Below are 144,179 nucleotides of genomic sequence, written 5' to 3' on the forward strand. Positions count from 1 at the left end.
ACCACAATTGCGTCACACCAGAAAGTTTATTAAAACTTAAGGGAAAAGGGAAGTAGGGAGTGAGTGAAGGCTCCAGGGGTAACAGGGATCCCGTCCAATGTGCTGGGTCTGTGCCCCCCCCAGTGGCAGCGATGCGTCCTATGACGCCGGTGGTGGGTGGTCCAGAAGTCCTGGGGGGGGGAACACAGACACAACGGGGCGGATGAAACAAGGCAGCAGAACAGTTCAAGGGAAATCCAAATACGTTGTAGCAAGGCAGAAGGCTGGTCAGAGTTACCGGGATTGAAGAGTAGTCAGGAGTCGTATTGGCAGAAAGCAGGTCTGGTTTTCCTGGGGCAGAAGAGTATCCAAGAATCAGGCAGGTCCGGGGTCACAAAACAAGGGTGAGCCAGAAGCGTGAGCAAACAGGTTCCGGGTGTGAGCTTTGCAGACGATCTGACAAAGGAGAGCTGAAAGACAGGGCTTTAAATACTGGGAGAGGTTAGTGGGTAATGCAGCGCAGCTGGCAGAGTAATTAGAGCAGAGCAGAGCAGGGACAGGTGGAGCTAGTTAGGCTGAGTAGAGAGAGTGGAAGATAGTGGAAACAAATAAAGGTGGTAACCCGGTGGAGTGAGAGGGCTCATGACAGAACCCCCCCCCCAAGGGACGGCCCCAGAAGTCCCAAGAGCAACACCACGCCGGGCGGGAGGAGGGGAGCCGGAGGAGGGCTAGAACTCCTCCGAACGGTCCGAGTGAACGTCCTCATCCTCGGAGGAAGCCGGAGGGCCGTGGTCGGGAGATGGGACAGGTCCCGAGACAGGATCAGGCACAGGACAGGAAGCCGAGCGGGCAGGACGGTTAGGGACCCCTCTGGGGCGGCCCCTACGGATTGCAGGTTGATCAGGATGCCGTTGGTGGAAGGCGGTGATGAGAGTCCTATCCACAATCCGACTAGCTGGCACCCAGGTCCTTTCCTCAGGTCCATAACCCTCCCAGTCAATGAGGTACTGGAGACCCCTACCCCTCCGTCTGGACCGAAGCAGGCGGCGGACGGTGTAAACCAGACCGCCATCGACGAGCCGTGGAGGAGGAGGACAAGGCGCAGCAGGGACCAGCGGACTCTCATGAATGGGCTTAATCTTAGACACATGGAAAGTGGGGTGCACCCTCATGGAATTAGGCAGTTGGAGCCGGACAGCAGTTGGGCTGATCACTCTTATAATAGGGAATGGGCCAATGAACCGAGGTGCCAGCTTTTGCGACTCCACCCTGAGTGGCAGGTTCTTCGATGACAACCACACCCTTTGACCAACATGGTAGGTGGGAGCAGGAATTCTCCGACGGTTGGCCCCGGTAGTGTAGCTGGCAACGGATCTGAGGAGTGTGGCTCGGGCTTGTGACCAGGTGCGGCGACATCGACGGGCAAAAGCAAGTGCAGATGGGCAAGTAACCTCCCCTTCCTGGCTGGCAAATAGAGGAGGCTGGTATCCATAAACACATTGGAAAGGGGACATACCGATGGCAGAGCAGGTCAGAGAATTGTGTGCGTACTCCACCCATGTCAATTGCTGCGACCAGGAGTGGGGGTTGCGTGAAGTCATGCATCGCAGTGCCTTCTCGAGCTCCTGATTTGCCCGCTCTGACTGCCCATTGGATTGGGGATGGAATCCGGAAGTCAGACTGACTGTGGCTCCCAGCAGGTGACAGAACTCCTTCCAAAAAGCGGAGGAGAATTGTGGACCACGGTCAGAAACTACATCCTTTGGCAGTCCGTGGATCCGGAAGACGTGTTCCAGGACCACCTGGGCGGTCTCCTTGGCGGTTGGGAGCTTGGGGAGGGGAATGAAGTGTGCCATCTTGCTGAATCGGTCAACTATGGTGAGAATGACGGTCATGCCACTTGAAGGGGGCAGCCCCGTGACAAAGTCAAGGGCGATGTGAGACCAGGGACGTCTGGGCACAGGCAGGGGCTGCAGCAATCCGGCTGGGGGCTGGCAGGACGACTTGTGTTGGTTGCAGATGGGGCAGGCTTGGACGAATTCCCGTACATCCTTTCTCAGAGAGGGCCACCAGAACCTCTGGGCGAGCAGGTTGTAAGTGCGGGTGGAGCCAGGGTGACAAGCTAGGCGGGAGTCATGTCCCCACTGAACAACCTGGGACCTCAGGTTTTCGGGGACAAAAAGGCGGTCAGCTGGGCAAGTGCTGGGACCTGGCTGGTTACGGAGAGCTTCCAGCACCTGTTCCTCAACATCCCAGGTCAGAGCTGCTACGATGCAGGGACTTGGCAGAATCGACACAGGATCCTTGGAGGGGGTGTCATCCTTCTGGAATTGACGGGAGAGGGCGTCTGGCTTGGTGTTGCGTGATCCAGGCCGGTATGACAGAGTGAAATTAAACCTGGTGAAGAACAGGGCCCAGCGGGACTGCCTGGAGTTCAACCGTTTGGCCGTGCGGATGTACTCCAAGTTCTTATGATCGGTCCAAACGAGAAATGGAATGGTGGACCCCTCCAGCCAGTGACGCCACTCCTCCAAGGCAAGCTTCACAGCCAGCAGCTCTCGGTTCCCTATGTCGTAATTGCACTCAGAGGGGGACAACCGACGTGAGAAAAAGGCACAGGGATGGAGCTTCCTATCCTCCGCAGCCCACTGAGAAATCACAGCACCAACTCCCACATCCGAGGCGTCCACCTCCACAATGAATTGCCGGTCCACATCAGGCATCTGGAGGATGGGAGCGGAGGTGAACCTTACCTTGAGGGTACTGAAGGCTTTGTCGGCTGCTGGGGTCCAGGTGAAGGGTTGCTTGGTGCTGGTTAGAGCAGTGAGAGGGGCAGCAACGGTACTGTAGTTCCGGATAAACTTTCTATAGAAGTTAGCAAACCCCAGAAACTGTTGCAGCTTCTTTCTGTTCTCCGGAACTGGCCATGAAGTGACTGCTGATACTTTGGCAGGATCCATTTGGATACTTCCCTCTGCCACTATGTACCCCAGGAAGGCCACTGTCTTGACGTGAAACTCACATTTCTCTGCCTTGGCGTAGAGGGAATTCTCCAGAAGACGATGAAGGACTGTCTGGACATGGCGGGTGTGTTCAGACAGGTTTCTGGAGTAGATTAAGATGTCATCCAGGTAAACGAAGACAAACTTGTTTAACATGTCCCGCAGTACATCATTCACTAGAGCCTGGAACACAGCAGGAGCATTGGTGAGGCCAAAAGGCATAACCAGATACTCGTAGTGGCCTGTGGGTGTATTGAATGCGGTTTTCCATTCATCTCCCTCCCGGATCCGCACTAGGTGGTAAGCGTTTCTGAGATCCAACTTGGTAAAAACAGTGGCTCCCTGGAGCAACTCAAAAGCAGAGGTGAGCAGAGGCAGAGGGTAACGGTTTTTCACTGTGATGTCGTTGAGTCCCCTGTAGTCGATGCAGGGGCGAAGAGATCCGTCCCTCTTCCCCACAAAGAAGAAGCCAGCACCAGCAGGAGATGAAGATGAACGGATTAATCCTGCGGACAGAGAGTCATTGATGTAGTCCTCCATGGACTTTCTTTCAGGAGCAGACAACGAATAAAGACGGCCCTTTGGAGGGGCTGTTCCAGGGAGGAGGTCGATGGCACAGTCGTACGGTCGGTGAGGGGGCAGAGATGTGGCTCTTGCTTTGTTAAACACTTCTCTGAGACCATGGTAGCATTCTGGGACATTGGAGAGGTCAGGAGCGGAGTTAGTAGGTACTGGCCGAGAGGGTAGTGCGGCAGCAAGCAGGCAGGTTCGGTGGCAGTCCTCTCCCCACTCCCTGATCACCCCGGTCACCCAGTCGAGCTGAGGGTTGTGCCGGCGGAGCCATGGGTAACCCAGGATGAGGGGTTGGCCTGGAGAGGGGAGCAGGTGAAACTGGATAGTTTCTTGATGGTTTCCGGACAGACCCATCGAGACCGGGGCCGTGACATGAGTGACCGACCCGAGTAAGTGTCCGTCCAGTGCCCGGGCAGGAATAGGAGGTGTCAAACGGAGGTTCTCCAGTCCCAGTTGGCGTGCCAGCTTGATGTCCATTATGTTGGCTTCGGCGCCAGAATCCACCAGAGCAGCCAGGGTGTGAGTTGAGTCAGAGAGGCGGAGGTGAACTTGCAGCAGGGGTTTGCGGTCGGAGGACTGGATGGTCATTGAGCTCAACCGGACTCCCCCTATGCCCGGTGAGCTTCGGCTTTTAAAGGGCAGGTTACCACACGATGTCCATCACCTCCACAATAGAGGCAGAGGTTTGAGGTGAAGCGGCGCTGGCGCTCTGCAGGAGTGAGAGAGGCTCGCCCAATCTCCATAGGCTCAGACTGATCAAGCTGACTTGGGTGAGTGGCAGTAGATGACAGGAGCCCAGTCGGATCTCTCCGAATGCCGGTAGTTGGTGGACCTTGGCGCCCCCTCTCACGACGACGGGTCTGTATCCTTCTGTCGATCCGGACAGTCAGTGCGATGGCTTCATCAAGAGTGGAAGGCAGTTCATGGGAGACCAACTCGTCCTTGATATAGTCAGCCAAGCTATGGAAGAACGCGTCCACCAACGATGGTGTGTTCCAAGAACTTCGTCTTGCCAGGGTTCGGAAGTCGATGGAATGGTCTGCAACTGTACGTCTGCCTTGTCGAATACTGAACAGTTCACGAGACGCCTCTGCGGTTGGTGAATCCAGGTCAAACACCTTCAGCATCTCCTCAGCAAACAGGTCGAAGGTTGCACATGCGGGGGTTTGACGTTCGAACTCTGCTGTTCCCCAGAGTCGAGCTCGGCCCGTCAGGTGAGTGATGGCATACCCAACTTTAGCCCCCTCCGTGGCGAAGGTCCTTGGCTGCAAGGAGAACTGAAGTCGGCAGCTAGTCAGGAATGGCCGGACCTGGGTAGAATCGCCGTTGAACCGCTCGGGGTTTCCAATCTTGGGTTCCGGAGCAGCGGCTGCAATGACCGGGGCAGGTAACTCGGAGGCAGGGCTGGTGGGCAGACTGCCTGGAACCGGGCCGGTGGGCGGAGTGGCTGGGGTAAGGTTGGTGAGGAGTTGGATGATCATGGCGAGTTGTTGTTGCTGCTGCTGGAACTGCTGCTGGTGCTGCTGGAACTGCTGATGCTGTTGGTGGCCGACCTGAAGCAGAGAGGTGATGTCGCCGCTCATGCGGGCTAGCCCTCTCTCAGTGTGTTCCAGGCGTAGCATGGCAGTGGGTTGCTCAGGTTCGTCGGTTTCCATGTCGGGGGAAGTGTGCGCTGAGTCCATGATGGTCAGATCGTACTGTCACGGTTCAGACAGACAACCAGAGGACCACAATTGCGTCACACCAGAAAGTTTATTAAAACTTAAGGGAAAAGGGAAGTAGGGAGTGAGTGAAGGCTCCAGGGGTAACAGGGATCCCGTCCAATGTGCTGGGTCTGTGCCCCCCCCAGTGGCAGCGATGCGTCCTATGACGCCGGTGGTGGGTGGTCCAGAAGTCCTGGGGGGGGGAACACAGACACAACGGGGCGGATGAAACAAGGCAGCAGAACAGTTCAAGGGAAATCCAAATACGTTGTAGCAAGGCAGAAGGCTGGTCAGAGTTACCGGGATTGAAGAGTAGTCAGGAGTCGTATTGGCAGAAAGCAGGTCTGGTTTTCCTGGGGCAGAAGAGTATCCAAGAATCAGGCAGGTCCGGGGTCACAAAACAAGGGTGAGCCAGAAGCGTGAGCAAACAGGTTCCGGGTGTGAGCTTTGCAGACGATCTGACAAAGGAGAGCTGAAAGACAGGGCTTTAAATACTGGGAGAGGTTAGTGGGTAATGCAGCGCAGCTGGCAGAGTAATTAGAGCAGAGCAGAGCAGGGACAGGTGGAGCTAGTTAGGCTGAGTAGAGAGAGTGGAAGATAGTGGAAACAAATAAAGGTGGTAACCCGGTGGAGTGAGAGGGCTCATGACACCCACATCATAGTTTCGCTCCGCCGGGCTGAGCTTCTTTGAAAAGAAAGCACAGGGGCGGAGCTTTGGTGGCGTCCCCGAGTACTGAGACAGCACAGCTCCTATCCCAGCCTCGGATGCATCCACCTCTACTATGAATGCCAAGGAGGGATCAGGATGAGCCAACACGGGAGCCGAGGTAAACAGAGCCTTCAGGTGACCAAAAGCCCTGTCTGCCCCAGCTGACCACTGCAGTCGCACCGGTCCCCCCTTCAGCAAGGAGGTAATGGGAGCCGCTACCTGATGTCATCTATATACACCACTACACCCTGCCCGTGCAGGTCCCTGAACATCTTGTCTACGAAGGATTGGAAGACTGATGGAGCATTCATCAACCCGTACGGCATGACGAGGTTCTCATAGTGCCCAGAGGTGGTACTAAATGCTGTCTTCCACTCATCCCCCTCCCGGATACGCACCAGGTTGTAAGCGCTCCTGAGATCCAATTTGGTGAAGAAGCGCGCCCCGTGCAATGACTCTGTCACACTGGCTATGAGAGGCAGTGGGTAATTGTACTTCACAGTGATCTGATTTAGCCCACGATAGTCAATGCACGGACGTAAACCTCCATCCTTCTTCTTCACAAAAAAGAAACTTGAGGAGGCAGGTGAAGTGGAAGACCGAATGTATCCCTGTCCCAGAGATTCGGAGACATATGTTTCCATAGCCGCCGTCTCCTCCTCAGACAGAGGATACACGTGACTCCTGGGAAGTGCTGCACCTACCTGGAGATTTATCGCACAATCCCCCTGTCGATTGGGTGGTAGTTGAGTCGCCTTCTTTTTACAGAAGGCGAGAGCCAAATCGGCATATTCGGGGGGAATGTGCGTAGTGGAGACCTGGTTTGGACTCTCCACCGTAGTTGCACCTATGGAAACACCTACACACCTCCCTGAGCACTGACGTGACCATCCCTTGAGAGCCCTCTGTTGCCACGAAATAGTGGGGTCATGAGAGGCCAACCAGGGAAGCCCCAACACCAGAGGAAACGCAGGAGAATCGATCAGGAAGAGACTAATTCTCTCCTCATGACCCTCCTGCGTTTTCATCCATAGTGGAGCTGTGACCTCCCTAATCAGGCCCGACCCTAAAGGACGACTATCTAAGGCATGTACAGGGAAGGGCACATCAACAGGAACAATAGGGATCCCTAATCTACGTGCAAATGAACTGTTAATAAAGTTCCCAGCTGCGCCTGAGTCGACTAGCGCCTTATGCTGGGAATGCGGGGGAAACTCAGGAAATTCTATACAAACATACATGTGCGCAACAGGGCGCTCTGGGTAAGTCCGGTGCCTACTCACCTGGGATGATCCACCAGGCACCAACTTCGGTGGAAGTCGTGACAGAGTCAATAGATAATGAGTCTTGTTTCTCTATCTCTCTTTAGATCCCAAAGTTTCAGGACACCCTGGAGGTAAGAATGTTTTCACTTCAATCTCATTGTCCCCATTGGTTTCTTGGTTAACAGTAATATGGAACGATTAATAGAAGATTAATTATTAACAGATGGGTTAGTTGGTTGTCTGGGCACTGCTGCCTCCTAAACCACACCCTGTAAACATTAACATGACTGGGCACAGCCTCTATCATAGACTCCTTATCTTCTGATGCTACTGGCCTTCTGTGTGCTTATCTTACTGGTGTGTGTGTGTGTCTGTTTGTCTTACACCGGTAGTTCCCTTTTTGTCAAAGGTGTGATTCCTAGGGCTGAGGGTAGTATTCATGATCACAGAGTATGGTGTCATCACCTAAGGCCTCATCCTGACAGTGAATTTTTGGGATTCCATTCTTCCTGGACATTCCTACATTAGAAAGATGCTGTTCAAACATGTTCAGCAACATAGTCCGCAGCTGTTTTGGTAAATCCTGATTGTGTCCCAGTTGTAGGTCTATATCACTTATGCCGTTAGCACACTAGTGACGTGTATGTTAATAATAATATGCCATTTAGCAGACACTTTTATCCAAAGCGACTTACAGTCATGCATGCGTACATTTTTTGTGTATGGGTGGTCCCGGGGATCGAACCCACTACCTTGGCGTTACAAGCGCCGTGCTCTACCAGCTGAGCTACAGAGGATGTTCATGTACTCTATCTGCATTACACAATAGATGTGCAATTGTTGCCTAAAGCAGTGACATCATGGGAATGATCAAATTGACCACTATAGCAGAACAGTAATTAAAAAGTAGACAGTACCAACAGTGAGAGAATGAAGGACTCTTGAACCCTACACTGCTGTAGTGCTGTGTGGTTATAACTCATTTACATGTCTCCTACCACAGGAGGTTGGTGGCACCTTAATTGGGGAGAACGGGCTCGTGGTAATGACTGGAGTGGAATAGTATCAAACACATGGTTTCCAGGTGTTTGATGCCATTCCATTTGCTCCGTTCCGGCCATTATTATGAGCCGTTCTCCCCTCAGCATGCACCACCTGTCGGGTGTTTGTGTTCCCGTCTTCTTACTGTTGTCTCATCTCTCATATCTCACATGTTTACCATTTTCGCATAGTGACTGTTACGTGACTGAGGGAAACGTCAGTAGTTAACTATGTGTGTATGTCTAAGGTGTGTTTTACATCTTGATAAAATGTGTGTGTGTGTTTCTTTTTCCTCCCTGCAGGTGTCCTTGGCTCCATCGTCCACTATCCTGAGAACATCCTAGAAACACCTCAGGCCCCTCATCCAGGAAAAGGCTATCAGGTCCTCTAAAACCCAACGCTACTTTCCGCATCTACTTCTGATGTTAACTGGTCACTAGTCACTACACAGCAGTCTGGTCTGGTGACCAAAATGCCTTGGTTGCGGTCTGATTTCCTACCTTTCGCCTCAGAATGTATGTTCACTCTCCCTTGATATGGTGGAAACTGCTCACACCAATTCAATGCTTTTAAATCCATGAGGGGGAGTGAGCAAATACACATTTTGGGGTATGGGCATTGTAATTCACCAATGTATGTTCCCTGGTCCATCCAAGTCTCTGGTCCCCATTTCTCCCTGGGCCTTCTTCCAACAGGCCCTATTCCTACAGTTGAAGTCGGAGGTTTACATACACCTTAGCCAAATACATTTAAACTCAGTTTTTCACAATTCCTGACATTTAATCATAGTAAAAATTCCCTGTCTTAGGTCAGTTAGCATCACCACTTTATTTTAAGAATGTGAAATGTCAGAATAATAGTAGAGAGAATGATTTATTTAAGCTTTTATTTCTTTTATTTTACATTCCCAGTGGGTCAGAAGTTTACATACACTCAATTAGTATTTGGTAGCATTGCCTTTAAATTGTTTAACTTGGGTCAAACGTTTCGGGTAGCCTTCCACAAGCTTCCCACAATAAGTTGGGTGAATTTTGGCCCATTCCTCCTGACAGAGCTGGTGTAACTGAGTCAGGTTTGTAGGCCTCCTTGCTCGCACACGCTTTTTCAGTTCTGCCCACACATTTTCTATAGGATTGAGGTCAGGGCTTTGTGATGGCCACTCCAATACCTTGACTTTGTTGTCCTTAAGCCATTTTGCCACAACTTTGGAAGTATGCTTGGGGTCATTTTCCATTTGGAAGAGCCATTTGCGACCAAGCTTTAACTTCCTGACTGATGTCTTGAGATGTTGCTTCAATATATCCACATAATGTTCCTTCCTCATGATGCCATCTATTTTGTGAAGTGCACCAGTCCCTCCTGCAGCAAAGCACCCCCACAGCATGATGCTGCCACCCCGTGCTTCACGTTGGAATGGTGTTCTTCGGCTTGCAAGCCTGCCCCTTTTTCCTCCAAACAGAACAATGGTCATTATGGCCAAACCATTCTATTTTTGTTTCATCAGACCAGTAGTCATTTCTCCAAAAAGTACGATCTTTGTCCCCATGTGCAGTTGCAAACCGTAGTCTGGCTTTTTAATGACGGTTTTGGAGCAGTGGCTTCTTCCTTGCTGAGCGACCTTTCAGGTTATGTCGATGGCTGATTTCTTTTGATTTTCCCATGATGTCAAGCAAAGAGGCACTGAGTTTGAAGGTAGGCCTTGAAATACATCCACAGGTACACCTCCAATTGACTCAAAGGATGTCAATTAGCCTATCAGAAGCTTCTAAAGCCATGACTTCATTTTCTGGAATTTTCCAAGCTGTTTAAAGGCACAGTCAACTTAGTGTATGTAAACTTCTGACCCACTGGAACTGTGATACAGTGAATTGTAAGTGAAATAATCTGTCTATAAACAATTGTTGGAAAAATGACTAGTGTCATGCACAAAGTAGATGTCCTAACCGACTTGCCAAAACTATAGGTTGAAAAACAAGTTTTACTGACTCCAACCTAAGTGTATGTAAACTTCCGACTTCAACTGTATATGTAGCTCAGTTGGTAGAGCATGGCGTTTGCAACGCCAGGGTTGTGGGTTCGTTTCCCACGGGGGGTATGAAAAAAATTCATAATAATGTAAGTTGCTCTGGATAAGAGCGTCTGCTAAATGACTAAAATGTAAATGTAAATAGACCCAGGTTTGATACCAAATATTTAGAGTTTGACAGGAACTATTGTGGCATTCCATTTTATTTTATTTTTTACTTTTGCAACTCACTGAAACTTGTGTGTGAACTTTTGAAGTAGTAACCAGAAGAAAATGATATAAAGACTTTATAATGTATATTTCCTCACCTTTGCTCAGTCACACCCAGGTGATTTCCCACCTATCAACCGGTGCCTATGCTTTTTTGCCTATGTCAATACGGAGTTACACACACAAAAACGACACACATGAACACGTACACACACACACAGTGAGTGAGTGTTCACACTCAATATGGCTATAAATAGGTGTGTTTGTGTGTAGAGCTTTCAGTTGCTTCTTTATTGATTTGGTCAACCACTGTCAACGTCCATACCTTGACCAAAAACACTGCTATGAAAAGCTTTCATTGTTTTTGTACAGTGAGGAAATGTTATTTTCACTTTGTGCCTTCGTGTACATAGAGGTACTGTATTATAAGGTGAAAGATTTTATATTGAAACATTTGAGATTTTCTGACTTGTTTATTTACAGGTGTTTCACTTTATTTGTGTAACTTAATGTACAGATGGGTATCCCTTTATTAAAGATATTTAAACATTTTACTGCAGTGGGCTAAATCAGGGTCACAGTGTTTCTTGGTAGTCTGAAACAAATCTACTTTGAAACAAAAGTATACACCTCCCATACATGGTTATCGGAAGAAGAAAAAATAAGACACCTGTACCATGTCAGATATAGAGTTGAAATGTATTACATTTTGTGTTTGCGTCCCAATATTACACTTTATATAGATCACAGAAGACTGAAATATAACAAAACTGTTTGACATAGAAACACCGGAATTTCTGCGGATTTTGAAATAAATATTAACATTCCACCCATGAGGCCACTAGAGGGCAATTTGGTTATTAGACTGCAGGAAAGGCTACCTGTTTATTACTTTTGCCTGGTTATGAAATATACAGGTCATCTTTCATTGCAAAGATGTACCACAGTGATCTAAGGATTTTCATACACTCCCATGAACTCAAAAGATCAATTTGGTTAGGGTTCCAAAACAATAAGAGAAAACAACATGATGATTTGATAACCCACCCTTGATTATTTTATAACCACACAATCTGAAGTACATGAAAGAGCCCAGTAGGGTAAGCCTACTTGAAATGCTGGCTGGAGCAATTTCTAGAGGCATTCTACATATCATCCCTTTAATACCTTTCCTGAAATACATTTTTTTTTTTTTAACAATGTAAATTTTTGTAACAGTGGAAGAGATTGCCAGAGCCTTATTGTTTGCATTGTTCCTCACCGTCATGTCAGCAAGCTTTGTAGGTTGGCCACCTTTGTGAAAACGGTGTAACTTCAATGGGTGAGATAGGTTGGGGTAAATATATTGAACAAAAATATAAATGCAACATGTAAAGTGTTGGTCCCATGTTTCATGAGCTGAAATAAAAGATCCCAGAAATTTTCCAAAACGCTAGAAAAGCTTTTTTTCCCCTAAAATGTTGTGCACAAATGTATTTACATCCCTGTTAGTGAGAATTTCTACTTGGTAGGTGTGACATATCAAGAAGCTGATTAAAAAGCATGATCATTACACAGGTGTACCTTGTGCTGGGGACAATAAAAGGCCACTCTAAAATGTGCCGTTTTGTCACACAACACAATGCCACAGATGTCTCTAGTTTTGAGGGAGCGTGCAATTGCCATGCTGACTGCAGGAATGTCCACTAGAGCTGTTGCCAGATAATAGAATGTTCATTTATCTACTATAAGCCGCATCCACCGTTGTTTTAGAGAATTTGGCAGTACGTCCAACCGGCCTCACAACCGCACACCACGTGAAACCACGCCAGCCCAGGTCCTCCACATCCGGCTTCTTCATCTGCGGGATCGTCTGAGACCAACCACCCGGACAGCTGATGAAACTGTGGGTTTGCACAACCAAATAATTTCTGCACAAACTGTCAGAAACTAGTCTCAGGGAAGCTAATCTGCATGCTCGTCATCCTCACCAGGGTCTTGACCTGACTACAGTTCAGCGTCGTAACCGACTTCAGTGGGGAAATGCTCACCTTCGATAGCCACTTGCACGCTGGAGAAGTGTGCTCTTCACAGATGAATCACAGTTTTAACTGTACCGGGCAGATGGCAGACGTGTGGCGTCGTGTGGGAGAACGGTTTGCTGATGTCAACGTTGTGAACAGAGTGCAGCATGGTTGCGGTGGGTTTATGGTATGGTCAGGCATAAGCTACACACAACGAACACAATTGAATTTTATTGATGGTAATTTGAATGCACAGAGATACCGTGACGAGATCCTGAGGCCCATTGTCGTGCCATTCATCCACCGCCATGACCTAATGTTTGAGCATGATAATGCATAGCCCCATGTCGTAAGGATCTGTACACAATTCCTGGAAGCTGAAAATGCCCCAGTTCTTTCATGGCCTGCATACTCACAGACATGTCACCCATTGAGCATGTTTGGGATGCTCTGGATTGACGTGTATAACAGCGTGTTTCAGTTCCCTCCAATATCCAGAAATTTCACACAGCCATTTAGGAGGAGTGGGAAAACATTCCACAGGCCACAACAGCCTGATCAACTCAATGCGAAGGAGATGTGTCACGCTGCATGAGGCAAATTGTGGTCACACCAGATGCTAATTGGTTATCTGATCCACGCCCCTACCTGTTTCTTTAAGGTGTCTGTTACCAACAGATGCATATCTGTATTCCCAATCATGTGGAGTCCATAGATTAGGGCCTAATGAATGTCTTTCAATTGACTGATTTCCTTATATGAATTGTAACTCAGTAAAATCTTTGAAACTGTTGCATGTTGCGTTTATATTTTTGTTAAGTGTAATATTCAGAGAGAGAGCAATCTGTGTTGTTCTTCATTAGCTGATCCGGCTTCTTTGTGCTGACGTGGAACCAGTAATTACTACAGCTAGCTAGTTAGATCTAGAAGTGTTGGAGAGACTACAGAAAGATAGGGAGGGTGTTGATCCATCTGATGTCTTTAAGAGACGTCTGGAAACTGTGTATCAGGATTTTGTGGCCATTTACACAGATGGTTCAAAAGATCCAAGGACAGGACGTACTGGGTCAGCATTTGTAGTGCAGGAATGTGGGGTGGAAGTCAGGAAACGTATTACAGATCATCTGGCTGTATATACGGCAGAGTTTATGGCCATACTGTTGGCCTTTCAGTGGGTGGAGGAAGTCAAACAACACAGAGTAGTTATTTTCTTTTATTCATGTGCAGTGTTAATGAGTCTCCAGTACTTTAGCTCACGTAGCAGACAAGACCTGCTTTATGAGGTGCTACAAACCCATGGCAGGATTAAACAGATGGGTATTCAGATAAGATTTATTTGGGTCCCATCCCATGTGGGGGTGGAGGGGAATGAGGCAGTAGATGAACAGGCTAAACAAGCACTTAGTAGTGGGGCTGTTGATGTTGAAGTTTCAATTATTATTTGTTTTTATTTGATTTCACCTTTATTTAACCAGGTAAGCCAGTTGAGAACAAGTTCTCATTTACAACTGCGTCCTGGCCAAGATAAAGCAAAGCAGTGCGATAAAAACAACAACACAGAGTTACATATGGGGTAAAACAAAACATAAAGTCAAAAATACAACAGAAAATATATATACAGTGTGTGCAAATGTAGCAAGTTATGGAGGTAAGGCAATAAATAGGCTATAGTGCAAAATAATTACAATTAGTATTAACACTGGAATGATAGATGTGCAAGAGATGATGTGCAAATAGAGATACTGGGGTGCAAATGAGCAAAATAAATAACAATATGGGGATGAGGTAGTTGGGTGGGCTAATTTCAGATGGGCTGTGTACAGGTGCAGTGATCGGTAAGCTGCTCTGACAACTGATGCTTAAAGTTAGTGAGGGAGATAAGAGTCTCCAGCTTCAGAGATTTTTGCAATTCCAAAGGAGGTGTTGGCTTTGGGGATGACCAGTGAGATATACCTCCTGGAACGCATACTACGGGTGGGTGTTGCTATGGTGACCAATGAGCTAAGATAAGGTGGGGATTTGCCTAGCAGTGAATTATAGATGGCCTGGAGCCAGTGGGTTTGGCGACGAATATGTAGTGAGGGCCAGCCAGCAAGAGCGTACAGGTCACAGTGGTGGGTAGTGTATGGGGCTTTGGTGACAAAACGGATGGCACTGTGATAGACAACATCCAATTTGCTGAGTAGAGTGTTGGAGGCTATTTTGTAAATGACATCGCCGAAGTCAAGGATCGGTAGGATAGTCCGTTTTACGAGGGCATGTTTGGCAGCATGAGTGAAGGAGGCTTTGTTTGCGAAATAGGAAGCTGATTCTAGATTTAACTTTGGATTGGAGATTCTTAATGTGAGTCTGGAAGGAGAGTTTACAGTCTAAACAGACACCTAGATATTTGTAGTTGCCCACATACTCTAGGTCAGACCCGTCGAGAGTAGTGATTCTAGTCGGGTGGGCGGGTGCCAGCAACGTTCGATTGAAGAGTATGCATTTAGTTGATGAGCAAGGCAGAGGCAAAAAGACTGATATATACAGTGCTGGTGCAGAGATGGCAGGAGCAGTGGAATAGAGATAATAAGGGAAGGCAGGAAGGGACAGAAGAGGGGAGACTATTTTTTACAAGATTAAGGGTGGGACACAGCCAGTTGAATAAGACATTACATGTGATAGGAAAGCATTCAACAGGAAAGTGTGATTATTGTCAGGAAACAGAGACCGTGGAGCATGTATTGCTACAGTGTGGGCAGCCCACGGGAGGCCAGTATGAAAAATGTATGCACTCACTAACTGTAAGTCGCTCTGGATAAGAGCGTCTGCTAAATGACTAAAATGTAAATGAAAGAGAGAGGATGAGATCTAGTATGAGGGCGAAGGGGATACAGGAAATTAGTTTAAAGAGTATATTGAGTAGAACGTCATTAGATATAGTCTCAAATATGTTGTTATCTTTTTTAAGAACAACGGGGGTGGCAGGTAGGATTTAGTTTCGCCCTGTCTCAGGCCAACACTCCAGTACAGTAGGTGGCGGTAATGCACCATAACGTTGGATGCCAACCGCGGATAAACCCCACTGAAGAAGAAGAAGACGCAGCAGAAGCTAGCTAGTTAGCGTAGCTGCTACAGAAACAAAACCCCGGACCACGTAGCAAAAACAACTTCTCATGTTACTTTACACATCTCTTATACTGTTGAAATTGTATAAATTTATCTCCAAGGGAAGAGTTTGTGGTCGAGATGGGAGTACCGAAATTCTACCGATGGATTTCAGAGCGATACCCTTGCCTGAGTGAAGTTGTCAAGGAACATCAGGTATGATATCGAAATTCTACTTTGCTAGTTAATACTGTTGCAGTTAGCTAGCAAGCGAAATATAGCAGGCCTATAACGGTTTCATCTCCACGTATTGCTGTTTCCACTCTGCTGCACTCGCTACTGATATGATTACTATGGTAATAAATAACTCAACATGTTATTGTACAGATAAACATAGCTACAGCTAGCAACCAAATTTACTAGCTAATTTCTTGTTTCACTCCATTTCTCTCTAGGTAAATTAGGCAGCTAGTTTAAGTTACTACTACCAGCTCCATTTAGATTATCATAACATATAACGTTAGCCTACAGTGTTTGAATAAGGCCTATGTTAGCTAGTTATACTTAGTTAAGTTAGTCAAGTAGCTAAATAGAACATTAACAAATAACAAATATTACAGTCGTCGACCTGATGCAACACTACCGAGATCACTGCCAGTTTAGCAGAAATGTATCGCCAGCGGTGGTGGGAAAAGTACGAATTATATTGATAGGTGCGTGAATTTGACTATATTGATGTCCTGCCTGAGCATTCGAAATTGCAACGAGTCCTTTTGGTTGTCAGGAAAATGTATGGGAGTAAAAAAATACATTTTCTTTAGGAATGTAGTGGAGTAAAAGTTGTCAAAAATATAAATAGTAAAGTACACATTTAAGTAGTACTTTAAAATATTTGTACTTTACATCACTGATCGCCAGGTATGCAATATGCATTAGGGTGTGGAATATTGACCTCAGGCCACAGTCGACTCTGTGACCCTCTGCCCTGAGTCATGCCGTGGTTTAGCTACATGCGTGTTAACTCTGCATGTGCATGTTTCCTAAATAATAATCCACATCTTCCTACAGTTTCCAATTAATCCCATTAGTTCATTTTTATCCTCAACTCATAAATACACTTCCTCCATTATTCAAGGATTGATGCGATTATCCACTTGCTATAGCTAGATGGTAGATAGACAGACTACTCCAACATTCCCCTTTCCCCCTCTCCTCCAGATTCCGGAGTTTGACAACCTCTACCTGGATATGAATGGCATCATCCACCAGTGCTCCCACCCAAACGATGAGGATGTCCACTTCCGTATCTCGGAGGAGAAGATCTTTGCAGACATCTTCCACTACCTGGAGGTGCTGTTCAGGATCATCAAGCCCAGGAAGGTGTTCTTCATGGCCGTGGACGGGGTGGCTCCTCGGGCCAAGATGAACCAGCAGAGAGGCAGGAGATTCAGGTAATGATCATGATGATATTAACTTAATTTGTACTTTATGTGCTGTATCTGTGATAGAGTGACATAGTGATGGACCACACATCGTCATTACTCAACTAATCAATCACTTATATGTGTCTTGTTAAGGTCGGCCAAAGAAGCAGAGGACAAGATAAAGAAGGCCCTGGAGAAAGGAGAGGTCCTACCCTCTGAGGCCCGCTTTGACTCCAACTGCATCACACCAGGTATGTAGCCTACTACAAAATCCATCCACTTCTCCACCCATCTATCTGTCAGCTCATACCCTCATCCAAATCCTAGGTTTTAGGATGTAGTTGTCATGAATGAAGGTGTTAGTATTCATTAGGGCACACCATAGCAAAACGTTTTCTAACAGAAAAGGAAATTTAGCTTTTCTTATTTTCTTACTATTTCTTAAGTTCAGGTTTTAGTCTGTTTTCTTCCATTTCGTGCCTGATGAATACGACCCATCATGTCTCTCCTGTAGGGACGGACTTCATGGCCAGGCTACAGGAGCAGCTCAAGTACTTTGTCAACAGTAAACTGTCCACAGACAATGCCTGGCAAGGAGTCAACGTCTACCTTTCTGGACACGAGGTGAGGGCTGGGGACACTGTGTGTGTGTCTGTCATTGTGTGTGTGTTTCCATTGCACATTTCCCAGATTTCCCCACAAATGTTTCATAATGTGTGTGTGTGTGTGTGTGTGTGTGTGACTTTACATGTGTTTGCCTCTGTGACTGACTGTAACTAGGGTTGTGGCTGTCATTACATTTTGGCATTTGGTTGTCATGCAAAAGGCTGCCTGTCTAACGGTAATTGACCGTTAATTAACATGAACACGTTTAGCATCTTCAGGCCTCCACACATACGCCTTTGGAACATCTACATTAAAAAAAAGTATAATAAATCAATTGAAAATACACCACAATAAATCCATTATTTATTTATAAAGAAACACTATGATATGAAGAAAATATATTTCAGAAGAATAGAATATGAGTTGGCCTACTGGATGTTATGTGGCTATGCGCCATGCTGTAGGCCTGTTCATTTAGCAGACAAGATATGCTTATACAGTGCATTCGTAAAAAGTATTCAGACCCCTTGAATTTTCCACGTTTTGTTATGTTACAGCCTTATTCTAAAATGTATTAAATAGTGACAAAGCCAAAAGTTTTTTGGGAATTTTTGCAAATGTATAGAATAAGAAAACCCGGAAATATCACATTTACATAAATATTCAGACCGTTTACTCAGTACTTTGTTGAAGCACCTTTGGCAGCGATTACAGCCTCAAGTCTTCTTGGGTATGAGGCTACAAGCTTGGCACACTTGTATTTGGGGAGTTTCTCCCATTCTTCTCTGCAGATCCTCTCAAGCTCTGTCAGGTTGGATGGGGAGCGTCACTGCACGGCTATTTTCAGGTCTCCAGAGATGTTAGATCGGGTTTAAGTCCGGCCTCTGGCTGGGCCACTCAAGGACATTCAGAGACTTGTCCCGAAGCCACTCCTGCGTTGTCTTGGCTGTGTGCTTAGGGTCGTTGTCCTGTTGGAATGTGAACCTTTGCCCCAGCCTGAGATCCTGAGCGCTCTGGAGCAGGTTTTCATCAAGGATCTCTCTGTACTTTGCTCCGTTCATCTTTCCCTCGATCCTGACTAGTCTCCCAGTCCCTGCCGCTGAAAAACATCCCCACAGCATGATGCTGCCACCACCATGCTTCACTGTAGGGATGGTGCCAGTTTTCTTCCAGATGTGACGCTTGGCATTAAGGCCAAAGAGTTCAATCTAGGTTTCATCAGACCAGAGAATCTTGTTTCTCATGGTCTGAGAGTCTTTAGGTGCCTTTTGGCAAACTCCAAGCGGGCTGTCATGTGCCTTTTACTGAGGAGTGGCTTCCGTCTGGCCACTCTACCATAAAGGCAAGATTGGTGGAGTGCTGCAGAGATGCTTGTCCTTATGGAAGATTCTCCCATCTCCACAGAGGAACTCTAAAGCTCTGTCAGAGTGACCACCGGGTTCTTGGTCACCTCCCTGACCAAGGCCCTTCTCCCCCAATTGCTCAGTTTGGCCGGGCGGCCAGCTCTAGGAAGTGTCTTGTTGGTTCCAATCTTCTTCCATTTAAGAATGATGGAGGCCACTGTTCTTTGGTGTCCTTCAAAGCTGAAGACATTTTTTTGGTACCTTCCCCAGATCTGTGCCTCGACACAATCCTGTCTCGGAGCTCTACGGACAATTCCTTCGACCTCATGGCTTGGTGTTTGCTCTGACATGCACTAACTGTGGGACCTTTATATAGACTGGTGTGTGCCTTTCCAAATCATGTGCAATCAATTGAATTTACAACAGGTGTTTCTACAACTTGATTGGAGTCCATCTCAAGGATGATCAATGGAAACAGGATGCACCTGAGCTCATTTTCAAGTCTCATAACAAAGGGTCTGAATACTTATGTAAAAAGGTATTTCTGTTTTGTATATTTTATATATTTGCAAAAGTTTCTAAAAACCAGTTTTTGCTTTGTCTTTATGGGGTATTGTGTAGATTGATGAGGAAAAATATGAATTTAATCAATTTTAGAATAAGGTTGTAACGGAACAAAATTTTGAAAAAGTCAAGGGGTCTGAATACTTTCCGAATGCACTGTATACTACTGGTCAAAAGTTTTAGAACACCTACTAATTCAAGGGTTTTTCTTTATTTTTGCTATTTTCTACATTGTAGAATAATAGTGAAGACATCAAAACGATGAAATAACACATGAAATCATGTAGTAACCAAAAAAGTGTTAAACAAATCAAAATATATTTTATATTTGAGATTCTTCAAATAGCCACCCTTTGCCTTGATGACAGCTTTGCACACTCTTAGGAGATGGAAATGAGATATTCTGTAACTAAAGGTAATGTGTCAGCCTATTAATTATGAAAATACAAAACATTCCCTATTACTATGCTATTGAAAATAAAATACAAATTCACTATAATTGTAGGCTAACTCTGAATTTGTTAAAAACATTTCTGCCTTCTTCAATATGCGGATAGGCTATGTATTGCAGGGTTCCCCAACTGGTGGCTTTATTTGGCCCCCCGAGTTTTCTGTTGAATTTTTGTTGATGATCCCTGATGTATTGTATAACGGCACAATCATTATTTTTATTCAGGGTTTTTTTGGGCCACGGGCTCATATATAGGCCTATGCGAATGCATATACAGTGGGGGAAAAAAGTATTTAGTCAGCCACCAATTGTGCAAGTTCTCCCACTTAAAAATATGAGAGAGGCCTGTAATTTTCATCATAGGTACACGTCAACTATGACAGAGAAAATGAGGGAAAAAAATCCAGAAAATCACATTGTAGGATTTTTTATGATTTTATTTGCAAATTATGGTGGAAAATAAGTATTTGGTCAATAACAAAAGTTTCTCAATACTTTGTTATATACCCTTTGTTGGCAATGACACAGGTCAAACGTTTTCTGTAAGTCTTCACAAGGTTTTCACACACTGTTGCTGGTATTTTGGCCCATTCCTCCATGCAGATCTCCTCTAGAGCAGTGATGTTTTGGGGCTGTCGCTGGGCAATACGGACTTTCAACTCCCGCCAAAGATTTTCTATGGGGTTGAGATCTGGAGACTGGCTAGGCCACTCCAGGACCTTGAAATGCTTCTTACGAAGCCACTCCTTCGTTGCCCGGGCGGTGTGTTTGGGATCATTGTCATGCTGAAAGACCCAGCCACGTTTCATCTTCAATGCCCTTGCTGATGGAAGGAGGTTTTCACTCAAAATCTCATGATACATGGCCCCATTCATTCTTTCCTTTACACGGATCAGTCGTCCTGGTCCCTTTGCAGAAAAACAGCCCCAAAGCATGATGTTTCCACCCCCATGCTTCACAGTAGGTATGGTGTTCTTTGGATGCAACTCAGCATTCTTTGTCCTCCAAACACGACAAGTTGAGTTTTTACCAAAAAATTATATTTTGGTTTCATCTGACATTCTCCCAATCCTCTTCTGGATCATCCAAATGCACTCTAGCAAACTTCAGACGGGCCTGGACATGTACTGGCTTAAGCAGGGGGACACGTCTGGTACTGCAGGATTTGAGTCCCTGGCAGCGTAGTGTGTTACTGATGGTAGGCTTTGTTACTTTGGTCCCAGCTCTCTGCAGGTCATTCACTAGGTCCCCCCGTGTGGTTCTGGGATTTTTGCTCACCGTTCTTGTGATCATTTTGACCCCACAGGGTGAGATCTTGCGTGGAGCCCCAGATCGAGGGAGATTATCAGTGGTCTTGTATGTCTTCCATTTCCTAATAATTGCTCCCACAGTTGATTTCTTCAAACCAAGCTGCTTACCTATTGCAGATTCAGTCTTCCCAGCCTGGTGCAGGTCTACAATTTTGTTTCTGGTGTCCTTTGACAGCTCTTTGGTCTTGGCCATAGTGGAGTTTGGAGTGTGACTGTTTGAGGTTGTGAACAGGTGTCTTTTATACTGATAACAAGTTCAAACAGGTGCCATTAATACAGGTAACGAGTGGAGGACAGAGGAGCCTGTTAAAGAAGAAGTTACAGGTCTGTGAGAGCCAGAAATCTTGCTTGTTTGTAGGTGACCAAATACTTATTTTCCACCATAATTTGCAAATAAATTCATTAAAAATCCTACAATGTGATTTTCTGGATTTTTTTTTCTCATTTTGTCTGTCATAGTTGACGTGTACCTATGATGAAAATTACAGGCCTCTCTCATCTTTTTAAGTGGGAGAACTTGCACAATTGGTGGCTGACTAAATACTTTTTTTCCCCACTGTATCTCTAAAATGCATATGGGTGTTTTGAATTAAGCCTACAATTTCTAAGGTGATGATAACTCTGAATTTGTTTAATTTATGCGAGACCAATTATGTACCAAGATACCTTAAATCTGTTTAAAAAAAATGCTTTTCTGCCTTTAATATGCGGATACGCTATGTATTGCAGGGTTTCCCAACTGGTGGCTTTATTTGGCCCCCCAAATTTTCTGTTGAATTTTAGTTGTTGGACATAAAAAAACTGTAAAAACACCAGGAAATCGTCTCCAAGTGATTTTAATTTGGGAAATCTGGGCGGCAGGTAGCCTAGCGGTTAAGAGCGCTGGGCCAGTAACCGCTGGGCTAGTAACTGAAAGGTTGCTGGTTCGAATTCCCGAGTCGACTAGGTGAAAAATCTGTCTGTGCCCTGGAGCAAGGCACTTAACCCTAATTGCTCCTGTAAGTCGCTGTGGATAAGAGCGTCTGCTGAATGACTAAAATATAAATGTAAAATGTATTTTCACGCATAATAGAGAGACACGTGATCATATACAAATGTTAGCAAGGTTTGAAATGATTGTTTTAGTCAAATATTATATCTGTTTGGGCTTCTTGCGGTCAATTTGCAATCTACAAATAATTTGTAATTATGTTCTGGCCCCCCCCAACGATCCGCTCAAGAAGAAATCGGCCCGCGGCTGAATGTAGTTGATGATCCCTGATGTATTGTATAACGGCACAATCATTATTTTAATTCAGGGGTTTTTTCGGGCACAGGCTCATATATAGGCCTATGCGAATGCATATATCTCTAATATGCATATGGGTGTTTTGAATTAATCATCACCTTTAGAAGGCTTTTGAAACAACATCCATAATGACCATGTTTTCCACTCACTTTCAACCTGTTGTTGAACTTCTTTCTTGAAATTGATCAATCACAGTGAGGTGAGTTTTAAAAGCACATACTGCCGGTGTCGCGGTAATACGGCCACCGCAACAGCCCTAACTGTAACGCTGTTTCCCTCTCAGACGCCGGGAGAAGGAGAGCACAAGATCATGGAGTTTATCCGCTCTGAAAACGCCAAGCCAGGACACAACCCAAACACTCGCCACTGTCTCTATGGCCTGGACGCTGACCTGGTGGGTGGCCCGTGTGTGTGTGTGTGTGAGAGAGAGAACGAGAGATGGCCCAGATGTGTATCAGGGAGGGTTCGTGATATGTATTATGTGTGTACGATAGCAGATGTGTACGTCTCTGGTAATTTCTGTGTCAGAATTTTACAGTTGTTCTCTTACTAGTTAGACTAACTCAGGTATGCTGTGATATAAGGGCTGTTGTGTTAACTATAATATCTCTCACTCCTCTCCTACAGATGATGTTAGGTCTGACCAGCCATGAGCCACACTTCTCCCTACTTAGAGAAGAGGTCCGCTTTGGAGGGAAGAAAAACCAGAAGAGGTGTGTGTGTGTGTTTGTAAGACAGAGTAATAAGTAGGGAAGGGCACTTATTCGAATATCTGAACGGAAGTTAGTATTCGATTACTTGTGTGTTCATTTTTGGAGGAAAAAATTGTAGGCAATTAAAAAAGCTTTGTCTATATTAAATGAAATTACATTGTGACATTGATACATACAGGGATATACCATTACATTTTACATTCTTAAAAGCAATCATTTGAATGTAGTTTTTATGACGGTGCATTGCGCTAGCGCATGTAGCCCTAACAATGCTATGCTATTTTCTCCACTTCAAATAGCAATTACAGGCACGCATATAACGGAGGTTCCACAAGACCTGACACAGATCAATGCAAATGCAAAACACTCACCAGAAAGATACTCAGTTCTATCAGGGCGAAAATCAGACTTCTCTTTCACTGTTGCTGTTAGCCAGAAACTACAAAGAATAGCAGCATGTCCGGTGTTGTGGTAGCTTACTTCTGCCCTCATAATTTTCATCTTCGGATTGTTCAGGATTTGTAAAATTATATAATTATGCATATGTTTTTATAGAATTGACTATCCGGATAACTGCAAAAATGTCATCATATTATTCTAATAGTGAAATATACTGAACAGAAATATAAATGCAACATGCAACAATTTCAACGATTTTACTGCGTTACAGTTCATATAAGGAAATCAGTCAATTGAAATAAATTCATTAGGTCCTAATCATGAGCAAGATGGCACCAATAGACATGTCCACCTTGTTTAAGGCTCCTAAGCAACTTTGCGGTATTTTTTGTTTGTCATTTCTCACGTTCTGTATTTCTTAATTCCATTCTTTTACTTTTTACATTTGTGTGTATTGTTGTGTATTGTTAGATATTACTGCACTGTTGGAGCAAGGATCACAAGCATTTCGCTACACCCGCAATAACATATGCTAAACATGTGTATGCGACCAATAAAATTTGAGTTAATCTATGTATTTCACATGACTGGGCAGGGGTGCAGCCATGGGTGGGCCTGGGAGGGCATAGGCCCACCCACTGGGGAGCCAGGCCCAACCAATCAGAATGAGTTTTTCACCACAAAAGGGCTTTATTACAGACAGAAATACTCCTCAGTTTCATCAGCTGTCCGGGTTGCTGGTCTCAGACGATCCCCAGGTAAAGAAGCCGGATGTGTAGGTCCTGGGCTGGCATGGTTACACCTGGTCTGCGGTTGTGAGGCCGGTTGGATGTACTGCCAAATTCTTTAAAACGACATTGAAGGCGGCTTATGGTAGACACATTTTCTGGCAACAGTTCTGGTGGACATTCCTGCAGTCAGCATGCCAATTGCATGCTCCCTCAAAACATGAGACATCTGTGGCATTGTGTTGTGTGACAAAACTGCACATTTTCGAGTGGCCTTTTATTGTCCCCAGCACAAGGTGAACCTGTGTAATGATCATGCTGTTTAATCAGTTTCTTGATATGCCACACCTGTGGATGGATTATATTGGCAAAGGAGAAATGCTCACTAACAGGGATGTAATCAAATGTGTGCACAACATTTTAGAGAAATAAGCTTTTGTGCTTATGGAAAATTTCTGGGATCTTTATTTCAGCTCATGAAACATGGGACCAACACTTTACATGTTGCGTTTTATATTTTTGTTCAGTATAATTTCAAATACCCATCCCTAGTAATAAGTATGTATTCCCCTCCTGCAGAATAACTGCTCCAGAGGAGACAACCTTCCACCTACTCCACCTGTCACTATTTAGGGAGTACATAGACTACGAGTTCTCTGAAGTTAAGGTAAGACACATTCACACAAAATAAAATCTTGCTGGAGTGTGACCAATACAGTAGATGCAACATAAACACCCCTTTAAGTGATGAATACACACTATCAGTTGTCTATGAATGGTTTGAATAAGAATAAGATCATATGATTAGTTGTTCCTTACAGTAAGATCTCATCCTGTTGGTTGTTTCTCAATAATATCTCTTTCGATTGGTTGTTTGACAGAATAAGATCTCATTTGAGTACGACCTGGAGCGAATCATAGATGACTGGATCCTGATGGGCTTTCTTGTTGGAAATGACTTCATCCCTCATCTTCCTCATCTTCACATCAACCACGACGCCCTGCCTCTCCTCTACCGCACTTACATCAGTGTGCTGCCAACACTAGGAGGTGAGAACACACGGACAAGCTCACAAATTAGGGCTGACCCCATTTAGTCGACTGGTCTATTGTTTGTTCAATAGGCTGTTGGTCGACCAAGATTTTTTTTAGTCGAGCAGTTGCAAATATATATTTTTTATGGCACGCGAGACACCTGTCTGATTCGCGCCTGTCTCAGTGGACTAATCCATTGCGGAGGCAGCGGGGATGCCACAGTCTAAGAAGAAGGGTAGTGTGATGCACAACAGACATCTCTCTCCAGAATGTGCTCTCTCCTGCCAAGCATGGTGGTGGTGTGATGGTTTGGGGATGCTTTGCTGCCTCAGGACCTGGATGACTTGCCTTAATAGAAGGAACCATGAATTCTGCTCTGTATCAGAGAATTCTACAGGAGAATGTCAGACCATCCGTCTGTGAGCTGAAGCTGAAGCGCAGCTGGGTCATGCAGCAAGACAAGGATCCAAAACACACAATCAAGTCTACATGAAAATTGCTAAAAAGCAACAAATTGGAAATGTTGGAATGGCCTAGTCAAAGTCCAGACCTAATCCCAATTGAGATGTTGTGGCAGGACATGAAACGAGCAGTTCATGCTTGAAAACCCACACGTCACTGAGTTAAAGCAGTTCTGCATGGAAGAGTGGGCCAAAATTCCTCCACAGCGACGTGAGAGACTGATCAACAACTACAGGAATCATTTGGTTGGAGTCATTGCAGCTAAAGGTGGCACAACCAGTTATTGAGTGTAAGGGCGCAATTACTTTTTCACACAGGGAAATTGGGTGTTGCATAACTTTGTTTATGAAATACATATGTAATTGTTGTTATTTGTTCACTTATTTTTACATTTTAGTCATTTAGCAGACGCTCTTATCCAGAGCGACTTACTGGAGCAATTAGGGTTAAGTGCCTTGCTCAAGGGCACATCGACAGATTTCTCACCTAGTCGGCTCGGGGATTAGAACCAGCAACCTTTCGGTTACTGGCACTATGCTCTTAACCACTTATGTTCCCTTTATCTAATATTAGGTTTTGGTTGAAGATCTGATAACATTCAGGATCACAAATATGCAAAAGTAGAGAAAATTAGAAAGGGGGCAAATACTTTTTCATAGCACTGTATATCACCAGTAGTACAGCAAATGTAGGCCTATAAATGTGCCCATTTGGGGATTTGATAGTATTTCTGATTTTCTTAACTCACCACCACTAATGAGCTGTGGAGCTTCTCAAAGTAATTTTTTCTTCACCTCAAACAACAAGTAGTCTGTTTTTACATCCATTGAGAATGACAATAGTTCCTGTATGTATTTGAAAAATCTTTCCAGCTCTCTCCCTTTCGATAACCACTCAGTGTGAAAGGGAAAAATGTCATGCTCTGATCCAGTTGAAACGTCATAAAATAGGCCTACCTGATTACTTCTTATCCCTTGCACATGGCCTACAGCTGTGTGTGTCCTGAGGGCCCAGAATATTTGTTGTTTTAAGTTTGCTAGCACGAGCTTCGGGCAGGACCCAGTTGATAGTTGATACAATGTTTCAAGTTCATTGCAGACAGGTCATGTGTAGCCAATGTGAATTTAAAGGATATTAATTTTATCAGGATATTTTCTACCTGCAGGCTGCAATGTTATTTTTTTTTGGCTTTATATAGGCTATTTTTACATAGCTGGCAATAGAAGTTACTTTTAGATTTGTGTCATTTTCATTTAGATAGAATTTCGATTAACCACATGACAATGATTTTGAGATAGGAAGACATTATTCTAAATGAAATTAAACTGTTCCACGAAATATGCATATGAAAACCATAACTGGCATGCAGATCGGTAGAAATTGTAAGATAAATTGAGTTATACTGTCTAACATTTTACTAATAATATGGTGAGTAATAAGTAATAAACTTTGTTGTCTTTTCTCATCATCAGGATACCTGAATGAGAATGGCCACCTGAACCTGGGTAACTTTGAGAAGTACCTGGAGAAACTGTCAGAGGTAAGCGAGACCAGTAAACATCCACTATCAGTGGAATGATTTAATTACCATGAATTTCTGATTGTGATACAAGTCGCTGTGAGTCTCACGCTCTCTTTCTTTCTCACACTTGTTTCGCAATCTCTCTCTACCCTTTCTGTCTGTATTTTCTCTCTTCCTCTCCCCCAGTTTGACAGGGAGCATTTCAATGAGGTGTTTGTGGATCTGAAGTGGTTTGAGAGTAAGGTGGGGAACAAGTATTTGAACGAGGCAGCGGGACTGGCAGCAGAGGAGGCTCACTGGAAGGATTCCAGGAAGAAAGACCTGGTGAGACATGACCACACACACACACACACATTCTACAAATACAGATGTGTGTATGAAGATCTTGCTGACCTGTGTGTGTGTTTGTGTGTGTGTGCAGAAAGACTCTCTGTGTCTGGCTGCTCTGGATGAGGGCAAGGACAGAGCCCCCAGCAGAGGTTTTGAGGAGGATGGGGAGGAAGAAGACATGTTTGAAGCAGAGTTCCGACAGTACAAACGCACCTACTACATGACCAAGATGGGAGTGGAGGTAGTCTCCGAGTGAGTTGTATACCAAACCTTCTCCCAACATTTCCCCAACATTCTCTAAGTATTTTCCTACGACCTCTAACGGTCTTGAAATGCTCTTACAAAAGTTTCTTGCCCCCAAACTGGGCTGAACTTTAATTATTTTTCTAGTTTTATAAGAAAAGACCATGGCGTTGTAGAGCCGTGACTAGGGATGTTACGTTGACTATATTACTGCCTCACCGGCAGACACGAGTCATGACCGCAGTCAAATTCCATGTGACCGTTAAGACACGTTAACTAGGCTTCTCAAAAACTGTGCTCTGATGCTGCTGATGGTCATTAGCAAAGATTATCAGTAGCCTACCAAACTTGCTAACGGCCAGTCACTAATGGTCGGTACTCAGCGCTCTATTGTCCCTCTAATCACTCTGACATCAATGCAAATGTAATCGAAAATGAAATCAAACACTTAATAAGAGGCCTTGCATTCAGAGTTTGAGAGGTATAGGATCACCTGTTGGGCAGCGAGAGCCAGCTCCTCATAGCTGGTTGATGCATGGAATGAAATACGTTTTCCTGTTGCGCAACATTTCTATAAGCTATGCTATTGCGTGAGAAAAAGATGAGGGTCCTATTCAGCTTTCTATAGGCTTACTATATTTATTTCCTATATTAAGCACATTGCTTCGCTTTACAACCGGAGTAGCCTACCTGGCTGGCATGAAAAGGAACCACGGGAAAAGCGTCATCCATTTGCTATTCAAGTGCATACGGATTACGTCTTTTTTTTTTTTACCCTGCCCCTGTTCTGACAGGGGCATGGGAATGGCCCATTCTATATCAAAACTAATTTCATACATATATTATTTAGTATATGTAAAGATTACATTGAGAGAATATTATCACTTGTGAATGATGCCCAGCGTGTGCAGTCTAAGGCAAGAAACAGTCGCATGCATCATGTAGCCTAGCCCATAGGCCTATATGTTTTCATAATGTTTGTGGAACACGGTTGGAGAGCCCATAGCCTACAGAGCTTAGTGAAACGTCTTCTTATAAGCCCAGTCATTGCGCAATCGCGTGTGAAAACAGAGTTTTGACTGGCCACTATTTAAAAGCGGATCCCAGCTTTCTCGTGCAGGTATATTTATTGCTAAATTCTTAAAAATGAAGCACATTAATCCGCTTTACAAATGGTGTAGCCTACCTGGCATATTAAAAACTTAACCGCATGTAACCTCCATTCGCTATTCGAGTGCAGGCTATGGATGACGTTTTATTTTTGGGTAAAGAAAAAATAATTCCACACATACACTATATATACAGAAGTATGTGGACACCCCTTCAAATTAGTGGATTCTGCTATTTCAGCCAAACCCATTGCTGACGAGTGTATAAAATCGAGCACACAGCCATGCAGTCTCCATAGATAAGCATTGCAGTGACTTTCAAAGTGGCACCGTCATAGGATGCCACCTTTCCAACAAGTCAGTTCGTCAAATTTCTGCCCTGCTAGAGCTGCCCCGGTCAACTGTAAGTGCTGTTGCGTGAACTGGAAACTTCTAGGAGCAACAACGGCTCAGCCACGAAGTGGTAGGCCACACAAGCTCACAGAACGGGACCGCCGAGTGCTGAAGTGCGTAGTGCATTAAAATTGTCTGTCCTCGGTTGCAACACTCACTACCGAGTTCCAAACTGCCTCTGGAAGGAACGTCAGTACAAGAACTGTTTGTCGGGAGCTTAATGAAATGGGTTTCCATGGCCGAGCAGCCGCACGCAAGCCTAAGATCACCATGCGCAATGCCAAGCGTCGGCTGGAGTGGTGTAAAGCTTGAAGCCATTGGACTCTGGAGCAGTGAAAACGTGTTCTCGAGTGATGAATCACGCACCATCTGGCAGTCCGACGGACTAATGTGGGTTTGGCGGATGCCAGGAGAATTCTACCTGCCCCAATGCAAAGTGGCAACTGTAAAGTTTGGTGGTGGAGGAATAATGGTCTGGGGCTGTTTTTCATAGTTTGGGCTAGGCCCCTTAGTTCCAGGGAAGGGAAATCTTGATGTTACAGCATACAATGACATTCTGGACGATTCTGTGCTTCTAACTTTGTGGCAACAGTTTGGGGAAGGCCCTTTCTTGTTTCAGCATGACAATCCCCCCGTGCACAAAGCGAGGTCCATACGGAAATGGTTTGTCGAGATCAGTGCGGAAGAACTTGACTGGCCTACACAGAGCCCTGACCTCAACCCCATCGAACACCTTTGGGATGTGTTGGAACACTGACTGTGAGCCAGGCCTAATCGGCCAACATCAGTGCCAGACCTCACTAATGCTTTTGTGGCTGAATGGATTCAAGTCCCCGTGAATGACCTGCAGAGAGCTGGGACCAAAGTAACAAAGCCTACCATCAGTAACACACTACGCCGCCAGGGACTCAAATCCTACAGTGCCAGACGTGTCCCCCTGCTTAAGCCAGTACATGTCCAGGCCCGTCTGAAGTTTGCTAGAGTGCATTTGGATGATCCAGAAGAGGATTGGGAGAATGTCATATGGTCAGATGAAACCAAAATATAACTTTTTGGTAAAAACTCAACTCGTCGTGTTTGGAGGACAAAGAATGCTGAGTTGCATCCAAAGAACACCATACCTACTGTGAAGCATGGGGGTGGAAACATCATGCTTTGGGGCTGTTTTTCTGCAAAGGGACCAGGACGACTGATCCGTGTAAAGGAAAGAATGAATGGGGCCATGTATCGTGAGATTTTGAGTGAAAACCTCCTTCCATCAGCAAGGGCATTGAAGATGAAACGTGGCTGGGTGATTCAGCATGACAATGATCCCAAACACACCGCCCGGGCAACGAAGGAGTGGCTTCGTAAGAAGCATTTCAAGGTCCTGGAGTGGCCTAGCCAGTCTCCAGATCTCAACCCCATAGAAAATCTTTGGAGGGAGTTGAAAGTCCGTGTTGCCCAGCGACAGCCCCAAAACATCACTGCTCTAGGGGAGATCTGCATGGAGGAATGGGCCAAAATACCAGCAACGGTGTGTGAAAACCTTGTGAAGACTTACAGAAAACGTTTGACCTGTGTCATTGCCAACAAAGGGTATATAACAAAGTATTGAGAAACTTTTGTTATTGACCAAATACTTATTTTCCACCATAATTTGCAAAGAAATTCATTAAAAATCCTACAATGTGATTCTCTGGAGAAAAAAAATCTAATTTTGTCTGTCATAGTTGACGTGTACCTAAGATGAAAATAACAGGCCTCTCTCATCTTTTTAAGTGGGAGAACTTGCACAATTGGTGGCTGACTAAATACTTTTTTTCCCCACTGTATACAGTGAGGGGAAAAAAGTATTTGATCCCCTGCTGATTTTGTACGTTTGCCCACTGACAAAGCAATGATCAGTCTATAATTTTAATGGTAGGTTTATTTGAACAGTGAGAGACAGAATAACAACAACAAAATCCAGAAAAACGCATGTCAAAAATGTTATAAATTGATTTGCATTTTAATGGGGGAAATAAATATTTGACCCCTCTGCAAAACATGACTTAGTACTTGGTGGCAAAACCCTTTTTTTCCCTCACTGTATGAGGACCTGTTTCTTTGTTAAACGCTCAACACAGAATAGTAGGGTGACCACATGTCCCGGATTGTGTGGGACAATCCCGTATTTTGGCCCTTTGTCCCGCAACCAAACACTCATGTCCCGCATTTTATCAAACAATTCTAACACAACTAATTTACAAAAAAGTCAGGCATTCCAACTTGTCTCTTTTGCAGCAAAGAGGCAAAGCGAGAGGTTTCCCTCGCCAAAATCTGTCCAAAATAAACCCAATGCATTTCTATGGGTTTATTTTGGACCTTTTCGCCTGCCTTCCCGCCTTTGGGACTACGACTCCCATTGTTAGTGCAGAGACATGCGCGTCTCATCATTATATACAGATCTCTGTTTGCAGTCACGTTGCTCTTTTGACAAGATGTATATAATAAGGATGTGGTACTGGGGATGTTAAACACTTCTCCAATCGTTGTTGAGATCTGATATTCTGCGCAGCAGAAGGCGATACGTAGGCCAATGTCATATCATCAACCAATCACATTTGAAAAATCCTTTCGGTCTAAATTCCAGCTAAACTTGGAGAAGACAGTTAAAAAGGCATGCTTCTGACGAAGAGCTACAAAAGGAAATAGCCGTATTAGACTGAAAATATACGGTGATTTTGTCAAACTTGTAAGCTCTCCATGCTCAATAGTTGCTCATTTAACATATTTGCTACTACGTCACTCAATCCGGTTTTCAGTCTCCCTTCCTAACTGTTTTACATTCCCTGAGACTAACCAGAAATGTTTCCTTGGCCAAGTATTCCTAGATTTTCATAAAACAGACACACATTTGGTCTCGTTTCTGCAGCGGGAGTTTTTGTGTGACCTGCCTAAAATAAGTAATGGATTTATTGTGATGGTGTAGGTTATATTAAATGGATTTATTAGACTTTTTAAAATGTAGGTGTTCCAGAGGTCCGCGTCAGTGGCTTGTAGGCTGTGCATGGACGCCGGAGATGCTAAACAAACATGTTTGTTAGTTAACGGTCAGTTACCGTGAGACTGGAAGTTATTTGCATGACAATCACTGGCTGACAAAATGTAATGACTGCCACAGCCCTAGCCGTGACAATCTTTTAAAGTTTTTTTTAAATGATTGTTCTCAGTGATTTTCTAGCCAACCAGGCGTTGTGCTATGTGGAGGGAATCCAGTGGATCCTGCATTACTACTACCATGGAGTCCAGTCCTGGAGCTGGTGAGTCTCTCTCTCTCTCTCTCTCTCTCTCTCTCTCTCTCTCTCTCTCTCTCTCTCTCTCTCTCTCTCTCTCTCTCTCTCTCTCTCTCTCTCTCTCTCTCTCTCTCTCTCTCTCTCTCTCTCTCTCTCTCTCTCTCTCTCTCTCTCTCGCTCTCGCTCTCGCTCTCTCTGTGTCTCTCTCCTGGCTCTCACTCTCTCTCTCCGTCAGTCTTCTCTCTTCTGGCTCGCGCTCTGTCTCTCGCGCTCTCTTTGTGTCTCTCTCTCGCGCTCTCTTTGTGTCTCTCTCTCGCGCTCTCTTTGTGTCTCTCTCTCTCTCTCTCTCTCTCTCTCTCTGTCGCTCGCTGTCTCTGCGTGTGTGTACTAATACCTCCCTCTGTCCTAGGTATTACCCGCATCACTATGCCCCCTTCCTGTCAGATGTGCGGAACATAGCCCATCTGAAGTTGACCTTTGACATGGGCAAGCCCTTCATGCCTTTCCAGCAGCTGCTGGGAGTCCTGCCTTCCGCCAGCAAAGACTTGCTGCCCCAGAGCTACAGGGTAACAGACAGACAGACACGCACGCATAGCAGCATTGTGGGGACCTATGACACACAAACACACTTTCCCATAACACACACACACACAGTTCTGATACCTGTGTTTTATTCTTTGCGCAGCACCTGATGACATCAGAGAATTCTAGCATCATTGAGTATTACCCTCTGGACTTCAAGACGGACCTTAACGGAAAACAACAGGAGTGGGAGGCAGTGGTGCTCATCCCCTTCATCGATGAGGTACGTAGACACACACACACACACAAATAAAAGTAAATGACATACTTCATACGTGTCTTTGTCTTATGTTGCTTATTTATTTGCGTGTTTCCTTTCCAGAGATGTTTGCTTGCTGCGATGGAGCCTTATAACGATCACATGACCAAGGCTGAGAAGGCCCGTAACCGCCACACACAGTGTGCTGTGTACAGCTATGACACTGAGCTAGACTACCCCTACACCTCCACCCTGCCTGAACTGTTCCCCAACATCATGCACTGCCACGTCAGGTGAGACACACACACATACACACACACTGAACACACTCACAGATATACACACACACACACACACACCTGACGCTAACATACAGTGATGTGATTGGTGTTTTCCAGGGTGACACCAGTTCCCATGGACACGTGGCACGTGTCGTTGAGCCACGTGGGGCGCAGCATCAACAGCAGCCAGCTCTACTTCTGTGGCTTCCCCACCTTAAAGCACATCAGACACAAGGTACCACAGACAGACAGACAGACAGACTACAATTCGCTACAGTAAAAGCTAGGCTAGTTTGATGATATTTCTCTGACAAGTTGCAAAGTGTGTCGTGTTTCTGGTGCATGTATTTCATGAAACTCGTTCTCTACAATACCTTGCTACAACAAGTGACTACTTTGTTTGAAAGTTTCATCACGTCTTTGTAAAGAGGCATCTTATTGATCTGAATGCCCGGTCTTCAGTCAGCTGTTCTACAACACTCTAAAATGGGTTAGTTTTGTCTCGTCTTATGTTAGCTATTGTATCTGAACCGGGCCTTAGCATTCACATTCCAGCTCAGGTTTCATCCATGTTATGAAGGTGGATATTGATTGTGCACCCGCCGCTTACTCGATACCCGGGCTTGTAACTGCGCGTTCATGTCGGAAGTGGCTAGTCGAACGACGAGCTCTTCGTTGAGACAATGCTCCAACATCTATCCCTGGACGATTCACTGCCACATCAAAATGAAACAAAGTTATCCTGCATAATGATGATCCACACTTCTTTGACAATATATATATAATAAATTATCAACCCTGCAAGCAATACCAGACTCTATTATTATGATGGGAGATTATAATACTGTTTTAAATAGCTCAATGGACCGTAAATGAAATCACACTACAAACTATCACCCTCATGCTCTTAAGGAAATCGTGAATGTCATGGATACATTAGAACTAGTAGATATATGGAGGCTTAAATATCCTGATCTAGTGAGATATACATGGCAGAGACTTAATCAAGCTAGTCGTCTTGACTTCTTTCTTATGTCATTCTCGTTGGCACCAAAAGTTTAAAAAGTGTTGATAGGGGACAGAATGCGGTCGGACCATCATATAATTGGCATATGCATTACTCTTACTGAATTTCCACGTGGGCGAGGATATTGGAAATTGAATCAAAGCCTATTGGATGATAACTTGTTTTTAACTAGGACCGAGGAATTTTTATAACTGTTTTTTTCCGACATAACATAGGTACAGCAAATCCCCTTATTGTATGGGACACTTTTAAATGTGCCTTTAGAGGCCATGCAATTCAGTACTCATCTCAAAAACAAAAGCAATTTAGGTCAAAACAGTCCATAATAACAAAGGAAATAGAAGGTCTAACAGAACAGATAGATAGCAATAAAAACTGTAACATAGAGGCTCAGAATAAATTAGAGGAAAAACAAAAAGAAATGGAGAAACTTATTCAAGAAAGATCAAGTGTAATATATTATTTTAAAAAGCAAACTGGATGGAATATGTGGGAAAATGCACCAAATATTTTTTTTTCTCTTCAACATAGAAATGCTACCAAAAATAATTTACTGAAACTGGTTACAAATGACGGAGTCACCCATGAGGAAACAAAGTATTTTAAGCATATGTTTTCGTTTCAGTCGCCTCCATCTCTTCTAACTGAAGCTAATTGTCAAGATTTTTTTTCTATTGATAATGTCAAATTAACAACCATACAGAAAGACTCATGTGAAGGTGAAATTACAGAGGAGGAACTTCTGGATGCAATTAAAGACTAAGTCTGGGAAAACTCCAGGGTTGGATGGCATACCAGTCGAGGTATACCAAACCTTTATTAATATACTCAGAGGACCGTTATTAGCATGTTTTAACCACTCCTATGTAAATGGTAGATTATCAGACACTCAAGAAGGTCTGACTTCATTATTACTGAAACAGGATACAAGTGGAAAATATAAAGATCCAGTCCATTAAAAAAATTGAAGGCCCCTTACGCTAGAATTAAAAAGGTATTGTCTAATCAGACAGGTTTTTTACATGGACGATACATTGGAGATAATATAAGGCAAGTACTGGAAACAATAGAACACTATGAAAAATCTGGGAAACCAGGCCTGCTATTCATAGCAGACTTTGAAAAGGCATTTGATAAATTACGACTGGGGTTTATATATAAATGCCTGGAGCATTTCAATTTTGGAGAATCTCTTTATAAAATGGGTTAAAATCATGTATAGTAACCCTAGGTGTAAAATAGTAAATAATGGCTATTTCTCAGAAAGTTATAAACTGTCAAGAGGAGTGAAACAAAGTTGTCCACTATTGGCAAATCTATTTATTATGGCCATCGAAATGTTAGCTATTAAAATCAGATCCAACAATAATATCAAGGGATTAGAAATCCAGGGCTTAAAAACAAAGGTGTCATTGTACGCTGATGATTCATGTTTTCTTTTAAATCCACAACTTGAATCCCTCCACAGCCTCATAGAGGATCTAGATACATTTTCTAACCTTTCTGGATTACAACCAAATTATGATAAATGTACTATATTACGTATTGGATCACAAAAAAATAAAAATGTTACATTACCATGTATTTTACCAATAAAATGGTCTGATGGTTATGTGGATATACTCGGAATACATATCCCAAATGAAATAAATACATTTTAATAGAAAGTTAGCCAAAATAGATAAGATCTTGCTACCATGGAAAGGTAAATACCTGTCAATTTGTGGAAAAATCACCCTGATTAACTCTTTAGTATTATCCCAGCTTACCTATTTGCTTATGGTCTTGCCTACGCCTAGCGAACAGTTTTTTAAAATTATATGAGAGAAAAATATTCCATTTTATTTGGAATGGCAAGCCAGACAAAATGAAACGGGCCTATTTATATAATGAATATGAATTCGGAGGACAGAAATATATTAAAGCATTAGACCTATCAATAAAAACTTCAGTCATACAAAATGTATACTTAAATCCGAACTGGTTCGCTAGGAAATTAGTAAGATTGTCTCACCCAATGTTCAAGAATAGCCTTTTCCCCTTTATTCAGGTTACAACCTCTCACTTTCAGTTATTTGAAAAGGAAATAATCTCCCAAATATCACTATTTCTAAAACAAGCCATAGAATGTTGGTTGCAATTTCAATTTAATCCTCCAGAAACGACAGAAGAAATAATGCAACAAATATTGTGGTTAAACTCAAATATACTAATTGATCAAAATTATTTTTTTGAATTAATGTTTGAAAAAGGTATAATCTTCGTAATGATATCATAGGTAGGACTGGTGGAGTTATGTCGCACATGCAGCTAACAAAAACATTTGGAAATGTCTGCTCTACCCAAAATTACAACCAAATAATTGCAGCATTATCGCAAAAATGGAAGAGGAAAGTGGAAAGGGGAAAAAGTAAGGAACTTGTCTTTCGGCCCTGCATTAAAGAACATAATTGGTTAAAGAAAATGTTGATTAATAAAAAAGTATACCAGTTTCTTTTAAGGACCAAAGGATTGACAGCCGTCCCATATACCAAAAATAGTTGGGAAGAGATTTTTGACGTACCGATTCCATGGCATAGTGTTTATGAACTGATACGCAAAACGACGCCGGATTCAAAATGTTTCAATTTAAATTATTATATAAAATTATTGCTGCCAATAGATTGTTATTTATATGGGGGATACAATCTTCCCTGCTCTGCAGATTTTGCTGCGAAGAGACAGAATCATTAGATAATTTGTTTTGGTACTGTCCATTTGTAGCTTGTTTTTGGACACAGGTCCAGGAATGGCTAAAGGATTGCAATATTTACCTGGAGCTAACCCTGCAGATAGCACTACTGGGTGATCTGAAAAGTCATAATCAATCAATCAATAATATAATAATATTTTTAGCATAAATGTTTATTTTCAATTTACAATCTGTAGAAACGATGAGAATGGAAGGGTTCAGAACTTTTGTAAAACGTCACAGTACAGTTGAAAAAGATATGGCAAATACAAATCCAATATGGATGGTGTTAAGAGATAGATGAGAGGGGTTGAATGGAGTTGAAGGATGGGACTAATAACAACTAACAACAACTAATAACAAGATAACTAATGTCAGCATCCCGGAGTCGCCTCTTCACTGTTGACGTTGAGACTGGTGTTTTGCGGGTACTATTTAATGAAGCTGCCAGTTGAGGACTTGTGAGGCGTCTGTTTCTCAGTTGTGCACCGGGGCCTCCCACTCCTCTTTCTATTCTGGTTAGAGCCAGTTTGCGCTGTTCTGTGAAGGGAGTAGTACACAGCGCTGTACGAGATCTTCAGTTTCTTGTCAATTTCTCGCATGGAATAGCCTTCATTTCTCAGAACAAGAATAGACTGACGAGTTTCAGAAGAAAGTTCTTTGTCTCTGGCCATTTTGAGCCTGTAATCGAACCCACAATTGCTGATGCTCCAGATACTCAACTAGTCTCAAGATGGCCAGTTGTATTGCTTCTTTAATCAGCACAACAGTTTTCAGCTGTGCTAACATAATTGCAAAAGGGTTTTCTAATGATCAATTAGCCTTTTAAAATGATAAACTTGGATTAACAAACACAACGTGCCATTGGAACACAGGACTGATGGTTGCTGATAATGGGCCTCTGTACGCCTATGTAGATATCCCTATGTAGATATTCCAAATGGCTACAATAGCCATTTACAACATTAACAATGTCTACACTGTATTTCTGATCAATTTGATGTTATTTTAATGGACCAAAAAATTTATTATCTTTTGAAAACAAGGAAATTTGTAAGTGACCCCAAACTTTTGAACGGTAGTGTATGTATATGTATGTATGTATGTGTGTGTAACTGTATATGTATATGTGTGTGTGTGTGTGTGTGTGTGTGTGTGTGTGTGTGTGTGTGTGTGTATATATATATATATATATATATATATATATATATATATATATATATATATATATATATATATATATATATATATATATATATATATATATATATATATATATATATATATATATATATATATATATATATATATATACACGTGTGTGTGTATAGATACACACTCATATATATATATATACATGTGTACGTATGTATGTATGTGTGCGTATATTTACACACACATACAGAGGTGGTCCTCTGTAGCTCAATTGGTAGAGCATGGCGCTTGTAAAGCCAGGGTAGTGGGTTCGATCCCCGGGACCACCCATACGTAAAAATGTATGCGCACATGACTGTAAGTCGCTTTGGATAAAAGCGTCTGCTAAATGGCATATTATATATATATATATATATATATACACAGCTGTGGAAAAAATTAAGAGACCACTGCACATTTTTCTTAAATCAGCATCTCTGCATCTATGACAGCCATTCCATTCCAGTGTCTGTTGAATTCCAACACAGGCACACCTCATTCTACTGAATTAGGTACTGATTAGGTGATCACATGAACCAAATCTTATTTAACAAGCAAAATTATAAAAACCACTGCTGTGGTCATCACTATCCTCTTGCAATAGGTCCAGCTGGATGGCAAAAACAGTGCTAATAGTACCTCAAAAGTAATATTAATCAAAAAATAACTATTGACCATGACAAAAGAGTTGAAAAGGAAAGTTTTGAATGAGGAAAAGAAGGGTTCAATTCTGGCTTTACTGGCAGAGGGATACAGTGAGCGTCAGGTTGCTTCCATCCTTAAAATTTCAAAGACGGTGGTTCATAAGAACAAGGTCAAGCAGCAGACATTGGAGACAACAAAGCTACAGACCGGCAGAGGGCGAAAACGACTCTCGACTGACCGGGATGACCGCCAACTCATTCGAATGTCACTCAACAACCGTAGGATGACATCAAGTGACCTACAAAAAGAATGGCAAATGGCAGCTGGGGTGAAGTGCATGGCGAGGATGGTTCGAAACAGGCTCCTAGGGGCATGGCTGAAGTCGTGCAAAGCTAGAAAAAAGCCCTTCATCAATGAGAAGCAAAGAAGAGCCAGGCTGAGGTTTGCAAAAGACCATAAGGATTGGACCGTAGAGGTCATCTTCTCTGAGTCCAATTTTCAGCTTTGCCCAACACCTGGTCGTCTAATGGTTAGATGGAGACCTGGAGAGACCTACAAGCCACAGTGTCTCGCACCCACTGTGAAATTTGGTGGAGGATCGGTGATGATCAGGGGGTGCTTCAGCAATGCTGTAATCGGGCAGATTTGTCTTTGTGAAGGACGCATGAATCAAGCCACGTACAAGGTTGTCCTGGAAGAAAACTTGCTTCCTTTTGCTCTGACATTGTTCCCCAACTCGGAGGATTGGTTTTTCCAGCAGAACAATGCGCCATGCCATACAGCCAGGTCAATCAAGGTGTGGATGGAGGACCACCAGATCAAGACCCTGTCATGGCCAGCCCAATCTCCAGACCTGAACCCCATTGAAAACTTCTGTAATGTGATCAAGAGGAAGATGGATGGTCACAAGCCATCAAACAAAGCCGAGCTGCTTGAATTTTTGCGCCAGGAGGCGCATAAAGTCTCCCAACATCAATGTGAAAGACTGGTGGAGAGCATGCCAATACCCATGAAAGCTGTGATAGAAAATATGTGTTATTCCACCAAATATTGATTTCTGAACTCTTCCTTAGTTAAAACATTAGTTTTGTGTTGTTTAAAAATGAACATGAACTTATTTTCTTTGCATTATTCGAGGTCTGACAACACTGCATCTTTTTTGTTATTTTGACCAGTTGTCATTTTCTGCAAATAAATGCTCTAAATGATAATATTTTTAATTGGAATTAGGGAGAAATGTTGTCAGTAGTTTATAGAATAAAACAAAAATATTAATTTCACCCAAACACATACCTATAAATAGTAAAACCAGAGAAATGTATATTTTTGCAGTGGTCTCTTAATTTTTCCCAGAGCTCGTCCTCTGTAGCTCAATGTGGTCCTCTGTAGCTCAATTGGTGGAGCATGGCGCTTGTAACGCCAGGGTACTGGGTTCGATCCCCGGGACCACCCATACGTAAAAATGTATGCACACATGACTAAGTCGCTTTGGATAAAAGCATCTGCTAAATGGCATATTATTGTATTTTATTTATATATATATATATATATATATACACAGTGGGGGAAAAAAGTATTTAGTCAGCCACCAATTGTGCAAGTTCTCCCACTTAAAAAGATGAGAGAGGCCTGTAATTTTCATCATAGGTACACGTCAACTATGACGGACAAAATGAGAATTTTTTTTCCAGAAAAACACATTGTAGGATTTTTAATGAATTTATTTGCAAATTATGGTGGAAAATAAGTATTTGGTCACCTACAAACAAGCAAGATTTCTGGCTCTCACAGACCTGTAACTTCTTCTTTAAGAGGCTCCTCTGTCCTCCACTCATTACCTGTATTAATGGCACCTGTTTGAACTTGTTATCAGTTTAAAAGACACCTGTCCACAACCTCAAACAGTCACACTCCAAACTCCACTATGGCCAAGACCAAAGAGCTGTCAAAGGACACCAGAAACAAAATTGTAGACCTGCACCAGGCTGGGAAGACTGAATCTGCAATAGGTAAGCAGCTTGGTTTGAAGAAATCAACTGTGGGAGCAATTATTAGGAAATGGAAGACATACAAGACCACTGATAATCTCCCTTGATCTGGGGCTCCACGCAAGATCTCACCCCGTGGGGTCAAAATGATCACAAGAACGGTGAGCAAAAATCCCAGAACCACACGGGGGGACCTAGTGAATGACCTGCAGAGAGCTGGGACCAAAGTAACAAAGCCTACCATCAGTAACACACTACGCCGCCAGGGACTCAAATCCTGCAGTACCAGACGTGTCCCCCTGCTTAAGCCAGTACATGTCCAGGCCCGTCTGAAGTTTGCTAGAATGCATTTGGATGATCCAGAAGAGGATTGTGAGAATGTCATATGGTCAGATGAAACCAAAATAGAACTTTTTGGTAAAAACTCAACTCGTCATGTTTGGAGGACAAAGAATGCTGAGTTGCATCCAAAGAACACCATACCTACTGTGAAGCATGGGGGTGGAAACATCATGCTTTGGGGCTGTTTTTCTGCAAAGGGACCAGGACGACTGATCCGTGTAAAGGAAAGAATGAATGGGGCCATGTATCATGAGATTTTGAGTGAAAACCTCCTTCCATCAGCAAGGGCATTGAAGATGAAACGTGGCTGGGTCTTTCAGCATGACAATGATCCCAAACACACCGCCCGGGCAACGAAGGAGTGGCTTCGTAAGAAGCATTTCAAGGTCCTGGAGTGGCCTAGCCAGTCTCCAGATCTCAAAAATGTTTATTTTTAATTCACAATCTGTAGAAGCAATGAGAATAGAAAGGTTCAGAACTTTTGTAAAACATCACAGTACGGTTGAAATATATATGGCAAATAGAAATCCTATATGGATGGTGTTAAGAGATAGATGGGAGGTATTGAATAGAGTTGAAGGATGGGACTAATAACAAATAACAACAAATAATAACAAAGATAGCTAATAATGTAAGCATACTGTGTCCATAATAAGTATATAGGTTGTATGTTGGGAGCTTTTGGGAAAGAGCACAGTTAGAAAGATATGGCATTTAGAAGCAAACCGGATGGACATCATGAAAATGATCGGAGAGGTTGAGAGTAGAAGAAGTTCAGGAGCAAAAAAATATAAATATATATATATAATTATTGTAAAATTAACTCTGTCCATAAGGTGTAGATAGTAAGTATAGACCGGAAGTAGAGGCCTAGGCGTTGTTGTTCACTAATTTACTCCAAGTAGGGAAAGGATGGTGGGGTTGAAAAGTAATAAAGGGGAATATATATATAAAAAATAAAAATACAACATGGGGGATTGGAAGTGATGCAGACAATTACATTGATAGAAGATACAATCTATCTGCAATATTAAGCTGATCCATTCCCCCCCCAAAAAAAAAAAAAAAAAAAAAAACTGATCCGTGTAAAGGAAAGAATGAATGGGGCCATGTATCGTGAGATTTTGAGTGAAAACCTCCTTCCATCAGCAAGGGCATTGAAGATGAAACGTGGCTGGGTCTTTCAGCATGACAATGATCCCAAACACACCGCCCGGGCAACGAAGGAGTGGCTTCGTAAGAAGCATTTCAAGGTCCTGGAGTGGCCTAGCCAGTCTCCAGATCTCAACCCCATAGAAAATCTTTGGAGGGAGTTGAAAGTCCGTGTTGCCCAGCGACAGCCCCAAAACATCACTGCTCTAGAGGAGATCTGCATGGAGGAATGGGCCAAAATACCAGCAACAGTGTGTGAAAACCTTGTGAAGACTTACAGAAACGTTTGACCTGTGTCATTGCCAACAAAGGGTATATAACAAAGTATTGAGAAACTTTTGTTATTTACCAAATATTTATTTTCCACCATAATTTGCAAATAAATTCATAAAAAATCCTACAATGTGATTTTCTGGATTTTTTCTCCTCATTTTGTCTGTCATAGTTATCTGCAATATTAAAGCTGATCTACCCCCGTAAAATAAATAAATAAAAAAGATGCAGGCAGTAATTAATTTGCATTTTATTGCATGACATAAGTATTTGATACATCAGAAAAGCAGAACTTAATATTTGGTACAGAAACCTTTGTTTGCAATTACAGAGATCATACGTTTCCTGTAGGTCTTGACCAGGTTTGCACACACTGCAGCAGGGATTTTGGCCCACTCCTCCATACAGACCTTCTCCAGATCCTTCAGGTTTCGGGGCTGTCGCTGGGCAATACGGACTATCAGCTCCCTCTAAAGATTTTCTATTGGGTTCAGGTCTGGAGACTGGCTAGGCCACTCCAGGACCTTGAGATGCTTCTTACGGAGCCACTCCTTAGTTGCCCTGGCTGTGTGTTTCGGGTCGTTGTCATGCTGGAAGACCCAGCCAAGACCCATCTTCAATGCTCTTACTGAGGGAAGGAGGTTGTTGGCCAAGATCTCGCGATACATGGCCCCATCCATCCTCCCCTCAATACGGTGCAGTCGTCCTGTCCCCTTTGCAGAAAAGCATCCCCAAAGGATGATGTTTCCACCTCCATGCTTCACGGTTGGGATGGTGTTCTTGGGGTTGTACTCATCCTTCTTCTTCCTCCAAACACGGCGAGTGGAGTTTAGACCAAAAAGCTCTATTTTTGTCTCATCAGACCACATGACCTTCTCCCATTCCTCCTCTGGATCATCCAGATGGTCATTGGCAAACTTCAGACGGGCCTGGACATGCGCTGGCTTGAGCAGGGGGACCTTGCGTGCGCTGCAGGATTTTAATCCATGACGGCGTAGTGCGTTACTAATGGTTTTCTTTGAGACTGTGGTCCCAGCTCTCTTCAGGTCATTGACCAGGTCCTGCTGTGTAGTTCTGGGCTGATCCCTCACCTTCCTCATGATCATTGATGCCCCACAAGGTGAGATCTTGCATGGAGCCCCAGACCGAGGGTGATTGACCGTAATCTTGAACTTCTTCCATTTTCTAATAATTGCGCCAACAGTTGTTGCCTTCTCACCAAGCTGCTTGCCTATTGTCCTGTAGCCCATCCCAGCCTTGTGCAGGTCTACAATTTTATCCCTGATGTCCTTACACAGCTCTCTGGTCTTGGCCATTGTGGAGAGGTTGGAGTCTGTTTGATTGAGTGTGTGGACAGGTGTCTTTTATACAGGTAACGAGTTCAAACAGGTGCAGTTAATACAGGTAATGAGTGGAGAACAGGAGGGCTTCTTAAAGAAAAACTAACAGGTCTGTGAGAAAAAAAACATGGGGGTTTGGAAGTGATGCAGACAATTACATTGATGGAAGTTACAATCTATCTGCAATGTTAAAGCTGATCTACCCCCTAAATAAAAATGTATCCTGCATATCCGCAGGCTATATTGGGAAATGGGCTATTGGAAGTGCTGTCTTTCTTACGCATATCGTTTGTCGTCTTTGGTGTGCCTATCAATGCACAAGCCCTTTTTTCCCCACTCGTAGCGATAAAATAATTGTATTAAGTCTATGTGAAAGTTTTACTGCTCTTGAATTTTCAAATGCATGCTTTCATTAGTAAGTGTGTGGAGTGAAATGTGTAGTGTCAGTTATCTAGGGTTGAACTCAGTTGACCAAAGTTAGCTCGCTAACTGTTTTATGCCATTTACACCCCAATATTGACAAAGATCGTTTTTTTCCCCAATCTTAGAATCTGAATACTTGTATGTTTTCATCTGTGAATGTGTTTGTCTTCTGTCTCTATAGTTCTATAAGAAGAAACATGGAGTGGTGGTGTTCCAGCAGAGCAGCCGAGGAGAGAACATGATGCTGGAGATCATACCTAGCAAAGAGGAACCAGTGAGTATGGACACACAGTCTTGTTTCTATGACGAGTCGAAGACTGTTAGAAACACTATGCCTGGAGCAGAAGTAGTAGATTTTGTTTCTCACCCCCTTCTCCCTCTCTCTATCCCTCTTTCTTATCCTCCCCACTCTCTCCCCATTTCAGATGTGTGATAATGTAGCCTCCCTGGTCCTGGGTCGGTCTGTCTTTGTCAACTGGCCCCACCTAGAGGAGGCCAGGGTGGTAGCAGTGTCTGACGGGGAGAGAAAGTAAGAGCCACACTTAGTTCTACTCATGCCTAATGAGGGCTAAACTTAACTACAGTGCTAAACCTGAACTGTCTGTCACGGCCCTTCTTTCAGTTCTCATTAGACTATAACTTTGAAGTACACCGAGTTGTCGATTTTCATCAATATCTATCTCCTTCCACCTCCAACCCTCCTTTCCCCTACATTTTCTCTCTCCCTCCTTCACTCACCCCTCCCCCTCAGGTTCTTCCTGGAAGAGCCGGCAGGGATGCAGAAACTGTACGACAGGGACTCTCCTCCCCCCACTAAGGTCACCTACCTCAGTGACAAAGAACAGAAGGACTGGGTTAAGGACGTACAGGGCATCACTGAGCAGTAAGCATCTATTTGTTATAAAAACGTATGTTTGTCATCAAAGTGGAGTAGTTTTTCAGTGTGGTCTTGTGTATGTTGGATTTCTGCACCCTCTTTGGTAGAAGTGCCGTCCTATGAGTCTATACATTTTTTTTACTTGACCTTTATTTCACCAAGAAGTCCCATTTTGGTCAGAAGACCTCTTTCTCTAGGGAGACCTGTGTTTTGCCTGACCACTCTCCCTACCATAATACCTCTGTTTCTTTCTTTCTTTCTCTCTCTCTCTCTCTCTCTCTCTCTCTCTCTCTCTCTCTCTCTCTCTCTCTCTCTCTCTCTCTCTCTCTCTCTCTCTCCTCCCACCTGTTTCCCCTCTCTCTCTCCCCTCAATCTCAGTTTCAGTAAGCGTAAGGGCGTCACTGTGAATGAGACTGCGGTGGTGTTGTATACCCAGCTGCTGACAGGCAGGAAGTATGTACCTGGGCAGAGTGGACAGGTGCACCTGGAGAAACAGTGGGCCAAGCAGATACTGCCCTACCCCTACCAGACCATCGTCAAGGTGAGCACAGACGCGTACACTGTGCAATATAGACGAAAATCAATATTGTGATAAATTGCCTGAATTTTGTGATAATGATAAATAGAACGATAACTTTATAACATTAATGTGCACCACAGGTTTTGGGGAATTATTATTTAAACTACTACTAGTTTGATTGTTGTAGCCATCAATTGTCCCATTAAAATTCAACCTTATTAGCAAACTTATTTCATTTCAAACTTCACATTTCTCTAGTATAGGCTACTTATCGTAATTAACAATATCAGTAAAATGCCTACGATAACTATGGTCGGTATCACACACACACACACACACACACACACACAACTCTCTCCCTCTCTCTCTCAGGACATCAAAGCCTTTGACTCATCGTCGACTCGCTTCAAGACCCTGGAGGAGCTATTTCCCCCGACGACCACGGTGTTCATGGTGGGGAACCCCTACTACGGTGCCATGGGAGAGGTCGGCACCACTTCCTGTTTCCTGTCTCTACTTCCTGTCTAAGCCTTAAACACTTCCTTATTGACCTGGACTACTTGCCCTTTCTATGCCAGTTGTTGTCGTTCTTTTGCATTACCCTTTCCGCCTCTTAATAACAACAGTCCTGACAAAGCTAAATGTGTAGAGTCATGAAATGAGGATCTGTGAGAAAAGCCTTTCATGCTTTTCCCTTTGGTCACACAGGTGCAGGAGTCCAGTGATGTCATCAAAGAGGGACGGGTGCGGGTGGTGTTCACGGTGCCCTGTGAACCACCGATGGAATCCTTAATACAGAACCAGCATGTAAGTCATTCTCAAAACGACACCTCTCTCACACTCCTCCCTTGCCCCACCACATGACCAAACATGTGCAGCCTTTCCAAGCTCACCCTCCCCTCTCTCTCTCCTGAAAGAAATACTGTGTGAAGTACAGTCCTGGCTACGTTCTGGCCTCACGCCTTGGCATCACCGGCTACCTCGTCTCCAGATTCTCTGGCAGCATCTTTGTCGGCAGAGGATCCAAGAAAAAGTGAGTGAACACATTTCAAATAACAGCCTGTTCTCCATTAAGTGCACTACTTTTGACCATATAGGTTGTTTTGCATGTGTCTAATAAACCATGTCGCTCTCTCCCTCCGTGTCTTTCTTCTGTTCTCCCTCTCTCCCTGTCCCCCCTCAGTCCCCATGGGGAGCAGAAGGCTAACGTGGGTCTGAACCTGAAGTTCAATAAGAAGAATGAGGAGGTGCCAGGTTACACCAAGAGAACAGAGAAGGAGTGGCTCTACTCTGATGCTGTGGAGGAACTGATGGCTGAGTACCTGGATAGGTGTGTGAAACAGCGTTGTGCGTGTTAGTGTGTGTGGTGTGTGTGAAACAGCATTGTGCGTGTTATTGTTAGTGTGTGTGCGTGTGTAACCTGCCTTGTGTGTCTCCTGTAGGTTCTCTGAGGTGTTTGACCTGGTGTCCAGGAACAGTCACGATGATGTCTTCTATGAGGATGACATCTGGCCTGGAGTGGACGAAAACGGGTAGCACTCATATTCATGCATTTAACACTCATAATTTACACTCAGTCATACAGTCATAATAGTTAAACTTGTATGCTTGCAACACTTACACACTTAAGACTTGCATTCAGATTTTCTTAAACACACATAGAAAACACTAGGAGTACGTTGGTATGTATCAAGGCAGAAGTAGATAAGTGGTAGTAATATTGAGAATGGTGGTGAGGGTAGTTGTGATGGGGATGGTTTTCCGGCAGGGCGGAGAGGGTGAAGGAGATCACTTCCTGGTTGAAGACACACCCAGTCGCCGACATCGCCCGCGCGTCATGTGACCTGCAGATCCTGGACACTGCCATCGTGGAGCAGATCGAGGAGGAAGTGGCTAAGGTAACTGGGGGCTGTCAATGATTTATCTGTCCTCTCCCTCAGCTTTATCATCAATATTATCTCTGTCAATCATTTATATCAAATCTAATTTTATTGGTCACATACACGTGTTTAGCAGATGTTATTGCGGGTGTAGCGAAATGCTTGTGCTTCTAGCTCCGACAGTGCAGTAATATTTAACAAGGAATATCTAACAATTTCACAAAATATACCCAATGCACACATCTAAGTAAGGAATGAATTAAGAATACATATATGGACGAGCGATGTCAGAGCGGCATGGACTAAGATACAGTAGAATAGTATAGAATACAGTATATACATTTGAGATGAGTAATGCAAGATATGTAAACATTATTAAAGTGACTAGTGTTCCATTTATTAAAGTGGCCAGTGATTTCTAATCTGTGTATATAGGCAGCAGCCTCTAATGTGGTAGTGATGGCTGTTTAAAGGTCTGATGGCCTTGAGATAGAAGCTATTTTTCAGTCTCTCTGTCCCAGCTTTGATGCACCTGTACTGACCTTGCCTTCTGGATGATAGCGGGGTGAACAGGCAGTGTCTCGGGTGGTTGATGTCCTTGATGATCTTTTTGGCCTTCCTGTGACAACGGGTGCTGTAGGTGTCCTGGAGGGCGGGTAGTTTGCCCCCGGTAATGCGTTGTGCAGACCACTACACTCTCTGGAGAGCCTTGCGGTTGCGGGCGGTGCTGTTGCTTTACCAGGCGGTGATACAGCCAGACAGGATGCTCTCAATTGTGCATCTGTAAAAGTATGTGAGGGTTTTAGGTGCCAAGCCTAATTTCTTCAGCCCCCTGAGGTTGAAGAGGCTCTGTTGCGCTTTCTTCACCACACTGTGTGGGTGGTCCATTTCAGTTTGTCAGTGATGTGTACGCCAAGGAACTTGAAGCTTTCCACCTTCTCCACTGCGGTCCCGTCGATGTGGATAGAGGGGTGCTCTCTCTCCCTCGGCACTGTCATCAATATTCTCTCTGTCAATCATTTATCTGTCATCGATATTCTCTCTGTCAATCATTTATCTGTCATCTCCCTCGGCTCTGTCATCGATATTCTCTCTGTCAATCATTTATCTGGCTACTCTTACCCTCATTTTTCTGTCAATTTAATAAGGTAGGTGGATGGACACACTACTCAACAAGCCCGTCCTTCACTGTCAATTATTAATTGAATATTGTTTGTAGTGTTCCTGTAGTCCCTCTTACCTCCCTCTGTTTCTCAGGTGAAGAAGAGCAGCAAGAAAGTGCGTGTGACCGTGAAGCCCCATTTGCTCTTCAGGGTGAGGAGTGTGTGTGGAGAGGAACATTTATGACTGTCTGTGTCATATAGTGGGTGACAAGGACATTAAAACCTCCATATTGGTCCAACACATAAAACTGCTCTAAACCCTGGTGTGTGTGTGTCCCTCCCTCCAGCCTTTAGAGCAGCAGCACGGTGTGGTCCCTGACCCGGATGCAGAGTACCACCTGTTTGACCGGGTGGTCAATGTCAGAGAGAGCTTCTCTGTCCCCCTCGGCCTCCGAGGAACCATCATCGGCATCAAGGGATGTAAGTAGGCGCACACAACACACCCACACTCGGTTACATCTCTCTCACACTCACTCACTCTTTCTCTCATATACAACATACACACGGCCACCCTCTCATCTTTGAACCGTCTCTAAACCGATGTTAAACGTCTCTCCCATGGCAGCTGATCGGGAGGCTGAGGTTTTGTATGAGGTTGTGTTTGATGAAGAGTTTGCCGGTGGACTTAATATCAGGTACAGTCTCATGTCTGTGTTTCATTGTTTCACATAGGCCTATGTTAAGTGTTTCAGGCCTTTGATTCATAACATATTTTATTTTAGGTTATGCGTTTTTTTTATGTCAAGTACCTGTGTTTTGTGACTGTGGCCCATTGTCTGAACTGACTGTTGTTCTGGGTGACTGTAGTTTGCCTAACTGTGGTCTGTTGCCTGACTAGGTGTGCGTCAGGCCGTGGCTACAGGCTTCCTCCGTGTGCCTTAATCAACCTGAGCCATGGGGGCCGTGTGGAGCAGGGCTCCCACAAACTGACCGCCATCGTCAAGCCCCAGCCTGCCTCCTCCCACCACCACACACACAACAAAGGACAGCTGGCCGGGCTCAACCACTCCCCACGCTCACCCTTCATACCCACACAGGTAGGACTGGAGTAGAGCATATTACGCATGTACTCACGTCACGTTTGCACACACACACACTCAAATAAGAATGGGTTAAATCTCCCACTCATTAGACTAAACCAGAATAGATCCTAGTGAATCGCCTCCAACTTTCTCTCTGTTTCTCACATTTGCCCACCATACTCTCTATCTACCTCCCTCTGTATGTCTTGATGTAAACATTACCTCCTCTCTCTCTCTCCCTTTGTCTGTCTCTCCATCTGTCTCGCTCACTCTCCCTCGGTCTCTCTCCCTCTCTCGCCCTCTCTCTCTTTCTCCATCTCTCTCTCTCTCTCCCTCTGTCTATCTCAGCAGCAGAACGGCAGACAAAACATTCTCAGGGCAGACACTCAGGGCAACAAAAATGTGCACCACAATGCCCTCAGCCAGAAACACCAGCCTAAGGTAAGCCTGTGTTTGTTCTCTCTCTGGCTCTCTGTTTGTGTATGAGTTTTTCTGTATACAAAGCTAGATTAGTGTGTGGTGGAGTGTGTGTAACATCTCTCTGTCCCTCTCTGTGACTGCAGGGTAAAGATGAGGAGTTCAGTAATGTGTGGCAGTCTCTGCAGAGTTCTGGAATGCCTCAGAAACCACCAGCCCATTGGCAACAAGGCAATGTAAGTCCATTCATAACTTTGTCTGTACCAGTGTCAATGTAAAGTGTTACAATACTCACATTGTGAGTGTAGTAGTGTTCATTGTTGCTTTTTTGTGTGTGTGTGTCTATGCGTGCGAATAAAGCTATTGTACATCTCTCTGTGTGACCTGACCCCCATCTCTGTGTGTGTCTGTCCCCAGGTGGGTAATTCTGCCTGGGCTCCAGGGTCTCCCGGACAGGAAGGGCAGTTCCAGGGGCAACAGGGCAGGAACCAACCCCAGAGTCAACAACAGCAACCCCCCAAACCTGTAAGTCACCATTTCATCCTAACGTTTGAACCCTTATACACCTACATCCCTAACCTTTGAACCCTACACATTCCTAAACATCAAACCACATCTCTTTGGTCCTTACTTTAGCTCCCATCATCACCCCCAGCTGTAGACAAATAGCAGGCAGTGGCCAGGGTCCTCAGCAGGCAGCTTAGCCAGTGGAGTCAGGACTACAAATGAAATGAAACTAGTCAATAAAATGCACTTTCCGAAAGCCGATTTCAGTGTGGGGTTTGTTATTACAAGTGGAAGGCTGTGTGTAGACTAAGTTGTTAGTTTAGTCAAACATCAGTGAAGATGAAATAACATTTTGATGTTATCGGGAGGTGAGTGAAGTGTGAGAGAGAGGTGAGATTTTTCTTATTTTTTGTTGTTGAAAGATGTCAATGTGCGAGTTCTGTGAGGGGGAATGAGGTGTGTGTATGCGTGTCTTTGTGTAAGAGAGATATGATGTGTGTGTGTCTGGGAAAGAGAGAGCGATACAACATGTGTGTAAAACTTCATGTTGTTTTATAGGGTCCAGCAGGAAGTATCAGACTGCTGAAGAGAAATGAAGATGTCGACTCTCTGTTTCCCGCTCAGAACGCCACAAAGAAGGTACACACACACACACACACACACACACACACACACACACACACACACAATCTTACCCACCTGTCCCCCTCTGTCTCCAGCAAACAGAGTTTGAGGAGTTGATCGCCAACCTGAAGATCACCAAGGGCAACGAGCCAACTCCACCCCCTCCAGCCAAGGAGCCCACGAGCCAATCGGAAGAGCCGCTGTCGCCACAATCGTTCGCAATGGTGGGTAATAGACTAGTACAGTCACTGGTTGGTCTTATGCTATAGTGCACTCAGGGCCCATATCAAACTCTTAAATTAGATTTATCCGCTTCTTCCTTGTGGTTTGTTGTAGTAGTCAGTAGACTAATTGTGATTGGTTGTTCTCCTGTGTGTAGAAGGGGACTCTGGCCCTGAAGGAGATGCTGAACATTGGCTCAGCCCCTGACTCCACTAGTCCCACCTCCTCCAACACACAGCAGCAGAACAGGAGAAGACCCACCAAGAAACTGGGTGAGCTGAAATACAGGGTTTAACTACATGTTTAGATACAGGTGGAACTATTTGGAGATACGACAAATATTAAACCAGTTTTTCTACCTTCCCCTTCTCGTCCTTCCCCATCTTTCCTTTCATCTCTCCTTTCTCCCTCCTTCCACCTCTTTCCATATCGCTCTCCCTCCTCCCCTTTGCTCCATCTCTTTTCACCCCCTTTCTCTCGTTCTACCCTCATCCTCTCCACCTCACCCCTCTGTCTGTCTCAGCGGCGAGGATGGGAGACTTAGTGTTACCTCTGGCCCCAGCAGCAGCAGCAGTCCCTCCCCTGCAGGCCCCCCAGCCCTCCTCCATGGTCCCCAGTGTGGCCTCAGAGCTGGCTAGGATCTGTATAGGCCTGGGCATGGCCCCACCCGACTTCACCTTCATACGCAGCAGACAGGTGAGGCAGAGACACATACACACATAGCAGGCAAGCACACACAGACATGTTACATGCACATACACATGTAGCAGGCACACACACACACACAGTGTTGTCAAAGTGTAAAATTGTGGGCACATCCTTTAGCAACGTCCCTACATCTCTCTGTTTCTCAAAGTCGTCTTCTCTCGCTACCTCCACCTCCATTCTCTCTCTTCCTCTCTCTCCTCCTCCTCTCCCAGGGTTTGATGGTGTGTCAGGTGAAGCTCTCCAGTGGTCTGCTGGTCCACGGTCCCCAGAGTCAGTCTGAGAATGAAGCCAAAGAGAAGGCATCCCTCTTCGCCCTGCAGCGCCTTGTGAGTGTGGTGTGTGTCCCTACTGTACCTCTGCACGATCTGTCTGTGTGTGTGTGTTTACACGTGCATGTCAAACTGTTTCTTTATTATTTTATTGTGTGTATATATTTGACTAATGTCTCCTATACTTCTGTTTTTTAACCTCTCTCTCTGTCTCCTGTAGAATTCGGTGGGTTCTGGGTTCCCCCTGCCTCCGCCTCTGTTCTCCGGGGTCGGCCAGATAAGGGGACCGCCCATGGGACCCATCTCTAACGTATTCGGCCAATCAGGTGAGACCTGCCGTCATGTGGGGCGTCTATAATGATACTAAAGTATACTGTAACAGTACGACCACTCTGGGTGCAGTTATGCCTTTCGCCTTGTTGGTTTTAGGACACTTATGAATACAGGATGTGAACCTAACCCGTTCTCTGTCTCCCCCCCCCCCCACTCCAGGTGGTCTGCTAATCCCTCCTCAGGGGTATGGTCCTCTCCACTGGGGCATGCCCCTCCCGTCCCACCAGGGACAGCCCTTCTACGGTGGCACCTTCCCTGGCGCCCGGCCCCAAGCACCCTCCGTTCCCATCGGCTCACACAACCAGTTTGTCCCCCTGCAGGTAGGAGCTCCAGAACCTGTTTCTATGGTTTACACCAGAACCTGTTTCTGTGGTTTACACCAGAACCTGTTTCTGTGGTTCACATTAAATATGGTTCACAACAACACAGTATTGTGCGCATATGTGGCCAAAAGAAACATATTGATAGTATTTGGGGATTCCATCACAGATTAGCCTAGAGAAATTACGATTATTAACTGTGTGTGTTCTCACACAATCCTAACCTCTAAATTCTAACCCCCGTCAGGTGACTAAGAAGCGCGTGTCATCAGGCAAGAAGCCACAGGAGTTCTACAATGCGGCTCACACGGTGAGGAACCAAGCCCAGAGTAACGAAGCCCAGTCTCACTCCCAACCCTCCCTATCCCCGGCCCCCTCAGCAACTCCTGCAGCCCCCATCACACCCCCAAAGACCGCCGAGGACCCCCCTGAGACGGCTGGGACCCCCTCCACGCCACAGACGCCACGCCAGAACACCACGCCAGGCCATGGCCACACCCCTGGTTCCGCCTCCAAGAGGAAACACAGGAAACTGGCGGTCAACTTCGAAGTAGCCAAAGTCCAGGAATGATCCACTTCCCCCCTCTGCTTAGGTGTTGGTTTTTAAGATAGTATGGGTCTCAAATGGTACCTTATTCTGTGTAGTGCACTACTTTTGACCAGAGCCCCATGTAGTTCCCCTATGGGGCTGTACTCAAAAGTAGTGCATTAGATGAGGAATAGGGTGTCATTAGGGTGCCATTTGAGATGCAGCCACAGTTCCTGGATAATGAGAGGGAGGAAGGAGGAGAGCCCCACCCAAGGCAATAAGGACTTATAAGTCAGAATGACGTCTGTTTTTTTGTTTGTATCATGTATGTAAGATGGGTTACTATTGTCCCCAATCTCGCCAGACCCTGTGGTATGTGGTTTTCCTTCTAGTTGGACAGTTTATGATTGGAGCCAGTAATCAAGGTTCATCTCTTTTAATTATTTTCCCTCTGTTTGTTTGTATTCTCGATCTTAAGCCAAATGTTAGGGTATTTTATTCCAGTCAAAGATTTTTGGCACGATTATGTATTTTAAGGTTAATGGTTTCTAATCACTGACACAACAAATAGCAATTCGACATTCTCACTTATGTCAAGCTAAATTTAGGCTCACAAGTACACAAATATATTTGGACACACAACACTCATAAAGACAACACAAACACATCACTATGACAAAATTATAGACATTTTCTTCTCCACAAAGATAAACAACAACACCACATTTCTTCCCTCCTTTAAGACAGCTAACAGGTCCTGGTGATGTCCCAAAGCAGACGATTTTAATTTGATTTCAAACTGATTTGCTGCTGTTAGTTTATTGTTTTAAAAATAATTTTGCCCTCCACATTTCAATCTATAGATTTTATTCCTAGGCACACTTTTGAAGATTGATCTGTAAACTATTTGTTTTTTGTTGGTGCAGACAGTACCAAGGCTGAGTCATTAACTTGTAACCCACATGTACAGCCACTTGAGTTTTAGGAGCATATTTTTTGGGCTCTTTGTTTTTGGAGTTGTATCCCCCACCACTTTAAACAGTGGTCCGATCTACTGAGTTTTGGCTCTCTGTGGGTTTTTAAATGTCTGAACCGAAGCACACCTGTTGTATGTCCTATTGTTTTCTTTCAAAATTAATTTGAGAGCTATAAGAAAAACTCTCAAATAACCCCCCAAAATCTTAATGTTATGGAAATGTAACTTGCTCTTTTCATGCTGGGACGTGCTGTACATATCCATTGAATAAATAAATCTTTTGTTACCATGACGTCGATAAATGTCTGTATTTGTCAGCTTATTTTGTCATGGGTTTGTGAATTTGTGTGAGTGGTAAATATGTATAACTCATGTTTATAGTAGGCCTATATGTATGTGAACATTGTAAAACGGCTACATAACCTTTGTATACATTTGACAGTTTTTACAAACCACACATGTATTGCAGGAGTTGATTTACATGTGATGTACCAGTATATAATTAAGTATAGGTAGCTCCGGTTCATGGTCATGTATTTTTTGCTAATACAATTGGTTCTAGCTCCTGAGTGGCGCAGTGGTCTAAGGCACTGCATCGCAGTGCTAACTGTGCCACTAGAGATCCTGGTTCGAATCCAGTCTCTGTCGCAGCCGGCCGCGACCGGGAGACCCATGGGGCGGCGCACAATTGGCCCAGGGTAAGGGAGGGAATGGCCGGCAGGGATGTAGCTCAGTTGATAGAGCATGGCGTTTGCAACGCCAGGGTTGTGGGTTCGTTTCCCACGGGGGGCCAGTATAAAAATAAAAAAAATGTATTCACTAACTGTAAGTCGCTCTGGATAAGAGCGTCTGCTAAATGACTAAAATGTAAATGTAAATGTTTAAATGGCTTACATGGTCTCTCTCTTGGCCACCAGGGGGCAGTGCATGGCTACTGATGTCTTCCTTATGCAGAGTTCAGACCAGTCTGTGGCATGGGTGGCCAACCCTCCTGGAAATCTAACTGGGTGTGCAGACCTTTTTCGCTCCAGCCCTGCTGAATACACAGCATGATTCTACTTAATCAGCTGCTCATCAGGAGTTTCATCAGCTGAATCAGGTATGTTAAAATAGGGTTGGACTAAAAGCCTGTTGGGACATGACTAGGGCATAGTACATCCATTTTTATTTTATTATTTATTTAACCTTTTATTTATAGGCACAGGTGAGATGGAACGATTAAATATTTATTTAGAGTAACTTGTTAAAGATTGATTTAATGGAATCACAAACACAAGACAACCTCCCATGCACAACAATCAATCAATCAATCAATTTTATTTTATATAGCCCTTCTTACATCAGCTAATATCTCGAAGTGCTGTACAGAAACCCAGCCTAAAACCCCAAACAGCTAGTAATGCAGGTGTAGAAGCACGGTGGCTAGGAAAAACTCCCTAGAAAGGCGAAAACCTAGGAAGAAACCTAGAGAGGAACCAGGCTATGAGGGGTGGCCAGTCCTCTTCTGGCTGTGCCGGGTGGAGATTATAACAGAACCATGCCAAGATGTTCAAAAATGTTCATAAGTGACAAGCATGGTCAAATAATAATCAGGAATAAATCTCAGTTGGCTTTTCATAGCCGATCATTAAGAGTTTGAAAACAGCAGGTCTGGGACAGGTAGGGGTTCCATAACCGCAGGCAGAACAGTTTAAACTGGAATAGCAGCAAGGCCAGGCGGACTGGGGACAGCAAGGAGTCACCACGGCCGGTAGTCCCGACGTATGGTCCTAGGGCTCAGGTCTTTAGTCTTTAGACAACACACACTATTATCTGCTAAACAAAGAAGATACTAAGAGAACATACTCAGAATACTTAACACTATTTTAATAGTTGTCCCATTTTTCTAAATAGCAAATTACAATCTCTAGGCACATTTTGATACTGATCCAAAAACATACTAACGGTAATCTCTAATATTGTCTGATATTATGAATTGGTCTGAGATGATATGTGGACCATATTGCAATTGTACAGGACACAACACTGTATGTAGTAGGGCCCAGTGGCGGTCTGTGCTGTTTAAGATCAGGGAGGACGATGCATTTTTTTATGAGCATGGCCTTATTTCTATTACAGCATATTGGATGACTGTCATTCATATTCCATTCACCCAGCTCAATGTAACATAGGTTTAGGCTACGACACTGAACAAAAATATAAATGCAACATGTAAAGTGTTGGTCCAATGTTTCATAAGCTTAAATAAAAATCCCAGAAATGTTCCATACGCACAAAAAGCTTATCTCTCAAATTTGTTTACATTCCTGTTAATTGATAATTTCTCCTTTGCCAAGATAATCCATCCACCTGACATGTGTGGCATAACAATTAGCTGATTAAACAGCATGATCATTACACAGGTGCACCTTGTGCTGGGGACAATAAAAGGCCACTCTGAAATGTGCAGTTTTGTCACACAACACAATGCCACAGATGTATCAAGTTTTGAGGGAGCATGCAATTGGCATGCTGACTGCAGGAATGTCCACCAGAGCTTTTTCCAGAGAATTGAGTGTTCATTTATCTACCATAAGCCGCCTCCATTGTCATTTTAGAGAATTTGGCAGTACATCCAACCGGCCTCACAACCGCATACCATGTGTATCGCGTTGTGTGGGCGAGTGGTTTGCTGACGTCAACATTGTGAACAGAGTGCCCCATGGTGGTGGTGGGGTTATGGTATGGGCAGGCATAAGCTACGGACAACAAACACAATTGCATTTTATCAATGTCAATTTGAATGCACAAAAATACCGTGACGAGATCCTGAGGCCCATTTTTTTTTTAAAGGTATCTGTGACCAACAGATGCATATCTGTATTCCCAGTCATGTGAAATCCATAGATTGGGGCCTAATTTATTTATTTCAATTGAATGATTTCCTCATATGAACTGTAACTCAGTAAAATCTTTGAAATTGTTGCATGTTGCGTTTATATTTTTGTTCAGTATACATGATACTCTAATTTTCCCTATACACATCATGAGGTTGCTTCAACTTAGCCTACGAATGAACGTTTACAACGTAGGTGTACAGGTCGAGAGACACATTTTAGTAATCAAGGTGACAGTGACACATTCAATACCGCCTTGCACACTCTTGCCTGCATCTTTTTTATTTATTTATTTTACGGGGGTAGATCAGCTTTAATATTGCAGATAGATTGTAACTTCCATCAATGTAATTGTCTGCATCACTTACAATCCCCCATGTTTTTTTTCTCGCAAATATATATACATACATACATATATACACATACATACATACAGTGGGGGAAAAAAGTATTTAGTCAGCCACCAATTGTGCAAGTTCTCCCACTTACAAAGATGAGAGAGGCCTGTAATTTTCATCATAGGTACACGTCAACTATGAAAGACAAAATGAGAAAAAAAAATCCAGAGAATCACATTGTAGGATTTTTAATGAATTTATTTGCAAATTATGGTGGAAAATAAGTATTTGGTCAATAACAAAAGTTTCTCAATACTTTGTTATATACCCTTTGTTGGCAATGACACAGGTCAAACGTTTTCTGTAAGTCTTCACAAGGTTTTCACACACTGTTGCTGGTATTTTGGCCCATTCCTCCACGCAGATCTCCTCTAGAGCAGTGATGTTTTGGGGCTGTCGCTGGGCAACACGGACTTTCAACTCCCTCCAAAGATTTTCTATGGGGTTGAGATCTGGAGACTGGCTAGGCCACTCCAGGACCTTGAAATGCTTCTTACGAAGCCACTCCTTCGTTGCCCGGGCGGTGTGTTTGGGATCATTGTCATGCTGAAAGACCCAGCCACATTTCGTCTTCTATGCCCTTGCTGATGGAAGGAGGTTTTCACTCAAAATCTCACGATACATGGCCCCATTCATTCTTTCCTTTACACGGATCAGTCGTCCTGGTCCCTTTGCAGAAAAACAGCCCCAAAGCATGATGTTTCCACCCCCATGCTTCACAGTAGGTATGGTGTTCTTTGGATGCAACTCAGCATTCTTTGTCCTCCAAACACGACGAGTTGAGTTTTTACCAAAAAGTTATATTTTGGTTTCATCTGACCATATGACATTCTCCCAATCCTCTTCTGGATCATCCAAATGCACTCTAGCAAACTTCAGACGGGCCTGGAAATGTACTGGCTTAAGCAGGGGGACACGTCTGGCACTGCAGGATTTGAGTCCCTGGCGGCGTAGTGTGTTACTGATGGTAGGCTTTGTTACTTTGGTCCCAGCTCTCTGCAGGTCATTCACTAGGTCCCCCCGTGTGGTTCTGGGATTTTTGCTCACCGTTCTTGTGATCATTTTGACCCCACGGGGTGAGATCTTGCGTGGAGCCCCAGATCAAGGGAGATTATCAGATTACCAGAAATCTTGCTTGTTTGTAGGTGACCAAATACTTATTTTCCACCATAATTTGCAAATAAATTCATTAAAAATCCTACAATGTGATTTTCTGGATTTTTTTTCCTCAATTTGTCTGTCATAGTTGACGTGTACCTATGATGAAAATTACAGGCCTCTCTCATCTTTTTAAGTGGAAGAACTTGCACAATTGGTGGCTGACTAAGTATTGTGCAAGTTCTCCCACTTAAAAAGATGAGAGAGGCCTGTAATTTTCATCATAGGTACACGTCAACTATGACAGACAAATTGAGAGAAAAAAATCCAGAAAGTCACATTGTAGGATTTTTCATGAATTTTTTTGCAAATTATGGTGGAAAATTAGTATTTGGTCACCTACAAACAAGCAAGATTTCTGGCTCTCACAGACCTGTAACTTCTTCTTTAAGAGGCTCCTCTGTCCTCCACTCGTTACCTGTATTAATGGCACCTGTTTGAACTTGTTATCAGTATAAAAGACACCTGTCCACAACCTCAAACAGTCACACTCCAAACTCCATTATGGCCAAGACCAAAGAGCTGTCAAAGGACACCAGAAACAAAATTGTAGACCTGCACCAGCCTGGGAAGACTGAATCTGCAATAGGTAAGCAGCTTGGTTTGAAGAAATCAACTGTGGGAGCAATTATTAGGAAATGGAAGACATACAAGACCACTGATAATCTCCCTCGATCTGGGGCTCCACGCAAGATCTCACCCCGTGGGGTCAAAATGATCACAAGAACGGTGAGCAAAAATCCCAGAACCACACGGGGGGACCTAGTGAATGACCTGCAGAGAGCTGGGACCAAAGTAACAAAGCCTACCATCAGTAACACACTACGCCGCCAGGGACTCAAATCCTGCAGTGCCAGACGTGTCCCCCTGCTTAAGCCAGTACATGTCCAGGCCCGTCTGAAGTTTGCTAGAGTGCATTTGGATGATCCAGAAGAGGATTGGGAGAATGTCATATGGTCAGATGAAACCAAAATAGAACTTTCTGATAAAAACTCAACTCGTCGTGTTTGGAGGACAAAGAATGCTGAGTTGCATCCAAAGAACACCATACCTACTGTGAAGCATGGGGGTGGAAACATCATGCTTTGGGGCTGTTTTTCTGCAAAGGGACCAGGACGACTGATCCGTGTAAAGGAAAGAATGAATGGGGCCATGTATCGTGAGATTTTGAGTGAAAACCTCCTTCCATCAGCAAGGGCATTGAAGATGAAACGTGGCTGGGTCTTTCAGGATGACAATGATCCCAAACACACCGCCCGGGCACGAAGGAGTGGCTTCGTAAGAACCATTTCAAGGTCCTGGAGTGGCCTAGCCAGTCTCCAGATCTCAACCCCATAGAAAATCTTTGGAGGGAGTTGAAAGTCTGTGTTGCCCAGCGACAGCCCCAAAACATCACTGCTCTAGAGGAGATCTGCATGGAGGAATGGGCCAAAGTACCAGCAACAGTGTGTGAAAACCTTGTGAAGACTTACAGAAAACGTTTGACCTGTTTCATTGCCAAGAAAGGGTATATAACAAAGTATTGAGAAACTTTTGTTATTGACCAAATACTTATTTTCCACCATAATTTGCAAATAAATTCATAAAAAATCCAACAATGTGATTTTCTGGATTTTTTTCCCTCATTTTGTCTGTCATAGTTGACGTGTACCTATGATGAAAATTACAGGCCTCTCTCATCTTTTTAAGTGGGAGAACTTGCACAATTGGTGGCTGACTAAATACTTTTTTTCCCCAATGTATATCTGTTCTGTTAGACCTTCTGTTTCCTTTGTTAGTATGGACTCTTTTGACCTAAATTGCTTTTGTTTTCGAGATGAGTTCGGATTTAAGTATACATTTTGTATGACTGAAGCTTTTAGTGATAGGTCTAATGCTTTAATATATTTCTGTCCTCCGAATTCATATTCATTATAAAAATAGGCCCGTTTAATTTTGTCTGGCTTGCCATTCCAAATAAAATGGAATATTTTTCTCTCATATAATTTTTAAAAACTGTTCGCTAGGCGTAGGCAAGACCATAAGCAAATAGGTAAACTGGGATAATACTAAAGAGTTAATCAGGGTGATTTTTCCACAAATTGACAGGTATTTACCTTTCCATGGTAGCAAGATCTTATCTATTTTGGCTAACTTTCTATTAAAATGTATTTATTTCATTTGGGATATGTATTCCGAGTATATCCACATAACCATCAGACCATTTTATTGGTAAACTACATGGTAATGTAACATTTTTATTTTTTTTGTGATCCAATACGTAATATAGTACATTTATCATAATTTGGTTGTAATCCAGAAAGGTTAGAAAATGTATCTAGATCCTCTATGAGGCTGTGGAGGGATTCAAGTTGTGGATTTAAAAGAAAACATGAATCATCAGCGTACAATGACACCTTTGTTTTTAAGCCCTGGATTTCTAATCCCTTGATATTATTGTTGGATCTGATTTTAATAGCTAACATTTCGATGGCCATAATAAATAGATATGCCAATAGTGGACAACTTTGTTTCACTCCTCTTGACAGTTTATAACTTTCTGAGAAATAGCCATTATTTACTATTTTACACCTAGGGTTACTATACATGATTTTAACCCATTTTATAAAGAGATTCTCCAAAATTGAAATGCTCCAGGCATTTATATATAAACCCCAGTCGTACTTTATCAAATGCCTTTTCAAAGTCTGCTATGAATAGCAGGCCTGGTTTCCCAGATTTTTCATAGTGTTCTATTGTTTCCAGTACTTGCCTTATATTATCTCCAATGTATCGTCCATGTAAAAAACCTGTCTGATTAGACAATACCTTTTTAATTCTAGCGTAAGGGGCCTTCAATTTTTTTAATGGACTGGATCTTTATATTTTCCACTTGTATCCTGTTTCAGTAATAATGAAGTCAGACCTTCTTGAGTGTCTGATAATCTATTCCTCATTCCTCATGGGTGACTCCGTCATTTGTAACCAGTTTCAGTAAATTATTTTTGGTAGCATTTCTGTTGAAGAGAAAAAAATAATATTTGGTTTATTTTCCCACATATTCCATCCAGTTTGCTTTTTTAAAATAATATATTACACTTGATCTTTCTTGAATAGGTTTCTCCATTTCTTTTAGTTTTTCCTCTAATTTATTCTGAGCCTCTATGTTACAGTTTTTATTGCTATCTATCTGTTCTGTTAGACCTTCTATTTCCTTTGTTATTATGGACTGTTTTGACCTAAATTGCTTTTGTTTTTGAGATGAGTATTGAATTGCATGGCCTCTAAAGGCACATTTAAAAGTGTCCCATACAATAAGGGGATTTGCTGTACCTATGTTATGTCGAAAAAAATAAGTTATACATTCCTCTGTCCTAATTAAAAACAAGTTATCATCCAATAGGCTTTGATTAAATGTCCAATATCCTCGCCCACGTGGAAATTCAGTAAGAGTAATGTATATGCCAATTATATGATGGTCCGACCGCATTCTGTCCCCTATCAACACTTTTTAAACTTTTGGTGCCAATGAGAATGACATAAGAAAGAAGTCAAGATGACTAGCTTGATTGAGTCTCCGCCATGTATATCTCACTAGATCAGGATATTTAAGCCTCCATATATCTACTAGTTCTAATGTATCCATGACATTCACGATTTCCTTAAGAGCATGAGGGTGATAGTTTGTAGTGTGATTTCCTTTACGGTCCATTGAGCTATTTAAAACGGTATTGTAATCTCCCACCATAATAATAGAGTCTTGTATTGCTTGCAGAGTTGAGAATGTATTATATACTGTATATTGTCAAAGAAGTGTGGATCATCATTATTTGGTCCGTAAAGGTTAATGAGCCATATCTGTTTATGGTCCAATAACATATTTAAAATAATCCATCTACCTTGCGGATCTGTTTGGACAATTTGCACATTCGGATCGAAATTACTGTTGATTAATATCATCACCCCTTTTGAGTTTCTTTGCCCATGGGAGAAGTATATTTCACCCCCCAGTCCTTTTTCCACGCAACTTCATCTAATAATATAATAATAATAATAATAATAATATGCCATTTAGCAGACGCTTTTATCCAAAGCGACTTACAGTCATGCGTGCATACATTTTTGTGTATGGGTGGTCCCGGGGATCGAACCCACTACCTTGGCGTTACAAGCGCCGTGCTCTACCAGCTCTACCAGCTTGTGAACAATAGATATTATATTCCTTCTCTTTGAGCCATGTAAATATTGTTCTTCTTTTGTTATCTGCTAAGCCATTACAATTATAACTGGCTATACTTATTTCACCACATACTATAATGAGATACAAGTTTCAAATCTATTTAACATTATATATGTTTGTAAATTTACCAATAAAAAATACCTTAGTGATTGAGTGTCCATATAGCTGTACCATGATATTTGCATTGCTACTAAGTAACCCTCCAATTGTTCTCCAATATTCCCCCCGCTAAAGCCCCTCCCTATCCCAAGTTGGGCCATCATCCCAGTGATCGACATACCACCCCTGTCCCCTCGGATTCCTAGGCCCTCGAGAGGCCAGGACCCATCCATCGAAAACAGCACACAGTGCAACCCACAAAACAGAAGCAGGTCAACCGCCAAAAGCATTTCCAATGCTCTCACCTCAATATATATATATATATATATATATATATATATATATAGCGATTTAAAAATATATATATTTTCAAATATCTTGCATATCTTAATTTCCATCATTATCAATTAATATGTGTAATAATGTCGGCAGTTCATGCATAGGATTGTTACCTATAACTCGGATTGCCATTCTATTACATTACATTTTTGTCAAGCAATTATTATTCTAGCAAACAATTGTGGTTCATCCTATATTCTCCCTAACATCCTTACCCCCTTCCAACAGATGTGGGATAAACACACACACACACACACACACACATGCACATACTCTAACACACTCAACCCCTTTCCTCCACAATCAACCATAAGATCAGATGCTCAACGGTTGTTACATCCCAGAGCCAACTCAAGAAAGGACCTGATTTACGAATGCATATACAGTGGGGAGAACAAGTATTTGATACACTGCCGATTTTGCAGGTTTTCCTACTTACAAAGCATGTAGAGGTCTGTAATTTTTATCATAGGTACACTTCAACTGTGAGAGACGGAATCTAAAACAAAAATCCAGAAAATCACATTGTATGATTTTTAAGTAATTAATTTGCATTTTATTGCATGACATAAGTATTTGATACATCAGAAAAGCAGAACTTAATATTTGGTACAGAAACCTTTGTTTGCAATTACAGAGATCATACGTTTCCTGTAGGTCTTGACCAGATTTGCACACACTGCAGCAGGGATTTTGGCCCACTCCTCCATACAGACCTTCTCGAGATCCTTCAGGTTTCGGGGCTGTCGCTGGGCAATACGGACTTTCAGCTCCCTCCAAAGATGTTCTATTGGGTTCAGGTCTGGAGACTGGCTAGGCCACTCCAGGACCTTGAGATGCTTCTTACGGAGCCACTCCTTAGTTGCCCTGGCTGTGTGTTTCGGGTCGTTGTCATGCTGGAAGACCCAGCCAAGACCCATCTTCAATGCTCTTACTGAGGGAAGGAGGTTGTTGGCCAAGATCTCGCGATACATGGCCCCATCCATCCTCCCCTCAATACGGTGCAGTCGTCCTGTCCCCTTTGCAGAAAAGCATCCCCAAAGGATGATGTTTCCACCTCCATGCTTCACGGTTGGGATGGTGTTCTTGGGGTTGTACTCATCCTTCTTCTTCCTCCAAACACGGCGAGTGGAGTTTAGACCAAAAAGCTCTATTTTTGTCTCATCAGACCACATGACCTTCTCCCATTCCTCCTCTGGATCATCCAGATGGTCATTGGCAAACTTCAGACGGGCCTGGACATGCGCTGGCTTGAGCAGGGGGACCTTGCGTGCACTGCAGGATTTTAATCCATGACAGCGTAGTGTGTTACTAATGGTTTTCTTTGAGACTGTGGTCCCAGCTCTCTTCAGGTCATTGACCAGGTCCTGCCGTGTAGTTCTGGGCTGATCCTTCACCTTCCTCATGATCATTGATGCCCCACGAGGTGAGATCTTGCATGGAGACCCAGACCGAGGGTGATTGACCGTCATCTTGAACTTCTTCCATTTTCTAATAATTGCGCCAACAGTTGTTGCCTTCTCACCAAGCTGCTTGCCTATTGTCCTGTAGCCCATCCCAGCCTTGTGCAGGTCTACAATTTTATCCCTGATGTCCTTACACAGCTCTCTGGTCTTGGCCATTGTGGAGAGGTTGGAGTCTGTTTGATTGAGTGTGTGGACAGGTGTCTTTTATACAGGTAACGTGTTCAAACAGGTGCAGTTAATACAGGTAATGAGTGGAGAACAGGAGGGCTTCTTAAAGAAAAACTAACAGGTCTGTGAGAGCCGGAATTCTTACTGGTTGGTAGGTGATCAAATACTTATGTCATGCAATAAAATGCAAATTAATTACTTAAAAATCATACAATGTGATTTTCTGGATTTTTGTTTTAGATTCCGTCTCTCACAGTTGAAGTGTACCTCTGATAAAAATTACAGACCTCTACATGCTTTGTAAGTAGGAAAACCTGCAAAATCGGCAGTGTATCAAGTACTTGTTCTCCCCACTGTACAGTTACAGCTGTTTGAGAAAGCATGCAAGATAGAGCAAAACTTGACAACAATGTGAGATTTGATTAATCTATGTCAAGTCCTAGGTGATGGAGATCAGATCCACCCTCTTCCCCTGAGACACAAACACTCTGGTGCCCCGTTGTAACCATTTTTCCCATGCATCTCCGTGCAGTCAGACCTTTGATTATTTTGTGCCACCAGGGCCACAATAATATGCCCCCTCTCTGATCGTCCGAGTGTGACCCCCTCCCCATGGGTTACTGCAGCCAGTGTTGCCAGCACTGCCACTACCTGGGTGGGGGTACCCCACCGGAATCCCCACCGGCTAGGTACAAGGTCGTCAAGGTTCTCATTAGCAGCTTTGAGAATTTCCTTGTATATTATGCTCTCCCATCAGGGGCTCTGGCTTTCTAGGACCAACCCTGCCAGGCAGGCTCAGAATCTTGAGGGGGCGGTGCTGCTCAAGTAGGTCTCTGACTGCATTTATTTTTCTGTTTTGGCTGCATATAGGCAACTCACAGCAGGGCCATAAAACAGATGGGGATTTCTCTTTGGTGTATTGGTCGCTCAGGTGGGTGCCTGCATCTAGCTGATCTAAGGTGTAATCGTTAGTCCAACAGTTGCAGACTAGAGTTTCAATTGGACAAATTCAGGAATGTTTATCCCAGTTTCGTTCCGTTTGCTAACTCTGAGCGGTTGTTTTGGACCCTGTACAGGGCCCGGTGAGTTTGGGGGGTACCCCTCCCAAAAAATATAAGAAAATATAAGAAATTGACATATCATTTGAAAGCTACAGGCCTTGTCTTTTTGGAAATCAAACTCAAATCTTACTGCTGGCAATGTCATAAGAATCTCTCTTCCCCCCCACCGCCCCCCCCATAAAGGCCATAAATCATGCGATATGGACATATTCATAGAGTATGCAATGTTGGCCAACTCACCAAAAGTGCAAACATTTAGTATGCATGGAAAGGGTACACCCTGGTGGTCATTGTAAAGCAATGCATTTCATTCTCCATCCACATTATCTTATATGCATCCTCCACATGCGCCGTTTAGCTAGCTCATTGTTTACAATGGGAAAGGTTTCTTCACCTGTCTGTGTCATGTAAAAAAAAGACGAACTTCATAACTTGGAAGCCCTGATTGCTAAGGTCATTTTAAGATGTCAGGCTTGAAAATCCGTTCAGCCATTTTGACACAGACTGACTACCAAAACCAGACGCAGCTGGTTTCAACTGGCCAAGAGACGTCACGTGATCTCCTACTGCTATCTAGTGGACGAACTGGGAATCAGACAGAGGATGTACAGTATGTACATCAGTGGATAGGTAGAGACTTCAGCTTTCTCCTCATATGTATATCATTCCTGTAAGATGGAAAATTAAGGTATGGCACGTTGCACAAGTCTGTGCACTTTTAAAATGTCTGCCTTCCAATGGGAATTTGCGCATGTTTAGAGCGCCACCATTAGGTAAAATATCTGGTCTGGTTTATCTCGGGCTCTGTAGTAGTTACATTGTTTCTGACACCTTTATCTGAATCCCACAGTTCTTACCTTTTTAACAGTACAATTTACTTTATGAGGGTAGTATTCACTATTATGAGTCGTTTAGAAAATGCCACCAGAGGGGGTCAGAGTTTAACAGGTTAAGAAACGTTTTTCAACAGAATCGGCGGAATGAATACACCCCTGATCACCCGCAAACACAGTTCACTTTCATAGCACCCACATACAAACAGCATGATCACTTTGCTCATTATATAATTCCTTCTCGCATCTACATGCTCTCCTCCTCTCACCTTTTCCCTTCGTTTGTTGACTTCATTGCACAACACAACAGCTGTCTGTGACAGGCCAAAAAACTTTCCAAGCCAAACCTTCTTACCATAACCGCTACACACAGCCTACATCGTTGTCATCATATTAGCCAACGTCATCGTCAACATAGCTACTAGAACTAACGTGTTAGTAAACCCGCTACAATCATGCAGTACAGTGTACAGAAAGCAGGTTAGCAGTTACTCCGGCGGGTCCCGGTGGCAATAAATTAATAAAACCAAAAGCTTACCTTGACTTGGAAGAGTTTCACTATAAAAAAATGAAATTCACTGAGGAGGATGGTCCTCCCCTTCCTCCTCTGAATTTAAAAGAATTTTCTTCCCTGACATTACCATAACTTCTAGTTTACAGTAGCAAAACATCTTCATAGGAGTATTTTAATCTTCAAGATAAAGCTGAAATTGTTACTTCCATTCAACACATACTCGAGGACAGAATTAGGACTCAGTTGTCTATATTCTCCCAATCCCTCAGGCACTTTAGGTTGAAATAAAAACACAGGGAATCCAAAAGTGAGTGATTACTGCACAAAAATGCAGGTTTGACTTTATTTTTTTCAAACACATTAGAAACTAAAAATAAGAATACAATTCTTCACATTGTTGTTGCCTGGAGCCGTTTTTCTGCCAAAGAGAAAGGAACCCAGATGGAACAGAGAAGACAGCCATCATCAACGCTATTAAACATAAGGACTTTAAAAAAACACCTACAGTAATTGTTTCATAAATAGGCGCAGCATGATGAACAGACTTGGTGGAGAGAGAGAAAGAGAGATGGGAGTGATCAGAAGAGTGATGACGAGCCAGATGTCAGGGTTATATATCGCCACTCTACCAATCTGTCTCTACCATTCTCATTCTCTCATTATCAGACGCTTTTTGCTGATAAAGAAAAACAACCTCAGATACAGGAGTTGGATGACAATCCATATAATTAATATGCTGAGAAGTTGTACCAAAAAAGATTTTTTCCTTGTACCAAATATAACTTTTTGTCTCATTTCACAAAATTCATATTTTGTGATGTTTTCCAGGTAAAGGGCAGCCACAGTTCACCATGTTATTTCAGAGAATGGAAACTACTGATTTACCAAGTTTTATCTTAGAAATATCATTATATTGAACATTTTTATGCCCCAATAAAATCCAAGGACAGCTATAACAGCCGTTTAATCAGTTTGATAGTTAAATTAAAACCAGTGTGATCCAATTCACAATCACACTGCACTTGAAAAAAAACTTTTGTTGTTATACCCTAGGAGCAAGAGTAACACAAAATTCTATGTACAGCTTGAGGTGATGTCTATACTAACCAGCCTCGGCATAGTCCACAGAGGATCCTATGAACATGATCATCATCAGTTTAGAAAGAGCAACACAACACTGCTCAAAGACACACAACAGTCTCTAAGGCAGTCCAGTAGCAGAGAGAGCGAGAGATTAGAAGAGAGAGGAAAGAGGGAAAGAAATATAATAGGTGTTTGTTTTCCCTTTCAAAATAAAAGTCAGTTTGGGGTTTTGGTTTACATCTTGCTATGTGTGGGGAAAAAAGACCCAAGAGCCCCTAAGTGCTAAATTAACGTCTGGGATTTGAACAATGGTCTTAACATAATACCTTTACGTCACCAGCTTGTCTTCCTCAAAACACAATCCAGTCACATATCAGTAACAATCCAATGACACGTCAGTAGAGGACAGTACTGCCTATTCTTTCACATCTTTGAACACATTTCTTTGTGCCTTTATGGGCATACATTGCAAAGTCCAAAAACATTAACTTTACATTTGTATCTAATATCAGGTGAGGGTAAGGTGTGGATCACAAATAATCCAAAACCCACTCATGACATCAGTATGATTATTTTCAAGGTAGATCACAAACCAAAACATATACAAATATGGATGTTTTGGAAAATGTGCTTCTGCCTTTCTTGTTTGCGTGACGGTCAGATGGTTCGGCCAGAGTGGGGGGTGGTGGTCAAGGAGTTTACTGGGGTTGAGGGCAATGCCTTGGTCCAGTGAACGCAGATTGGGACCGAATGTGGACCGGGTCAGGTTGCAGTTCCGGGGGTGGTTGTGTGGAGGTTAGAGGTCAGATCAGGTCAGGAACAGAGGTGTGTCTCTCTGAAGAGCTCTGAAAGAAGATGAGATGGCGGAACCATGAGGAATAATAATCAAATAATAATCAATCAATCAATAATAATCAATGTTTATTAACATGTGTTGAGACCCTTGCATTTGTGTTGTGAAATACATTTTGTCAGCCGGTAACTGTCATGCAAATAATTGCCCGAATGAGTGAGAGAGAATTCCTACCCATTGCCACAGTATTCGCTGGTCCAGTCGAGGTGCTGGCTGGGCCCATTCCGACACACCTGTCTGTAGTCCATGGATGGGGACAGTCCCTGCCCACCGGACGAGTTGATCATGTTCTGGAATTCTGACTGGAGAGGGAATCCCTGGAAAATAAAAGTCTAGCATTAGATTCCATGTTTTCCAGTGTTATCTGTGTTATTCTACTCAGAGATACATTCAATTACTAGTAGGGGTGTAACGATCCATCTACTACATCGATGTATCGATTTATATTCCTATGATCCAACTACATCGATCTGTGCTCGGCGAGTTGGCCTTTTGGACAACATATATCGATCTAACATCGTTTTAAAATGTAATAAATCGATTGTATCGATACTAGGAAATAACCCATTGGATTTAAGCACGTCAGACTTTATATGGATGTTTTTTCTTAGCACTTTTAATGATAAAGGCTTTAAACATTACTCGATTCAGTCTGCCTATCCGTGACGTTATCGCGCCAGCAGCAGCGCAAAGGCGCAAAGACAACAAAACATAGCATGGCGGACGACAGAGGAGAAGCCGACGAGCGAGAAATTATCAAGCCACCATTGCGGTCCTTACAAGAAACAGGAATCTAGGAAACTTCACCTGCACTGTCCAGTATCCAGGTATTTATTTCAGTCACACTGGTTGAATTTTTGGCTAAAAGGTTACTGAATCAATTTCAAGTCACTGAATCGTTTCGGATCGTATCGTTCTAAATGAACCAATATCGTCCTTGAATCGTATCGACAACCACGAATCGTGATACAAATCGAATCGTTGTTAAAACGAATCGTTACACCCCTAATTACTAGAGTGGCCTAGGTCATAGATTCTAGAATGTGCCGATAATGGCAGCTATCTTGGTCATGGATACATTTCAATTCACTCTAATTGGAATGAATGGCAGAAGAGGCACAGGAGTTGCATTCAAACTTGGGAGCATGTATTGCAGTGCCAAAGTGCATCTTAGTAGCATGTACAGTACATACACTCTTTCCATGACATCAACTGACCAGGTGAATCCAGGTGAAAGCTATAATCCCCTATTGATGTCACTTGTTAAATCCACTTCAATCAGTGTAGATGAAGGGCAGGAGACTGGTTAAATAATGATTTTTAAGCCTTAAGACAACTGAGACATGGATTGTGTATGTGTGCCATTGAGTGTGAATGGGCAAGACAAAATATTTACGTGACTTTGAACGGGGTATGGTAGCAGGTGCCAGGCACCCCAGTTTGAGTGTGTCAAGAACTGCAACGCTGATGGGTTTTTCACGCTCAACAGTTTCCCGTGTGTATCAAGAATGCGTCAAGAATGGTCCACCACGCAAAGGACATCCAGCCAACTTGGCACAATTGTGGGAAGCATTGGAGTCAACATGGCTCAGCTTCCCTGTGGAACGCTTTCGACACCTTGTCCATGCGCTGACGAATTGAGGCTGTTCTGAGGGCAAAAGGGGGTGCAACTCAATATTAGGAAGGTGTTCCTAATGTTTTGTACACTCAGTGTATACTGTATGTGCACATATCATGTGAAATAAGCCAGACTTAGTTAGACACTAATCCCTCAGAAGAAGCTGAGCGCCTTGCATTTACATACAGATGGTTAGAATCTCACAGGTGGTTATGGAGTCTGAGTCCACAGCACGCAATTCCCATGACACTGATGTCTCTTACAAAACCTATAACAGCCAAGTCACATGCAGTGATGTGTAAGAACATCAGATGAGCTATAACTTGGATAACTGATCCGTGGATACTATGGATGGGAAAGTATTGTAGACTTCTCTATAGCAGTACTGTACACATATACAGTATACAAGAATCTGTGAATTTAATAATCACCACCCATGTTAAGTTATAGTATGACACAAATAGGCTCTGATAGACATGAGTGCATCCTAAGTGCTCCAGGTGTGCTGCTCTGCCATAGTCCCTGTGCTGCACCCAGCCTGTGTGTGTCAGGTTGGGTACTGCGACTACAAAAAATTAAGAATATCTGTGCAAATGGACCAATAAAGCAAGTATTGTAGTATCCTCAATGTTTGAGTTGGTTTCTGGACAGAGTTTCCCTATAGAGGGTCCATGGTAGAACTGAGTGTACTCTGAGGAGGTGGACCCTAGCTAGCTGGGGTAGGGGGAGAGACGGAAGGTGGGGAGTAAGAAAGGAGTCGTTATTTTAATTATGGGAGCAGACATTTTAATGTTGGGGTTTCTTGAAGTGTTTTTCTTTTTTCTTTTGGGGGAGAAAGGGAGGAGTGGGACAGATAGAGGAGAGAGAGAGAGAGAGAGACAGAGCGTATGAAAGGGAAGTTAATCTGGGCGCTACGCTACAAACCCTTCTCTAAAAGAGAGGGGACAGCAGGTGGCTGAGTTCTCTTTCCCCCTCCTCAGACTCTTACCTATTCAGGCATTGTTCCACAAATTCTTCTCCTTCACTCTTTCACAAAGGCCCCATCTGCCCCTTTTGTATCTCTCTCTCCCTCCCTCTCCCCCTTTCCCCCATCCTCCCCCTTCCCCTACTCTCTTAGCTCAGGGGAAAAGTTTGAGCCCTGGTGTTTTTTTTGTTTGCGCTCTCTCTCTAACAAAATATGCAAAATTGAGCGAGGAAGGATTATTACTCCCCGCGGGATTTAAAAGTCCCCAATAAAAGAGGGATCTGAGCACTGGGGGCTTAGTGGCAACCAAACCCAAACCTCCGTTTAACCATTCTTCGCCCATTTTCTCCAAGGACTGACACAGCCATACAGGCAGCCCCATACAAGCAGCTCATCTCAAATTGGACTTCAGACAAATTCATATTCTAATCCGTATGAAGACTTAGGCACCCCTCTACACCCTCCTCCCTCTCTCCCTCCCCCCTCAATTTTTTTTCCATCAGCCACAGCAACAGTTCATTTGCCTGCTAAGCAGAGATAAAGAGAAAAATGGCAGTTCCTCTCTTTAAAAAAAACAAAAAAACAACGATTCCCACAATGCTTAGTGAATACCTAGAGTCTACAATCTCAAAGCTACAGCATAAAGACACTATCTTTCCGTTATGTTCTTCTAAGAAGGTTAAGTCATCTGAACACATTGGACAGGTGAGAGTGGTAGGACACAGTCCAATCTCTCATGGACACTGGACTGACTACGTAAATATAACCAATTAGATACAGTTAAACTACTAGGATAGGTTGAGTAGCCTTTCTATATTGATATAACTCGTCTAGGACATGAGTGGCATAGAGAGTTAGGATTGAAAGCCACATCACAGTAAAACATGATCATTCACCCCATCACCTTTACCTAGAATCTCCCACAAACCCTCCCACAGGTCCTGTGTGGCTCAGTTGATAGAGCATTGCGCTTGCAACGCCAGGGTTTTGGGTTCGATTCCCACGGGGGACCAGCACGTAATTGTATGCACTCACTACTGTAAGTCACTCTGGATAAGAGGCAAGCACCACTGAAGCATGCATGAGAGCACCAGCTGTTCCGGACGACTGTGTGATCGCGCTCTCCATAGACGATGTGAGCAAGACCTTTAAACAGGTCAATATTCACAAGGCCGAGTCTGTAATACCTACATGTTTCAAGCAGACCACCATAGTCCCTGTGCCCAAGAAAGCGAAGGTAACCTGCCTAAATGACTACCTCCCCATAGCACTCACATTGGTAGCCATGAAGTGCTTTGAAAGGCTGGTCATGACTCACATCAACACCAACATCCCGGAAACCCTATACCCACTCCAATTCGCATAACGCCCCAACAGATCCACAGATGACGCAATCTCAATCGCACTCCACACTGCCCTTTCCCACCTGGACAAAAGGAACACCTATGTGAGAATGCTGTTCATTGACTACAACTCAGCGTTCAACACCATAGTGGCCACAAAGCTCATCACTAAGCTAAGGACCATGGGACTAAACACCTCCCTCTGCAACTGGATCCTGGACTTCCTGATGGGCCGCCCCCAGGTGGTAAGGGTAGGCAACAACACATTTGCCATGCTGATCCTTAACACTGGGGCCCCTCAGGGGTGCATGCTTAATCCCCTCCTGTACTCCCTGTTCACCCACGACTGCGTGGCCAAGCACGACTCCAACACCATCATTAAGTTTGCTGACGACACAACAGTGGTAGGCCTGATCACGGACAACGATGAGACAGCCTATAGGGAGGAGGTCAGAGACCTGGCAGTGTGAGCAAGACAAAGGAACTGATCGTGGACTACAGGAAAAGGAGGGCCGAACAGGCCCCCATTAACATCGACGGGGCTGTAGTGGAGCGGGTCGAGAGATTCAAGTTCCTTGGTGTCCACATCACCAACAAACTATCATGGTCCAAACACACCAAGACAGTCGTGAAGAGGGCACAACAACATATTTTCCCCCTCAGGAGACTGAAAAGATTTGGCATGGGTCCCCAGATCCTCAAAAGGTTATACAGCTGCACCATCGAGAGTATCCTGACCGGTTGCATCACTGGCTGGTATGGCAACTGCTCGGCATCTGACCGTAAGGCACTACAGAGGGTAATGCGTACGACCCAGTACATCACTGGAGCCAAGCTTCCTGCCATCCAGGACCTACAGTTGAAGTCGGAAGTTTACATACACTTAGGTTGGAGTCATTAAAACTCGTTTTTCAACCACTCCACAAATTTCTTGTTAATAAACTATAGTTTTGGCAAGTCGGTTAGGACATCTACTTTGTGCATGACACAAGTAATTTTTCCAACAATTGTTTACAGACAGATTATTTAACTTATAATTACCTGTATCACAATTCCAGTGGGTCAGAAGTTTACATACACTAAGTTGACTGTGCCTTTAAACAGCTTGGAAAATTCCAGTAAATTATGTCATGGCTTTAGAAGCTTCTGATAGGCTAATTGACATAATTTGAGTCAATTGGAGGTGTACCTGTGGATGTATTTCAAGGCCTACCTTCAAACTCAGTGCCTCTTTGCTTGACATCATGGGAAAATCAAAATAAATCATCCAAGACCTCAGAAAAAGAATGGTAGACCTCCACAAGTCTGGTTCATCCTTGGGAGCAATTTCCAAACGCCTGAAGGTACCACGTGCATCTGTACAAACAATAGTACGCAAGTATAAACACCATGGGACCACGCAGCCGTCATACCACTCAGGAAGGAGACGCATTTTGTCTCCTAGAGATGAACGTACTTTGGTGCGAAAAGTGCAAATCAATCCCAGAACAACAGCAAAGGACCTTGTGAAGATGCTGGAGGAAACAGGTACAAAAGTATCTATATCCACAGTAAAACGAGTCCTATATCGACATAACCTGAAAGGCCGCTCAGCAAGGAAGAAGCCACTGCTCCAAAACCGCCATAGAAAAGTCAGACTACGGTTTGCAACTGCACATGGGGACAAAGATCATACTTTTTGGAGAAATGTCCTCTGGTCTGATGAAACAGAAATATAACTGTTTGGCCATAATGACCATCGTTATGTTTGGAGGAAAAAGGGGTACGCTTGCAAGCCAAAGAACACCATCCAGACCGTGAAGCACGGGGGTGGCAGCATCATGCTGTGGGGGTGCTTTGCTGCAGGAGGGACCATTGCACTTCACAAAATAGATGGCATCATGAGGAAGGAAAATTATGTGAATATATTGAAGCAACATCTCAAGACATCAGTCAGGAAGTTAAAGCTTGGTCGAAAATGGGTCTTCCAAATGGACAATGACCCCAAGCATACTTCCAAAGTTGTGGCAAAATCAAGGTATTGGAGTGGCCATCACAAAGCCCTGACCTCAATCCTATAGAAAATGTGTGGGCAGAACTGAAAAAGCGTGTGTGAGCAAGGAGGCCTACAAACCTGACTCAGTTACACCAGCTCTGTCAGGAGGAATGGGCCAAAATTCACCCAACTTATTGTGGGAAGCTTGTAGAAGGCTACCCAAAACGTTTGGCCCAAGTTAAACAATTTAAAGGTAATGCTACCAAATACTAATTGAGTGTATGTAAACTTCTGACCCACTGGGAATGTGATGAAAGAAATAAAAGCTGAAATAAATAATTCTCTCTGCTATTATTCTGACATTTCACATTCTTAAAATAAATGGTGATCCTAGCTGACCTAAAACAGGGAATTTGTACTAGGATTAAATGTCAGGAATTGTGAAAAACTGAATTTAAATGTATTCAGCTAAGGTGTATGTAAACTTCCAACTTCAACTATATACAGTGGGGGAAAAAAAGTATTTAGTCAGCCACCAATTGTGCAAGTTCTCCCACTTAAAAAGATGAGAGGCCTGTAATTTTCATCGTAGGTACACGTCAACTATGACAGACAAAATGAGAAAAAAAATTCCAGAAAATCACATTGTAGGATTTTTCATGAATTTATTTGCAAATTATGGTGGAAAATAAGTATTTGGTCAATAACAAAAGTTTCTCAATACTTTGTTATATACCATTTGTTGGCAATGACACAGGTCAAACGTTTTCTGTAAGTCTTCACAAGGTTTTCACACACTGTTGCTGGTATTTTGGCCCATTCCTCCATGCAGATCTCCTCTAGAGCAGTAATGTTTTGGGGCTGTCGCTGGGCAATACAGACTTTCAACTCCCTCCAAAGATTTTCTATGGGGTTGAGATCTGGAGACTGGCTAGGCCACTCCAGGACCTTGAAATGCTTCTTACGAAGCCACTCCTTCGTTGCCCGGGCGGTGTGTTTGGGATCATTGTCATGCTGAAAGACCCAGCCACGTTTCATCTTCAATGCCCTTGCTGATGGAAGGAGGTTTTCACTCAAAATCTCACGATACATGGCCCCATTCATTCTTTCCTTTACACGGATCAGTCGTCCTGGTCCCTTTGCAGAAAAACTGCCCCAAAGCATGATGTTTCCACCCCCATGCTTCACAGTTTTTACCAGAAAGTTATATTTTGGTTTCATCTGACAATATGACATTCTCCCAATCCTCTCCTGGATCATCCAAATGCACTCTAGCAAACTTCAGACGGGCCTGGACATGTACTGGCTTAAGCAGGGGGACACGTCTGGCACTGCAGGATTTGAGTTCCTGGCGGCGTAGTGTGTTACTGATGGTAGGCTTTGTTACTTTGGTCCCAGCTCTCTGCAGGTCATTCACTAGGTCCCCCCGTGTGGTTCTGGGATTTTTGCTCACCGTTCTTGTGATCATTTTGACCCCACGGTGTGAGATCTTGCGTGGAGCCCCAGATCGAGGGAGATTATCAGTGGTCTTGTATGTCTTCCATTTCCTAATAATTGCTCCCACAGTTGATTTCTTCAAACCAAGCTGCTTACCTATTGCAGATTCAGTCTTCCCAGCCTGGTGCAGGTCTACAATTTTGTTTCTGGTGTCCTTTGACAGCTCTTTGGTCTTGGCCATAGTGGAGTTTGGAGGGTGACTGTTTGAGGTTGTGGACAGGTGTCTTTTATACTGATAACAAGTTCAAACAGGTGCCATTAATACAGGTAACGAGTGGAGGACAGAGAGGCCTCTTAAATAAGAAGTTACAGGTCTGTGAGAGCCAGAAATCTTGCTTTTTTGGGGGGGGATGGATCAGCTTAATATTGCAGATAGATTGTATCTTCTATCAATGTAATTGTCTGCATCACTTCCAATCCCCCATGTTTTTTTTATTTTTTATATATATATTCCCCTTTATTACTTTTCAACCCCACCATCCTTTCCCTACTTGGAGTAAATTAGTGAACAACAACGCCCAGGCCTCTACTTCCGGTCTATACTTACTATCTACACCTTATGGACAGAGTTAATTTTACAATAATTCTATATATATATATATATATATATATTTATTTATTTTTTTGCTCCTGAACCTCTTCTACTCTCAACCTCTCCGATCATTTTCATGATGTCCATCCGGTTTGCTTCTAAATGCCATATCTTTCTAACTGTGCTCTTTCCCAAAAGCTCCCAACATACAACCTATATACTTATTATGGACACAGTATGCTTACATTATTAGCTATCTTTGTTATTATTTGTTGTTATTTGTTATTAGTCCCATCCTTCAACTCTATTCAATACCTCCCATCTATCTCTTAACACCATCCATATAGGATTTCTATTTGCCATATATATTTCAACCGTACTGTGATGTTTTACAAAAGTTCTGAACCTTTCTATTCTCATTGCTTCTACAGATTGTGAATTAAAAATAAACATTTTTGCTAAAAGTATTATTATATTATTGATTGATTGACTATGACTTTTCAGATCACCCAGTAATGCTATCTGCAAGGTTAGTTCCAGGTAAATATTGCAATCCTTTAGCCATTCCTGGACCTGTGTCCAAAAACAAGCTACAAATGGACAGAACCAAAACAAATGATCTAATGATTCTATCTCTTCACAGCAAAATCTGCAGAGCTGGGAAGATTGTATCCCCCATATAAATAACATTCTATTGGTAGCAAGAATTTTATATAATAATTTAAATTGAAAGATTCAAATTTTTGAATCCGGTGTCGTTTTGCGTGTCAGTTCATAAACACTATGCCATGGGATCGGTACGTCAAAGATCTCTTCCCAACTATTTTGCAATCTATATGGGACGGCTGTCAATCCTTTGGTCCTTAAGTGAAACTGATATACTTTTTTATTTATCACAGTTTTCCTTAACCAATTATGTTCTTTAATGCAAGGCCGACAGACAAGTTCCTTACTTTCTCCCCCTTCAACTTTCCTCTTCCACTTTTGCGGTAAGGCTGCAATTATTTGGTTGTAATTTTGGGTAGAGCAGACATTTCCATATGTTTTTGTTAGCTGCATGTGCGACATAACTCCACCAGTCCTACCGATGATATCATTTACGAAGATTATACCTTTTTTAAACATTCTGTCAAAAAATAAAGGTTTTTTGTCAATTAGTATATTTGAATTTAACCACAATATTTGTTGCATTATTTGTTCTGTCGTTTCTGGAGGATTAAATTGAAATTGCAACCAACTTTCTATGGCTTGTTTTAGAAATAGTGACATTTGGGAGATTATTTCCTTTTCAAATAACTGAAAGTGAGAGGTTGTAATCTGAATAAAGGGAAAAATGCCTTTCTTGAACAGTGGGTGAGACAATCTTACTAATTTGCTTGAGAACCAGTTCGGATTTAAGTATAACTTTTGGATGACTGAAGATTTTAGTGATAGGTCTAATGCTTTAATATTTAATAATTTCTGTCCTCCGAATTCATATTCATTATATAAATATGCTCTTTTAATTTTGTCTGGCTTGCCGTTCCAAATAAAATTGAATATTTTTTTCTCATATAATTTAAAAAACTGTTTGCTAGGCGTAGGCAAGACCATAAGCAAATAGGTAAACTGGGATAATACTAAAGAGTTAATCAGGGTGATTTTTCCACAAATTGACAGGTATTTTCCTTTCCATGGTAGTAAGATCTTATCTATTTTTGCTAACTTTCTATTAAAATGTATTGAAGTGAGATCATTTATTTCCTTTGGGATATGTATTCCGAGTATATCCACATCACCATCAGACCATTTTATTGGTAAACTACATGGTAATGTAAAAATTGTATTTTTTAGTGATCCAATACGTAATATAGTACATTTATCATAATTTGGTTTTAATCCAGAGAGGTTAGAAAATGTATCTAGATCCTCTATGAGGCTGTGGAGGGATTCTAGTTGTGGATCTAAAAGAAAACATGAATCATCTGCGTACAATGACACCTTTGTTTTTAAGCCCTGTATTTCTAATCCTCTGATATTATTATTGGATCTGATTTTAATAGCTAACATCTCGATGGCCACAATAAATAGATATGCCGATAGTGGACAACCTTGTTTCACTCCTCTTGACAGTTTAAAACTTTCTGAGAAATAGCCATTATTTACTATTTTACACCTAGGGTTACTATACATGATTTTGACCCATTTTATAAGAGATTCTCCAAAATTGAAATGCTCCAGGCATTTATATATAAATTCCAGTCGAACTTTATCAAATGCCTTTTCGAAGTCTGCTATGAATAGCAGGCCTGGTTTCCCATATTTTCCATAGTGTTCTATTGTTTCCAATACTTGCCTTATATTATCTCCAATGTATCTTCCATGTAAAAAACCTGTCTGATTAGAATGAATAATATCCGACAATACCTTTTTAATTCTATGCGCTATACATTTTGCTAGGATTTTTGCATCACAACACTGAAGTGTAAGGGGCCTCCAATTTTGTAAATGGACTGGATCTTTATATTTTCCACTTGTATCCTGTTTCAGTAATAATGAGATCAGACCTTCTTCTTGAGTGTCAGATAATCTACCATTTACATAGGAGTGGTTAAAACATGCTAATAACGGTCCTCTTAGTATAACAAAAAAGGTTGCTTGTTTGTAGGTGACCAAATACTTATTTTCCACCATAATTTGCAAATAAATTCATTTAAAATCCTACAATGTCATTTTCTGGAGAAAAAAAATCTCAATTTGTCTGTCATAGTTGACGTGTACCTATGATGAAAATTACAGGCCTCTCTCATCTTTTTAAGTGGGAGAACTTGCACAATTGGTGGCTGACTAAATACTTTTTTCCCCCACTGTATACTAGGCGGTTTCAGAGGAAGGCCCAAAAAATTGTCTAAGACTCCAGTCACCCAAGTCATAGACTGTTCTCTCTGCTACCGCACAGCAAGCGGTACCAGAGCGCCAAGTCTAGGTCCAAAAGGCTCCTTAACAGCTTCTACCCCCAAGCCATAAGACTGCTGAACAATTAATCAAATGGCCAACCGGAATATTTGTGTGTGTGTGTGTGTATGTTGAACTCGCCTGGGCCATGGAGGGCGAGTGCAGAGACAGCGGGTGTCCGCCGAGCTGTTGCTGGTGGTGCATTCCTAGGTGGGAGTGGGAGTGGAGCGGCGGGCTGATCTGGAAGGGAGGGGTTGACGACGCCGCCATGCTGCTCAGAGACACTCCACCTGGATGGGGTCCACTGGCCCGGGGGGCCACCCCCCTGGAGAGACCCTGGAGGGGGGACAGGTGGGGACTGAGGCCGGCCTGGTGCTGCTGAGACTGCTGTTGCTGGTGGTGGGGGTGGGGGTGGTGGCTCTGGTGGTGGTAGGGATGGCTCAGGTAGAGGCTGGGGTGGGAGTGATGGGGGTGGGGGTGCTGCTGGCCTGATCCGGGGAACACGGGGGGCTTGGGCCCCAGCATAGAGGAGGCTTGGGACACCTTGACTTCACCTGGATCATTGTAACTCTGGAAGGAGGGGGGAGAGAGAGAGAACGAGGAAGAGGGAGGGAGGGAGGGAGAGAGGGAACAGGAAAGACAGAGATGGGAAAGCGAGAGATGGAAGAGGGAGAAAGAGTGTAACAGTGTTACCTTATCAGAGTCATAAAGTCATAGAGAATCAACTGACCACAGCTCTCATAAATACTTCTGTTTATGTCTGGGTCTCTACCTGTGAGACCAGGCTTGCTCTGTATGCAGCCAGCTGCTTCAGGTACTCCTTCTTGGCAGTCTCTGTCTTCTTTTTGTACACCTATAAAAACACCAAGACAGAACAGTAAACATTTGCACTTCGGTTGCCAAACAACCTCATTCCTAAAAAGAAAATGGGGTTAGTATTTATGTTATTTGAATGTGGTATTATCGTTCATAAAGCATAATAGCTGTAGTTGGGGCATCTAAATAATACTCAAAAGGTTTCCAATTTATACAGGACTAGATTGTTCCTCTTCACTATCCATGCATCCGTCTGTCTTTGTCTGTCTGTCTGTCTGGGTGTCATTATTTATCCATAATAAATCTGGTCTCTCTCCAGGTAGTACACTGTCCTGTCCTCAGACAGACATCCTCCTCCACCCTCACTGCTCTGCTCCGCTCTGTGTGCAGCGCTACGCCCCTCTGGAGTTGTGTGTGTGTTTGCATGTGTTTCTGTGTAAGCGTGTGTGTGTAATAGGACAATAGCACTTGTGTGGAATTTGTGTGGAATCGGTATAATTGATTGATTAGATGATGGAACAGGATGGAAAATAAGGGTGAATATGCTATACATACTGTAGGGCCCAGACTTTTCCTGACAGTATGAGCTGAGCAGGAAAATGTAAAACACATACTGTATGCTACCTAACAGGTACACTGTAAAACCAAGTGTTTATGATCCGAACACATAACAAAACATTTTTCTGTAACACTTTTAAAGGCATTTAGAATTTCAATGAAAACACGTCACAGTGTTTAGATTGTAAACACCAGAACATGTTTATTCGATATAACACTTTTTAAGCACATGAACACGTTTATTCAGCACAAGGCATTTAGGTTTTAAACACTAGCACTACACAGATGATTCAAATAATCAAAGCTTGATGATGGGTTGGTTATTTGAATCAGCTAGGGAAAAAAAAAAAATGTGCACACAGGGTGGGCCCCAGGACCGAGTTTGGGAAACCCTGCTGTAGGTTGTAAAGCCATACTTGCATATTTCCCAGCATGCCTTTCGAGTGAATGTGAGAGATACCCACCAATGGTTTGTTAGTGAAAGAGACATGGTTGTTGCATTCAATAACTTATATTCCTGGAGCGTTATGCAAGTGACTGCCTAAGTGAAAGTGTTTCAATTAAAAGTAAATCCTTTATGCCCACATATTATACATGTCATAAGGCCTTTAGTTATGGCCTTGTCACGCCCTGGCTCTGGGGACTCTTTTATGTTGAGCCAGGGTGTTAGTTTCTATGTTGTAGTTTCTATGTGTTTATTCTAGATCGTTTAGATCAGGGGTGTCAAACTCATTTTAGCTCAGGGGCCACATGGAGGAAAATCTATTCCCAAGTGGGCCGGACCGGAAAAATCATGGTATATATAACTTAAAAACAACAACTTCAGATTGTTTTCTTTGTTTTAATACGATCAACATGCAACATAAAGCTGGAGCCTGAGGACAGTGTGTCCAAAATAGTACAAGCACAACATCACTATTAATCATAAAACACGTCAAGTTTATTTGAAAATTCTAAAGAAAAAGAACACACAAACACACAATGCCTCAGTGATTAACAGAACTGTTTCACAGATCACAGAACTATATCAGGGTGTCATTTCTCAGGCAGAAATGTAGATAAAAATAATGAAATCCTGTTCCCCAAACAAGTGCAAGAACCACAGAGTCAAGAATAGGTTAAATATACAAATAAAATAAAATCAATTAAAAACAATAGCACATCAACATAAAAACATATAAACATAAATCTGAAAGCGTTGCTCAAACTCCCGTAACAGTCCAGTTATTTTATCTTTGAACCGCTTCATGTCTGCCACATGTTGGGTCGCGCACACATTTTTCAGACAGGGGAAGTGAGCTGCATCACCACCGGCAAGTTGCGTCTCCCACAATGACAGCTTCAACTTGAAAGAACGTATGCTGTCATAATACTGCGTGACAACTTTGTTGCGCCCTTGCAGCTGTTTGTTCAAGTTATTCAGGTGCTCTGTAACATCCACCATAAATGCAAGGTCCGGCATCCATTCTGCGGAATGAAATTCTAACACTAGTTTGCCCTTTTCTTCCATGAACTGTTCAATTTCTTTTCGTAAATCAAAGAAACGCCTCAGCACAGCACCTCGGCTTAACCATCTTACCTCAGTGTGGTATGGCAGGCCATAGATGTGGTCTATCTCTCTGAGAAGGCTGTCAAACTGACGGTGATTCAGGCTTCTGGATCGGATGAAATTAACAGTTTGGATGACCACCTTCATGACGTTATCCATCTTTAATGACTTGCAACACAAAGCCTCCTGGTGCAAAATACAGTGAAAAGTCAAAAAATCACGTCCTCCATTTGCAGATTGCACTTTCTCTCTGAACTTTGTCACAACGCCTGCTTTTTTCCCGATCATTGAGGGCGCACCATCTGTAGCCAGGCTGACAGCGCGGGACCAGTCCACTCCGACCCTGTCCAGCGCGCCGACGAGTGCGGTAAAAATATCAGCTGCTGTCGTTGTATCTGTCATCGGCACCAACTCCACGAACTCCTCGGTGACGGTCAATGTGTCATCAACTCCGCGGATGAAAAAATGGCCAGTTGTGCAACATCTGTAATGTCCGTGCTTTCATCAATTGCAACCGAAAACGCAATAAATGACTTTACTTTTTGCTTCAACTGGCTGTCCAAATCCACTGAAAGATCGGAAATCCTGTCTGCAACTGTGTTTCTTGTCAGGCTGATATTTGCAAAAGCCTGCCGCTTTTCAGGGCACACAATCTCCGCTGCCTTCATCATGCATGTTTTTACAAATTCACCCTCACTAAATGGTTTTGAAGCCACTGCGATTTCATTAGCAATGAGGTAGCTAGCTTTCACTGCAGCGTCACTGATGTCTCGGCTGTGAGTAAACACAGACTGCTGTTTCTTCAGACCCGCCAACAGTTCATTCACCTTCTCTCATCTCCGCTGTCCTTGAAAGTTGTCATATTTGTCGGCATGAAGACTCACATAGTGGCGACGAAGGTTATATTCTTTCAGCACTGCAACATGCTCTGAACACACCAAACATACAGCTTTCCCATTCAATTCCGTGATTAAATAGGATGACCATTTTTCTTGGAACACTCTGCACTCTGCGTCCACTTTTCTCTTTTTTGACAGAGACATATTGGGGCAATGAGGGTGCCAAAGCACATAATGTTAAAAGTAGAAGCCGTAATAAATATCGCGGGCAAAACAAAGTAGCTCATTGGCTGCACGTGCTTGACCTACTTGCTCTGCCCCGGTATAAACAGTTTGCTTGCTTAACACAATTGCTATTGCGCCATCCAGTGGACGCAATTGGAACAGCAGTTTATTTTATTGAAAAATTGCAGCGCATTTTTATACTTAAAAAAAAAATAGTTTTTTTTTTTTATTTATTTATTTATTTTTTTAATAAATCATCTCGCGGGCCGGATTAAACCCGTTTGCGGGCCTGATCCGGCCCGCGGCCGTACGTTTGACACCCCTGGTTTAGATCTATGTTGGCCAGGGTGGTTCCCGATCAGAGGCAGCTGTTGCTCGTTGTCTCTGATTGGGTACCATACTTAGGTAGCCTGTTTTGCACAGTTATTTGTGGGATTTTGTTCTTTATAGGTTTGTGTTTGTGAACCTTTAGACTTCACGTATCGTTTTGTTGAATGTGTTTAAATTAAAAGTAAATCCTTTATGCCCACATATTATACATGTCATAAGGCCTTTAGTTATGGCCTAGTTATCCCCAATATTGTGGTCTGAAACTCCTGGCTCATAGGCCACATCAGAACTGCAAGTCACTCAATAACAGACTATGGGCGGCGCACAGTACTACATAGAGCCATGACTACATGGAACTCTATTCCACATCAAGTAACTCATGCCAGCAGTAAAATTAGATTTATAAAACTGATAAAAATACACCTGATGGAACAGTGGGGACTGTGAAGCAACACAAACATAGACACATGCATACAAGGACTGGGGAGTTTTTCAGTAACTAAAATAAACAGGATAGAGTTAAGCTCAGGCAAAATCCTAGAGGAAAACCTGATTCAGTCTGCTTTCCACCAGACACTGGGATATGAATTCACCTTTCAGCAGGACAATAACCTAAAACACAAGGCCAAATCTACACTGGAGTTGCTTACCAAGAAGACAGTGAATGTTCCTGTTTTTACTTAAATCTACTTGAAAATCTATTGCAAGACCTGAAAATGGTTATCTAGCAATGATCAACAACCAATTTGACAGAGCTTGAAGAATTTTGAAAAAAATACTGGGAAACGTTGCACAATCCAGGTTTGGAACGCTCTTTGAGACTTACCTAGAAAGACACAGCTGTAATCGCTTTGTCAATATGCGGTATTGTGCGTAGATGGGTGAGAAAAAATGTAAATATTTTTTAATTCAGGCTGGAATACAACAAAATGTGGAATAAGTCAAGGGGTATGAATACTTTCTGAAGGCACTGTATATCATAAGGATGTGGTAGCCTACTGATGATGTTAAACACTTCTCCAATCGTTGTTGAGATCTGATATTCTGCACAGCGCAAGGCGAGACGTAGGCCAATGTCATAGGCCTATGGTCAACCAATCATATTTCTCAAATCCTTTCGTGCTAAATTCCAGCTAAACTTGAAGAGGACAGTAGGCCTAACTACTTACAAAAAGTGTGCTTCTGATGAAGAGCTGCAAAAGTAAGTAAATAGCTCTATTAGACTGAAAGATATAAGGTCATTTTGTCAAACTTGTGAGGCCCTCCATGCTTATTAGCAGCTTATTCAACATATTTGCTGCTACTTCACTCAATCCCGTTTTAAATGTTTTTATTCATGTAGGCTACACTGTCCTGCGAATGTTCTGCAAAGTCATCCCGTTGTCCCGCATTTAGATATTTTAAATGTGGTCACGCTAACTATAGGTGTCATACCTGTTTCTGTTCCTCTCCAAGGCTGTCCCACATGGAGGCCACTATCTTGGAGACTTCTCCAAAGGTAGCATTGGGGTTGGAGCCCTTGATTGCTGCCTGGGTGTCTCTGAAGAACAGGGCGTAGGCAGAAACTGGCTTTGAGGGTTCGTTGGGGTCCTTCTTCTTCTTCTTCTTGGGGGTCTTGGGCTTTTTGGGCATCTCGACCGCTGCCGGTCGCTTCTCTGCCTGCTGGGAGGAGAGATAGAAATGGTCAGACTAAATGGGTTTCTGGAGAGAGAAGAATTTGTGTGGAATCGGTATAATTGATTGATTAGATGATGGAACAGGATGGAAATTAAGGGTGAATATGCTATACATACTGTAGGGCCCAGACTTTTCCTGACAGTATGAGCTGAGCAGGAAAATGTAAAACACATACTGTATGCTACCTAACAGGTACACTGTAAAACCAAGTGTTTATGATCCGAACACATAACAAAACATTTTTCTGTAACACTTTTTAAAGGCATTTAGAATGTCAATGAAAACACGTCATAGTGTTTAGATTGTAAACACCAGAACATGTTTATTCGATGTAACACTTTTTAAGCACATGAAAACGTTTATTCAGCACAAGGCATTTAGGTTTTAAACACTAGCACTACACAGATGATTCAAATAATCAAAGCTTGATGATGGGTTGGTTATTTGAATCAGCTAGGGAAAAAAATAAACCGTGCACACAGGGTGGGCCCCAGGACCGAGTTTGGGAAACCCTGCTGTAGGTTGTAAAGCCATACTTGCATATTTCCCAGCATGCCTTTCGAGTGAATGTGAGAGATACCCACCCATGGTTTGTTAGTGAAAGAGACATGGTTGTTGCATTCAATAACTTATATTCCTGGAGCATTCTCCAAGTGACTGCCTAAGTGAATGTGTTTAAATTAAAAGTAAATCCTTTATGCCCACATATTATACATGTCATAAGGCCTTTAGTTATGGCCTAGTTATCCCCAATATTGTGGTCTGAAACTCCTGGCTCATAGGCCACATCAGAACTGCAAGTCACTCAATAACAGACTATGGGCGGCGCACAGTACTACATAGAGCCATGACTACATGGAACTCTATTCCACATCAAGTAACTCATGCCAGCAGTAAAATTAGATTTAGAAAACAGATAAAAAATACACCTTATGGAACATTGGGGACTGTGAAGCAAAACACACATAGACACATGCATACAAACACACGATAACATACGCACTATACACACATGTACACATGGATTTTGTGTTATAGATATGTGGTAGTAGAGTAGAGGCCTGAGGGCACACTCTTAATATGTTGTGAAATCTGTTATGAATGTATTGTAATGTTTTTAAAATGTATAACTGCCTTAATTTTGCTGAACCCCAGGAAGAGTAGCTGCTGCCTTGGCAGCAGCTAATGGGGATCCATAACAAATACAAATACAAAAGTCACAATACGCTGGTTTGTGAAGTGATTAGTAACTCCTATCGAAATCCAGCCAGAGGGAGAATATTGAAGAATTTGAATATTTTATAACCCACACTCAGAATGACTGTTATGGTGAAGGACTTCATGAACAAGACTACCTAAACCATCTAAACTGGAACAACCATCTCAGTAACGGGTGCAATAAGTCCAACCCCTTATAGATTGAATTAGTTTTGAAACATTTCAGTTATTTTTCTTTGTTTAGTATAAGTTCAATTAATCAATCAATGTGCATTAGGAAGCATAGATAATAAAACAAACTATTTTAAAAATCTACCGGCAACAAAGCTTGCTGGTAAAAATGATAATGAGGCCCCTCCCACATCTTTTTTAATTACATTTACATTTACATTTTAGTCATTTAGCAGACGCTCTTATACAGAGCGACTTACAGGAGCAATTAGGGTTAAGTGCCTTGCTCAAGGGCACATCGACAGATTTTTCACCTAGTCGGCTCGGGGATTAGAACCAGCCACCTTTCGGTTACTGGCACAACGCTCTTACCCACTAAGCTACCTGCCGCCCTAATAATCAGAGAGTTAACGGAAATGAACTCAACACAATCGAGTAACAACAACACCACGCGATTCAGGGCTCTACAGCTTTAATATCTCAAATATTTTTCATTGTGCTCCTAAAATTATTTTGTGCACACATGTGCTCCTTGTAGAAAAGGTCAGCTTAGAGCCCAGCGATTGAAAATATTTCTTGAATCAAATGTCCTGTACAGTTATGCTGAAATTTAGGTAAGGTGACAGACAACACTGATCTGAATAAAAGGCATGTAAAGTCACATCAATTGCTACTGACTAAATGCACTCTAAACGGGACGGTGGGAAGGTAAACACTGGTGTTTAAAATCTGAACACTTAGGAGATACAGGTGTTCTCCTGGTTGGACACTGACCGGAAAAACATGACTATCATATTTAAAGTCACTGTAACAGCCCTAGGTGTGTGTGGGTGGCTGTATTATAAAGAAGTTAAAGTTTTTTGGTGCAAGCGTGCGTGTGAGGGCGTCGACATCAGTGTGTGTGTGTGTGTGTGTGTGTGTGTGTGTGTGTGTGTGTGTGTGTGTGTGTGTGTGTGTGTGTGAGGGCGTCGACATCAGTGTGTGTGTGTGTGTGTGTGTGTGTGTGTGTGCGTGTGTGTGTGTGTGTGAGGGCGTCGACATCAGTGTGTGTGTGTGTGTGCGTGTGTGTGTGTGTGTGAGGGCGTCGACATCAGTGTGTGTGTGTGTGTGCGTGTGCGTGCGTGCGTGTGTGTGTGTGAGGGCGTCGACATCAGTGTGTTTGTGTGTGTGTGTGCGTGTGCGTGTGTGTGTGTGAGGGCGTCGACATCAGTGTGTGTGTGCCAATATCTTTTCTCACCTTTATTGACTCCTCACTGTCATCCTCATGTACAGAGCTAGAAGGAGAGGGTGTGGCCGACTTGCTCCCTGGGGGAGATGGGGAATTATGGGTAACGTTGTTCCCGCTCAGTCCCAACTGGGTGTTGAGTTGTGATTGGTTGATGGTGGTCAGCTGACTCTGATGTCCCATGCCTGATTGGCTCCTGGATCTGAGTGCTTCCATTGGCTGATGGCTGCTGTACCGGGAATCGGAGTTGACCATTTGTTGCATCTGGGGGAAAAAATGTAGAGTTGTTTTTAAATAGCATCAAAATGGCATACAATAATGTTACTTTGACACTCTTTAACCCACTCTTAGAAACGCTCTTGAAACAGCTCTGCTCGGTCACACTCACTCACACATACACTCACTAATGTTTCTTCACACACTTAACTTTGTTTCAACCATGACTGAAATCCTAACCTGCATTCTTCAGCACAAGAACAATGTAATTTTTGTCTTTCCCCAGGAAACCCGGTTGTAGGTTTTGATTGAATAGCCCCTTCAGTGTGGCCCCTCCCCCCCAGTGTGGCCAGGTCACCTGATACCACAGGGACTGACAGGTGACCTGGGCGACGCCTCACGCCTGCTATTGTCCCCGACACAATGTCGTACACAATCTCCCCGACAGGTGAGGCTTGGGAGGAGAGGCTCACCTCAACACCAGGACAGGTGACTCCTGTTAACTCTATAATCTACAGAGATTAGCTCCATCCATCCCCTCCAGCCAACTAACACCTTCACCCCTTATATCACCAACGACCCCATGACCTCTTCTGCCTTGTTGTCCTCTCCTCGCCTCTTTTTGAAGAACAGGTAAATAACACGCTCTCTTTTTCCTAAAGGCTACTTCCTTTGCCCAACCCCCCAGCCCTGAGAGACTTCATTCCTGTGGAGGTTGGAAGAGGATGGGGTTGGGGTTGGCCATAGCTGCTGATCTACAGTCAGTGTTGTGTTGTTGATGTTGTCATGCCAATCAAGGTGGCAAAAGCCCACTGAATCTTTCCCCTAGGGGCAGCTCACCCACAGAACACCTCCTATCCCTATATAGATGTGTGACTGTTAGTACTGCCAGATAGGACGTTGGGCGGTTTGGTAACTGTCGGTTACCGTGGAAAACAGCATAATCCCCATGGTGACGTAGGGGAACTTTCCGAAGTATCGGAGAGGTGAGTCACAAGCCAGGCCATCATTATGATACTAATATGAATGGATACCAAGGATTATTTTATCTCTGTCTGACTAACAATCCTACCTTATGGTATGGTATCAATAACATGTGGGTGGATTTCATTGGGGGGAAAAACTGCAAATTAGTGCATTACGAACAGGAAATTGGCTGTAGTGGAATGCTGGTAAAAAGATACATGTTTTGTTTTGTTATGTAAAAGAGATTGAGGTAGTTGGGCTCATGACTGGCTAAGTGACATATCAGGAATTATTCTTTTTCCAGCATCCCACCATCTTCCCCCTCTGCTTAGTCAATTTAAAATTAAGGAAAAAGGGAACTACTTATCTCTAGAACTACATACTTTTTTTGAATATCATCTCAATTAAAAAGGTTAAAAGGTACACTGCTTTTATCCCCAGTTTCTGTGAAAAAAATCACATCCCAGAACAGAATTTCTCTTAGACGATTTTCCTATTAATCTAACACTTACTCAAATGGAGTTCATTATAATCAACTATTGGTGGTTAATAACAATATATAGCCAGAGACTGAGAGAATGAAGGCTAAACGTATAGAAGAAGACATGGTTCTATCAGCCCAGCCTCTTTCATTCCTCGCCGCGGCAACAAGCTCTCAGCCTCGTTGCCTGGCAACCATAATTCATAGCCACTCTAAATGGATGTTCTGTGAGCACATTAAGGTGAACGGGAACAAAATGCCCTTTGTCAATCTGGGGAATCTTTCAGCCGGCAGGTCATCCAACCCAGCTCCTGTTCCCTTCTAGCAAAAAACAAAAACAATTTACGAATGTTGAGCAATAGAAAACACTCATGTTTCGAAATGTTTTAGCTACCTAGTGAATGTGAAACACAATATGGTGGTAGCCAAGATGTTTGGCCTAAAGTGGAAAATAGGCTGAGATGTCCAGCCTTGGAAATCATTAAGTCCCACTTTGAAAAGGGAAATTGGGTTATATGGTTTAAGAGTGGGGCTATGAGGTTCAATATCCCTGGCTAGTAGGACCCGGGAGCTAAACACACACAGCTACATAGGTCTGATTAATGGAAATAAATATGCACTAGGAAAAATCATAAAGACCGCACACGGTAAAACCATGTAGCTTCTCAGTGCTGGATGTGCTGATGACACATAATATTGAATATGGTGAACATGGCCAAGGGCAGAAAGAATCATGGCTGAGAGCGGGAGGTGAGAAGTTTCGCTTTGACAAGAATGGGAGATTATCTCCGATACCTATGCAAAGTAGTTAACCACGGTTAGTCATGTCACCTATCACATCATGAGGTTTCTGCAAGGAAAGCCAAATCTAAAAGTTTAAGTTTCGTTTCTTTACTTTTTGAAAAGTCAAGACTTGCATTGTGTGTATTTCTTCTGAATGTCACCCCACCAGTTTGTTTTCGATTTCTAGTGAAGAAATATCAAGGGAAAACTCCCCATCAACCATCTAAAAATTAATGGATCATCCATTACTACAGCAGAGACCCAATGGGGTGTCCAGGCTTTTGTTCTATCCCAGCACTAACACACCCGATTGAACCAACCGACCACTCGTCAAGGCCTTTATTACTTGGATCAGGTGTGTTGCCGCTGGGACGGAACATATGTCTGCACCACAGCTGCTCTCCAGAGCAGAAAATCGCACTTGTGTATTTATAGTGACATCGCACACTGCTTGCTAGTGGCATCAGGCTAGACTCACCACAGACAGGGTGCTGGACATCAGGCTGCCATTTTGGCTCAACAGCCCTCCATCCTGGCCCATCATGTCCATTCCCTGCAGGTGGAAGGGGTGCAGGCCACTCTGGGAGTGAACGGGAGCCAGCGGGTGGTAGGAACCAGACTCAGACTCTGGTAGGTGGGGGTGCAGCATGTGTTCTGGGATAGTGGGAGGTGTGATGGGGGGAATGTTGAAGTCTTCATCCCCCAAACTGGGCACTGGGTAGGACTGCAAAAGAAGAGGAGAGGGAGAAACAGAATATGTTAGAGAAATAATAATAAAACAATATCATTTAGGATCAATTTTTTAGTGGATGTAAGTCCAACCAAACTGAGCACTCAAACACATTAGACCTAAAACACAATAGAGGTGGATGCTACACATTGGTAGTAGTGGATGAGGTGAGTTTCCCATGTACAATGTAAAGCTCTTTGAGCATCTGGAAAATAAATCAAATTCATTATTATTACAGTATTATAACACTTATGCTAAACTACAGCACTGCAATGCAGAACATACAGATTGCATCAGATAATTCTAGTTCTCATTAGACTACTATGGTTCCATGAGTCTTTATTAAGACTGTAATGGGACTTCTGTAAATACCTCCTAAATTAGTGCTATTATTAGAAGGCAATTAGGACTAATGATGTACACTGCCTTGAACGATCTTATGATCAATGATAACAACAATGAGGATTAATCATCATCGCTAATGCAATCATGATTACTTGACTTCATTCATGCATACATGATCAACTACACATAGGAAACATATACGTTAATTTCACATGTAAACAAATGTGTGTAAATGCATTAGGCATGTTTTTATATGATTCAGGCTAAATAAAAGGGGGTTTGAGGGTAGGGAAATGTATGTAAAAGTATGTCAAAAGTCCCTCATTAACGTCTAATTAAAAGGCTTATTTTATATATCCTCACAGTCAGTTCCACTTGGCTGTGCAGGATAATCTCTTTGGACCCCTTTTTAGCTCGGAAAATGGTAGATGAAAGGCAGTAAAAAATCTGAAGCAAACCATGAATTATTCTGTAAACACTGCAAAAAACTGCACTCACTTCGAATCAACAGGAAATGTGAGGTAAGGTCTACATCTGTACCAGTGGAGGCTGGTGGGAGGGCTATAGGAGGATGGGCTCATTGTAATGGCTGGAATTTAATAAATGAAACAGAGTCAAACGTGGTTTCCATATGTTTGATGTGTTTGATACCGTTACATTTATTCCATTCCTGCCAATGAGCCCGTCCTCCTATAACTCCTCCCACCAGCCTCCTCCGATCTATACAGCTCGGTGAAGCTTTCCAAAAGACGACAGCACAACAAATCACACTTCTGATACAACTTTAAATGTTTTATCTTTCTCTCTACCCCAGAAGTGTATTTTTCCCAGCTTCATCAGAGGGCTCAGGAGTTACATTCTGCCTCTACTACCTCCTTGTTGATTCCCTCCAAGATTTTCATTACCACTAATTTACAGCTTTTATTTGCTGAAAACAAAATGGAGCTGACAAACAGCCAACTCCAGGCAATTAGGCAGAGAATCAGTTCCAAAACCCATCTCTACTGAAATACCAGCCCAACTGTTCCTTTAAAAGACGGTAATAATCATTTTAATGAGCTTCCTTCAGCTTCTCTCTCTCTCTCGCTCTCTCTCTCTCTCTGCTAAAAGCCAACATTTTGCATTCATTTGCATATTTGATTGTGTTTCCTCTCGCAGATGTCGAAGTTGGTTGGTTGGTAGGAAATATGTTGGCACAATTCATACAGTAAGGTTTTCAGGAACGCAAAATGATTTTGCTGTCATAAAAACAACAAAAACAGATTGCCATAATGGTTGTTGCCTGGGGGTTCCTTGATGATATTGATATTGCTTCAAATTTGACAAATTATTTTGTTTTGTTTATCCTTTCTCTATACATAAGCCTACAGAAAGACCTTATATAGGGACTTAAAAGGCCAAGTCAATGTTGTGTCAAAGGCGTTTCAAAGTATGGACATAAAACATTGATAATTACATAACAACAACAAACATGACTTCCTGTGCAGAGTTCTGATGTAGTTGTTTTTTTACACTCTGTGGCCCTCCTAGAAAAACACTCAATATACAATACGCACCCATCTACTCTGGTTTTCGAATAACTCACACCGAAGAGAGTCTTGGGATAACTTAAGTCGTATGCTTAGAGGCCAGACACACAGCAATATTAGATGTCTAACATGAGAGTGATGGTTACCACGTGATCAAGAGGAGAGAAGAGAGACAAACCACCAATGGATAGAGAGAGAGAGACACAGAGAGAGAAAGAGTTGTACTGTATTGTAAACCTGTAAATCAGGAATGGGCAACTTAGATGGGGGTGGGGGCCACAAAAAATCTGAACTCATCATAAGGGGACGCAGTGGCTCGCTGCTCTTCTTACCCACATCCATACCCACACTAACTAGACTAACTTACCAATCAAAAAATGTTTAGCTGACATGGGCTAATTGATTGACTGTCAGTGACTGACATAACAAGAGAAAATCTGCTGATGCACAACCAAATTTGGAAATTAAACCGTGGGTCTACAAAAGGGGGCCCACAGGGCGTCAGTTGCCCATCCCGGCTGTAAATCATCCTGTCTATTACTGACTTCATTATCTGTTATAAAGGTGAGGAATTGGATGTCCAGGGTCACAGCATCAGGGGGTAAGATGTCAGTGGAGTGACACTTGTTACTGTTCAGTCTATTTGATCTCAGAGACTATGATGAAGACAAACACAATGTGTGGTTTCATGTTGTCCTCACTTTATAACACATCTACACCATCTGCAGTGAATAAAAATGGAAAAATAGGTAACATATTGTACCTTTAAGTGTTACAAAAGCGGCAAAAAAGGCTCTTAAAATAAATGTTTGCAGTCAAGAAGGTGTCGTTTGATTAAGTTAAGAACCCTACAGTAAAGATACAGTATGCCCACAGAGCTGTATCCTTGTGCTAATTAGCACCCTAAAGAAAAAAACTGTCTAAACTAACATTATCTGAAGGTCTTATTACTAAGTAGTTGTTTTTCATGCTGCCATTCATTTGTCCTTGAGAAACAAAAAGCCCATTGCCTTGTGAGCATATTTTCTAATATCAAGCCCTGTCCTGAATAAATTAGATTTTCTTCTTTCTGTCATTCTATTCAATCGCCCATTGTCCCTTTCAGTTGAGAACAATGGTAAGTCCCTTTCTGCTCAGAACTATGCAAATGCCTGCTAGATTAACCCCATTCAAACATATTGTATTCTTATTACAAATGCACCTTTCAAATGAAAATGTTCTAACATTAAGAGGATATTTTCAGTTTTAGTTAAGAGCTACTTAGAAGCCTCTAGAATGACTATGATTAGGTCTGTAGCTCAATTGGTAGAGCATGGCGCTTGTAACGCCAGGGTAGTGGGTTCGATCCCCGGGACCACCCATACGTAAAAATTTATGCACACATGACTGTAAGTCGCTTTGGATAAAAGCGTCTGCTAAATGGCATATTATTATTATTATTATTAGCATCAGTTGCAGACAATGAGCCTTCACCTTAGTTTAAAAAACAGACGTATGACTTATATGTCAACTTCAGCCAACATCAAATCATGAAATGGTATTTCTATTTGAAAATGAGTGACAACTGATGGGTGCAGTTCAGACCAGCCATCTTCAAAAGAATTTGATCATATTGAGATATTTCTCTCCTTTCATTTCACTCATATCAAGTCAACACATCATTAATAATGCTGTAAGATGAAGTGTGTGGTAGAGGGGTGGCAGATGGGGAATTCCCTCCAACCAAGTTAAGGGCCCCACACCGCCTACACATACAGTTTTTATGATGAATAATTATTGTTTTATTTTGCCCAAAAAAAATCCACTCAGCACTTGACCTACCAATAAACCATTGGCCCAATCTGGCAAGGTACTCTCTTATTACAGAGATTATTTTTTATCAGTGATCAACTGTTAGTTTGATATAAAAGTTGAGATAAATACAAAAAGACAAATGAAAATTGCTATTTTAGACTTGCCCAAGATATGCCTGAGTAAAATAATCAACATGGATTAACAAATATTTATTGTCTCAACAGAATGAGTAATTTTTTGCCTCAACAGCATAAAAAGCTATCATATGAAACAGTCCCCCTCCCTTTCAATTCACATTCAAATATGATTTATTGGCATGACAACCTGCAAGCTGCAATGTTGCCAACGCAATTAATAATGAAACAACTTCTTTCTGCCTCTCTCTTTTTCCATCTATAATTCTCTCACCAAATACAACCGAGCACAGACCTAAAAGATGCCTGCCTTGTCTCTGAGCCCTGAAACCCACTGGTGGTGAATTTGTTGTTGTATATTTACCCAGGGTAGCCGGGGGCCATCGGAGTGAGCGGGGCCGTCTCGTTTCCACAAGGGTCCAGTCTGCTTGGTGTTCAGCTGCGTCTGGTGGGGGTTGGGAGGCACACGGAACTACCAGAGGGGACAGAAAGTTCAAGGGTCACCACATGGTCATAGAGGGGTGGAAGGAAGAACCCTTAGGCACAGATCTAGGATCAGCTCAGCATCCTCAAATTAGGCCATTAACCATCTGGGCGGGAATGTAAAACTGACCTTAGATTAGTTTCTAGAGAACAATGACATACAGCAGAGCAACATCCTGGTCTCTGGACAATCAGGATGCTTTATCTAACCATCATATATCCAGGTTAGCCTCATTGAGATACAGTCTATTTTTCAAGAGACCTGAATGGTAAGATATTTACTCTTCCAGAAATTAGGGATGATGGGCACGGTTATTCGAATATCCGAACGAACATTACTATTTGATCATTTTTAAATTTTAGTCATTTAGCAGACGCTCTTATCCAGAGCGACTTACACAATCACTTGCGAGAGTATTAAATAAAAATCAAATTATAGGCCTATTTTAACATTGAAAAGGCTTTTAAAATTATATTACATGATCTATGTGACATTGCTACACACAATGATATACCATGACATTTGAAATTCCTAATTTAATAAAACAAACAAACTTTTGAATTGAGTTTTTATGACGTGCACCCCATAAAAAAGACATACAACAGGGAATGTGAATTATTATGTGGATTATAATTAATGGACATTTTTGTAGGGGTTGATACATTTTTTAAGGGAAAATCAGGTCTGAAATTTCAAAGTGGAAATTACAAACTTCAGAAGCCTTTTTAAACCTCAAATCCACTACACATTAAAAATGTCCTGCTTTGCAGGAAAGTTCTCCACCAAAAGGTTGATCAAATTAAGATCCTACATCTGTCTGTCTTCACACCCCAGAGATAATACATCGGTGAAGCACCTTCGGCAGCCATTACAGCTGTGAATTATTTTGAACCAGATTCTACCAACTTTGCACAACTCTTAGGGCGACATATATCCATAGTTTTTTTTCAAAATGGCTCAAACTCAGTACATTTGATTGGGAATCATAGATGGACAGCAATATCCAAACCTTGTCTCTGATTTTCAAGCAAATTTAAGTCAGGACTGCGACTGGACCCCTCAGGAACACTCAACACCTCTGGACCACTCAGGAACAATCAACACCTCTTGGAAAGCCATTCTGGGGTGTTTTTGGCATTAAAGTTTGTGTAATAGTCCCGCTGAAAAATAAAACTCTATCATAGGGTTAGGTTTTCAGAAGACTGAATGATGCGGGTTTTCCTCTAAGTTTTACTGCAGTCCTAATTAAAGGATTCTCAGTAAACCAGTATCAATATTTTCGGTAAATAAAATAACTGTTGTCATGGATTGGGAGACTGTGTGAGTGGCAATGTCCAATCACAATTTATATAAATTACGCAAATAGCTGATGTAAAATGGCATAGCAATGGTGGACCATAACAGCTGTCATTCATTTTCATAAATTATTCACATACAGTAAATTGAGTAAAATACACATTGACTGACATGGTTTTGTAAGATATTGTGGTGATTGAGTTCAGCATATTACTCTGATTACATGACTATGAAAAACATTTTTAAAAAAGAAAAAAAAGTACCAGGCATGCTGTGCACACCTCAGTAAATGTGTTTCTGACTATAGCGAAGGTGAGGACAGTTTCATATATACTTGCAAAAGGTGTGAATTGTTCTGAAACGACACTTTCACACGTTTATATGCGTCAGAACAGAAACCAAAAACAATTGTTCCCCAGCCTAATATTTTAATAACCTGACTGCAATTTAAATTTTGGGGATAAATGTGATTTTTTCCACGAATAACTCATTCATGACACTTCTACTTCGTAATGATAAAAAATGAAACAGAGTGAAAAAGTGTTAACTGCAATGTAAGCAATAGAATATGTGTTTCTACATATGATGCCTATTAGCTCAATTATCATTCCTTTCAGTGAGATTGCCCCTTTTGCAGACAGTAAATATTGGATTTAACAAGTTGAGCTTTAATGGAACAATTTGTCATTGTTGTAAAGAGATTATTGGTATAATGTTCTTGAATAACATCCATATTGAGTGATATAGTATAGTGCAACTTGTTATTAAACTGCACAATCATCCCTTAAAAATTAATTGGTACAGTATCCTATTAAGAGCTATTTGTGAAACCACAGTCTCCAATTCGTTAGCTCCATCTCCCTAGTCCCTAGACTAAGGGGAGGGAGGGAAGCTATGGCTAATTAACACAAAGCCTTTAGATAATTAACAAAGTCAGTTAATTACCCATTTCGTACAGACAGGAACACTGTGTTTGAACTAAAACACAATAAAGGTGAAATTAAAACAACATTAAATAATCTTTTCATCTGGCCATGATGGCTGCCTCAGGAACATACAATTCTTTAGAAATATTTGATTGTGTTGTGCCCCTTAAAGCTAGAGTCCTTAATTGAAAAACGTTTTGGTAAGAAGCTGATGGAACTAGCTGCAGTAACCCATGGGGAAGGGGTCACAATTGGACAATCAGAGAGGGGGCAAATTATTGTGGCCCTGGTGGCACAAAATAATCAAAAGGTCTGACTGCCCAGAAATGCTTGGGAAAATGGTCACAACAGTGTGTGTGGGTTTCGGGGGGGGGGGAATCTGAGCGCCATCAGCTAGGACTTGACATTGGTTAATCAAATCTCCCCATTCTTGCTCAATTTTGCATGCCGTCTCAAACAGCTACAACTGTATATGCATTTGCACATCAAGTATTCTCTTAAGTTGGGCTCAGAGATGGAACAACTGTTGAACATCTGAGTTGTGGTTGTTTGTGAGGGATGGGTGGGGAGTGTGTGTGTGTATGTATGTATCCCACATCTGTTGCTATAGGGTAATGATGTTAGGGACAATACAAGTTGAATCACAATAATTGTTTGCCAAAATTATAATTGCTTGCCAAAAATGCAATTTTTGTAATGCTAATCCTGGTTATAGGTAACAATCCTATGTATGAACTGCCAACATTATTACGCATATTATTTGTTAATTATGGAAATAAATTAAGATATGCAATATTTTTTCATATATATATTTTTAAAATAACTGTATACAATACAATCGAGGTGAGTGTATTGGAAATGCTGTTGGCAGTTAATCTGCTTCTGTTCTGTGGGTGGCACTGTGTGCTCTTTTTAAAGGATGGGTCCCAATCTCTCTAAGGCCCTAGGATACAGGTGGACAGGGGTGGTCTGCCAGTCACTGGGATGACAATCCAACTTGGGATGGGGGGAGGTTTTAGTGGGTGGAATAGTGGAGAACAATTATAGGTTTAATCAGTAGCAGTGCAAATACCACTGTATAGCTACAGTGGGGGAAAAAAGTATTTAGTCAGCCACCAATTGTGCAAGTTCTCCCACTTAAGAAGATGAGAGAGGCCTGTAATTTTCATCATAGGTACACGTCAACTATGACAGACAAAATGAGGAAAAAAATTCCAGAAAATCACATTGTAGGATTTTTATGAATTTATTTGCAAATTATGGTGGAAAATAAGTATTTGGTCAATAACAAAAGTTTCTCAATACTTTGTTATATACCCTTTGTTGGCAATGACACAGGTCAAACGTTTTCTGTAAGTCTTCACAAGGTTTTCACACACTGTTGCTGATATTTTGGCCCATTCCTCCATGCAGATCTCCTCTAGAGCAGTGATGTTTTGGGGCTGTCGCTGGGCAACACAGACTTTCAACTCCCTCCAAAGATTTTCTATGGGGTTGAGATCTGGAGACTGGCTAGGCCACTCCAGGACCTTGAAATGCTTCTTACGAAGCCACTCCTTCGTTGCCCGGGCGGTGTGTTTGGGATCATTGTCATGCTGAAAGACCCAGCCACGTTTCATCTTCAATGCCCTTGCTGATGGAAGGAGGTTTTCACTCAAAATCTCACAATACATGGCCCCATTCATTCTTTCCTTTACACGGATCAGTCGTCCTGGTCCCTTTGCAGAAAAACAGCCCCAAAGCATGATGTTTCCACTCCCATGCTTCACAGTAGGTATGGTGTTCTTTGGATGCAACTCAGCATTCTTTGTCCTCCAAACACGACGAGTTGAGTTTTTACCAAAAAGTTCTATTTTGGTTTCATCTGACCGTATGACATTCTCCCAATCCTCTTCTGGATCATCCAAATGCACTCTAGCAAACTTCAGACGGGCCTGGACATGTACTGGCTTAAGCAGGGGGACACGTCTGGCACTGCAGGATTTGAGTCCCTGGCGGCGTAGTGTGTTACTGATGGTAGGCTTTGTTACTTTGGTCCCAGCTCTCTGCAGGTCATTCACTAGGTCCCCCCGTGTGGTTCTGGGATTTTTGCTCACCGTTCTTGTGATCATTTTGACCCCACGGGGTGAGATCTTGCGTGGAGCCCCAGATCGAGGGATATTATCAGTGGTCTTGTATGTCTTCCATTTCCTAATAATTGCTCCCACAGTTGATTTCTTCAAACCAAGCTGCTTACCTATTGCAGATTCAGTCTTCCCAGCCTGGTGCAGGTCTACAATTTTGTGTGGAGGACAGAGGAGCCTCTTAAAGAAGAAGTTACAGGTCTGTGAGAGCCAGAAATCTTGCTTGTTTGTAGGTGACCAAATACTTATTTTCCACCACAATTTGCAAATAAATTCATTAAAAATCCTACAATGTGATTTTCTGGATTTATTTTCTCAATTTGTCTGTCATAGTTGACGTGTACCTATGATGAAAATTACAGGCCTCTCTCATCTTTTTAAGTGGGAGAACTTGCACAATTGGTGGCTGACTAAATACTTTTTTCCCCACTGTATATGGACACTATCATTATGGAAAAGCCATATCTCAGACTGCCCATCTTAATCTTTTCTTTTTATTGGCCAGTCTGAGATATGGCTTTTTCTTTGCAACTCTGCCTAGAAGGTCAGCATCCCAGAGTCCCCTCTTCACTGTTGATGTTGAGACTGGTGTTTTGCGGGTACTATTTAATGAAGCTGCCAGTTGAGGATCTGTGAGGCGCCTGTTTCTCAAACTAGACACTCTAATGTATTTGTACTCTTGCTCAGTTGTGCACTGGGGCCTCCCACTCCTCTTTCTATTCTGGTTAGAGCCAGTTTGCGCTGTTCTGTGAAGGGAGCAGTACACAGCGTTGTACGAGATCTTCAGTTTGTTGGCAATTTCTCGCATGGAATAGCCTTCATTTCTCAGAACAAGAATAGACTGACGAGTTTCAGAAGAAAGTTATTTGTTTCTGGCCATTTTGCGCATGTAATCAAACCCACAATTGCTGATGCTCCAGATACTCAACTAGTCTCAAGAAGGCCAGTTTTATTGCTTCTTTAATCAGCACAACAGTTTTCAGCTTTGCGGAAATAATTGCAAAAGGGTTTTCTAATTATCAATTAGCCTTTTAAAATGATAAACTTGGATTAGCAAACACAACGTGCCATTGGAACACAGGACTGATGGTTGCTGATAATGGGCCTCTGTACGCCTATATAGATATTCCTTTAAAAATCAGCCGTTTCCAGCTACAATAGCCATTTACAACGTTAACAATGTCTACACTGTATTTCTGATCAATTTGATGTTATTTTAATGGACAAAAAAAATGCTTTTCTTTCGGAAACAAGGACATTTCTAAGTGACCCCAAACTTTTGAACGGTAGTGTATATTATGATAAATATAATTGAAACTTGTATCTAATTATGGAAAATAGCCAGTCATAATTGTAATGGCTTAGCAGATAATAAGATAAGACGATAATTATTTACCTGGCTAAAAGAGAAGGAATATAATATATATTGTTTACAGGAAACTCATTCAACTATTTCAGATGAAGTTGTGTGGAGAAAGGACTGGGGGGTGAAATATACTTCACCCATGGACAAAGAAACTCAAAAGGGGTGATGATATTAATTAACAATCATTTTGATCCGAATGTGCAAATTGTTCAAACAGATCCGCAAGGTAGATGGATTATTTTAAATATGTTATTGGACCACAAACAGATTTGGCTCATTAATCTATACGGTCCAAATAATGAGGATCCATGCTTCTTTGAAAATATACAGTACCAGTCAAATGTTTGGACACACCTACTCATTCAAGGGTTTTTGTAGAACATTGTAGAATAATAGAGAAGAATTTAAAACTATGAATTAACACATATGGAATCATGTAGTAACCAAATAAATGTTAAACAAATCAAAACATATTTTATATTTGAGATTCTTCAAATAGCCAACCTTTGCCTTGATGACAGCTTTGCACACTCTTGGTATTCTCTCAACCAGCTTCACTTGGAATGCATTTCCAACAGTCTTGAAGGAGTTCCCACATATGCTTAGCACTTGTTGGCTGCTTTTCCTTCACTCTGCCGTCCGACTCATCCCAAACCATCTCAAATGGGTTGAGGTCGGGGGATTGTGGAGGCCACGTCATCTGATGCAGCACTCCATCACTCTCGTAAAATAGCCCTGACACAGCCTGGAGGTGTGTTTTGGGTCATTATCCTGTTGAAAAACAAATGATAGTCCCACTAAGCCCAAACCAGATGGGATGGCGTATCGCTGCCGAATGCTGTGGTAGCCATGCTGGTTAAGTGTGCCTTGAATTCTAAATAAATCACCAACAGTGTCACCAGCAAAGCACCCTCACACCTCCTCCTCCATGCTTTACGGTGGGAACTAAACATGTGGAGTTCATCCGTCCACCCACACCGCGTCTCACAAAGACACGGCGGTTGGAACCAAAAATCTCAAATTTGGACTCATCAGACCAAAGGACAGATTTCCACCGGTCTAATGTCCATTGCTCATGTTTCTTGGCCCAAGCAAGTCTCTTCTTATTATTGGTGTCCTTTAGTAGTGGATTCTTTTCAGCAATTTGACCATGAAGGCCTGATTCACGTAGTCTCCTCTGAACAGTTGATGTTGAGATGTGTCTGTGACTTGAACTCTGTGAAGCATTTATTTGGGCTGCAATTTCTGAGGCTGCTAACTCTAATTGTTCTCTGCAGCAGAGGTAACTCTGGGTCTTCCATTCCTGTGGTGGTCCTCATGAGAGCCAGTTTCATCATAGCGCTTGATGTTTTTTGCAACTGCACTTGAAGAAACGTTCAAAGTTCTTGAAAATGTCCATATTGACTTACCTTCATGTCTTAAAGTAATGATAGACTGTCGTTTCTCTTTGCTTATTTTAGCTGTTCTTTCCATAATATGGACATGGTCTTTTACCAAATAGGGCTATCTTCTGTATACCCCCCTACCTTGTCACAACACAACTGATTGGCTCAAACGCATTAAGAAGGAAATAAATTCCACAAATTAACTTTTAAGAAGGCACACCTGTTAAATGCATTCCAGGTGACTACCTCATGAAGCTGGTTGAGAGAATGCCAAGAGTGTGCAAAGCTGTCATCAAGGCAAAGGGTGGCTATTTGAAGAATCTCAAATATAAAATATTTTTAGATTTGTTTAACACTTTTTTGGTTACTACATGATTCTATATGTGTTATTACATAGTTTTGATGTCTTCACTATTATTATGCAATGTAAAAAATAGTAAAAATAAAGAAAAACCCTTGAATGAGTAGGTGTGTCCAAACTTTTGACTGGTAGTGTATATAATAATTTTTCAAGCCTACAAGCAATACAATACTCTATTATTATGGTGGGAGATTATAATATGGTTTTAAATACCTCAATGGACCGTAAAGGAAATCACACTACAAACTATCATCCTTATGCACTTAAGGAAATCACGCATATCATGGATATAATGGAACCAAATCAAATCAAATCAAAATAAATTGTATTTGCCACATGCGCCGAATACAACAGGTGTAGACATTACCTTGAAATGCTTACTTACAGCCCTTAACCAACAATGCATTTATTTCTTAATAAAAAAGTAAAATAAAACAACAACAACAACAAAAAAGTGTTGAGAAAAAAAGAGCAGAAGTAAAATAAAATAACAGTAGGGAGGCTATATACAGGGGGGTACCGGTGCAGAGTCAATGTGCGGGGGCACCGACTAGTTGAGGTAGTTGAGGTAATATGTACATGTGGGTAGAGTTAAAGTGACTATGCATAAATAATTACCAGAGTAGCAGCAGCGTAAAAAGATGGGGTGGGGGTGCAAATAGTCCGTGTAGCCATGATTAGCTGTTCAGGAGTCTTATGGCTTGGGGGTAGAAGCTGTTGCGAAGCCTTTTGGACCTAGACTTGGCGCTCCGGTACCGCTTGCCGTGCGGTAGCAGAGAGAACAATCTATGACTAGGGTGGCTGGAGTCTTTGACAATTTTGAGGGCCTTCCTCTGACACCGCCTGGTATAGACGTCCTGTACGCACTACCCTCTGTAGTGCCTTGCGGTCGGAGGCCGAGCAGTTGCCATACCAGGCGGTGATGCAACCAGTCAGGATGCTCGCGATGGTGCAGCTGTATAACTTTTTGAGGATCTGAGGACCCATGCCAAATCTTTTCAGTCTCCTGAGGGGGAATAGGCTTTGTCGTGCCCTCTTCACGACTGTCTTGGTGTGTTTGGACCATGATAGTTCGTTGGTGATGTGGACACCAAGGAACTTGAAGCTCTCAACCTGTTCCACTACAGCCCTGTCGATGAGAATGGGGGCGTGCTCAGTCCTCTTTTTTTTCCTGTAGTCCACAAACATCTCCTTTGTCTTGGTCACGTTGAGGGAGAGGTTGCTATCCTAGCACCACACGGCCAGGTCTCTGACCTCCTCCCTATAGGCTGTCTCATCGTTGTCGGTGATCAGGCCTACCACTGTTGTGTCGTCTGTAAACTTAATGATGGTGTTGGAGTCGTGCCTGGCCATGCAGTCATGGGGAGTACAGGAGGGGACTGAGCACGCACCCCTGAGGGGCCCCCGTGTTGAGGATCAACGTGGCAAATGTGTTGTTACCTACCCTTACCACCTGGAGAGGCCTGTCAGGATGTCCAGGATCCAGTTGCAGAGGGAGGTGTTTAGTCCCAGGATCCTTAGCTTAGTGATGAGCTTTGAGGGCACTATGGTGTTGAACGCTGAGCTGTAGTCAATGAATAGCATTCCCACGTAGGTGTTCCTCTTGTCCAGGTGGGAAAGGGCAGTGTGGAGTGCAATAGAGATTGCATCATCTGTGGATCTGTTGGGGCGGTACGCAAATTGGAGTGGGTCTAGGGTTTCTGGGATAATGGTGTTGATGTGAGCCATGACCAGCCTTTCAAAGCACTTCATGGCTACAGACGTCAGTGTTACGGGTCGGTGATTTAGGCAGGTTATCTTAGTGTCCTTGGGCACGGGGACTATGGTGGTCTGCTTGAAACATGTCGGTGAAGACACTTGCCAGTTGGTCAGCACATGCTCGGAGTACACGTCCTGGTAATCCGTCTGGCCCTGCGGCCTTGTGAATGTTGACCTGCTTAAAAGTCTTACTCACATCGGCTACGGAGAGCGTGATCACATAGTCATCCGGAACAGCTGGTGCTCTCATGCATGCTTCAGTGTTGCTTGCCTCGAAGCGAGCATAGAAGTGGTTTAGCTCGTCTGGTAGGCTTGTGTCACTGGGCAGCTCGCGGCTGTGCTTCCCTTTGTAGTCTGTAATAGTTTTCAAGCCCTGCCACATTCGACGAGCGTCAGAGCCGGTGTAGTACGATTCAATCTTAGTCCTGTATTGACTCTTTGCCTGTTTGATGGTTCGTCGGAGGGCATAGCGGGATTTCCGGGTTAGAGTCCCGCTCCTTGAAAGCGGCAGCTCTGCCCTTTAGCTCAGTGCGGATGTTGCCTGTAATCCATGGCTTCTGGTTGGGGTATGTACGTACGGTCACTGTGGGTGACGACGTCATCAATGCACTTATTGATGAAGCCAGTGACTGATGTGGTGTAAAAACAGTCCTGTAGCTTAGCATCTGTGTCATCTGACCACTTTTTTTATTAACCGAGTCACTGGTGCTTCCTGCTTTAGTTTTTGCTTATAAGCAGGAATCAGGAGGATAGTTATGGTCAGATTTGCCAAATGGAGGGTGAGGGAGAGCTTTGTATGCGTCTCTGTGTTTGGAGTAAAGGTGGTCTAGAGTTTTTTCCCTCTGGTTGCACATTTAACATGCTGGTAGAAATTAGGTAGAATGGATTTAAGTTTCCTTGCATTAAAGTCCCCGGCCACTAGCAGCGCTGCCTCTGGATGAGCGTTTTCCTGTTTAGTTATGGCCTTATACAGTTCATTGAGTGCAATCTTAATGCCAGCATTGGTTTGTGGTGGTAAATAGACAGCTATAAAAAATATAGATGAAAACTCTCTTGGTAAATAGTGTGGTCTACAGCTTATCATAAGGTACTCTACCTCAGGCGAGCAAAACCTCGAGACTTCCTTAGTATTTGACTTTGTGCACCAGCTGTTGTTTACAAATATATACAGACCGCCACCCCTTATCTTACCAGAGTCAGCCGTTCTATCCTGCCGATGTAGCATATAGCCCGCTAGCTGTATGTTGTCCATGTCGTCGTTCAGCCACGACTCGGTGAAACATAAGATATTACAGTTTTTAATGTCCCGTTGGTAGGATAAGCATAATTGTAGGTCATCTAATTTATTTTCCAATGATTGAAGATTGGCTAATAGGATTGATGGAAGAGGCAGTTTACTCGCTCGCCGTCGGATCCTTACGAGGCACCCCGACCTACGTCCACGATATCTCCGTCTCTTTCTCCTGCGAATGACGGGGATTTTACAATGGGTAAAAGTAATGTATAGTAACCCTAGGTGTAAAATAGTAAACAATGGCTACTTCTCAGAAAGTATTAAACTGTCATGAGGAGTAAAACAAGGTTGTCCACCATCGGCATATCTATTTATTATGGCCATCGAAATGATAGCTATTCAAATCAGATCCAACAATAATATCAAGGGTCTAGAAATCCAGGACTTAAAAACAAAGGTGTCATTGTACACTGATGATTCATGTTTTCTTTTAAATCCACAACTTAGATCCCTCCACAGTCTCACAGATGATCTAGATACTTTTTCTAACCTCTCTTGATTACAACCAAATTATGATGTGTACTATATTACGTATTGGATCACTAAAAAATACAACATTTACATTACCATGTAGTTGACCAATAAAATGGTCTGACGGTGAAGTGGAAGTACTCTGTATTTATATCCCGAAATAAAGAAATTATCTCACTACAATACATTTTAATAGAAAGTTGGTAAAAATAGATAAGATCTTGCTACTGTGGAAAGGAAAATACCTGTCTATTTGTGGAAAAATCACCCTGATTAATGGTTTAGTCATATCCCAGTTTACCTATTTGCTTATGGCCTTGCCTACACCTAGCGACATGTTTTTTAAATTATATGAGCAAAAAATATTCAATTTTATTTGGAACGACAAGCCAGACAAAATTAAACGGGCCTATTTATATAATGAATATGAATTCGGAGGGCAGAAATTATTAAATATTTAAGCATTAGACCTCTCACTAAAGGCTTCAGTCATACAAAAGTTATATTTAAATCCATACTGGCTCTCTAGGAGATTAGTAAGAATGTCTCACCCCATGTTCAAGAATGGCCTTTTTCCCAGAATAACCTCTCACTTTCAGTTATTTGAAAATTTTATAATCTCCAAAATATTGCTATTTTTAAAACAAGCCATAGAAAGTTGGTTGCAATCTCAGTTTAATCCACCAGAAAAGACAGAACAAATATTACAACAAATATTATGGTTAAACTCAAATGTTCTAATAGATTTTAAAAAACTATATTTTTGGAAAAAGGTTTAAAAAAGGTATGATCTTTGTAAATGATATCATAAATAGGGCTGGTGGAGTTATGTCACACATGCAGCTAACAAAAATATATGGAAATGTCCGCTCTACTAAAAATTACAACAAACTAATTGCAGCATTACTGCAAAAATGGAAGAGGCAAGTTGAAGGGGGAGAAAGTAAGGAACTTGTCTGTCGGACCCTGCATTAAAGACCAAAATTGGCTAAAGAAAATTGTGATAAATACAAAAGTATACCAGTTTCACTTAAGGACCAAAACAGCTGTGCCATATAGATTGCAAAATAGTTGGGAAGAGATTTTCGATGTACCGATTCCATGGCACATGGTTTATGAACTGATACACAAAACAACACTGGATTCAAAACTTAGAGTTTTCCTATTTAAATTATTATACAAAATTCTTGCAACCAATAGAATGTTATATATATGGGGGATACAACCATCCCAGCTCTGCAGATTTTGCTGAGAAGAGACATAATCATTAGATACTTTGTTTTGGTACTGCTCACATGTAGCTTGTTTTTGGTCGCAGGTTCAGGAATGGCTGAAGAATTGCAACATTTACCTGGAGCTAACTCTACAAATAGCACTGCTGGGTGATTTAAAAAGTCATAGTCAATCGATCAATAATATAATAATACTCTTAGCAAAAATGTTTATCTTTCATTTACAATATGTAGAATCTATGAGAATAGAAAGGTTCAGAACTTTTGTGAAACATCACAGCACAGTTGAAAAAAATGGCAAATAAGAAATCTAAACTGGATGGTGTTCAGAGATAAATGGGAGGGGTTAAGTGGAGCTGAAACATGGGACTAAAAACAAACAAAAGATAACTATTGTAAAATATACTGTGTCCGTAAAATGTATATAGTATGTATAAGTTGGAAGTAGAAGCCTAAGTGTTGTTGTCCATGCGGCTGCTCGCCAATAGAAACCCATTTCATGAAGCTCCCAACGAACAGTTCTTGTGCTGATGTTGCTTCCAGAGGCAGTTTGGAACTCGGTAGTGAGTGTTGCAACCGAGGACAGACGATTTTTACACACTACGCGCTTCAGGACTCGGCGGTCCCGTTCTGTGAGCTTGTGTGGCCTACCACTTCGCGGCTGAGCCGTTGCTCCTAGACGTTTCCACTTCACAATAACAGCACTTACAGCTGACCGGGGCAGCTCTAGCAGGGCAGAAATTTGATGAAGTGACTTGCTGGAAAGGTGGCATCCTATGATGGTGCCACGTCGAAAGTCACTGAGCTCTTCAGTAAGGCCATTCTACTGCCAATGTTTGTCTATGGAGATCACATGGCTGTGTGCTCGACTTTATACACCTGTCAGCAACGAGTGTGGTTGAAATAGCCTAATCCACTAACTTGAAGGGGTGTCCACATACTTTTGGTGATGTAGTGTAGTTAGCACTCCCACTACAATACATGGAGAAACAGCCCTGCAACACATGTACACATGAAAGCTAACTGCCCCTCTTTTCAGTAATAACTGTCAATCTACAGGCCGTTTGAAGCTGGAATCCCTAATGGTGAAACTGCCATGTCTGTTTGGGATATTAAAACAACAAGAAGTTACAGCAAACAACGAACACTGTTTTCATTGCCCGTGTGATAGAACAGCAGAATATGTACCGCAACATGTTTTTACCCCGTGGCTCACCTCCGTTTGGACGCTCCTCAACTCTGTTTCGTATAACAATAACAACGGGACTGGGGAAAACAGTGGCGCTGGTTCCCCTAATGCGGATTCCATCTTTAAGCAGCTGTCTACTCTATCAGACTTGGGTTCAAATACTATTTGAAATCTTTCAAATACTTTGATCGACTGCAGTTTTGGGACTATTCTATTGGCCCATTAAGCCAGGCAAGCTCAAACAGGCACAGCTTGGCTGTAGCTAGGTAGAACTGTAAGTCTAACTGGAAATAAAATCTCTCTAACAACAAAACAACTGTGCAGTTAGTGGCTTTATTTGATTAGGCTGCAACAAGGTTTAAATGCTCTGTTTACATGTTATAATAGTCCCTGATTATGGTGGCAACTGATATTGGGTGCTAATTTAGCGATGCGTTGGCTTAAACATGTTTAATTAGGATTTGAAACAAAAGCACAGGGAAGAGTAATTAACCCACCTGGTTGGTTGGCACAAAGTCCAGGCCAGCCTCTGGCATGCCCAGGAACATGGCCTCACTGTCGTACTGCAAACATACAGAGAACACAACAAGAACACAGTTAGAATGGTGTTCACTTTAGTTAGGAAAATTAGATGGAGACAGAGATAGAGGGGTAAGACAGAGAGGGAGAGAGAGAGACGGAGAAAGAGAGAGAGATATAGAGGTGAGTGCCATGTTTACTGTTAATTTCTAATAGTTTTTGTTGATGTTGTTAAATTAGTTTCTTCTCAGTTTTGTTTGTATCACTTGTTTTGGCAATGTAAACATGTTTCCCATGCCAATAAAGCCATTTTGAATTGAGAGAAAAAAGAAAGAAGAACATAAAAAAGAGAGGGGTAGAGGAAGTGGGAGGAAGAGGTATTATATTAGCCATGCAAACTGATGTTTTCCTTTTGTTGTTGTCTTTGTTCAGGGTTATTGTCTTTCCCTTTTGGGGCAACTTCCCTTTGAAGGCCTTGTTCTCATCCTTATCGACTCGAGATGTCAGCGATTTGAAGCAATTAGCACACTAGTAATTACAAGCCACAAAGGAAAGGCTTGAATGCAATCCTTTCATGTGCAATCTGTTATAAAACAGAAAAGCCCCTCTGTCTGTCTGTCTGTCCATGCTGCATCCCCACTTACACTATACTGCTTTGAGTTAGGCCTATAGTGATTCACCACACACACACGCACACGCACACACACACACACACGCACACACACACACACACACACACACACACACACACACACACACACACACACACACACACACACACACACACACACACTGCTTTGTGTGTAAGCAATGGAAAGGGAGATTTACTTGTATAGCTAAAATGCACATTCAAGTCTTAACATGAAAATGGACTGTAAGTGAAGGATGCTACATAACCGGTTAATGTACATTCCATACAGTGAGGCAAGCATCTAACATACATGCATAAACATACACTACACAGACATACAAAGACTACACATAGCCCTTATCTCAGATTGTTAGGAGACAATAGAATAAGACCAAGTGATCTGCGTTAAAATACTTGAGTGCAATTGATTGAAAGTGCAATACATTCAAAGTCAACGTTTCTTGTGATTCAGTGCATATGTGCAATATGATCTAATTCAGCCAATTGTTGAATAAACACTGAGCCCCATGGATTTGGCAGTGTTCCAGTTTAAATGTATGTAATGCATTGCCTTTTTTTCCTTCTACCCTCTTAACATATGTGATCTCTTAGTTAAGGGTGGCTTGCTTAACTTCTAAGACATTATTAGACAAGTCTCAAAACAAATTAGCTCGTTTTCTTTTGATGTCAGTATGTATTAGTGAAATGGGTCTGTAGTAGGGAACTGTTTTGAATCCCCAGCCCAACTTGTGGAGTGTTCAAAGAATTCTCTCCCGTTCTTTTAAAGTGTGTTTTAGCTGAGTCAATGGTAAAGGAGTCATCAAAAACCAGCTGTATTGCACACCTGTTTTGCTACAACCCCACTCAGTGTGAGAGTAGAACTAAACTGAGCCTGACCACAAATATCTTCCAACAGACTGATATTTCCATAGGGTCATTTAACGAATATCATCTCCTTTTAAGGGATTCATTAATATCTGCATTGGATACAAGATACAGAATTGTGATTGGTGATAGGACAGGTTTAGTGCGAGCTGATTGGACAAAGAGCTCTGTCTCAACCTCAGCAGTAGCATCCTGCTCTAAACATCCCATGCACCTGTCCTGTCCTACAAGGGACCACACTGTCCATAAAAGATGCCACCATTAGAAAAAGCTCAACCCATACACGTAGGTAGACACTGGACAAACAACTCTGCTCTCCATTTGCCAGCTGTCACACCGATGCAAATGAGCGATCGGATGACAAAATCAACAAAAAGCCAAAACAGGGTGTCATGGCTGACCTCTTGTAAGACAACCCCCCCCTCCCCTCTCTCTCTCTCTCTCTCTCTCTCTCTCTCTCTCTCTCTCTCTCTCTCGCTCTCTCTCTACACAGAGTTTGGACTGGAGCGTCTGTCTGGCAGTCCAAGGAAAGAGGAGGCTGTAGGGTTAGTAACACAGAATGAACCAACACCTCTGCATTATTAATGATTACATGGAACAGCTGCATGTGTCCATGGAGCATGGAACAGACTCGCAACAGCAGCACTGGAAAAACTATCTCTTGCACAGTATAACGTGCTCTGAGTGGCCTCAACAGTGTTTCTCTCTCTCTCTCAATTCAATTCAATTCAAAGGGCTTTTTTTGGCATGGGAAACACATGTTTACATTGCCAAAGCAAGTGAAATAGATAATAAACAAAAGTGAAATAAACAATACAAAATGTACAGTAAACATTACACTCACAAAAGTTCCAAAGGAATAGAGACATTTCAAATGTCATATTATGGCTATATACAGTGTTGTAACAATGTGCAAATAGTTAAAGTACAAAAGGGAAAATAAATAAACATAAATATGGGATGTATTTACAATGGTGTTTGTTCTTCACTGGTTGCCCTTTTCTTGTGGCATCAGGTCACAAATCTTGCTGCTGTGATGGCACACTGTGGTATTTCACCCAATAGATATGGGAGTTTATCAAAATTGGATTTGTTTTCAAATTCTTTGTGGGTCTGTGTAATCTGAGGGAAATATGTGTCTCTAGCAGTGGAGGCTCCTCAGAGGAGGAAGGGGAGGACCATCCTCCACAGTGAATTTCATAAACATTTAAATTGTAAAACATTTAAAAAGTTTTCCTTTTTAGATAAAACTATACTAAATATAATCACATTTCACCAAATAACTGATTAAGACACACTATTTTGCAAAGGTCTACAGTAGCCTCAACAGCACTCTGTATGGTAGCACCATGGTGTAGCCGGAGGACAGCTTGCTTCCGTCCTCCTCTGGGTACATTGACTTCAATACAAAACCTAGGAGGCTCATGGTTCTCACCCACTTCCATAGACTTACACAGTAATTATGACAACTTCTGGAGGACGTCCTCCAGCCTATCAGAGCTCTTGCAGCATGAACTGACATGTTGTCCACCCAATCAAAGGTTCAGATAATTAATCTAGTACTGAAAGCATAAGCTACAGCTAGCTAGCACTGCAGTGTATAAAATGTGGTGAGTAGTTGACTCAAAGAGAGAGAAAGACAATAGTTGAACAGTTTTCAACAAATTAATTCCTTCCAAAATGAAGGAGAAGCAAGAGAGAAATAGAGAGAGATTGTCATTTTTTTCACTTTCAGTTTCACTTACTTTGCAAGCAAATGCAGCTAGCTAGTTTAGCCTACTGAAACACCCTGCTCAAACATAGGGATGCTATGTTAGCTAGCTGGCTATGACTTTCCAACACAACACTGGAACTCTTCCAAGTCAAGGTAAGCTTTTGGTATTACAAATGTATTGCCACCGGGGCCTGCCGGTGTAACTGCTTACTGACTGTACACTAACGTTACTGCATGATTGTAGCGGGTTTACTAACCCGTTAGTTCTATTAACTAAGCTGACTATGACGTTACTTTCGCTAATATGGTGACAACGATGTAGGCTGTCTGTAGCGGTTTGGCTTGGAAAGGTTTTTTCGCCTGGTCACATACAGCTGATGTGTTGTGCATTGAAGTCCACAAGCGAAGGGAAGAGAAGGAATACAACGTGGCTGTTATGAGAGTGAACTCTGTTCACATGTGATCAGGGTGTATTAATTCCGCCAATTTTGTTGAAAAACTTTTCTTAAACGGAAGCAAACGGAACAAAACGAGGATAAACATACCTGAATTTGTCCAATAGAAACTCTTGTTTGCAACTGTTGGACTAATGATTACACCCTATATCAGCTAGATGCAGGCAAGAGTGTGCAAGCCGGTATTGAATGTCACTGTCTGTCACCTCAAATTTGTCTCTCGACCTGTGTGCACCTATGTTGTAAACTTTCATTCATAGGCTAGGTTGTAGCAACCTCATGATGGGTATAGGGAAGATTCGAGTGTCATGTAGTAGCCTAAACCTATCGCTGTTACATTGAATTGGGTGAATGGAATATGAATGAGACTCATCCAATATGCTGTAATAGCCATGCTCATGAAAAAAAAATCGTCCTCCCTCATCTTAAACGGCACTGACCGCCACTGGTCTCTAATATGGTCATACATTTGGCAGGAGGTTAGGAAGTGCATCTCAGTTTCCACCTCATTTTACATGCAGTGTGCACATAGCCTGTCTTCCCTTGAGAGCCTGGTCTGCCTACGGCGGCCTCTCTCAATAGCAAGGCTATGCTCACTGAGTCTGTACATAGTCAAAGCTTTCCTTAATTTTGGATCAGTCACAGTGGTCAGGTATTCTGCCACTGTGTACTCTCTGTTTAGGGCCAAATAGCATTCTAGTTTGCTCAGTTTTTATGTTGATTCTTTCCAATGTGTCAAGTAATTATCTTTTTGTTTTCTCATGATTTGTTTGGGTCTAATTGTGTTGCTTTCCTGTGGCTCTGTGGTGTCTGTTTGTGTTTGTGAACAGAGCCCCAGTACCAGCTTGCTTAGGGGACCCTTCTCCAGGTTAATCTCTCTGTAGGTGATGGCTTTGTAATGGAAGGTTTGGGAATCGCTTCCTTTTAGGTGGTTGTAGAATTTAATGACTCTTTTCTGGATGTTGATAAATAGCGAGTATCTGCCTAATTCTGCTCTGCATGCATTATTTGGTGTTTTACGTTGTACACAGAGGATATTTTTGCAGAATTCTGCATGCAGAGTCTCAATTTGGTGTTTGTCCCATTTAGTAAATTCTTGGTTTGTGAACGGACCCCAGACCTCACAACCATAAAGGGCAATGGGTTCTATAACTGATTCAAGTATTTATTGCCAGATCCTAATTGGTATGTCGAATTTTATGTTCCTTTTGATGGCGTAGAAGGCCCTTCTTGCCTTGTCTCTCAGATCATTCACAGCTTTGTGGAAGTTACCTGTGGAGCTGATGTTTAGGGTAACGGTGTCTAGATGGAATTTGTATTTGTGGTCCTGGGAACTGGACCTTTTTTGGAACACCATTATTTTTGTCTTACTGAGATTTACTGTCAGCTCTCTCTCTCTCTCCCTCTCTCTCTCTCTCTCTCTCTCTCTCTCTCTCTCTTTCTTCTTCTTCTTCTTCTTCTTCTTCTTCTTCTTCTTCTTCTTCTTCTTCTTCTTCTTCTTCTTCTTCTTCCATAAAGTTACATAATAATTGGAGTAAACTGTAGAGCATAGACTACATAAACACCCAAGCGAATAAACCAATACCACACAAACACACGAGGGAGTGCTACTTTTGTTAGCCTCATTGACTTATGCTATTGTTAGATAAACCCCAAATGTCTTCTGCTTTTGATAAATATAGGCTAACAGTCATATCATGTAATAAGTAGGGCATATAGAACCTCTGACCCCTATAATGATTGGCGTCATCTGATACCGCCCATTCACTCAAATAAACCAATAGTTGCTCTTTGCTGTCAACTATAAAGAGCTCCCATTGGGTTGCAACCTCTCCCTCAACGTGACCAAGACAAAGGAGATGATTGTGGACTACAGGAAAAAAAATAGGACTGAGCACGCCCCCATTCTCATCGACGGGGCTGTAGTGGAACAGGTTGAGAGCTTCAAGTTCCTTGGTGTCCACATCACCAACGAACTATCATGGTCCAAACACACCAAGACAGTCGTGAAGAGGGCACGACAAAGCCTATTCCCCCTCAGGAGACTAAAAAGATTTGGCATGGGTCCTCAGATCCTCAAAAAATTCTACAGCTGCACCATCGAGAGCATCCTGACTGGTTGCATCACCGCCTGGTATGGCAACTGCTTGGCCTCTGACCGCAAGGCACTACAGAGGGTAGTGCGTACGGCCCAGTACATCACTGGGGCAAAGCTCCCTGCCATCCAGGACCTCTATACCAGGCGGTGTCAGAGGAAGGCCCTCAAAATTGTCAAAGACTCCAGTCACCCTAGTCATAGACTGTTCTCTCTGCTACCGCACGGCAAGCGGTACCGGAGTGCCAAGTCTAGGTCCAAAAGACTTCTCAACAGCTTCTACCCCCAAGCCATAAGACTCCTGAACAGCTAATCATGGCTACCCGGACTATTTGCACTGCCCCCCCACCCCATCCTTTTTACGCTGCTGCTACTCTGTTAAGTATTTATGCATAGTCACTTTAACTCTACCCACATGTACATATTACCTCAACTACCTCAACTAGCCGGTGCCCCCGCACATTGACTATGCAACGGTACCCCCCTGTATATATAGCCTCCCTACTGTCACTTTATTTTATTGTATATATAGCCTCCCTACTGTCACTTTATTTTACTTCTGCTCTTTTTTTCTCAACACTTTTTTGTTGTTGTTTTATTCTTACTTTTTTGTTTAAAATAAATGCACTGTTGGTTAAGGGCTGTAAGTAAGCATTTCACTGTAATGTCTGCACCTGTTGTATTCGGCGCATGTGACCAATAAAATTTGATTTGATTTGATTTGATTTGATGATTGACAGTGTCAGTGCACGAGACAGTATCCCATTGTTTGGTTCAGGAGCCTTGTTCCTCCCAACAGTAATGGTCTGTCAGTCAAAGTGGTCGTTGTGACAAGTGGTCGTTCTCCCACTGCCTTTTTTTCAATATACTGCGCTGTGGGTGTGGCATCTTCCTCATCAATCTACTGTAATCTCAAATATATACAGTAAACATTCTTTATTTTCTCTCCAAAACTCTTGAGCGTGCCGTCTCTAGCCAACTCTCCTGCTATCTCTCTCAGAATTACCTTCTTGATCCAAACCAGTCAGGTTTCAAGACTGGTCATTCAACTGAGACTGCTCTTCTCTGTGTCACAGAGGCTCTCCGCACTGCTAAAGCTAACTCTCTCTCCTCTGCTCTTATCCTTCTAGACCTATCTGCTGCCTTTGATACTGTGAACGATCATATCCTCCTCTCTACCCTCTCCGAGTTGGGCATCTCCGGCGCTGCTCACTCTTGGATTGCGCCCTACCTAACAGGTCGCTCCTACCAGGTGGCGTGGCGAGAATCTGTCTCCGCACCACGTGCTCTCACCACTGGTGTCCCCCAGGGCTCAGTTCTAGGCCCTCTCCTATTCTCTCTATACACCAAGTCACTTGGCTCTGTCATATCCTCACATGGTCTCTCCTATCATTGCTACGCAGACAACACACAATTAATTTTCTCCTTTCCCTCTTCTGATAACCAGGTGGCGAATCACATCTCTGCATGTCTGGCAGACATATCAGTGTGGATGTCGGATTACCACCTCAAGCTGAACCTCGGCAAGACCGAGCTGCTCTTCCTCCCGGGGAAGGACTGCCCGCTCCATGATCTCGCCATCACGGTTGAGAACTCCATTGTGTCCTCCTCCCAGAGTGCAAAGAACCTTGGCGTGAACCTGGACAACACCCTGTCGTTCTCCGCTAACATCAAAGCGGTGACCCGATCCTGCAGGTTCATGCTCTACAACATTCGCAGAGTACGACCCTACCTTACACAGAAAGCGGCACAGGTCCTAATCCAGGCACTTGTCATCTCCCGTCTGGATTACTGCAACTCGCTGTTGGCTGGGCTCCCTGCCTGTGCCATTAAACCCCTACAACTTATCCAGAACGCTGCAGCCCGTCTGGTGTTCAACCTTCCCAAGTTCTCTCATGTCACCCCACTCCTCCGCACACTCCACTGGCTTCCAGTTGAAGCTCGCATCTACTACAAAACCATGGTGCTTGGTAAAATTTTTAAAAAGGTGGTCGTCCCACTGGCTATCCTAAGTTGAATGCACCAATTTGTAAGTTGCTTTGGATAAGAGCATCTGCCAAATTACTTAAATGTAAAATTTAAATGTAAAATGCAAAACTAGAGAATAACCCAAGCAGACTAGACTAGGCCAATGAGAGAGAACCCATTTGATCTTTCTGTTGAACAGTTACTGTGATGTTTATAGCCCCTGACAGGTCTTGTAGATTCCATTTTTTATTGGATGGTGTTTATTGACCCCTTTGTCAAATTGGCTTTATGCATTTGCTTTTCCTGGCGCGTGATGATATATGCCGAACTGACAGATCTCCTGCTCGCTGATACTGTAATGAAATAGAGTGAGTTCTATTTTCTGCCTCTGCACCTGTGTTCTTTCCTTTATTGCTTGGTTGTACTTGATAGGCTCCTCTGACGCAGATGGGCATCCTGTAATCTCCTTTATTGTTATAGTCTTTTTGGTCATAGAGGTGTAGAGGATGATTAAATGTAGTGACACACACACAGTGTCGTACCATGGAAGCTATGCTAACTCGCTAGCTCGCTAAAGCTAGTTTTCAGTGCAGTCTGTTCAGTTTCTGCAAACAGACTGACACAGAGGACATACCTGTCTAGAATATCAGTTTGACAGACTCAGAAAGAAAAGAGTGAGAGAAAAGAAAAGTGGAAATTCTGATGGTTTTAGTCCTTTTCTTTCCATCTTACGCGTTCAGATGTGAATCAGACGGCGGAACCTATTTCGCTCTTCATCGGTTTTTCTCTGAGAGGCCGGAGAAGAGGAACATAAAACCACATTATAAGAGGCTCCTATATTCTGGAAGCTTTATATGTTGCAACCAAAGGCTTATCTTAATAAAGTATGTCTCTATATGCAGTGGGTAGCCTTGCAGTTTCATTACTGACATACCCCAAATAAAAATTAGGCCCAAATACTACTACTACTACAGGTTACTTTGTGTGGACTGCAACTCAAGATCTAAAACCCTACTACATTGCTTGATAACACTTTATTTTGCTGTATGCACACATATCCTCATATCTCAAATGTATTAGTGTCTTTACATACTATTGCAGAATCCCCCCCCCCCACATCATGTGCAGTGCTACGCGAAGATCCTATCAATCACGAATACTGTCCATTCATTCTCTATCTACAACACTGTCTGTGCTCTTTCTCTCTATCACTCTAACATCACGGTGGGTCCGATCTGATCGTGTTTCATTTCAAGTATCACATTGTGGCTGTGTGGGGAGTGCTGTTGATATCAGGCAGCCCTACCCTGTGAGGAGCATGACTGGATTTGTTGTCAAACCAAATTACACACACTCGCTCCGTGGATAAACCCTCGTCTGCATAACAAGCAGCTAGCTAAGTGGGTCAGGGTCGCCATGGAGAGAGGAGGGGAGTGGGGGAAGGGGGAGAGAGAGAGGAAGGGAGAAGGGGAGAGAGAGAGAGAGAGGAGGGGAGAGAGCGAGAGGAGGGGAGAAGGGGGAGAGAGAGGAGGGGAGTGGGGGAAGGGGGAGAGAGAGAGAGAGAGAGAGAGAGAGGAGGGGAGAGGGGGAATGGGGAGAGAGAGGAGGGGAGAAGGGGGAGAGAGAGAGAGGAGGGGAGTGGGGAGATAGAGAGAGGAGGGAAGAAGGGGGAGAGAGCGAGAGAGAGGAGGGGAGTGAGGGAGTGGGGGAAGGGGGAGAGAGAGAGGAGGGGAGAAGGGGGAGAGAGAGAGAGGAGGGCAGTGGGGGAAGGGGAGAGAGAGAGAGGAGGGGAGTGGGGGAGAGAGAGAGAGGAGGGGAGTGGGGTAAGGGGAGAGAGAGGAGGGGAGTGGGGGAAGGGGGAGAGAGAGGAGGGGAGAATGGGGAGAGAGAGAGGAAGGGAGTGGGGGAAGGGGAGAGAGAGAGTGGAGGGGAGTGGGGGAAGGGGGAGAGAGAGGGGGAAATAGAGAGAGGAAGGAATGGGGTAGAGTGAGTGAACAAGGGGTAGAAAGAGCAAGAGGGGGGATGAAAAGAGAGTAAAGGGGGAGGAGTGTGTATTTCAGTTTCTGCTCCCGCAGTATTCAATATCAAGTGTGGCATTAATCTTGGACTCCAAATCATAGCCCTGATGAACAACCCCAACAACCCCCCATTACCCCTCTCTCTCTCTCTCTCTCTCTCTCTCTCTCTCTCTCTCTCTCTCTCTCTCTCTCTCTCTCTACTGCTGTGATGGCACACTGTGGTTTTTCACCCAGTAGATAAGGGAGTTTATAAAATTGGGTTTGTTTTCAAATTCTTTGTGGATCTCTGTATTCTGAGCGAAATATGTCTCTAATGTGGTCATACATTTGGCAGGAGGTTATGAAGTGCAGCTCAGTTTCCAACTCATTTTGTGGGCAGTGTGCACATAGCCTGTCTTCTCTTGAGAGCCAGGTCTGCCTACGGCGGCCTTTCTCAATAGCAAGGCTATGCTCACTGAGTCTGTACGTAGTCAAAGCTTTCTTTAAGTTTGGGTCAGTCACAGTGGTCAGGTATTCTCCCACTGTGTACTCTCTGTTTAGGGCCAAATAGCATTCTAGTTTGCTCTGTTTTTTTGTTAATTCTTTCCAATGTGTCAAGTAAATCTCTTTTTGTTTTCTCATGATTTGGTTGGGTCTAATTGTGTTGTTGTTGTTGTCCTGGGGCTCTGTGGGGTCTGTTTGTGTTTGTGAACAGAGCCCCAGGACCAGCTTACTTAGGGGACTCTTCTCCAAGTTAATCTCTCTGTAGGTGATGGCTTTGTTATGGAAGGCTTGGGAATCACTTCCTTTTAAGTGGTTATAGAATTTAACGGCTGTTTTCTGGATTTTGATAATTAGCGGGTATCGGCCTAATTCTGCTCTGCATGCAGAGTCTCAATTTGGTGTTTGTCCCATTTTGTGAATTCTTGGTTGGTGAGCGGACCCCAGACCTCACAACCATAAAGGGCAATGGGTTCTATAACTGATTCAAGTATTTTTAGCCAGATCCTAATTGGTATGTCGAATTTTATGTTCCTTTTGATGGCATAGAAGGCCCTTCTTGCCTTTTCTCTCAGATCTTTGACAGCTTTGTGGAAGTTACCTGTGGCGCTGATGTTTAGGCCGAGGTATGTATAGTTTTTTGTGTGCTCTAGGGCAACGGTGTCTAGATGGAATTTGTATTTGTGGTCCTGGCAACTGGACCTTTTTTGGAACACAATTATTTTTGTCTTACTGAGATTTACTGTCAGGTCTCTCTCTCTCTCTCTCTCTCTCTCTCTCTCTCTCTGTCTCTCTCTCTCTGTCTCTTTGTGTGTTTGTCTCTGTTTGTCTGTCTCTCTCTCTCTCTGTTTCGCTCTCTCTGTCTCTTTGTGTATTTGTCTGTCGTCTCTCTCTCTCTCTCTCTCTCTCTCTCTCTCTCTCTCTCTCTCTCTCTCTCTCTCTCTCTCTCTCTCTCTCTCTCTCTCTCTCTCTCTCTCTCTCTCTCTCATTAAGTCTGGAGTGAGGCTGAGTGTGTAATGGCCAGGCCACTTTCATGACTACCTATCTGACTATAACGGCCAGGCCACTTTCATGACTACCTATCTGACTATAACGGCCAGGCCACTTTCATGACTACCTATCAAGCCCTGCTGTGGCTCATATCACTGGGTAGAGGGCGAGAGAGAGGGATTAGGGATTCAGGTCTATATAAATAAAAAAATAAAAAAATATCATAGCCTGGTAGCATTTCACTCTCTCTGTCACAGCCTCATAAAGACAGGAGTGAGTGCTGTAAGGAGCTGTAAATCATATTGGTAAAAATGTGAGTTTAAAATGACAGAGGATAAGGGGGTTTTGATGGCAAAAACGATAACGATGTTTCATATAATCAAAACATTATGATGATTTAACACCAGAGATTGAGTTACAGTCAGGATTTGACACTTACCTTTCATCTGTGAAGAAAATTAGGTTTGATATCACCTTTCAATTTCATGAATGTGTCTCAGACCCTGCATAACCTAAGATACATTTTTGATTTGCTTGTTTGCTCTTGTAAGTTCAGTACATGTACAGTGAGGGAAAAACGTTTTTGATCCCCTGCAGATTTTGTACGTTTGCCCACTGACAAAGAAATTATCAGTCTATAATTTTAATGGTAGGTTTATTTGAACAGTGAGAGACAGAATAACAACAAAAAAATCCAGAAAAACGCATGTCAAAAATGTTATAAATTGATTTGCATTTTAATGAGGGAAATAAGTATTTGACCCCTCTGCAAAACATGACTTAGTACTTGGTGGGAAAACCCTTGTTGGCAATCAGAGGTCAGACGTTTCTTGTAGTTGGCCACCAGGTTTGCACACATCTCAGGAGGGATTTTGTCCCACTCCTCTTTGCAGATCTTCTCCAAGTCATTAAGGTTTCGAGGCTGACGTTTGGCAACTCGAACCTTCAGCTCCCTCCACAGATTTTCTATGGGATTAAGGTCTGGAGACTGGCTATGCCCCTCCAGGACCTTAATGTGCTTCTTCTTGAGCCACTCCTTTGTTGCCTTGGCCATGTGTTTTGGGTCATTGTCATGCTGGAATACCCATCCACAACCCATTTTCAATGCCCTGGCTGAGGGAAGGAGGTTCTCACCCAAGATTTGACGGTACATGGCCACGTCCATCGTCCCTTTGATGCGGTGAAGTTGTCCTGACCCCTTAGCAGAAAAACACCCCCAAAGCATAATGTTTCCACCTCCATGTTTGACGGTGGGGATGGTGTTCTTGGGGTCATAGGCAGCATTCCTCCTCCTCCAAACACGGCGAGTTGAGTTGATGCCAAAGAGCTCAATTTTGGTCTCATCTGACCACAACACTTTCACCCAGTTCTCCTCTGAATCATTCAGATGTTCATTGGCAAACTTCAGACGGGCATGTATATGTGCTTTCTTGAGCAGGGGGACCTTGCGAGCGCTGCAGGATTTCAGTCCTTCACGGCGTAGTGTGTTACCAATTGTTTTCTTGGTGACTATGGTCCCAACTGCCTTGAGATCACTGACAAGATCCTCCCGTGTAGTTCTGGGCTGATTCCTCACCGTTCTCATGATCATTGCAACTCCACGAGGTGAGATCTTGCATGGAGCCCCAGGCCGAGGGAGATTGACAGTTATTTTGTATTTCTTCCATTTGAGAATAATCGCACCAACTGTTGTCACCTTCTCACCAAGCTGCTTGGCGATGGTCTTGTAGCCCATTCCAGCCTTGTGTAGGTCTACAATCTTGTCCCTGACATCCTTGGAGAGCTCTTTGGTCTTGGCCATGGTGGAGAGTTTGGAATCTGATTGATTGATTGCTTCTGTGGACAGGTGTCTTTTATACAGGTAACAAACTGAGATTAGGAGCACTCCCTTTAAGAGTGTGCTCCTAATCTCAGCTCGTTACCTGTGTAAAAGACACCTGGGAGCCAGAAATCTTTCTGATTGAGAGGGGGTCAAATACTTATTTCCCTCATTAAAATGCAAATCAATTAATAAAATTTTTGACATGCGTTTTTCTGGATTTTGTTGTTGTTATTCTCTCTCACTGTTCAAATAAACCTACCATTAAAATTATAGACTGATCATTTCTTTGTCAGTGGGCAAACGTACAAAATCAGCAGGGGATCAAATACTTTCTTCCCTCACTGTATTTCCTATTTTGTGATTGTCCCTGCTGTAGTGTGAGGAACCACACTGTGCAGCGTGTTTAGATCAAGGTAAAGTTGATCAGTTTATCTCAGGATGCTACAGCTGAAGGTTAGGTCAGGTTATTTATATCTAGTGTTGTTGTGTTATGCTTCTTTGAAGTGGTGGGGGCGGTTTTTGTGCTGCTTTAAGCCAAGGCACAATGTGGAGCAATATGACGATATACAGTGGGGAGAACAAGTATTTGATACACTGCCGATTTTGCAGGTTTTCCTACTTACAAAGCATGTAGAGGTCTGTAATTTTTTATCATAGGTACACTTCAACTGTGAGAGACGGAATCTAAAACAAAAATCCAGAAAATCACATTGTATGATTTTTAAGTAATTAATTTGCATTTTATTGCATGACATAAGTATTTGATACATCAGAAAAGCAGAACTTAATATTTGGTACAGAAACCTTTGTTTGCAATTACAGAGATCATACGTTTCCTGTAGGTCTTGACCAGGTTTGCACACACTGCAGCAGGGATTTTGGCCTACTCCTCCATACAGACCTTCTCCAGATCCTTCAGGTTTCGGGGCTGTCGCTGGGCAATACGGACTTTCAGCTCCCTCCAAAGATTTTATATTGGGTTCAGGTCTGGAGACTGGCTAGGCCACTCCAGGACCTTGAGATGCGTCTTACGGAGCCACTCCTTAGTTGCCCTGGCTGTGTGTTTTGGGTCGTTGTCATGCTGGAAGACCCAGCCACGACCCATCTTCAATGCTCTTACTGAGGGAAGGAGGTTGTTGGCCAAGATCTCGCGATACATGGCCCCATCCATCCTCCCCTCAATACGGTGCAGTTGTCCTGTCCCCTTTGCAGAAAAGCATCCCCAAAGAATGATGTTTCCACCTCCATGCTTCACGGTTGGGATGGTGTTCTTGGGGTTGTACTCATCCTTCTTCTTCCTCCAAACACGGTGAGTGGAGTTTAGACCAAAAAGCTCTATTTTTGTCTCATCAGACCACATGACCTTCTCCCATTTCTCCTCTGGATCATCCAGATGGTCATTGGCAAACTTCAGACGGGCCTGGACATGCGCTGGCTTGAGCAGGGGGACCTTGCATGCGCTGCAGGATTTTAATCCATGACAGCGTAGTGTGTTACTAATGGTTTTCTTTGAGACTGTGGTCCCAGCTCTCTTCAGGTCATTGACCAGGTCCTGCCGTGTAGTTCTGGGCTTATCCCTCACCTTCCTCATGATCATTGATGCCCCACGAGGTGAGATCTTGCATGGAGCCCCAGACCGAGGTTGATTGACCGTCATCTTGAACGTCTTCCATTTTCTAATAATTGCGCCAACAGTTGTTGCCTTCTCACCAAGCTGCTTGCCTATTGTCCTGTAGCCCATCCCAGCCTTGTGCAGGTCTACAATTTTATCCCTGATGCCTTACACAGCTCTCTGGTCTTGGCCATTGTGGAGAGGTTGGAGTCTGTTTGATTGAGAGTGTGGACAGGTGTCTTTTATACAGGTAACGAGTTCAAACAGGTGCAGTTAATACTGGTAATGAGTGGAGAACAAGAGGGCTTCTTAAAGAAAAACTAACAGGTCTGTGAGAGCCGGAATTCTTACTGGTTGGTAGGTGATCAAATACTTATGTCATGCAATAAAATGCAAATTAATTACTTAAAAATCATACAATGTGATTTTCTGGATTTTTGTTTTAGATTCCGTCTCTCACAGTTGAAGTGTACCTATGATAAAAATTACAGACCTCTACATGCTTTGTAAGTAGGAAAACCTGCAAAATCGGCAGTGTATCAAATACTTGTTCTCCCCACTGTACCTTGTGCTGAAAGATAACCTACAGCAGGAAAACAATCCTGCAGCAACAGGTAATGTGAATTATTATGTAGATTATAATAATTTACATTTTTGTAGGGGTTGATACATTTTTCGTAAGGGAAAATCAAGTCTTAAATTTCAAAGTGGAAATTAAAAACATCAGAAGCCCTTTTAAACCTCAAATACACTGCAAGTTAAACATTTCCTGCATTTATGCTACATCTGTAGGGGCTGCCAGAGACAACAGATGAAAACACAAACAATCAAAAAATAACATTTAATCACTTACAGTATGATGACACACAAGGCATATTACACAACTATTTATACAGAATACCAACTGCAATCAACCACACATTTTACAGACACTTTTATCCAGAGCGACTTACAGGAGCAATTAGGGTTAAGTGCCTTGCTCAAGGGCACATTGACAGATTTTTCACCTAGTCGGCTCGGAGATTAGTACCAGCGACCTTGCGGTTACTGGCACACCACTCTTAACCACTAAGCTACCTGCCGCCACACAGAGCAAACACACAATCACTACTTGGTACAATGAACAAATACAAACCCAGGGACCTGATAACAGGCTAGTAACTAAGCTGTCATTTCAGCCATTATGTATCCTCAACACAACCCTTTGTCAAAGTCCCATTAAATGAATCTAAAATCTAACTTCCAGCCCAATTACTTCAGATGTTGGGTGAATCATTCTCTTAGCAGAACGCCTTGCACAGTGCCTCATTAAAATATGAATCAGCATCCCTTTCAATTTAGATGCTCTCTGTTTCTCTCCCCATTGCTCTCTCTCTTCACCTCTTGTCACACCTACTTGACGCCAAACAGGTAAAACGCTTAATAGATCATTAACAAGCTATTTTTACGTCCCCAATGCAACAAACTGACAGACCCCACATTTCCATCTTCTCAAGTCGGATTTACAGAATGTAAATAATTCCACCATCTGTTATGAAGATCAAAACTGACTCAGAGAGTCTTGTTCAGTCATTAAGCTTTAAATCAGGAAATCACCATGGGACAATTAGCAAAGCATCTCCACCAGAATCAAGCAACTGATGCATAATTTAACCTGAGACCATATTGACAGACAGAGGCTGATATGTGTAATCTTTATGATGATTTTTTACAGTACAGCGGGAGACAGATAGTAGGGGCATAGACAGAGGGTGGTCGAGACGAGGCTCAAACCCCCGTAGCCAGGGGGCATATGTGGTCCGGAGTCGGGAGCTTAGACCGCTACACCAGCCTCCGGCACTGATATGTACAATCTACTGTATGTCTGTTGGAATCATCATAAATGAAGGAGAATTGGGATAGTCTCATAGGGAACCTGTGTAACATTGAGAGTGTTCTGTAACATGTACAGTATTAACTATTAACTCATATGTGCCACTTCGACAAAGACGTAATACTAGAATGAACAAGGGGTCTCTGCTACAAGAAGTGACATCATTCCAAAAGGATCCGTTACAGAAGGATATGAGACCTCGTCATTGATGTTGCTGCTAGAAGCTATTCTTGAATATGATTTAACTTGGGATGATCTTCATATGTGGTTCAGCCTCATTTACTTTAGTGGAATTGACTTATCATAAGTCAATCGGTATAGCTAAATGACTAAAAGTAAAATCTAATACATCAGCTACAATGAAGCCTTAGCTAGCTAGTACCGCCACATTTTTTTAAACGTGTGAATGACACGTGGTTTTCAGACACGTGTGAAGTTTCACATGTATTTTTTTTTTTCATGGGATTTTCCCAGGGTAACATAACCAAAGATAGGGAAAATTGCAGGAAAGAGGGAGGCGTTTTATTTAACTGCGTTATCATTTATTTTTTTATCACAGAAAACTATTTTTTGCCGTCCATTTACAATTCGTTTGCGCTCGCATTTAAAAAATACTTCCTTGCAATATTTTGTTTTGCTATCAATACTTTTGGGTTTATGTTTTGCTTTCAATATCATTATTTCTGTTTGTAATAGTAAGACTTCAGATGTTTTGCTTGATGTTAATGGCACAAGTAACTCACTTACTAGAGGATTGCATCATATAATAACACTATTACTCTAATGCTTGAATCCTTAATTGAAACATTAACAAGGCAACAGTAAACATGTTGTTCCCCACAAATTATGCAGCAACAAAGTGTCCTCCCACCACAGTTTCTGTAAAAAGCTGGGAGTTGGGGCTGGAGAAATGCAACCACTCTCAAATCCATAGACTACACTATGGATGCAAGGACTGACCATCCATGATATCAAAATGATAGTTTTAACCATGATTTTAGTGCTTGTTTACATTTAAATGTGGAGTTTTCTTACATGTGAAACTGCAAATTAGATTTTCACATGTGAAAAACGTTTGAATGTCTGCTAACAGTAAACATGTAGTCTCCCATGAATGATGCAGCACCCCTGGTGTCCCAGGTCAGAGTAAGTCCCTGGTTAGAAGGAGAGGATGAAAACCAGAAGCGTTTTGGCCCTTCAGCCCTGAACTAGAGTATGGTAAAGCCTGTAGCATGCTTCCCAGTCGAAACAGTTTGGCCACATATTATGACAAAATGTTGTGACGTTTTTGTTCGTAAGCTTTTTTTTTCGGCTGTTCGCGCACACAATTTTCTTTGGTTGAGGCAAGTCAAAGTTAGATAGCCGAAGTCTACGCCACTTAGTCTTTATTTGGGCTGCAATTTCTGAGGCTGGTAACTCTAATGAACTTATCCTCTGCAGCAGAGGTAGCTCTGGGTCTTCCATTCCTGTGGTGGTCCTCATGAGAGCCAGTTTCATCATAGCGCTTGACGAAACTTTCAAAGTTGTTGAAATTTTCCGGATTGACTGACCTTCATGTCTTAAAGTAATGACAGACTGTCATTTCTCTTTGCTTATTTGAGCTGTTCTTGCCATAATATGGACTTGGTGTTTTACCAAATAGGGCTATCTTCTGTATACCCCCCCTACCTTGTCACAACACAACTGATTGGCTCAAACGCATTAAGAAGGAAATAAATTCTACAAATTAACTTTAAACAAGGCACACCTGTTAACCCTCCCCTTGTCCTAGAGTCAAAATGACCCGCCACTGTGTTGAACCAACTTTATTTAATTTTTATATATTTTTGGATCATTTGTGAGAAGGAGGCAGTGATACTTTCTTTAAAGTCTCACTGCCTCCTTCTCACAAATGATCCCAAAAATATAAAAATTAAATAAAGTTGGTTCAACACAGTGGCGGGTCATTTTGGCCCTAGGACAACGGGAGGGTTAATTGAAATGCATTCCAGGTGACTACCTCATGAAGCTGGTTGAGAGAATGCCAAGAGTGTGTAAAGCTGTCATCAAGGCAAAGGGTGGCTACTTTGAAGAATCTTAAATATAAAATATATTTTGATTTGTTTAACACTTTTTTGGTTACTACACGATTCCATATGTGTTATTTCATAGTTTCTATGTTTTATTTTATTTTTATTTCACCTTTATTTAACCAGGTAAGACAGTTGAGAACAAGTTCTCATTTACAACTGCGACCTGGCCAAGATAAAGCAAAGCAGTGCAATAAAAACAACAACAACACAGAGTTACATATGGGATAAACAAAACGTACAGTCAAAAAGACAATAGAAAACCTATATACAGTGTGTGCAAATGTAGTAAATTATGGAGGTAAGGCAATAAATAGGCTATAGTGCAAAATAATTACAATTTAGTATTAACACTGGAGTGATAGATGTGCAGAAGATGATGTGCAAATAGAGACACTGGGGTGAAAATGAGCAAAAAATAAATAACAATATGGGGATGAGGTAGTTGGGTGGGCTAATTACAGATGGGCTGTGTACAGGTGCAGTGATCGGTAAGCTGCTCTGACAACTGATGCTTAAAGTTAGTGAGGGAGATAAGAGTCTCCAGCTTCAGAGATTTTTGCAGTTCGTTCCAGTCATTGGCAGCAGAGAACTGGAAGGAATGGCGGCCAAAGGAGGTGATGGCTTTGGGGATGACCAGTGAGATATACCTGCTGGAGCGCATACTACGGGTGGGTGTTGCTATGGTGACCAATGAGCTAAGATAAGGCGGGGATTTGCCTAGCAGTGATTTATAGATGACCTGGAGCCAGTGGGTTTGGCGACAAATATGTAGTGAGGGCCAGCCAACGAGAGCGTACAGGTCACAATGGTGGGTAGTATATGGGGCTTTGGTGACAAAACGGATGGCACTGTGATAGACTACATCCAATTTGCTGAGTAGAGTGTTGGAAGCTATTTTGTAAATGACATTGCCGAAGTCAAGGATCGGTAGGATAGTCAGTTTTACGACGGCATGTTTGGCAGCATGAGTAAAGAAGCTTTGTTACGAAATAAGAAGCCGATTTTAGATTTAACTTTGGATTGGAGATGCTTAATGTGAGTCTGGAAGGAGAGTTTACAGTCTAACCAGACACCTAGGTATTTGTAGTTGTCCACATATTCTAAGTCAGACACGCCGAGAGTAGTGATTCTAGTCGGGCGGGCGGGTGCAAGCAGCGTTCGATTGAAGAGCATGCATTTAGTTTGACTAGCGTTTAAGAGCAGTTGGAGGCTACGGAAGGAGTGTTGTATGGCATTGAAGCTCGTAAGGAGGTTTGTTAACACAGTGTCCAGCGTAGAGGTGGATCTGAGAGTCACCAGCAGCAAGAGCGATATCATTGATATACATAGAGAATAGAGTCGGCCCGAGAATTGAACCCTGTGGCACCCCCATAGAGACTGCCAGAGGTCCAGACAACAGGCCCTCCGAATTGACACATTTAAATCTATCTGAGAAGTAGTTGGTGAACCAGGCGAGGCAGTCATTTGAGAAACCAAGGCAATTTAGTCTGCCAATAAGAATGCAGTGATTGACAGAGTCGAAAGCCTTGGCCAGGTCGATGAAGACGGCTGCACAGTACTGTCTTTTATCAATCACGGTTATAATATCGTTGAGGACCTTGAGCGTGGCTGAGGTGCACCCATGACCAGCTCGGAATCCAGATTGCATAGCGGAGAAGGTACGGTGGGATTCGAAATGGTTGGTGATCTGTTTGTTTGGCCCTGTCCGGGGGTTTCTTCGGATGGGGCCACAGTGTCTCCGGACCGCTCCTGTCTCAGCCTCCAGTATTTATGCTGCAGTAGTTTATGTGTCGGGGGGCTGGGGTTAGTTGGTTATACCTGGAGTACTTCTCCTGTCTTATCCAGTGTCCTGTGTGAATTTAAGTATGCTCTCTCTAATTCTCTCGTTCTCTCTTTCTCTCTGAGAACCTGAGCCCTAGGACCATACGTCAGGACTACCGGGCATGCTGACACCTTGCTGTCCCCAGTCCGCCTGGCCTTGCTGCTATTCCAGTTTCAACTGTTCTGCCTGCGGTTACGAAACCCCTACCTGTCCCAGACCTGCTGTTTTCAACTCTTAATGATCGGCTATGAAAAGCCAACTGAGAGACCTGAGCCCTAGGACCATACGTCGGGACTACCGGCCGTGGTGACTCCTTGCTGTCCCCAGTCCGCCTGGCCTTGCTGCTATTCCAGTTTCAACTGTTCTGCCTGCGGTTATGGAACCCCTACCTGTCCCAGACCTGCTGTTTTCAACTCTTAATGATCGGCTATGAAAAGCCAACTGAGATTTATTCCTGATTATTATTTGACCATGCTTGTCACTTATGAACATTTTTGAACATCTTAGCATGGTTCTGTTATAATCTCCACCCGGCACAGCCAGAAGAGGACTGGCCACCCCTCATAGCCTGGTTCCTCTCTAGGTTTCTTCCTAGGTTTTGGCCTTTCTAGGGAGTTTTTCCTAGCCACCGTGCTTCTACACCTGCATTACTAGCTGTTTGGGGTTTTAGGCTGGGTTTCTGTACAGCACTTCGAGATATTAGCTGATGTACGAAGGGCTATATAAAATAAAATTGATTGATTGATTGATTGTTAACTTGGCTTTCAAATACTTTCGATAGGCAGGGCAGGATAGATATAGGTCTGTAACAGTTTGGATCTAGAGTGCCACCCCCTTTGAAGAGGGGGATGACCATGGCAGCTTTCCAATGTCTGGGTATCTCAGACGATACGAAAGAGAGGTTGAACAGGCTAGTAATAGGGGTTGCAACAATTTCGGCGACTAATTTTAGAAAGAAAGGGTCCAGATTGTCTAGCCCAGCTGATTTGTAGGGGTCCAGATTTTGCAGCTCTTTCAGAACATCAGCTGTCTGAATTTGGGTGAAGGAGAAGCGAGGAGGGGGGGGGGGGGGGTGCATGGGCAAGTTGCAGCGGATGGTGCAGAACTGGTGGCCAGGGTAGGGGTAGCCAGGTGGAAAGCATGGCCAGCCGTAGCAAAATGCTTGTTGAAATTCTCGATTATTGTAGATTTATCGGTGGTGACAGTGTTTCCTAGCCTCAGTGCAGTGGGCAGCTAAGGTGCTCTTATTCTCTATGGACTTTACAGTGTCCCAAAACTTTTTGGAGTTAGTGCTACAGGATGCACATTTCTGTTTGAAAAAGCTAGCCTTTGCTTTCCTAACTGATTGTGTATATTGGTTCCTGACTTCCCTGAAAAGTTGCATATCGCGGGGGCTGTTCGATGCTAATGCAGTACACCACAGGATGTTTTTATGCTGGTCAAGGGCAGTCAAGTCTGGGGTGAACCAGGGGCTATATCTGTTCTTAGTTCTGAATTTTTTGAACGGGGCATGCTTATTTAAGATGGAGAGGAAAGCACTTTTAAAGAACAACCAGGCATCCTCTACTGACGGAATGAGGTCAATATCCATCCAGGATACCCGGGCCAGGGAAATTAGAAAGGCCTGCTCTGTAAAGTGTTTTAGGGAGCGTTTGACAGTGATGAGGGGTGGTCGTTTGACCGCGGACCCATTACGGACACAGGCAATGAGGCAGTGATCGCTGAGATCCTGGTTGAAGACAGCGAAGGTGTATTTAGAGGGTAAATTAGTCAGGATGATATCTATGAGGGTGCCCATGTTTACGGATTTAGGGTTGTACCTGGTAGGTTCCTTGATAATTTGTGTGAGATTGAGGGCATCTAGTTTAGATTGTAGGACGGCCGGGGTGTTAACCATATCCCAGTTTAGGTCACCAAGCAGTACGAACTCTGAGGATAGATGGGGGGCAATCAATTCACATATGGTGTCCAGGGCACAGCTGGAGGCTGAGGGGGTCTGTAGCAAATGGCAACAGTGAAATACTTATTTCTGGAAAGGTGGATTTTTAGAAGTAGAAGCTCAAACTGTTTGGGCACAGACCTGGATAGTATGATAGAGCTCTGCAGGCTATCTCTACAGTAGATTGCAACTCCACCCCCTTTGGCAGTTCTATCTAGACGGAAAATGTTGTAGTTGGGGATGGACATTTCTGAATTTTTGGTGGCCTTCCTAAGCCAGGATTCAGACACTGCTAGAACATCAGGGTTGGCGGAGTGTGCTAACGCAGTGAATAACTCAAACTTAGAGAGGAGACTTCTGATGTTAACATGCAAGAAACCAAGGCTTTTACGGTTACAGAAGTCAACAAATGATAGCGCCTGGTGAGTAGGAGTGATACTGGGGGCTTGTTAGATTAATTTGGATTTTAAGAATAATGACTAAAGGATTTCACCCCAAATATAGTATAAATGTTAGAATTATCATGTAGTGTCAACCCACTAACAGAGGGGGTACTAAACATTCAAGGGTAAAGGAGAAGGCGGGAACTGTTAAAAAGGCCACCTAAAGGTGGGAGGAGCATAGTGCCTTTGTTTGTCAAGGGGTATAAAAACAGTATGTTTGTGTTTTTGGCGGCAGAGCTCTCTCCATGAATAAACATACAAAAAATCCTTCTCCGTGGTTATGGACCTTGAATCATTGATGATTAAAACCAGAGCCTTACAACCTCTGGTAATGATTCAAGCTTAGGTTGAATTAGAGATATAAATTCACATGACAGGGCTACAGGGCCTGGGTTAACCTCTACATCACCAGAGGAACAGAGGAGGAATAGAATAAGGATACGGCTAAAGGCTTTAAAAACTGGTCTTGTAGTGCGTTGGGTACAGAGAATAAAAGGGGCAGATTTCCGGGCGTTGTAGAATAGATTCAGGGCATTATGTACAGACAAGGATACGGAGGGATATGAGTACAGTGGAGGTAAACCTAAGCGTTGGGTAACGATGAAAGAGATAGCATCACTGGAGGCACCGATTGAGCCGGTCTCTGTGTGTATGGGAGGTGGGACAAAGGAGCTATCTGAGGCAGGTTGAGCGGGACTGGGGGCTCTACTGTGAAATAGTACAATAAGAACTAACCGAAACAGCAATAGGCAAGGCATATTGACATGGGAGAGAGGCATAAAGCACACAGGTGTTATTCGAGAGAGCTAAGACAACAGCTGGTAATGGCGCCGAAAGTTTGGGCTGAGGCTAAACAGATAAACAGGATGGGGTACCGTATAAAGGAACAGTCCAGCAGGCATCAGCCTGTTGAAACCACATCAGACGATTACGTCGGCAGACCAGTCGTGATGGATTGGCGGGGCTCCGTGTCAACACTAGGAGGTCCCGTCCGGTTGACAGAGAGGTAGATAGCCGGGAGATGGGCCTGGCTCGAGGCTAGCTCAAGGCTAACTAGTGCTTGCTTCGGGACAGTGGTGATTAGCCAACAACAACAGCCATTCAGATGCAGCTAGCTAGTTGCGATGTCTACAATGTAGAAAATAGTAAAAATAAAGAAAAACCCTTGAATGAGTAGGTGTGTCCAAACTTTTGACTGGTAGTGTACATACATACACACATATACATACACACATACACTACCGTTCAAAAGTTTGGGGTCACTTAGAAATGTCCTTGTTTTCGAAAGAAAAGCAAATTTTTTGCCCATTAAAATAACATCAAAATATATTGCCAAGAAACTGAAGATATTGTACAACGCTGTGTACTACTCCCTTCACAGAACAGCGCAAACTGGCTCTAACCAGAATAGAAAGAGGAGTGGGAGGCCCCGGTGCACAACTGAGCAAGAGGACAAATACATTAGAGTGTCAAGTTTGAGAAACAGACGCCTCACAGGTCCTCAACTGGCAGCTTCATTAAATAGTACCCGCAAAACACCAGTCTCAACGTCAACAGTGGAGAGGCGACTTCGGGATGCTGACCTTCTAGGCAGAGTTGCAAAGAAAAAGCCAGAGTTGCAAAGAAAAATTGCTTTTCTTTCGAAAACAAGGTAATTTGTAAGTGACCCCAAACTTTTGAATGGTAGTGTACATATACATACATATACAGCTGTGGAAAAAATTAAGAGACCACTGCAAATTTTTCTTAAATCAGCATCTCTACATGTATGACAGCCATTCCAGAATTCCAACACAGGCACACCTCATTCTACTGAATTAGGTACTGATTAGGTGATCACATGAACAAATCTTATTTAACGAGGAAAAGTATAAAAACCACTGCTAATAGTACCTCAAAAGTAATATTAATCAAAAAATAACTATTGACCATGCCAAAAGAGTTGAAAAGGAAAGTTTTGAGTGAGGAAAAGAAGGGTTCAATTCTGGCTTTACTGGCAGAGGGATACAGTGAGCGTCAGGTTGCTTCCATCCTTAAAATTTCAAAGACGGCGGTTCATAAGAACAAGGTCAAGCAGCAGACATTGGGGACAACAAAGCTACAGAGCGGCAGAGGGCGAAAACGACACTCTACTGACCGGGATGACCGCCAACTCATTCGAATGTCACTCAACAACCATAGGATGACATCAAGTGACCTATAAAAAGAATGGCAAACGGCAGCTGGGGTGAAGTGCACGGCGAGGACGGTTCAAAACAGGCTCCTAGGGGCAGAGCTGAAGTCGTGCAAAGCTAGAAAAAAGCCCTTCATCAATGAGAAGCAAAGAAGAGCCAGGCTGAGGTTTGAAAAAGACCATAAGAATTGGACTGTAGAGGACTGGAGTAAGGTAATCTTCTCTGATGAGTCCAATTTTCAGCTTTGCCCAACACCTGGTCGTCTAATGGTTAGACGGAGACCTGGAGAGGCCTACAAGCCACAGTGTCTCGCACCCACTGTGAAATTTGGTGGAGGATCGGTGATGATCTGGGGGTGCTTCAGCAAGGCTGGAATCGGGCAGATTTGTCTTTGTGAAGGACGCATGAATCAAGCCACGTACAAGGTTGTCCTGGAAGAAAACTTGCTTCCTTTTGCTCTGACATTGTTCCCCAACTCTGAGGATGGGTTTTTCCAGCAGGACAATGCACCATGCCACACAGCCAGGTCAATCAAGGTGTGGATGGAGGACCACCAGATCAAGACCCTGTGATGGCCAGCCCAATCTCCAGACCTGAACCCCATTGAAAACTTCTGGAATGTGATCAAGAGGAAGATGGATGGTCACAAGACATCAAACAAAGCCGAGCTGCTTGAATTTTTGCGCCAGGAGTGGCATAAAGTCACCCAACATCAATGTGAAAGACTGGTGGAGAGCATGCCAAGACGTATGAAAGCTGTGATTGAAAATCAGGGTTATTCCACCAAATACTTCCTAAGTTAAAACATTAGTATTGTGTTGTTTAAAAATGAACATGAACTTATTTTCTTTGCATTATTCGAGGTCTGACAACACTGCATCTTTTTTGTTATTTTGACCAGTTGTCATTTTCTGCAAATAAATGCTCTAAATGACAATATATTTATTTGGAATTTGGGAGAAATGTTGTCAGTAGTTTATAGATAAAACAAAAATGTTATTTTTACCCAAACACATACCTATAAATAGTAAAACCAGAGAAACTGATAATTTTGCAGTGGTCTCTTAATTTTTTCCGCAGCTGTATATACATATCCTTTATTACTTTCTAACCCTAGCACCCCTCCCCTAATTGGAGTAAACTAGTGCAACAACGCTTAGGTCTCTACTTCCAGCTTATACATACTATTTCCATTTTATGGACACAGTCTATTTTACAATAATTATCTTTTGTTTGTTTTTACTCCTGTCCTTCCTCTAACCTCAACCTCTCCCATCTATTTCTGATGTCCATCCGGTTTGATTTCTATTTGCTATATCTTTCAAACTGTGCTCTTTCACAACGTCTTTTAAGGGAGTATGTGAGGCACAGACATTTGCTAGGAGCAAACCGAACCTAGTGTGCGGGCGCCTTTAGTCCCTATCACTATAAGAATCGCATCACACCTAGTGTTTCATGCTCACATTTACATATAGACGTAGATGAACATGTAGATAGGTGTAATATAAACAGGAACGCACACAGATGTGATCAGACTCAGTAGGGGTGTCAGACTGTGAGGAAAACAAACCCCGAGAGAGTCATATGCATCTGGGATAGCCTAGGCTACAATCACAGAGCTGGGCTACAGTGAGACAACGAGACAATGCTAACCATACTTTGATGTATAGCAGTCAAACTACTCAATCTAAACTGAATCTGAGTCTCTTTAGATCCCAATCACTTTAAACAAAGAGAACTAGGAAATGGGAAAAACCATACAGAACACCATAGCCACAGATCTAGCATCAGTTTACCTTACCCATGACTAATCTTAACCATTAGGGGCAATAATCAGTCGCTCCAGGATTTCACAGGGATTTTTTGTAATATTTGCAGGCAAAATGTTTGATCTTGCTACGGAAATTCAGACATTTTGCATGGCAATGTGCGATGATTATGTCTAATTTCTTGGGAAAAGGTTTGTTGACGTGTGGCTTGATTGAACCATATTATGCGGTAAATGTGCGGTGATTGGTTGAAATTGCGAGCACTCTTTTTGTACTGTGGTGATGGGTCAGTTTTATGTGATAATATTGCTATAATTGGACAGTTTTATGCAGAAATAGTGCGGTGATTGGTCAAATTTGCAAGCCCTCGCATAATATGCAGAGAATTGTTGATTTAGAAAAAATATGTGGTATCATGGAATGCTGGAGGGAATAATGCAAAACTGGCTTTAGCTCAGTGTCTTGTTTGGGAAACTACATCCTATCGATTCACTCCTGAGGTCCAATAGACCAAGAGTTAGACCTAATCTCTCCCTACACCTCAGGATCTACTACTACAGTATAGTAACCAGACTCCTTTGTTTGCACATAGTTCTCTCTTTTTAACCTGTGTTTAATTACAATAGTGCAGCTGTTGCTGGTTTACACAGAGGGGTAATATATCTGTCATGTCACCCTGCCTCCATGGCGCCTGCTGTTTACACAGAACAGAGTACAGGACAGAACCCATTACCCACGCTACAGCCATTGTCCCCGTTACCATGGTTACTGTACAGTAGACTACGGCAGGGGTTCCCATACTTTTTCACTCTGGGCCCCCCTTCCAGCATTAGGGAACATCACGCCCCCCCCAAGTCTATTTCTATGGGCACAAGCACTGTTCATGACACAAACTGTTCACACCCCTCTTGTTGGTGGAGAGAATTTTGCAGGTTTAAAGCTTATTTCCTGCAATTCTACACATTTTGTCATGGGGCGCAAAGAACATTTTGACGTTTTAAAGCTCCTTTTCTTGCAATTCTGTACATTTTGCTATGTCTAATGTGTATTCATGTGATATTTGAGTGACAAAAAAATTACTACAAATCTATGGACTAAAAAACCTAAATGAAAAACGTTAGCTGACATGGGCTAGTTGATCTGGACATTTCTGACAAGTTATACATAGCTCTCTAAGGTATGCAATGACAAGAGGAGCTGATGATGCACTACCCAATTATGAAATTGCACATTGTGCATTCTACTATTACAAGTTTCAAGAGTAGGTTTAAAGCTGGTCTGAGTTCCTTTAAAAAATACATTTTTGGGCGTGAGTAGGTAGAAATAGCCCTAGACACTGATTTAAGGATTTGGGGAAGGTGAGCTAATCCTAGATTTTACATTTTAGTCATTTAGCAGACACTCTTATCCAGAGCGACTTACAGTTAGTGAGTGCATACATTTTTCATACTGGCCCCCCGTGGGAAACGAACATACAACCCTGGCGTTGCAAGCGCCATGCTCTACCATCTGAGCTACAGGGGACTAGGTCAGGGCCGAACTGCAACTTCTGACCGTGTGTCAATGTGAGCAGGGTACAGGCATTGTTGTTACTATGGAAATGGGATAGACAGTGTTATAAGGATGAAAGGCAGATGTTATCATCCGATAGCACAGAGACCATAGGGCCAGAAGTTTTTCCTGACCAGAGCCATATACACTGAGTATACAAAACATTAAGAACACCTGCTCTTTCCATGACATAGACTGACCAGGTGAATCCAGCTGAAAGCTATGATCCCTTATTGATGTCACTTGTTAAATACACTTAAATCAATGTAGAGGAAAGGGAGGAGACAGGTTAAAGAAGGATTTTTAAGCCTTGAGACATGTATTGTGTATGTGTGCCATTCAGAGGGTGAATGGGCAAGACAAAATATTTAAGTGCCTTTGAACGGGGTATGGTAGTAGGTGCCAGGCGCACCGGTTTGTGTCAAGAACGGACACGCTACTGGGTTTTTCACGCTCAACAGTTTCCCTTGTGTATCAAGAATGGTCCACCACCCAAAGGACATCCAGCCAACTTGACACAACTTTGGGAAGCATTGGAGTCAACATGGGCCAGCATCCCTGTAGAACGCTTTCGACACCTTGTAGAGTCCATGCCCTGACGAATTGAGGCTGTTCTGAGGGCAAAAGGGGGTGCAACTCAATATTAGGAAGGTGTTCCTAATGTTTGGTATTGTCAGTGTATAGAGATGTCTCTTCAGGAAAAACTCCAGGCCCTTGAATTGTTAATTCGTTATAAACTATAGAGTAGATATGGGCACGTCATTTTGAGTCAGGCAGGGAATATTTCACAGGAAAATATGATTATCTTTAAACCCCAAAATATAATTGCCCTCAACATTTTGCTACATTTAAAGTGTCCAAAAACCAATAGCAAAAACCCTAAAAGCAGTCCCATATGAAAAGTAAAATATATTTCATACACAGCGAGAGCCTTATACTTATGCACGTATAAGCATCTTTCTTATGGCAGATTATCTTGTGTAGGTTAAGCCACAAGGTTCCTTTTTAAAGCAGCCTGGTTAGGAAGCCTTTTTCAGGCCCGGCTCTCGCCCTCCATACTAAACCACTGAGAGCCTCTGACTAATGCAAAACTAAATTGGATATGACTCTCAGCTGGTTTCCTAGTGAAATGCCCTATATGTTAGTCCTCTCTCTCTGTTTCCTCCTATTTACATTTTCTTTCCAGCACTTCTCATGATAATATAAAACATTATGATATATTATATTATTATTAGAGCACACATTATTATCAAATCGTATCCTTTTTTATATTGCATAGTCACGGCATATAAATGCTTGCATATTTGATTATGGCTGTAAATTGATATTGATGATGATGTCATTTACATAATGCATAGAGAAGAATATGGATTACCATACATTGTTACCAGGTAACTATTGTATATTATACGGTTACAACTAGTTATACAGTGGTGCCACAGTAGGCAGTACTGTAGTAAATTCATAAATATCTACCAATATATCAAGAAAGAAACATATTGACTGGTCTTCTGGCTTTTGACACTAAAGCGCATGGGCACCTGATGCTTGAGAGCAGCGAACTCCACCATGAGCTCTGAATTACTGCAGTTTCCCTCAAAGTCAAACATGCAATTACTCTCTCAACGACTGCTATTCTGGCTCGATGTTAAGTTCAAATACAGCTGTTCAAAGGCCACATACTGTATATAGTAGACTAAAAATACAGAACGACAGCGCACTTGAGAGAAATACAACTGCTTAGAATGAAGAAGGATACAGATATATGGATAACTGCTTAGAATGAAGGAGGAGAGGGAAACAGATATACGGATAACTGCTTAGAATGAAGGAGGATAGGGAAACAGATATACGGATAACTGCTTAGAATGAAGGAGGATAGGGAAACAGATATATGGATAACTGCTTAGAATGAAGGAGCATAAGGAAACAGATATATGGAAAATTGCTTAGAATGAATTAGGATAGGGAAACAGATATATAGATAACTGCTTAGAATGAAGGAGGATAAGGAAACAGATATATGGATAACTGCATAGAATGAAGGAGAATAGGGAAACAGATATATGGATAACTGCTTAGAATGAAGGACGATATGAAACAGATATATGGATAACTGCTTAGAATGAAGGAGGATAGGGAAACAGATATATGGATAACTGCTTAGAATGAATGAGGATAGGGAAACAGATATATGGATAACTGCTTAGAATGAAGGACGATATGAAACAGATATATGGATAACTGCTTAGAATGAAGGAGGAGTGGGATAGAGCAGATACAGACGAGAAACTGTTGCGCGTGAAAAACCCAGCAGCGTTGCAGTTCTTACAAACGGGTGTTCCTGGCACCCACTACCATACCCCGTTCAAAGGCACTTAAATATTTTACCCTCTGAATGGCACACATACACAATCCATGTCTCAATTGTCTCAAGGCTTAAAAATCCTTCTTTAACCTGTCTCCTCACCTTCATCTACACTGACTGAAGTGGATTTAACAAGTGACATCAATAAGGGATCACAGCTTTCACCTTGTCAGTCTATGTCACGGAAAGGGAAGGTGTTCCTAATGTTTTGTAAACTCAGTATACACAGCCTGTAGATTTACTGTAACTGGGTGTTGTTGCTATAGGGCTATATGACAGATAGCATAATATACAGTATGAGAGTAGTAGATAGTACTATAGCATGATAACGATCGGCAGGTGCACACACACACGCACAAACACGCACACAACATACACACACAGCACACACACACCCCCACAAAGAACATATACAAAGGTTTATTCAGGCAAACAAAACAGAGTAATTTGACAGAAACACCAGCTAAGACAATCACTATCGAAGAAGAAATACGACATATAAATCACGGTTATGGCAAAGACAGTCTAAACACACAACACATGAATGTAGTCAATAATGTTAACCATGGTAGTCAATAATGTTAACCATGGTAGTCAATAATGTTAACCATAGTAGTCAATAATGTTAACCATGGTAGTCAATAATGTTAACCATGGTAGTCAATAATGTTAACCATGGTAGTCAATAATGTTAACCATGGTAGTCAATAATGTTAACCATGGTAGTCAATAATGTTAACCATGGAAGTCAATAATGTTAACCATGGTAGTCAATAATGTTAACATTTACGTCATTTAGCAGACGCTCTTATCCAGAGCGACTAACAGTTAGTGCATACATTATTTAATTTGTTCATACTGGCCCCCCGTGGGAATCGAACCCACAACCCTGGCGTTGCAAACACCATGCTCTACCAACTGAGCTACCTCCCTGCCGGCCATTCCCTCCCCTACCCCTGGACGACGCTGGGCCAATTGTGCGCCGCCCCATTGGTCTCCCGGTTGCGGCCGGCTACGACAGAGCCTGGATTCGAACCAGGATCTCTAGTGGCACAGCTAGCACTGCGATGCAGTGCCTTAGACCACTGTGCCATAGTAGTCAATAATGTTAACCATGGTAGTCAATAATGTTAACCATGGTAGTCAATAATGTTAACCATAGTAGTCAATAATGTTAACCATAGTAGTCAATAATGTTAACCATAGTAGTCAATAATGTTAACCATAGTAGTCAATAATGTTATACCATAGTAGTCAATAATGTTAACCATAGTAGTCAATAATGTTAACCATAGTAGTCAATAATGTTAACCATAGTAGCCAATCATGTTAACCATGGTAGTCAATAATGTTAACCATAGTAGTCAATAATGTTAACCATAGTAGTCAATAATGTTAACCATAGTAGTCAATAACGTTATACCATAATAAAGCAATTCTTAACATCTCCCAAAAGCTCCAGCCATCACAAAAACTCATTTAATCCACCCACTTAGAAAAAACAGGGAAGAATGATCTTCTTGTGAAAATGATGGCAATATGTTTTGCTTGGAGATTAAACCAAACAATTAGGCTATTCTGGATCCGTTATTCGCGACCCATCTGTTTGGACTGTATTCTCAAACCAGGAGTCTAATCACTCTTTCATTTGTGGCCTATCTTTGGGCACACTCAAGCCAGGGAAGTGTGTGTGTGTGTGTGTGTATGTGTCATCGCTCTGTGTGTGTGTGTGCATACGATTGTGAGTGTGCGTTCACGCGTTTGTGTGTGCGTCCGCCTTCGTCGGACGGATCCCAATCACCATTCAGTGCCAGGGATTCTAAGTGTGCGATACGGACAAGGTGAAAACACGGCTAACCGCGCCAAACTGGAACCAACAGACGTCCAGATTTTATGATCATTATGTTCAGCGACTTAATTAGCTGATCCTTTGGCTTTGTCTATACAACACTACATTCACCACATTGCCAGGGAGAAGTAGCTAATTATATAAGATTGAGGCAGTGTGTTTTGTATCACATCTTACAGAAGTTGGAAGTTGTCTTTGTGTTAGCGTCATACAGATGAAAGATCTTAATCTGATCACCCTGTTGCAGTATAACTTATTATTATTTTATTTTTTTACCTTTATTTAACTAGGCAAGTCAGTTAAGAACAAATTCTTATTTACAATGGCGGCCTACAACGGCCAAACCCGGACGACGCTGGGCCGCCCTATGGGACTCCCAATCACGGCCGGTTGTGATACAGCCTGGAATT

The 144,179-nt window shown here is 42.8% G+C and overlaps 2 protein-coding genes across 5 annotated transcripts; one reads left to right on the forward strand and one right to left on the reverse strand.

Annotated features, from left to right (window-relative positions):
• Window positions 1-15,592: 15,592 nt before the first annotated feature.
• LOC311146693 (5'-3' exoribonuclease 1-like) lies at window positions 15,593-55,611 on the forward strand. 4 transcript variants are annotated; one of them, XM_084183236.1, is made up of 41 exons: window positions 15,593-15,814; window positions 16,817-17,049; window positions 17,176-17,273; window positions 17,537-17,646; window positions 22,868-22,978; window positions 23,212-23,297; window positions 25,004-25,091; window positions 25,306-25,474; window positions 27,394-27,461; window positions 27,630-27,767; window positions 27,865-28,025; window positions 32,713-32,802; window positions 33,185-33,341; window positions 33,461-33,580; window positions 33,680-33,849; window positions 33,955-34,072; window positions 45,134-45,226; window positions 45,378-45,481; window positions 45,704-45,835; window positions 46,208-46,370; window positions 46,722-46,835; window positions 47,058-47,156; window positions 47,267-47,382; window positions 47,533-47,679; window positions 47,792-47,881; window positions 48,118-48,247; window positions 49,487-49,543; window positions 49,680-49,812; window positions 49,958-50,027; window positions 50,231-50,429; window positions 50,763-50,855; window positions 50,978-51,067; window positions 51,249-51,356; window positions 51,897-51,977; window positions 52,058-52,186; window positions 52,342-52,456; window positions 52,708-52,880; window positions 53,105-53,227; window positions 53,382-53,487; window positions 53,654-53,814; window positions 54,062-55,611. In XM_084183236.1, the coding sequence occupies exons 1-41, from the start codon at window positions 15,740-15,742 to the stop codon at window positions 54,383-54,385; spliced, it is 5,142 nt and encodes a 1,713-aa protein (XP_084039362.1). In that variant the 5' UTR covers window positions 15,593-15,739; the 3' UTR covers window positions 54,386-55,611. The 4 variants fall into 4 exon arrangements, with proteins under 4 accessions (XP_084039362.1, XP_084039364.1, XP_084039363.1 ...); XM_084183238.1 differs by having other exon boundaries at window positions 53,105-53,218; XM_084183237.1 differs by having other exon boundaries at window positions 50,766-50,855.
• A 13,148-nt stretch (window positions 55,612-68,759) lies between these two features.
• On the reverse strand, window positions 68,760-111,277 carry LOC311146703 (thymocyte selection-associated high mobility group box protein TOX-like). The gene is made up of 9 exons (XM_084183253.1): window positions 111,218-111,277; window positions 97,200-97,307; window positions 92,782-93,027; window positions 89,870-90,121; window positions 87,001-87,228; window positions 82,022-82,102; window positions 81,391-81,819; window positions 70,561-70,703; window positions 68,760-70,378 (listed from the first exon to the last, which is right to left on the reverse strand). Exons 1-9 carry the CDS (start codon window positions 111,266-111,268, stop codon window positions 70,342-70,344), a joined length of 1,575 nt encoding a protein of 524 aa, XP_084039379.1. The 5' UTR covers window positions 111,269-111,277; the 3' UTR covers window positions 68,760-70,341.
• Window positions 111,278-144,179: the final 32,902 nt, after the last annotated feature.

This window comes from Coregonus lavaretus (assembly GCF_964263955.1).
Source record: "Coregonus lavaretus genome assembly, chromosome: 19".
Lineage (NCBI taxonomy): Eukaryota > Metazoa > Chordata > Actinopteri > Salmoniformes > Salmonidae > Coregonus > Coregonus lavaretus.

Coding starts and splice junctions, on each gene's coding strand:
- LOC311146693 (XM_084183236.1), top strand. CDS start 15,740: ATGGGAGTACCGAAATTCTACCGATGGATTTCAGAGCGATACCCTTGC. Junction 15,815..16,816: donor AAGTTGTCAAGGAACATCAG/GTATGATATCGA, acceptor CCTCTCCTCCAG/ATTCCGGAGTTTGACAACCT. Junction 53,488..53,653: donor TAACGTATTCGGCCAATCAG/GTGAGACCTGCC, acceptor CCCCCACTCCAG/GTGGTCTGCTAATCCCTCCT.
- LOC311146703 (XM_084183253.1), bottom strand. CDS start 111,268: ATGTTCCTGGGCATGCCAGAGGCTGGCCTGGACTTTGTGCCAACCAAC. Junction 97,308..111,217: donor ACTTTGTGCCAACCAACCAG/GTGGGTTAATTA, acceptor CCCCTCTGGTAG/TTCCGTGTGCCTCCCAACCC. Junction 90,122..92,781: donor TGTCCAGCACCCTGTCTGTG/GTGAGTCTAGCC, acceptor TTTTTCCCCCAG/ATGCAACAAATGGTCAACTC.